This window comes from Rutidosis leptorrhynchoides, chromosome 2 (genome assembly GCF_046630445.1).
Source record: "Rutidosis leptorrhynchoides isolate AG116_Rl617_1_P2 chromosome 2, CSIRO_AGI_Rlap_v1, whole genome shotgun sequence".
Taxonomy (NCBI): Eukaryota; Viridiplantae; Streptophyta; class Magnoliopsida; order Asterales; family Asteraceae; genus Rutidosis; species Rutidosis leptorrhynchoides.
In genome coordinates this window covers 476,767,811-476,911,989 of record NC_092334.1, presented here as the reverse complement: position 1 = coordinate 476,911,989, position 144,179 = coordinate 476,767,811, and the positions used below count along the sequence as shown (strand labels likewise).

Here is a 144,179-nt window from a genome sequence, read left to right as displayed (position 1 = left end):
CAATAGATCTATCTTTAGGATTCGCGTCAATTAGTAGACTGGTTTACTAATTCTTAGGTTACCAAGTAAAAGGCTTCGATCGTTCAACCATAGAAAGTAGTTTCATGTACTTGTGTCTATTTTGTAAAACATTTATAAAACTGCATGTATTCTCATCCCAGAAATATCAGATTTTAAAAGTGGGACTATAACTCACTTTCACAGATTTTTACTTCGTCGGGAAGTAAGACTTGGCCACTGGTTGTACATATATATCAAAGTATGTTCAAAATATATTTACAACATTTCTAATACGTTTTAATGTTTTAAGTTTATTAAGTCAGCTGTCCTCGTTAGTAACCTACAACTAGTTGTCCATAGTTAGATGTACAGAAATAAATTGATATATATTATCTTGACCCAATCCACGACCCAGTGTATACACGTCTCAGGCTAGATCACAACTCAAAGTATATATATTTTTAGAATCAACCTCAACCCTGTATAGCTAACTCCAACATTACTGCATATAGAGTGTCTATGGTTGTTCCAAATAATACATGTAGATGGGTCGATATGATATGTTAAAACATTTGCATACGTGTCTATGGTATCCCAAGATTACATAATATATTAGAATATATGTATTATACAATATAATTTAGCTAGAATATGATTAATATAGATTTGTTACCAATTTTCACGTAGCTACAACAAGTAAAAATATCCAATCTTGTTTTACCCATAACTTCTTCGTTTTAAATCCGTTTTGAGTGAATCCAATTGCTATGGTTTCATATTGAACTTAAGTTTATGAATCTATATAGAAAAAGTATAAGTTTATAGTCAAAAGTACAGGTTACAAGTCATTTTTGTAAAGGTAGTCATTTCAGTCGAAAGAACGACGTCTAGATGACTATTTAGGAAAACATACTTTCACTTTGAGTTTAATCATGATTTTTGGATATAGTTTCATGTTCATAAGAAAAATCATTTTCCTAGAAGAACAACTTTTAAATCAAAGTTTATCATAGTTTTTAATTAACTAACCCAAAACAGCTCGCGGTGTTACTACGACGGCGTATATCCAGTTTTACGGTGTTTTTCGTGTTTTCAGGTTTTAAATCATTAAGTTAGCATATCATATAGATATAGAACATGTGTCTAGTTGATTTTAAAAGTCAAGTTAGAAGGATTAACTTTTGTTTGCGAACAAGTTTAGAATTAACTAAACTATGTTCTAGTGATTTCAAGTTTAAACCTTCGAATAAGGTAGTTTTATATATATGAATCGAATGATATTATGAACATCATTACTACCTCAGGTTTTGTGGGTAAACCTACTAAAAATGAGAACAATAGATCTAGCTTCAAAGGATCCTTGGATGGCTTGAAAGTTCTTGAAGCAGAATCATGACACGAAAACAAGTTCAAGTAAGATTTCCACTCGAAATAAGATTGTTATAGTTATAGAAATTGAATCAAAGTTTGAATATGAGTATTACCTTGTATTAGAAAGATATCTTACTGTAAATAAGAAAGATTTCTTGAGGTTGGATGATCACTTTACAAGATTGGAAGTAAGCTAGCAAACTTGGAAGTATTCTTGATTTTATGAAACTAGAACTTATAGAATTTATGAAGAACACTTAGAACTTGAAGATAGAACTTGAGAGAGATCAATTTGATGAAGAAAATTGAAGAATGAAAGTGTTTGTAGGTGTTTTTGGTCGTTGGTATATGGATTAGATATAAAGGATGTGTAATTTTGTTTACATGTAAATAAGTAATGAATGATTACTAATATTTTTGTAATTTTATGAGATATTTCATGCTAGTTGCCAAATGATGGTTCCCACATGTGTTAGGTGACTCACATGGGCTGCTAAGAGCGGATCATTGGAGTGTATATACCAATAATACATACATCTAAAAGCTGTGTATTGTACGAGTACGAATACGGGTGCATACGAGTAGAATTGTTGATGAAACTGAACGAGGATGTAATTGTAAGCATTTTTGTTAAGTAGAAGTATTTTGATAAGTGTCTTGAAGTCTTTCAAAAGTGTATGAATACATATTAAAACACTACATGTATATACATTTTAACTGAGTCGTTAAGTCGTCGTTAGTCGTTACATGTAAATGTTGTTTTGAAACCTTTAGGTTAACGATCTTGTTAAATGTTGTTAACCCATTGTTTATTATATCTAAAGAGATGTTAAATTATTACATTATCATGATATTATGATATATTAATATATCTTAGTATGATATATACACAGTTAAATGTTGTTACAACGATAATCGTTACATATATGTCTCGTTTCGAAATCATTAAGTTAGTAGTCTTGTTTTTACATATGTAGTTCATTGTTAATACACTTAATGACATGTTTACTTATCATTTATCATGATTAAACATAGTGTATCAATATCTTAATATGATTCATATGTATTTAGTAAGACGTTGTTATAACGATAATCGTTATATATATCGTTTCGAGTTTCTTAATTCAATAAACTCAATTTTATGTATATAACTCATTGTTAAAATACCTAATGAGATACTTACTTATCATAATATCATGTTAACTATATATATAATCATATATATGTCATCATATAGTTTTTACAAGTTTTAACGTTCGTGAATCACCGGTCAACTTGGGTGGTCAATTGTCTATATGAAACCTATTTAAATTAATCAAGTCTTAACAAGTTTGATTGCTTAACATGTTGGAAACACTTAATCATGTAAATAACAATTTCATTTAATATATATAAACATGGAAAAGTTTGGGTCACTACACTTATTCTCTCGAGAAACATGCAGGAAAGATGGTTAAAAACTTAAAATCGTGTTCATTATTAAAGGTAATATCTGATATGATACAATATAACTGATATATATAATACAACCATCTACAAATATGACATCGTATTTACAAGACCAACAAGAATGTTTATTTAGTATAACGACAATATCAATGTTTTCCAAGAAAACTGGTCTGATGTTCGAAGACGTTACAGCCTACTATACCTTGCATTTAACGGTGTTAACTATTCGGCTTCAAAACTTTAATAAAAAAAATAAAACTTTATGAAAACCGAAAAAATAAATCGAAATTAAATTCAGTTTTGAGTTTAATTTACAAATCTGAAATTGATCTTCTAAAAAATTACGCCCATAGTACCTGTGCTTTGTTCAATTTATCACCACAACACCTAAAGTTTTATTTTATCTTCGATGGTACCCAGGGTTACATATAGTCACTAAGATAGCACCTCATGCTAACAGACGTTTATATTCAACCGTCAAGCCCTCACATGTGCCACGCATGTGAGGGCATAATCGTCCATTTAATTATTTTACAGCATATACATCAACTGGACGTTCCTAACTGGCATGTAGATTATCTCCCCCACGTTTGGTTTTCTTCTTCAAAAGTTGAGAAACACCAAACCCTAGAGTTCTTGTGAAGTGATTACAATGGATACAAGATTATACCAGATGCGAAACGAATTAGACTCATTTGATGTGAACTTGATATATTACGATTTATTTATTTATTTATTTATTTATTTCATGTTACTGTTACATCAAAAAACTGGTACTGTAACATTAATATATATATATATTTTTTTGATCAAAATTTTTGCCTTGTTAATCTGTTTTTGAACCTTGAATTTCTAGTCCTTTGAATGTTATGAATGTTATGGATGTTTTTGAACCCTTTAAATGTTATGCACTTATGGTTTTTTAAGCATTTATTTTCTAGTTGCAAGTTATTTAGTCATGTTTACTTGATGAAACTGTGATTATTTTCAGTCCACAACAGTTTAGTCATGTTTAGTCATTAGGTTATAAAAGTTTGAAAAAGAAAAAATAAATAAATAACTTATGGTTGACTGTTGGCAATAAAAACAGTCAAATTATAGGGTTTTGGGTCAAAAATTACACTATTTTTTACTAAAGTTGACTTTTGGGTCAAAATAACCAACTATTCAGTGTTTTAGAGGTTTTGGCAATATAAACAGTCAAATTATTGGGTTTTAGGGTTTTGGGTCAAAAATTACACTATTTTTTGACTAAAGTTGACTTTTGGGTCAAAATAACCAACTATTCAGTGTTATAGGGTTTTGGCAATAAATACAGTCAAATTATTGGGTTTTAGGATTTTGGGTCAAAAATTACACTATTTTTTTACTAAAGTTGACTTTTGGGTCAAAATAACCAACTATTAAGTGTTATAGGGTTTTGGCAATAAAAACAGTTTAGTATTTTGGTGTGATCACTTTGAGTAAAAAAAAACCAACTTTATAGTGTGTAAAAACAGTTTAGTATTATAGTGTGGTCACTTTGACATTGGTACCAGTTTAGACTATTAGTTGCCAACACTTTATAGTCACTTTGGCATTACCTAGTTGCCAACACTTTGTTTACCAAATTGTCAAACAGCATTACCAATTGGCCAAAAAACAAACTGCAGCCAAATTTTACCAATTGGTTACAAGTTAAGGTTGTATCAGCAAGCACATTTTACCAAAATTAATTAAAATCACACCAAAAGTTGTAATTCGAACAATGAACAAATGAATAAACAACATAGACATGAAGTTAAAGACAATTCATTATAACCATTGAACATTACATTTAAGTCACTTGACATAGGATTACAAACTAAACTAAAATGACAATTGCAATTTTGTAGCTACATAACCAAAACACAAATCATCACAAACTGAACCATAATGATAAACATAAGCAGCTTCATCATAGGATCTCGACATTTAAGGCTCTTGATAAATTGAAAATAGATGTGATGAAAATAGATGTGTAATTTGGAATCAATTAGGAACACAAGTAAATTAGGGTTTATATTTGGGTTTTGTTAATCGTTGAACAAAGGAACAGATTCTTGGTTTTTATATTGACAACAAATATTAAAGTACAAAATTACCCTCACATGTGCCACGCATGTGAGGGGTTAGACGGTTAATTGTGATGGACGTTCGAGGTAGGTACCATTTCAGTATTAAAATGAAATCCTGGGTACCATCAAAGATAAAATACAACTTTAGGTGCTGTGGTGATAAATTGAACAAAGCACAGGTACTATAGACGTAATTTTTTCTTGATCTTCAGTTTTACATTTATTTGAATTCGGTTAAATCAAGTTCAAAATCACATTTAACTAATATTTATATTCAATTATTAAATTAATATATAGACATCATAAACCGATTTGAAAACTTAAACTCGAATTTAAAGGTAGTTTATTTTATTATTGTTGTTAAATTATAATTCATTTTTTTTTATGTTTAACCCAAACAGAATCGTATTTAAATTTGGTTTTCAGTTTTGTTTAGTTTTTGAAATTTGAATTTGGTTTAGATTTTAAATCTACTTCTAAGACTTTTAAAACCAAATAAGCCGAACCGAATAAAATAGAGATACATAAAATCGAAACGGAGTTGATAAAGACACCTATACAGATTCCATGTCAATTGAAAGTGACACAAGCATAAAATTATTGTTATTCGATAGGATCCAGTAGTTAGCAAAGCTTACATCCCAAGTTAGTCTAAATTATAATTATGGTACTATTACGGAATATACACACATTAGTTTGTGTCACATGAGTCATTTGCATTTAAATATAAGCGTATTTTTGACGTGTCCTCCAATTACGATGTTCGTCTCAATGTCTCACATGACGAATGGAGTAACATTATGCCACGTAGATAAAGACACGCTAAGGCTAATGGTGCGTTTGGTTGGTGGGATTTCATAGGATTTGCATTTGAAATCCCATGAAAAGATGTGTTTGGTTGGAGTTTTTATAGATGGGATATGTATTTCAAATACTATGGAGAAGGGATTCTTAAATCCTTCATATATAGTGGGAGGATTTCAAATCCCACGGTTCACCACTAAAACAAATCCACCTAACCTTTTTCTTCTTCCCCACCAAATCTCATTTTTCACCACAAAATCTAATTCTTTACCCCAACTGGGTTTAGATTATTTTTCTCTATGTTTAGTAAAACATCGATCTAGATTACCCACATGATTCTTCTAACAAACGATATCTAATTATCCATAGTTGTTATTATTATACTCCTTATAAAAAATCAAAAAGTATATACGTATGCCTTATTTACATTTACATATAATTTATATACTTATAATAATTAGTGGATAAAGACACGCACAAGTTTGCACAAGTTTACAGAGATACTGATTTTCATGAAGTGTTATTGAGGTGGGTTTTGTTATTGTTTGTTTCATGAAGTTTTTTTTTTTTTTTTTTTTTCTGTATATTGATATTCGTGCGGTATAATGTTGGTGAAGATAGAACTATTGACGTAACAATGATTTTTCAAAAGAAAGAAGATGAGGATATTTTGAAATCCATGGAATATAAAACTTGAACCAAACAAGGATAGGATTTCAATTGCCATGATTTCAAATCCCATGGGATTTCAAATCCCATGGGATTTGAAATAATAGGATTTGAAATCCCCCAACCAAACGGCACCTAAGTGTGTGTATATATATATATATATATATAGGATCAAGAGGGAAGTAACCAATCGGGGGAAAGCAAATTTTTTTTCTTTCTTTTTTTGAAAAAACTTTGTTTACGAACGTTATAGATTGGATGAAAATATGAACATTTAATAAAGACACTTTGTGATAAATGTTTTTATTTTGGTGGGAAAACGTTCGAAGAAGTAATATATAACAATTATCGTGTTTTTCGAGCGTATGTTGAGGTTTTAGCTATTGGGGTTTAGATATTAGGGTTTATAGGGTTTAGATATTAGGGTTTAGAAATTTAGGGTTTAGGGTTTAGATTTAGGGTTTGGATTTAGGATTTAGATTGGGTTTTTAACACGAAAGATTTAGAGTTTAGGGTTTAGAGTTTAGGGTGTGGTGTTTTGGGTTTATGGAATAAACCTAAAACACCAAACCCTAAACTCTAAATCGGGCTAAATTTTACTTCACAAAACATGAAAAAAAAAGTTCACATTCTTTACGAAGAGTATTATCTTGAATGTTATTTTTGTCGATCGTTTTCCCGCCTAAATAATAACATTCTTCACGAAGTGTCTTTTCTAAATGTTCATATTTTCGTGTGATCTTAATGCATGAAATTTTTTTTCCAAAAAAAACGAATTTTTTTTTTTTTGCTTCCCTTGCTTCCCCCCGATTGGTTACTTATCCATTGATCCTGCCTATATATATATATATATATATATATATATATATATATATATATATATATATATATATATATATATATGTTCAATCCATGGCTAAGCACTAAATGAGGTACAAACTGGATAAGTGAATATGAGCCTCTCATTTTATAAATTTTTGGAAAAAGCTTGAAAAAAGCGGAAGGGTAATATGGTCATTTTATAATTATCACCAATTAATGTTTCCTCTCTTTCCTTTCCTGCAGAACTTTCCCCCAACCCCCAAATTTCACTTCCACTCACAATTCCTTATCTACCTTCTACCCCTAATCTCAGAACCCTAATTGACACAATCCATGTGCACTGTTCGCTTTGATATCCTTGAGCTTCCGATCGTCTTATTTTCTTGCATAGCCGGAACTTCAGATCCTCTCCGTTGAATGCAGAGTAAGATTTCCGTTATTAATTCCGTCATTTCTGCTATTGATTTCACTAATTTAGTTTCATATTATATCGATTCTGCATCGTAATTGATTATCTTAATTGATCGTTGCTGCATTATTAAAAAGATCTAAATCAGTTTGAACTGAATGTTGCTTCATTATTGTAAAGATATAAATGAGTTCAAAAAACTGATCGAGGAGTTAAATTTGAATTGGTACTATATACAGTATTGTTTATGAAGTGCGATATTTTTTTGTGTAGTTATTGTAATTGGTGTATTTCGTATAGATGTGTACAGATATGATGATACTTGTGGCCTTTGTGGCGATGGAGGTGATCTGATATGTTTTGATAACTGCACCTCAACGTTTCATCAAGCATGCTTCTCTATACAGGTTTGTTTTTCCTACTTTCTTAAAGATATATTACTTAAAAACAGAAACAATTTTTCATTATGCTTTAGGCATATGTTCTATTTGACTGTCTGTAAGTATTCATGGCTGTAGGTTTAAAAAAACCAGTTTAGCTAAAAATAGAACGCCATTTCTGAACTTCCTAAGCAACCACTTATAAAAAGTTTACCAACGAATAAGTGTTACCATGATTGTGCTTTCTAATGACCATTTTTGTAGGGTGATTAATGATTTCTATATTGACTTTGTGAAGATTATCAACACTCTGGTCTTCATCAAACACAACGAGTACCAAAAGCTTTAAGTCACCAATGTATTTCCCAAGGCAGTGATTTCGACTTGCCAACCATGATCATTTAAATTCTTGTATTAATATTGGTATAAGTAATGTTCATGATGCTAAGGAATGTTAGATATGCACCTGAATTGATTATTGATAATAAACAGTGCAGTCAGTGTTATCAGTCAAAAGTTGGCCAAAACTCAGGATTAATCGGAATATCCGTCAACGCTCGGTTAAATTCGTTCAAAGTCAAACTTGGTCAACCCCCACCCCAGTACTCCCTAGAAAGTCCCGACCGAGTACTCCCCGAGTAGCGATTTTGTGCAACCTTTCATTACACAGTTAGAAGTATCAAGAATGTATATACTGACCTTTAGACAACGAGTCGTCAGTTATCATCCTCTGCCTCTTCACTGATGTGACTTGAACATCTGACGATCAATTCTTTGAATATCAGGCATATTCATTACAGATGTTGAGGAGAAGATGTTTGTTGCACCTTGCCAAGTATCTGATATACAACGCGATAAGATAACAAACTATAATTCCTGGTCAGATGTATCAATCATGGCTTCAAGAAACTTCTGATATTGTCTCAAGAAAAGGAAGTGAAAGAAATCGAAAAACTTAACCATAGTACACACAATCTTGTTTTCTAATATTCATATAGAATCCGGAAACAAAAACAGAAACATGGCTTGGTTTCTCCCTAAATTGATCCTTATTCATGTTTTCGAATTTGCAGCTAGTTTTTGGCAAGGATACATCTATTAAAAACTCCTGTATATGAAAAAGAAGTCCAAAATGTTGTTAAAGACTAGTGGCCAACTTCAGTTCATAATAGTAAAGGTGGTGATTTTGACCCGTTTACTTATTCTATCCGTGAATCTGGATTATTCTTTAACTGTTAGGGGTCAACTGTTAAAGAAAAACTTAGCTGTCTCAAAATGAATTTAATGCATAAAACCTTGCATCTTAGTCACACATTATTATTGAATAATATGTATTTATGATCAAATCTAAACAAAAATCTAAATAATAATTTTGTAAAGTATTGGACAAGAAATGTTCCAGGCCCCTGCCAAATATTAGTAATTTAGTACTATTACTAGCTTGAACCAAACTCATCCATACATTAATATTTTGACAAAATTATTTATAGAGGGATCTTCTAAAGTGTGTCGGTAAGTTTTTTTATTAAGTGTATATCTAAGAGATTTAAATTGATGTTTGAGGTCAACCCAACCCATCCATTATGACATATACTGATGTTACCAATTTCACGCATTACTTGTACCCATTATAACAGAACTGTCTACTTTACCATCTCTATATAATTATAATTATTTAATTATTATTGAATAAAAGAAATTTGAAATTTACCACTCTCGAACCATCGATGCACCCTTGTAGACCTGTTTGACCAATGTTGTTCGAGTCAAACCACATGTCCATAATGTGGTCTGGTCTGGGGACCGTACATCTGGTGCACGGCCAAAAGTACGTTTCTTAACCGAAAAGTACCTTACATAAATGTTTAGCCTTTTGAAGATCACAACAGTGGAGGTGCTTCTAAATCGTTGGTGCCGCCCATAGAGAATCCCGTCCCACATGTTAATAACAGTGAGATGTCTATTGACAACTTGAGTGAAGAGCTAAGGCATAATCTTCGAAGAAATGGAACAAGTGTAACTGAAGACAATGGGGGGACAACAGCTGATGTTGACATGGCAGTTACTCCAAATTCTGGTATGAAATCACGTTTAACACTTCTAAGCTGATGATAATTGTGGGCGCATATCAAGGTCTTAAAATTGTCTGTTCTCTTCTCTTAGTTCAATTGACTGGTGATGGAGTTAAGTCAATAAGCTCAGAATCTGGATACGAGTTTATCAACTCTGGAAGGTTAGTAACCGAGTCTTACTGTTAACCACATGCATAAGATAATTGTTTATGAACATCTAATTGAATTTCTAATTTTCAATTTTGGTTATTGATATAATGTAAATAATGTAATAAATGGTTATTGAGTGTTCAGGTGTTTTCATTCAAGCTTCGGGGAGCGTATAATATGATGGCGTATAAAATGAGGTGATGAATGATAAAAATGAGATGATGAATGATAAATTTTTTTCTGATGAATGATAATTTTTTTTAATCATTCATAACCTAGTTTTTCTCATTCATCTAGTTTTTTTCATCGCCTTATTTTTATCATTCGTCACCTCATTTTTATCATTAATTACCTCTTTTTTATCAGTCATCTCGTTATTCATCATTCATCACCTCATTATTATCATTCATCACCTCCTTTTTATCATTCATTATACTTTTTTATCATTCATCTTGTGTTTAATCATTTATCACATACTTTTCATTATTCATCTTTTTTTTATATCATTCATCACCTTTTTTTTTTATCATTCATCACTTTATTTTTATCATTCATCACCTCATTTTTTGTCATTCATCTTGTTTTTTTATCATTCTTCATCTCATATTTTTGCAAATCTTTTATCATTCATTATATCCTTTTTTATTCATTATATCTTTTTTAATCATTGACCTCCTTTTTATCATTCATCACCTAATTTTTATTATTCATCACCTTCTTTTTTTTATCATTCATTACCTCATTTTTATCATTCATCACCTCCTTTTTATCATTCTTTTTTTTTATCATTCATTACGTTATTTTGTCATTCTTCGCTTATCATTCATCAGGTATCTTTATCATTCACGGGGTATTTTTATCATTCATCGAATATTTTTATTATTCATCGGGTACTTTTTATCATCCATCACATTCTTTTATCATTCATCGTTTATCATTCATCAGCTACTTTTATCATTCATTTGGTATTTTTATCAATTATTCGGTATTTTGATGAATGATAAATGCTTGATGAATGATACTATTTTTTGATAAATGAGAAGTGTTTTGAATGATAGCATTATGATGAATGATAACTGTATTCTGATAAAAGATAAATGTTTTTTATATGAATGGAAATAATTAGATGAATGATAATTGTTTGATAATTGGACATTTGATCTAGTGGTATGATTCTCGCTTTGGTGTGGGAGGTCCCGAGTTCGATTCTCGGAATGCCCTATTCTTTTTTATAAAACTAATCATATTATATCAACTCTTTGAAATTCCACTACTTTTGTAACTCTATTGAAATGTTTGATGATATAAAATATTTTAATGCAAGATAATCATTTTGTGATGATTGGTTATTGTTTTCTTATGAATGATAACCGATTTTTAAAAAATGATAACTATTTGATGAAAAATAATTTAGATGAATGATAATTTTTTCTAATGAATGATAAATGTTTGATGAATGTTAATTGTCTATTGAAATGGTATAACTATTTGATGAATGATAATTTTTTGGTGGTGGTGGTTGGTGGTGTGTGGTGGTGGTTGGTGGTGGTTGGTAGTTGGTGGTGGTTGGTAGTGGTGGGTGGTGGTGGTAGTGGTTGGTGATGGTGTTGGTGGGTGGCGGTAGTGGTGGTTGGTGGTGGTTAGTGTTGGAGGTGGTTGGTGGTAGGTGGTGGTGGTGGTGGTGGTTGGTGGTGGCGGTTGGAGGTGGTGTTTGGTGGTGGTGGTTGGTGGTGGTGTTTGGTGGTGGCGGTGGGTGGTGGTTGGTGGTGGTGAGTGATGGTTGATGGTGGTTGTTAATGGTAGTGGTGGGGGTGGTAGATGGTGGTGGTGGTGGTTGGTGGTGGTGATGGTGGGGGGTGGTGGTTGTTGATGATGGTGGTTGGTGGTGGTAGTGGTGGGTGGTGGTGGTGGTGGTTGTAGTGGTGTTGGGTGGTGGTGGTAGTTGGTGGTAGTGGGTGGTGGTGGTGTTTGGCGGTAGTGGGTGATGGTGGTGGGTGGTGGGTTGTGGTGGTGGTGGTTGGTGGTGGTCGGCGGTGGTGGTTGGTTGTGGTAGGCGATGGTGGTTGGTGATGGTTGGTGGTGGGCAGTGGTGGTGGTGGTGGTTGGTGGTGGTGGTGGTTGTGGTGGTTCGTGGTGGTGGTGGTTGGTAGTGGTGGCGGTTGGTGGCGGTTGTTGGTGGTTGTTGGTGGTTGTTGGTGGTTAGTGGTGGTTGTTAGTGGTAGTGGTGGTGGTTGGTGGGGGTGGTGGATGGTAGTTGGTGGTGGTGGTGGGTAGTGGGTGGTGGTGGGTAGTGGTGGTGGTGGTGGTGTTAGGTGGTGGTGATGGGTGGTGGTGGTGGTTGGAGTAGGTGGTGGTGGTGGGTGGTGGTGGTATGTGGTGGTGGTTGGTGGTGGTAGTGGGTGGGTGGTGATTGGTGGTGGTGTTGGTGGTTGGTGGTGGTGGTGGTTGGTGATGGTGGGTGTTGGTGTGTGGCAGTCGTGGGCGGTGGTGGTGGGTGGTGGTGGTGGGAGGCGGTTGGTGGGCGTTGGTTAGTGTTGGTGGCGGTTGGTGGTGGTTAGTGGTGGTGGCGGTTGGTGGCAGTTGGTGGTGGTGGTGGTGGTGGTTGGTGGTGGTTATTGGTGGTGGTTTTTGGTAGTGGTGGTGGTTGGTGGGGGTGGTGGATGGTGGTGGTAGTTGGTGGTGGTGGGTGGTTGATGGTGGTGGGGGTGATTGGTGGTGGGTGGTGGTGGTGGTGGGTGGTGGTGGTGGTGGTTTGTGGTGGTTGTGGTTATTGTTGGTAGTAGTGGGTGGTGGTAGTAGTGGGTGGTGGTAGGTGGTGGGTGGTGGTGGTGGGTGGTGGTGGTGGTGGTTTGTGGTTTGTGGTGGTGGTTGGTGGTGGTGGTGGTGGGTGGTGGTGGTGATGGTTGGTGGTGGTTGGTGCCAGTGGTTGGTTGTGGTTGCCGGTGGTTGGTTGTGGTTGTTGGTGGTGGTTGGTGGTAGTAATGGTTGGTGGTGGTAGGTGGTGGTGGTAGGTGGTGGTGGTTGGTGGGTAGTTGGTGGTGGTAGGTGGTGGGTGGTGGTGGTTGGTGCTTGTGACAACCCGGAAATTTCCAACCAAATTTAAACTTTAATCTTTATATGTTTCCGACATGATAAGCAATATTTGTTAAGTTAAATTGCAAGAATTTTAAACTATGTTCATACATTCATTCAACCTCGACCATGTTCCAACGATTCATGAACCATTAAACGAATATGATTATATATGTATATGTGTATATATATTATAACTTGAAACGTAAACAAAATATTAGATTAAATATTTTATATGATTGTATCTGTTTCAAAATATTTATCAATGAAATTAGAAGATAAGATCAAATGATTGAATTATCAGATATATTGAATTATGATTACAAGTCTCTGTTGAAAGGCCCACGTTGATTTGAGAAATCTTTCCGTTTTAACAATATTCGGAAAATGGTAAAGTGATTTATAAATAAGAACAAATTGTCAATCATTGAGAACTAGACAAAGGATAGTGGAAGATTGAATCTTATAAAGACTCGATTGATCTATTTAGTTTCAAACGTACAAAAACGTTTTCAGTTTAAAAAGAACTTTATTATTAAAACGTATATAACTTTTATAAATATCTAGAACCACTTTTGACAACTCATTACTTAACTAGTATGATAAAGATAACGATATTTATATTTTATTTTATTAAATATATATAACGATTTAAATTAATATTATATATATTTATACGCGTATTATACGTACATAGTTTTATACTTTTACTATACTTAAACTTTACCTTTACTTTATTTTTACTTTACTTTCACTTTAATAATTCACTTTAATAATTCATACTTTAATAATTCACTTTAATAATTCATACTTTAATAATTCACTTTAATAATTCATACTTTAATAATTCACTTTAATAATTCATACTTTAATAATTCACTTTAATAATTCAAAAATCTATTATAAATAGAATTCAATAGGTTTCATTATTTCATAGAAACTTGAAAATTTTTTTCTCTAAACTCTCTCAATCGATTTACATATATATATTTACTCCGTATTATTTCAAGATATTATTAGTATACATAAAATATTACGACGGAGTGCTGTCCGAGTGATTTCAAAATTGTTTTTCGAGTAGGATAGGATTAAGAAAATTATGGGTTATAGCTATGGAGGTGATTGAGTATGGTTCATGGGTATGCTCGTGAGGTCAATATAGTGTTTATCATTTCCGTTGCGTCTACGTACCTTTCCTGCAATATTGAATCTCAATATTGATACGTGAGTACTCATAATTTAACTTTTACATACTAATAGTGCATCCCTGACTAGTGCTCGAGTATTTAGGATTATGCATGCTTGTACTTTTGATATTGCCCTTAGACAGGTTAGGTTGAATATTGAATTAGTTACACTTGCGGTGGAGATAAGGTATAAGATATGCATGTCCTTGGAAAGCTAGCGAAAAATTAAGGACTTTTCCTTTAGATATCGAATGGTTTCAATGAACGGATTAGAAGTTATAATCAATTGAATTTTCTATATTTTTATTAAAAATGATTATTATTATCGTCGTTTTTATCGTCGTTCTAGTTTTATCTTATTATTATCATTATTATTATCTTTATCAATAAAAGGGATTTATCATTAAAAATTGTTAATTTTTTTTATTATTACTATCGTTATTATCGTTAAAGTTATAATTAGTATTATTATTATTATTATCCAATTATTATTATTATTATTATTATTATTATTATTATTATTATTATTATTATTATTATTATTATTATTATTATTATTATTATTATTATTATCATTATTAATATATATATCATTATTTAAAAATGGATATTGTCATTGTTATTATTATTATTACTATATTATCATTAAGATAATTATTAGTATTATCGTTAAAAATGTTATAGTAACTATCATTATTAATATTAGTGTAATTAAAACAAATATTTGTAACACCTAATTATTTTGATTACTATTATTATCATTATTATGAACACGATATAAAAGACGATTAAAAGCTATTAAACGAAATGATTAGGAAATAATGAGTAAGAGTATCATGATGAAATTAAAATATTATAAGATATTGATTTAGATAAAATTATCGTTCTTATTATTTTTATCATTACTATTATTATTAAAAATATCGTTAGTATTAAAACTCTCATTTTAACAAAAATTATCATTTTAATAGAAATGTCATTGTTACTATAAAATATCATTATTATTATTATTATTTTAAATAGAATTATTATTTTAAAGATAATATTAAAAATTATCGTAAATATTAAAGTTATCATAATTAGAATTATCGTTTTATCATAATGTCATCTTAGTAATTATAAATATTGATATTTTTATAATAATTATTATTATTACAAAATAATATAACTTTTACTTACTATCATTATAGAAATTATTTTATCAAATAAATATGTGATACAAACATATTTTACTACGTGTAATAACTTACTTTAATAATACCTATCATATTATCTTTATGATATTAAATGAACCTTATAAATTTTATTACTTAATATATATAAAAGTATATTATATTATATAAATTTAATATAAAATTTTATTTATTAATAAATAAATTATATTATTTACTCTAATAAATCTTTTAAAAATATTTAAAAATATAAAACGACGATATTTAAACTATATATTAATCATGTATAGATTTTTGGAAATTATTTTGAGTCAAATTTACTTTTGTTGACTTTTGCATATTAGTCTCGAGCATTAAGATTGTGGTACACTATGACTTGGCCTAATTTGTTAGACAAATATTGACCAACACATAATTATATATAATTAATTTAGGTTCGTGAATCCGAGGCCAACCTTGCACTTGTTCAATGACGTTATATGTATTTTTACTACGAAATACAGTATGATGAGTTTCATTTGCTCCATTTTTAAATGCTTTTGCAATATATATTATTGGGACTGAGAATACATGCGCTGCTTTTATAAATGCTTTACGAAATAGACACAAGTGATCGAAACTACATTCTATGGTTGAATTATCGAAATCGAATATGCCCCTTTTTATTAAAGTCTGGTAATCTAAGAATTAGGGAACAGACACCCTAATTGACGCGAATCCTAAAGATAGATCTATTGGGCCTAACAAACCCCATCCAAAGTACCGGATGCTTTAGTACTTCGAAATTTATATCATGTCCGAAGGAGGATCCCGGAATGATAGGGGATATTCTTATATGTATCTAGTTAATGTCGGTTACTAGGTGTTCACCATATGAATGATTATTTTTGTCTCTATGCATGGGACGTATATTTATGAGAACTGGAAATGAAATTCTTGTGGTCTATTAAAATGATGGAAATAAATGATTATGATAAACTAATGAACTCACCAACCTTTTGGTTGACACTTTAAAGCATGTTTATTCTCAGGTGTTAAAGAAATCTTCCGCTGTGCATTTTCTCATTTTAAAGATATTACTTGGAGTCTTTCATAGCATATTTCGAAGAACGTTGCATTCGAGTCATTGAGTTCATCTAAGATTATTATTAAATCAATTTATAGTTGGATAGTGGATATTATGAAATGGTATGCATGCCTGTCAATTTTCGATGTAAAGAAATTTTGTCTTTTAAAAACGAATGCAATGTTTGTAAAATGTATCATATAGAGGTCAAATACCTCGCAATGTAATCAACTATTGTGAATCGTTTATAATGTATATGAACGGGTCATTTCAGTTGGTATCAGAGCGGTGGTCTTAGCGAACCAGGTCTGCATTAATGTGTCTAACTGATAAGTCGATAGGATGCATTAGTGAGTCTGGACTTCGACCGTGTCTGCATGTCAAAAGTTTTGCTTATCATTTTGTGTCAAAAATTAACTACTTATCATCCTCAGAAAATTACCTGCTTATCATTTTTTAGTTTAAGACACGTCTTGCTGTATTGATTGCATGAATAGTGTATAGACAAAAATTCATATCTTAGCATATCTGCTAAATCATATCTTATCGTATCTGTTACTTTAAACTTTGCCTGACATATCCCGCAAAGTCCTCCGTAATCTACGAAATCTTTTGATATATATATATATATATATATATATATATATATATATATATATATATATATATATATATATATATATATATATATATATTCTATGTAATTAGAATACGGGTAGCCAAAATCATTTCATATCGAAAAAAAAAAATCCTTTATCCAATCGTACGAAATGGAATTCGTCATCAGTTCAAGTCATTCAGATTCCGAAATGGAATCCCATTCAAGCTCCGAAAGCAGTGTGACCGGAATAGATCAATCAATCAGTCATCACCTATTCTGGATGAATTGGAGATGGGTTCGTAGCCTCCTCAATCATTGGAGACAAGAAGAAGGTGATCCCTTCCATCCACCACATTGCCCTCTTGACGAAGAACCTGAAGCACTTACCGGCGAACCTGTCCGAAACACCATTTTCTCGCTCATTTCCAGAGTATCCCGTCATGATTATATATTACATCAAATTTTAGATTTTATTTATCCGCTCGTCCGAACCGACAATCACCCCGGTGTAATAGAAGAAGTCAACGAGCTTCGCACTCGGGTAGTGGCTTTGGAGAATATGGTGCAGAGATTACAAACACCAGCAGCAGCATCAGCAGCATAACCAGTACCACCATCATCAACGCCAACAGTACCATTACCACCTCCAACCACAACCGCGTCGTAAACCTCAACTTCACAATCTGTCCCACGAGCATCAACGTCATACGCACCATAGATACCAAGGAGTACCAACAACAATAACTGACGAAGTATTAATTCATAACTTCATTGGAGAAACATTCCGCGGCGATTATGTAATCTCTAAAGTCTTAGAGATTATCTAATCTTGCCCTAACCATAAATCAGTTAAGCGAACCAAAATGATAGAAGGAAGAGTAGAAACCCTGACAAAAATGGTGTGTGATTAACAAGCTAAACTTGCTTTACCAACAGCATCAACAGTACCGTCAGCGTTACCAGCATCGTCAGTACAGTCAACATCCGAATCAACAACACCGATAACATCACAAACTCCGTCAGTTCAAGAATCACTGTGGACATCATTACGAATCCATAACGTGTATATTGTATCAACGAGTTATGAAGAATTAACTCATTCCCTCTGAAGAAATTATATGTATAATATATATATATATATATATATATATATATATATATATATATATATATATATATATATATATATATATTTTGAAATAAATCTTTCCGTGCTAAGCTATTGTGTGTGAATCTTAACTACTCGGTTAATTCATATTACAAATATGCAATAATGTACGTCCTTCGGCCGAAACTTAACCAGCGTTAACTACAATCTCTGTCGCAATTCAACAAATTCCAATTCATAATAAATCAAGTATATATTTGATTTTACACTTTCATCATCGATGTACCCGAAACTTTTCAGATAACATCATTCGTACTTTGCGAAATTCACTAGAATTCCATGAACCGAACATCATACATCAACAAATAATGAAGTATTGATTCATAATTTCAATGTCATTAAAGAAATACTGCGTAAAAGTTATGTACTTTTTAAAGCCTTTAGGGATTATTCAATTCTAGTTTCAACCGTAAATCAAATGAGTTTAATTTAACATTAACTCATTAAATCTATGTTAAATCTGAAGAAAATATACATATATATATTTTCATAAAGACTGTAATAAAATTCTTTTGTACAAAATATTAATTGTGAAATTTTTTTTTTAACGGGTAGGTAATACCCGAGAGATATATAAATTCACAATTAATATGTTACATTCTTCGAATCTGATTCAGCAAATCATCCATTATACTCCCTACTTTCACAATAATATACATTCTTTTATAGAAATCAAAACAACCATACTCATTCAAAATTTAATTACATATTCTGATTTTGAAATCTCAAAATTCAACTTGAGATATGACCAAAATCATCACTCTTAGATCCTTACATCTTTCACAAACTATATTTTGACTTCAAAACTGTGTTAGAACATCAAATGTATGTTAACGATTACAATCTGTGTTCAAACCCTTCAAAAATTTCTGAAGACACTTCGAATGATGAGCAATCGAGATGATGATCCAACCACATGTTACCCACAGTTATGTACCCGAAAAACTCTTGAAACCAAAGTAAAAGTTTAAACAACGTATCCGCGTTAGATTCTTTGGCATTTATTAGCAAAAATAACTTTGCGACTCCTATTCAAATTAGCCAGTTTTGTCACAGCTCCAGCAAGTCAACTTCAATTTTTCAGTCAGACTAACCTTATTATAACCTTGAGATATACACCTTCGTTACCAGGGAACCTTTTACATTCCACCACATTATTAGCAGATGTACCAACTTCATTACCCTTTGACTTTAGCCTCTCCAAAAAGTCATTATAATTATTCATTGAATCCCCATCATTTACTCATTCGCATCTTGTAATGAGAATTGTCATACGAATCATTGGGAATTAGCAATCAGTATTTTGAAATCTCGCAGGATGTCTACGCCAACAGTTATATGTGTATATATAACGTCTATCTTCTGGACTTAATTTGAATGTGAAGTTTCTGAAAAACACTCCGAACTACGAATTGGTTCTCCGAAAATGGAAAAAAAAAATGCTGATGAAGCAGCAAAAACTATAAACGACTTTAAACGGTAAAAGCTGGATGATAATGATGAAGTGTGTTGGCAAAGCGCAGAAAAAGAGAAGTTTTGGAACTGGAAAATGGATTGAGCAAAGTAGGAAGGAGGCTGTGGACAAATTACAAAGACTGAACCTGACTTCAAAGGATCCAAATGATTCAGTACCTGCTGAAGTCATTAACGAATACCTTGCTCCTGACTCTAAACCCCTGCGGACAATATTCTTCATCATCCTCTGATATTAGAAATTCTAAAATATCATCATATCTTTCATTATAAATATCCTCCATATTTCTGAAGATATTTTCTTAATTTTTTTTATTTGAAATCATTTACCTCTTCGCGCTATTTGTATTACATCATAAAAGAAACAATTTTAGTTTCAAAATTCTGAAACATTCAAGTTTAAAATAAAAATATTTTGAAGTAATGTTGGGAACTGAAGCATGAATTAGTATAATATAATGACACTTGATCAATGTGATTATATTACAGTAAGTCATGCTGAGTTTCTAAATGGAACGTGATGATTCACAGATCATAACATCATCATGTGCCATGTTATACGACTCTTGTATTCTATTTAACCTCTAAAATATCAAGAAAATATTTCTTGATGATTCGGCCTTTTCCAAGGTATTCTAGTAATTTGACAAGTCAAAATCGTGCCATCACAATTTCCTTCCTAGAACATTAACAATGTTCATTCCGAAATTCATATCTGTGAATTCTGGACCATTACAAGCGGTGCTTAATCGCAAGAAGAAGAAACGAAAGGACAAAACTCCGAAATAGAAATTGGGGTATAAATTGCAGCAAATAAAATAGAGCATTAACTGTGAATGATAATGATTATAGAAGACAGAAGCAGATACTTTGAAATATAAGGGAACATATAAATTCCAACGACAAACCAGAAATTATAAACCATATATCGATGCATATAGCAATATAAAGACACGGGAGAACTAGAAACACTATAAACCCAAGAGTATAGTAGAAGTAAATAGATTCTTCCGGCGGTAGATGAAAAAGAAGAATGACCGATATGAAAGTTAGAAGTATATCGAGAATCAGAACTGGATGGAGCATATTGATGAATACTTTAAAATATGAGTTGAGGGAGAAAGAATAGAAGGTGATGAAACATGACTAGGAACTTAGAAATCAACAGATTTAACTCACACAATGACAGAATAAGTGAATCAAACCCTCTAGTGAATAGGTTAAGTTTTTTTTTGATTAATTTAGTCAAACCACAACTGAATCAAGTGTGATTAGATCAACACCTAGAGCTATTATTCACCACCTGGGTGATTTGGACTGAGAGAGAATCGGAGGAGCTCACTAGATCTGAGTGTGTGTAACAAATGAGAGGCTTAACCTAAAATGAAGAACATAAGACTTTATATACCCCTGCTGTTGACTCACCTATACAATTCATTCATCACACGTACGAGTTGGCTTCATCAGTCGTACGGGTGATCACTCACTCGTGTCTTCTCATTTAGGTTGTAATTGTGACTTAGCTCAGCATCAACTATGCGTATGAGCCTGTCAGCTGTACTAGTGAGGCTTCACTCGTACGTCTGACTAAGTCTAACATAGTTAAACATCTAAATCTCGTTCCTGCAGTTCCTGTAACCACATACAAACACGGATAGGATAATAACGAGCAATCATGGTGGCCTGTAAACTGTTGTACCTGCAATGGACGCGGGTAGATGTCTAGGAACTTGCATAAAATGCATCAACAGAAGGTGTGAGTTGTAAGGAAGCGAAGGAGGTGAATTTATAAGAAAATCTCCGACAGAACAATTAAAATGGACGATCGCATTTAAAGCGGATCCTAATTCCATTGATTACCGGAGAGTCAAATCTTATTTAGAAGATTTTCTTCAAATCCCTTGAAATCTGGGAATCAATCATATCTACGTCAAATGATAAGATGAATCTACACATACTCATTTCACTCTTCTATGTTAGCTTCATTCGTACTCTTCATATAAATGGATTGTTTATCCAAATTATTCGCTGATGATAAAACTCTAATTTTCAGCCCGTATGCATCATGAAAACATACTTATTATCATTCACGATCTTTCCACTCAAATTTCGGGACGAAATTTCTTTAACGGGTAGGTACTGTGACAACCCGGAAATTTCCAACCAAATTTAAACTTTAATCTTTATATGTTTCCGACATGATAAGCAATATTTGTTAAGTTAAATTGCAAGAATTTTAAACTATGTTCATACATTCATTCAACCTCTACCATGTTCTAACGATTCATGAACCATTAAACGAATATGATTATATATGTATATGTGTATATATATTATAACTTGAAACGTAAACAAAATATTAGATTAAATATTTTATATTATTGTATCTGTTTCAAAATATTTATCAATGGAATTAGAAGATAAGATCAAATGATTGAATTATCAGATATATTGAATTATGATTACAAGTCTCTGTTGAAAGGCCCACGTTGATTTGAGAAATCTTTCCGTTTTAACAATATTCGAAAAATGGTAAAATGATTTATAAATAAGAATAAATTGTCAATCATTGAGAACTAGACAAAGGATAGTGGAAGATTGAATCTCATAAAGACTCGATTGATCTATTTCGTTTCAAACGTACAAAAACGTTTTCAGTTTAAAAAGAACTTTATTATTAAAACGTATATAACTTTTATAAATATCTAGAACCACTTTTGACAACTCATTACTTAACTAGTATGATAAAGATAACGATATTTATATTTTATTTTATTAAATATATATAACGATTTAAATTAATATTATATATATTTATACGCGTATTATACGTACATAGTTTTATACTTTTACTATACTTAAACTTTACCTTTACTTTATTTTTACTTTACTTTAACTTTAATAATTCACTTTAATAATTCATACTTTAATAATTCACTTTAATAATTCATACTTTAATAATTCACTTTAATAATTCATACTTTAATAATTCACTTTAATAATTCATACTTTAATAATTCACTTTAATAATTCAAAAATCTATTATAAATAGAATTCAATAGGTTTCATTATTTCATAGAAACTTGAAAATATTTTTCTCTAAACTCTCTCAATCGATTTACATATATATATTTACTCCGTATTATTTCAAGATATTATTAGTATACATAAAATATTACGACGGATTGCTGTCCGAGTGATTTCAAAATTGTTTTTCGAGTAGGATAGGATTAAGAAAATTATGGGTTATAGCTATGGAGGTGATTGAGTATGGTTCATGGGTATGCTCGTGAGGTCAATATAGTGTTTATCATTTCCGTTGCTTCTACGTACCTTTCCTGCAATATTGAATCTCAATATTGATACGTGAGTACTCATAATTTAACTTTTACATACTAATAGTGTATCCCTGACTAGTGCTCGAGTATTTAGGATTATGCATGCTTGTACTTTTGATATTGCCCTTAGACAGGTTAGGTTGAATATTGAATTAGTTACACTTATGGTGGAGATAAGGTATAAGATATGCATGTCCTTGGAAAGCTAGCAAAAAATTAAGGACTTTTCCTTTAGATATCGAATGGTTTCGATGAACGGATTAGAAGTTATAATCAATTGAATTTTCTGTATTTTTATTAAAAATGATTATTATTATCGTCGTTTTTATCGTCGTTCTAGTTTTATCTTATTATTATCATTATTATTATCTTTATCAATAAAAGGGATTTATCATTAAAAATTGTTAATTTTTTTTATTATTACTATCGTTATTATCGTTAAAGTTATAATTAGTATTATTATTATTATTATTATCCAATTATTATTATTATTATTATTATTATTATTATTATTATTATTATTATCATTATTAATATATATATCATTATTTAAAAAAGGATATTGTCATTGTTATTATTATTATTACTATATTATCATTAAGATAATTATTAGTATTATCGTTAAAAATGTTATAGTAACCATCATTATTAATATTAGTGTAATTAAAACAAATATTTGTAACACCTAATTATTTTGATTACTATTATTATCATTATTATGAACACGATATAAAAGACGATTAAAAGCTATTAAACGAAATGATTAGGAAATAATGAGTAAGAGTATCATGATGAAATTAAAATATTATAAGATATTGATTTAGATAAAATTATCGTTCTTATTATTTTTATCATTACTATTATTATTAAAAATATCGTTAGTATTAAAACTCTCATTTTAACAAAAATTATCATTTTAATAGAAATGTCATTGTTACTATAAAATATCATTATTATTATTATTTTAAATAGAATTATTATTTTAAAGATAATATTAAAAATTATCGTAAATATTAAAGTTATCATAATTAGAATTATCGTTTTATCATAATGTCATCTTAGTAATTATAAATATTGATATTTTTATAATAATTATTATTATTACAAAATAATATAACTTTTACTTACTATCATTATAGAAATTATTTTATCAAATAAATATGTGATACAAACATATTTTACTACGTGTAATAACTTACTTTAATAATACCTATCATATTATCTTTATGATATTAAATGAACCCTATAAATTTTATTACTTAATATATATAAAAGTATATTATATTATATAAATTTAATATAAAATTTTATTTATTAATAAATAAATTATATTATTTACTCTAATAAATCTTTTAAAAATATTTAAAAATATAAAACGACGATATTTAAACTATATATTAATCCTGTATAGATTTTTGGAAATTATTTTGAGTCAAATTTACTTTTGTTGACTTTTGCATATTAGTCTCGAGCATTAAGATTGTGGTACACTATGACTTGGCCTAATTTGTTAGACAAATATTGACCAACACATAATTATATATAATTAATTTAGGTTCGTAAATCCGAGGCCAACCTTGCACTTGTTCAATGACGTTATATGTATTTTTACTACGAAATACAGTATGGTGAGTTTCATTTGCTCCCTTTTTAAATGCTTTTGCAATATATATTTTTGGGACTGAGAATACATGCGCTGCTTTTATAAATGCTTTATGAAATAGACACAAGTGATCGAAACTACATTCTATGGTTGAATTATCGAAATCGAATATGCCCCTTTTTATTAAAGTCTGGTAATCTAAGAATTAGGGAACAGACACCCTAATTGACGCGAATCCTAAAGATAGATCTATTGGGCCTAACAAACCCCATCCAAAGTACCGGATGCTTTAGTACTTCAAAATTTATATCATGTCCGAAGGAGGATCCCGGAATGATAGGGGATATTCTTATATGTATCTAGTTAATGTCGGTTACTAGGTGTTCACCATATGAATGATTATTTTTGTCTCTATGCATGGGACGTATATTTATGTGAACTGGAAATGAAATTCTTGTGGTCTATTAAAATGATGGAAATAAATGATTATGATAAACTAATGAACTCACCAACCTTTTGGTTGACACTTTAAAGCATGTTTATTCTCAGGTGTTAAAGAAATCTTCCGCTGTGCATTTGCTCATTTTAAAGATATTACTTGGAGTCTTTCATAGCATATTTCGAAGAACGTTGCATTCGAGTCATTGAGTTCATCAAAGATTATTATTAAATTAATTTATAGTTGGATAGTGGATATTATGAAATGGTATGCATGCCTGTCAATTTTCGATGTAAAGAAATTTTGTCTTTTAAAAACGAATGCAATGTTTGTAAAATGTATCATATAGAGGTCAAATACCTCGCAATGTAATCAACTATTGTGAATCGTTTATAATGTATATGAACGGGTCATTTCAGTGCTGGTGTGTGGTGGTGGTTGGTGGTGTTGGGTGGTGGTGGTGGTTGGTGGTAGTGGTTGGTGGTGGGTGGTGGTGGTGGTTGGTGGTGAGTGGTGGTGGTGGTGGTTAGTGGTGGTGATGGTTGGTGGTGGTAGGTGGTTGTGATGGTTGGTGGTGGTGGTGGGTGGTGGGTGGTGGTGGTGGTGGGTGTGGTTAATAATATGTTAACTTTTGTATAATTAATTTTTATTAATTATAATTATTAAAATTACTTTTTTACCCTTCCATGCATTTTAAGTTAAAATGAAGTTTTATGATATTTTGTGGTTCACATTTGCTTATCATGTGGGTGGTGGTGGTGGGTGGTGGTGAGTGGTGGTGGTGGTGGTTTTCGTTTTTTGAAAAAACTTTGTTCATGAACATTATAGATTGGATGAAAATATGAACATTTAATAAAGACACTTTGTGATAAATGTTTATATTTTGGCGGAAAAACGCTCGAAAAACTAATATATAAAAATTATCGTATTTTTCAAGCGTATGTTGAGGTTTTAGATATTAGGGTTTATAAGGTTTAGATATTAGGGTTTAGAAATTTAGGGTTTAGGGTTTAGATTTAGGGTTTAGATTTAGGATTTAGATTGAGTTTTTAACACGAACGGTTTAGAGTTTAGGGTTTAGGGTTTAGGGTTTAGGGTTTGGTGTTTTGGGTTTATGGAATAAACCCAAAATACTAAACCCTAAACCCTAAACTCTAAATCGGGCTAAATTTTACTTCACAAAACATAAAAAAAAAAACGTTAACATTCTTCACGAACAATATTATCTTGAATGTTATTTTTGTCGATCGTTTTTCGCCTAAATAATAACATTCATCACGAAGTGTCTTTTCTAAATGTTCATATTTTTGTGTGATCTTGATGCCTGAAAAAAAAAATCTAAAAAAAACGAATTTTTTATTTTTTTTGCTTTCCCCGCTTCCCCCCGATTGGTTACTTCCCCATTGATCCTGTCCCTATATATATATATATATATATATATATATATATATATATATATATATATATATATATATATATATATATATATATATATATATATATATATATATATATAGTGGATCAATCTATAGCTAAGCACTAAATGGGGTACAAACTGGATAAGTAAATATGGGCCTCACATTTTAAAAATTCCAATTTTATACTTAAAAACGCAGAGGGGTATTTTGGTAATTTTCCAAATTTAATTTCGGCAGCAATAAAAATAAAAGAAAAGGAAATACTCCGTAAAAGACTGCACAGTAGGGTTAATACGTTTTTCAACTTTCATCTCCTTCATCTCCTTTAACTTTTAACTGATATCTTATCCAATCTCAGATCCTTGTAACACGATTTTGATTTCACGTTACGGACTCAAATAGAAAGCTTCAAAATATGATTCCGAGACGATGAAGCCGTTAAGTTATTACACTCACCTGAAGATACTGCACCGAGTGTTTTTCCACTTTCGAGCCCTATTAACTGTAATCTGGAGAAACCGGTGTGTTCTAGTATGGAAGCTGACAATTCATTAGGGAATTCGAGCCCTAATGACTGCAATCTAGTTAAATCGGTGTTTTCGGCTATCGAAACAGACAAGTCGTTGTGGAATTCGAGTCTTAGTAACTTTAATTTGGTGAAACAAGAGCCAATTGACTCCGATTCGTTGCAGAATTCATCACAGATGAATTCAGATCCACTAATTTCATAGTTAACCAAGCGGAGATGGTTTGTGTTAATAAGTGAATTGTTAACGTTTTTAGTTGTTTTATGTTTAATTTTGAGTAATTGAGCTATATTTTTCAGCTCAATTATTAACGTTTTTAGTTGTTTTATGTTTATTTTTGAGCAATAGACACTTCTCGCTCACTTTCTTGTTTGCAGTTTTATTAGTATTTTTATATAAATATAAAATAACCTACATAAATGATGTATGTATAGTATGATGTGAGGTACCTGCATTTTTCTAGGGTTTACCTAATATTGATGTTTGCTTGTTGTTTTGCATAGTCAGCGAGAGTGCTTAAAGCCCTAATTAGTATGATAATGTGTGGTACGTGTTTCGTATAACTATGTGTTTTTCATATATGTGATGTATGTATTAATGAATTTAGCTACGGATTAAAGTTAACAATGTTTGTATAGTAAAAAGAAATTTAGAAGCTAATCACTGTTATTGATGATTATGTATAGTAATAAACAATTGTAGAAATTAAATTGAGCTACAAAAAATTAGAACCTGATAAGTTGAGTTGAGCTACAAATTTCTGTTATGAATGGTTATATGTAGTAATAAGCATTTCAGAAGTTAAATTGAGCTACGTTTTACTACGTTATTGAACATTTTGTTAATACGGTAGCTTGATTGATGTTCTTTAAATTCCAGTGAATCATTTTTGTACTTACTACTGTAAATTTGCAGAAGATAAAGATGATTTACAAGAGTTAGTCGAGAACCATGAAATCCGTATACAGTTGTTGGATATACCGTGGTCAGAAAGTGCAACCCTAATAAATATGTTGTTTTGTTGGAAAGAACGATCCCAGGATAGGAAGCAAGTTTTTGGTACTATACAAGTTTTTGGTAGATTGCACCGTGAAACGGGTTTAAAGGAGTTTAATACCATGATAGAGATATGCATACAACGTGCTAGGAATACAGACGATGAGGATGTTGCGTTAGAAGAGTTTCATAAGGCTTATATAGTTTTTGAAACTATGAGGGAGCGAGGTTTTGAAATTGGTGAAGTAACTTATGGACCATTTCTTATGTTTCCTATTGACATGGGCATGGTTGAAGAATTTCACTTTTTCTGTGATAGCATTAAGAAAGAAAATCCCATGTCTCTTAAAAGATTGGCATATTATGAGATGCTTCTATGGATAAGAGTAGGTGATGAAGATAAGATACAAAACTTGATTCCACATACATGTGACAACAACGAATCCAACTTTAATGGTTTGTCTTTAATATCCAAAAACCTTTTTGTTCAATAAATGAATTATCATTAAAAATACTTGAAAATCTGAGTTTATTCGACGTATAGTAACTGGGTTTATACATATGCTCTTGCTGTTCACTTTAAAATGGTATCCACTCGGACACCGGAGCTCTTTTATAAATTTTATTGTTTCATTCATAATGGCCATTTTTTGTCATGTAATTGTTAATGACTAAAATGGCATGCGGTGGATATAAATAGGAAAGAATCTTCATATTAGGAACCTTCATGTCACTTTTGATGTTGCAGAGAGTTATTTGGTAGCTTTAATGGAAGCGGATCGGCAAGAAGAGGTGGTGATGCTTCTAGAAGCAATAGATGTGAAAAAGATTTCATCAAAGGAGAGTATGGAAAGGATTTTCATATCATTGGGAAGGCTTCAATTGGAGTCCTATGCAAATAAATTTATGGAAGAACTTAAAAACCGAAGGTTTCTTCATTTAATATCAAATTGAATTTGTTCTAAAATATAAATCCGACATTTATGATTTTTATGAATTATCCAGGATTATGACTTGAGAAAGAATTTTACTCTTTTTGGTTTTCTGCTTTCTGATACAGGTAATGGAAGTGAACATCCACTGAAATTAATTTACAATTATGCAATAAGCATACCAAACATACAGGTCAGTACCCATCGTAAATGTAAGTTGTAACTGTTATATTTGGTTTAGAATTACAAATTTAGGAATAATTTTTGGTTGACTTGAATGTTGAATATCTTTGTGATTTGTGAATCCGTACTTGCATTACTAGTGAACAAGTTTCTTTATCAATGTCTGTTTATATTAGTTTTAATCTTTATTGGTTTGGTATTTAGTTAGCTTCATAGTATTAGATCCTTTGTGAAGCTTAAATCCTTTTAGACGAAGCCTTTATTCATTTGTGTGTAATGCTCAATTTTTTTTCTAATTTTCAATGTTTTAGTGCCACCTAGCCCCATGAATCCAAAATTAATGATAATTTTGATGAATGATTAACTGTTTGATGAATGATTAACTATTTGATACACGCTAACTGTTTAATGAATTCAAATATTCTAATGAATGGTAATTGTTTTCATTGTGAATGATAAGTGTTTGATGAATGATGATGTTTTTTTGATGAATGATAACATTCTGATGAATAATAACCATTTTTCCGATAAAAGGTACATGTTTTTTTAAATGAATGACAACAGCTAGATGAATGATAATTATTTGATAATTGGGTGTTTGGTCTAGTGGTATGATCAAGGTTGGAGATCTCTGATCTCAGGGAGATCTCGTTTGGACATTTTTAGGGAGATCTCGACGTCTCGGAAAAATCTCGGGAAGATCTCGGATGTTGACTTACGTTGACTTTTTAGTTTTTATAATATAAATATATAAAATTAAATATATATATATATATATATATATATATATATATATATATATATATATATATATATATATATATATATATATATATATATATATATATATATATATATATATTTATATACACTTTTACGAGATTTTACAAAAAAATCAAAGAAATGAGCGAGAAAATTCGAGAAATCGTGACTTTGACCGAGAAATCTCGGGAGATGGACATCTCGTCTCGGTGGCTTTCCAAAAACGAGATTTCGGGGAGATCTCGGGGAGAAATAAGGAGATCTACAACACTGGGTATGATTCTCGCTTTCGGTGTGAGAGGTCACGAGTTCGATTTTCGAAATGCCCCATTCTTCTATAAAACTAATCATATTATATCAACTATTTGAAATTCCATTACTTTTGTAACTCTATTAAAATATTTGATGATAGAAAATATTTCAATTGAAGATAATCATTTTGTGATGAATAGTTATTATTTTCTTATGAATGATAACTGATTTTTTAAAAATGATAACTATTTGATGAAAAATAACTTAGATGAATGATAATTTTTTCTAATGAGATAATTGTTGCTTTTATTAATGATAATTATTTGATGAATGATAATTGTCTAATGAATGATAATTTTTATTCATCGGGTATTTTTATCATTCATCGGGTATTTTGTTTATCATTCATTAGCTAATTTTATCATTCATTTGCTACTTTTATCATTCATCGGGTATTTTTTATCATTCATCGGGTATTTTTTTTTATCGTTTATCACGTTCTTTTATCATTTTTCGCTTATCATTCATCAGCTATCTTTATCATTCACTGCGTATTTTTATCATTCATCTGATATTTTTCTTTTTATCATTCATCAGCTACTTTTATCATTTATTTAGTATTTTTATCATTCATCGATTATTTTTATCATTCATCGGGTATTTTTTTTTTTATCATTCATCAGCTACTTTTATCATTCATTTGGTATTTTTATCATTCATCGGGTATTTTTATAATTCATCGGGTATTTTTATCATTCATCGGGTATTTTTTACCGTTTATCACGTTCTTTTGTCATTCTTCGCTTATCATTCATCAGATATTTATCATTCACTGCGTATTTTTATCATTCATCGAATATTTTATCATTCATCACGTTCTTTTATCATTCATCACCTACTTTTATCATTCATTTGATATTTTTATCAATTATATGGTATTTTGATGAATGATATATGCTTGATGAATGATAGTGTTTTTTGATAAATGAGAAGTGTTTGATGAATGATAGCATTATGATGATTGATAATCGTTTTCCGATAAAGATAAGTGTTTTTTTATATGAATGACAACAATTGGATGAATGATTATTGTTTGATAATTGGGCATTTGGTCTAGTGGTATGATTCTCGCTTTCGGTGAGGGAGGTCCCGAGTTCGATTCTCGGAATACCCCATTTTTTTATAAAAGTAATGATGATAACGGTTTGATGAATGATAATGGTTTGATGAATGATAATATTTTGATGCACGATAATTGTTTTGTGATGAATGATAATTGTTTCCTTTTGAATGATAACATTTTTGACTTCTAATTGACATGTGATTGTTACTAAAACTTTTATCATTCATCATATTTTTTTCTTATACATCTTATTTTTATATCATCATCAGTTTTTTTTATCATTCATCATGTTTTTATAAATGATAACTGTTTAATGAATGATAACTTTGATGAATGATAACTTTTTTCCGATGAATGATAATTTTTTTTTCTAATGAATGATAATTGTTGCTTTTATGAATCATAACTGTTTGATGAATGATAATTCTTTGATAAATGAGAATTGTTTTAATGACTGATAATCGTTTTGTGATGAATGGTTATTACTTTCTTATGAATAATAACTGTTTTTATAAAATGATAACTATTCGATGAAAGATAACTTAGATGAATGATGGTTTTTTTGATGGTGGTGGTGGTAGGTGGTTGGTGGTGGTGGTGGTGGGTGGTGGTGGTAAGTGGTGGTGGGTGGTGGTGGTTGGTAGGTGGTGGTTGGTGGCGGTGGTGGGTGGTGGTAGGTGGTGGCGGGTGGTGGTGGTGGTGGTTGGTGGTGGTAATAGCAGTGGTGGGTGGTGGTTGGTGGTGGTGGGTAGTGGTGATGAGTGGTGGTGGGTGAGGGTGGGTGGTAGGTGGTGATGGTGGTTGGTGGTGATGGTGGTTGGTGGTGATGGTGGTTAGTGGTGGGTGGTGGTGGTTGGTGGTGGTTCGTGGTGGTAGGGGGTGGTGGTGGTGGGAGGTAGTTTTGGTGGGTGGTGGTTGGTGGTGGTTTTGGTAAGTGGTGCTGGGTAGTGGTGGATGGTGGTGGTTGGCGATGGTGGTCGTGGTTAGTAGTGTGTGGGGGGTGGTGGTAAACGGGTGGTGGTGGGTGGTGGATTTTAGTGGGTGATGGTTGTTGTTGTTGGTGGTGGTTGGTGGTGGTGGTGGGTGGTGGTGGTGGATGGTGGTGATGGTTGGTGGTGGTAGTGGTCATTGTGGTGGGTGGTGGTGGTAGTTGGTGGTGGTTTTAATGGGTGGATGGTGGTGGGTGGTGGATGGTGGTGGGTAATGGTGGTTGGCGGTGGTGGTAGTTAGTGGTGTGTGGGTGGTAGTGGTGGTGGGGGTGGTGGTGGGTGGTGGGTGGTGGATGGTGGTGGGTGATGGTTGGTGGTGGTGGTGGGTGGTGGTGGGTATTGGTGGATGGTGGTGGTGGTGATTGGTGGTGGTAGTGGTCATGGTGGTGGGTGGTAGTGGTTTTGGTGGGTGGTGGTGGTAGGTGGTGGGTGGTGGTCGTTGGTGGTGGTGTTGGGTGGGGACTAGTTGTGGTGTTGGTGATGAGTGGTGGTGGGTGGTGGTGGTTTGTGGTGGTTCGTGGTGGTGGTGGTTGGTGGTGGTGGTGGTGGTGGGTTGTGGTGGTGGTGGTTGGTGGTGGGAGGTGTTGGTTAGTGGGTGGTGGTGGTTGGTGGTGATTGGTTGTGGGTGGTGGTGGGTGAGGGTGGTGGTTGGTGGTGGTTTGTGGTTGTGGGTGCTGGTAGGGGTGTTGGTGGTTGGTGGTAGGGATGGTGGTGGGTGCTGGTAGGGGTGGTGGATGGTGGTGGTAGGTAGTGGTGGTGGTTAGTGGTGGTGGGTGGTGGTGGGTGATGGTGATTGTGGGTGGTGGTGGATGAGGGTGGTAGTGGGTGGTGGTGGAAGGGGTGTGGTGATGGTGGCTAGTGGTGGTGGGTGGAGGTGGTGGTTGGTGGTGATGGTAGTGGGTGGAGGTGGTGGTTGGTGGTGATGGTGGTTGGTGGTGGATGGTAGATGGTGGTGGGTGATGGTTGGTGGTGGTGGTGGTGGTTGGTGGTGGGTGGTGGCGGTGGTGGTGGATGTTGATGGTGGTTGGTGGTGGTAGTGGTCATGGTGGTGGGTGGTGGGTGGTGGTGGGTGTTGGGTGGTGGTGGTGTTGGGTGGTGGTAGTGGTGGTGATGGGTAGCGGTGGGTGGTGGTGGTTTTGGTGGGTGGTGGTGGTTGGTGGTGGTTTTGGTGGGTGGTGGTGGGTGGTGGTGGGTGGTGGTGGTGTTGGGTGGGGGTGGTGGTGTTGATGGGTGATGGTGGTGGTGGTTTTGGTGAGTGGTGGTGGTGGGTGGTCGTGGTTGGTGGTGGTGGTTGGTAGTGCTGGTTGTTGGTGGTGGTGGTTCGTGTTGGTTTGTGGGGTGGTGGATGATGGTGGTGGGTGTTGGTGGTGGGTGTTGGTGGTGGTGATTGGTGGTGGGTGGTGGTGGTGGGTGAGGGTGGTGGAGGGTGGTGGTAGGGGTGGTAGTGGTGGGTGGTGGTGGTTGGTGGTGATGGTGGTTAGTAGTGGTGGCTAGTGGTGGTGGTGGGTGGAGGTGGTTGGTGGTCGTGGGTGGTGGTAGGGGTGGTGGTGGGTGGTAGGTGGTGGTGGGTGGTGGTAGGGGTGGTGGGTGGGTGGTGGTGGTGGTAGTGTTGATGGGTGGTTGTGGGTGGTGGTGGTGGTAGTGTTGATGGGTGGTTGTGGGTGGTGGTGGTGGTGAGTGGTTGGTTGGTGGTGGTGATGGGTGGTGGTGGGTGGTGGTTGGTGGTGGTGATGGGTTGTGGTGATGAGTGTGATACATAATATGTTAGCTTGTATACTTAATTTTTATTAATTATAATTTTTAAAATTACCTTTTTACTCTTTCATGCATTTTAAGCTAAAATGAGGTTTTATGATATTTTGTGGTTCACATTTACTTATTCAGTTTAAACTCGTTTTAAATTTAGTCACGGATCGTGCCCCTATATATATATATATATATATATATATATATATATATATATATATATATATATATATATATATATATATATATATATATATATATATATATATATATATATATATATATATATATATATATATATATATATATTGGATCAATCGAGGGATAAACACTAAATGGGGTATAAACTGGATAAGTAAATATGGGCCTCACATTTTAGAAATTTCAATTTTATACTAAAAAAACACGGAGGGGCATTTTAGTCATTTTCATAATTTAATTTCCTGTGACTTTTTTCAGCAGCAATAAAAAATACACCCAATCCTAAAAATTCACACTTTACGTATTTTCTTCTAAAATAATGACTTCAACCACCACCACCACAGCCACCGTAACCACCGTCACCGGCACCGCCACCGCCACTGCCATGGACCACCGCACGTACTGGTGTTACGACTGCGATGAGCATCTCTCTCATCCCTACTGTTATAGAAGGTATTAATTCTGTTACAGTTACAGCATCATCACTTGAAATCGATTAGGTTCTTATTTGTGATCTCTATCATGTTCTTCAATTAAACCTAAATTCAAGTCAAAAACTGTATAATTCATCTGACTATGTCATCAGAGATCGAAGTCGTTGAAGAATCTATTGATCGTGATGCTGCCACAGGTAATGATAACGATAACGGTAACGGAACGATAGACGGAGCAGTAGATGAAGCTAGTTTGAGAGATGATGTATACAATGCAGCAGCATATGGTGATTTAGAAAAGCTTCAGCGATTGGTTGAATCAGAAGGTTGCTGTGTTTCTCAACCCGATAACTTAGGTTATTACGCCTTGCAATTGGCAACTCTTAATAACCGAGCTGCCGCTACTCAATATATTATTCAGGTTTTATTTTTTTTATCTATATCTAATCTATACATATATAGACTAGTTCTATATTGTTAACTGTATTGGACTGATTGTGATATTTATGATGAACATTGATGAGTTAAAAATGGTTGTTCGAATTAGAATTTAGGATGAAACCTGTTTGATTGTTGATGTGTGGATTTAACTTAGAAATAAGAAGCATATTTTCGTGTGCAATGACACTTAGGGGTTATAGATTGAAGTTCGAGACGACTAGAAGGTTAATCATATAAATGTTACTACTTATAACTTATAAATGGAGGATTTGGTACAGGTTACGAGTGTCATTGATTTGTTAAATATAATAACAGCTAACGGTAAATGATCACCTCAGCTGAGATAATATAAAGTATGAGTTCCGAATCACAACACATCATGTTATAAAGAATGAAATGTATTCTTTTTTACTTGATCGGTTGTTGATGATTCTGTTTTATAACTGTTATATCTTTGAGTTGGTGGAACTTCTGAAAATATACCGGGTGCATCTTTAAGATTAGTGGGCTGTGGTAGTAATGTTTGATATTATCAATGCTCTCATTTGATTATTTGAAGTATCACAGTGTTTGCTTTAATTCGTATTAGATATCTTTCAATTGAAACAACTTGGATATGAAAGTCCTTTTTAGATTAGCTGCAAACTTGGATATGAAAGTACTTTTAAATATACTTCACAAAGGATTTATTATGATGATATCACTTTTTATAGCTATAAATGTTCCAATGTATGTATTTGGCCTTGTATTAGGACACTTTGAAGAGAAGGAGCCAGAAAACGAGTCCTGGAATATTGATAAGGCACGCGATAGCTGCTGGACTGATTGGTATAATACCTTGCAAGAATTTATCTTGACTTTGACTTATAAAATTGATAATACTTTGATAAGTCAAAGTATGATATCTGTTGATTTAGTGTTAAAAAAGACTTAGGAGCTAAGCCTTGAGTATGATAAAGAAGTCCACTGATCAATATTACTACAATTATAAAAGTTTATATGTTTTTGCTGTTCAACTTATGTATTTAAGCATAGTGGATACGTTTGTGAAACCTTTTGCAATCACATGATATGTTGCAGGAAAAAATGAAAAGCATCGAGGCACAGCTAAATGCAGTTGTTCAGTTCAGTGAGAATAAGTCCCAAATCAGTACCGATTCGGCAGTAGAAGGAATAGCGTCTGCAGCTGTCACCAAGAAACTTGAAGAAGAACTCCTGAAATGTGATGCACTAATCGAGGTATGCTACTTTTGTGGTTACGGGAACACCCAAGTTTGTCTTTGACTGATCTTGACTGAGTTTTGACCTAGTTTATCCAATGTTGACTGATTTTTCGAATAATCCGGAGTTTTGACCGATTTTTCAAGTAACCCAGAGTTTTGGCCACGTTTGACCAAGTTTGACCGTGTTTGACTAACTTACTATTTATTTGGGTTGTAAAAATTTACAGAGGTTGCATGAATAAAATGAGAAGCTTTTTGAGAGATTGACTGAGAAGGCTTCTTCAGTTGGAAGTCAACAGGTATATTAACTTTTTTGACCAAAAATTATGCATAAAACATTATTTCGAATTTCTCACTCATTTTTTTTACTCAGGCATTAGCAGCAACACACAAAAATCTAATTCAGGCCCATGATCTTGGAAGGTGAAATCATTATATTAATTGAGAATAATAAATAATATTACTACGTAATATTACTGTAATCAATCTCATCGTTATTTTTGCTCTATTTTCTTACAGTAATAATAAAGACCGTACAATGGATGTTGTACCTTTATCCAATGAAAAAAAGAACGATGGTACTCTAGCTTTAGTCAAACCAGGTCAAGATAAGTCAAAGTCACCTCAATATTCCAGCAACTATCATTCATCACCTCCAGAGTCACCTCAAAGTCCCCTGAACGATAAAATTAGAATATTCATCACCTTCTTTTTTATCATTCATCACCTCCTTTTTTGTTATTCATCACCTCCTTTTTTGTCATTCATCTTGTTTTTTTATCATTCTTCACCTCATTTTTTTGCAAATCTTTTATCATTCATTATATCTTTTTTTTATCGTTCATTAAATCTTTTTTAATCATTCATTAATTTTTTTTATCATTGACCACCTTTTTATCATTTATCACCTAATTTTTAGCATTCATCACCTTCTTTTTTTTATCATTCATTACCTCATTTTTATCATTCATCACCTCCTTTTTATCATTCATCTTCATTTTTATCATTCATCACGTTATTTTGTCATTCTTCACTTATCATTCATCAGCTATCTTTATCATTCACTGGGTATTTTATCATTCATCTGATACTTTTATCATTCATCGGGTACTTTTTTTTAATCATTTATCACGTTCTTTTATCATTCATCGTTTATATTCATCAACTACTTTTATCATTCATTTGGTATTATTATCAATTATCGGGTATTTTGATAAATGATAAATACTTGATGAATGATAATGTTTTTTGATAAATGAGAAATTTTTGATGAATGATAGCATTATGATGAATGACAACCATATTCTGATAAAAGATAAGTGTTTTTTTTATATGAATGACAACAATTAGATGAATGATAATTGTTTGATAATTGGGCATTTGGTCTAGTGGTATGATTCTCGCTTTCGGTGCGGGAGGTCCCGAGTTCGATTCTCGGAATGCCCTATTCTTCTATATAAAACTAATCATATTATATCAACTATTTGAAATTCCTCTACTTTTGTAACTCTATTAAAATGTTTGATGATATAAAATATTTTAATGCAAGATAATCATTTTGTGATTAATGGTTAGTGTTTTCTTATGAATGAAAACTGATTTTTAAAAAATGATAACTATTTGATGAAAAATAATTTAGATAAATGATAATTTTTTTCTAATGAATGATAAATGTTGTATGAATGATAATTATCTGATGAAATGATAACTATTTGATGAATGATAATTGTTTTTCGATGAATGTCAAATGTTTTTCTATGAATTATAAATGTTTTTCGACGAATGATAATTTTTTTTCGATGAATGATAAATATTTTTTGATGAATGAAAAATAATTTTCGATGAATGATATATGCTATTCGATGAATGATAAAAGTTTTTCGCTGAATGATAAATGTTTGATGAGTGATAAATATTTTTCGATTAATGATAATTGTCCGATGATAATTGTTTTTTGGTGAATGATAAATGTTTTTCGATGAATGATAAACATTTTTCTGATGGTTGGTGGTGGTGATTGGTGGTGGTGAGTGGTGGTGGTTGATGGTGGTCGTTAGTGGTGGTGGTTGGTTATGGTGGTTGGTTATGGTCGGTGGTGGTTGGTGGTGGTGGTTGTGATAGTTGGTGGTGGTTAGTGATGGGTGGTGGTAGGTGGTGGTCGTGGTGGTGGGTGGCAGTGGTTGGTGTTGTTGATTGATGGTGATGGCGGTGGTAGTTGGTGGTGGGTGATGGTGGTAGCGGTGGTAGTTGGTGGTGGGTGGTGGGTGATGGTGGTGGCTGTGGTAGTTGGTAGTGGGTGGTTGTGGTGGGTGGTTATGGTGGGTGGTTGTGGTGGTTAGTGGTGGTGGTTGGTGGTTAATGGTTGTGGTTATGGGTGGTGGTTGGTAGCGGGTGGTGGTGATGGTAGGTGGTGGTGGGTGGGGGTTGGTGGTAGAAGGTGGTGGTGGTTTATAGGTGGAGGTGGTGGTTGGTAGGTGGAGGTGGGTGGTAGGTGGTGGTGATGGTGGAGGAGGGTGGTGGTGGTGGTGGAGGGTAGTGGTGATAGGTAGGTGGAGGTGGGTGGTGGAGGGTGGTGGTGGTGGTGAAGGTGGGTGGTGGTAGAGGTGGGTGGTGGTGGTAGGTGGTGGTGGGTGGGTGGTGGTGGTGGTGGGTGGGTGGTAGTGTTAGGTAGTTGATGGTGGTGGTGGTGGGTTGGTGGTAGTGTTAGGTGGTTGGTGGTGGTGGGTAGTGGTGTGTGGTGGTGGTTGGGGTGGTGGTGGGTGAAGTTGGGTAGAGTTGGGTGGTGGGTGGTGGTGGGTGGTGGAGGTGGGTGGTGATGGTGGTTGATGGGTGATGGTTGATGGATGGAGGTGGGTGGTGGATGGTGGTGGTGGTGGTGGTAGAGGTGGTTGGTGGTGGTAGGTGGTGGTGGTGGGTGGTGGTTGGTGGGTGGTGGTGGTTAGGGTGGGTGGTGGGTGATGTTGGTGGTGGTGGTGGGTGGTGGGAGGTGAGTGGAGGTGGTGGAGGTGGGTGGTGGTGATGGTGGTGGTGGGTGGTGGTGGGTGGAGGTGGGTGGTGGTGGGTGGTGGGTGATGGTGGTGGTGGGTGGTGGTGGCGGCTGGTGGTATTGGGTGGTGGTGGTGGTTGGTTGTGGTTGGTGGTGGTTAGTGGTGGTGGTTGGTGGTGGTGGAGGTGGGTGGTTGTGGTTGGTGGTGGTTGGTGTTGCTTGTTGGTGGTGGTGGTTGGTGGTAGAGGTGGGTGGTGGTGGTAGGTGGTGGTGGTGGTTGGTGGGTGGTGTTGGTGGGTGGTGGTGGTGGGTAGTGGTGGTGGTTGGTGGGTGGAGGTGGGTGGTGGAGGGTGGTTGGTGGTGGTGGTTGGTGGTGGAGGTTGGTGGTGATTGGGGTGGGTGGTAGGTGGTGGATGCTGTTGGTGGTGGGGGTGGGTGGTGGTGTGTGGTGGTGGTGTGTGGTGGTGGTTGGGGTGGGTGATGTTGGTAGTGGGGGGTGGTGGTGGGTGGTAGTTGGTGGTTGATGGTGGGTGGAGGTGGGAGGTGGTGGTGGGGGGTGGTGGTGGTTGGTGGTGGTTGGTGGCGGTTATGGTTGTGGGTGGGTGGGTGGTGGTGTTGGGTAGTCATGGTGGTAGGTGGTGGTTGGAGGTGGGTGGTGGTGGGTGGTGATTGGTGGTGGTTGTTCGTGGTAGTGGTATTGGGTGGTGGTGGTGGTTGTTGGTGGGGGGTGGTGGTGGTTGTGGTTGTGGGTGGGTGGTGGTGGAGGTGGGTGGTGGTGGTGGTTGGTTGTGGTTGGTGGTTGGTGGTGGTTGGTGGCGGTGGTGGTTGGTGGTGGAGGTGGGTGGTGGTAGGGTTGGTGGTTGTAACATCCCGCCTTTTTCCGTTTACCTTCCGTTATACTATTTTAAAGTCCGTTATATAATTATAACATCTTCCGTTAATACGCGTTTTAAAATATTTCGTTTAGGTAATTCAGGCACCCGCTTTGAAATTTGAGGGACTAAACTTGCCAAGAGACCAAACTCTTGACTAGGTCAACTAGTCAACCATGAACTCTCATCCATTCATTCACCTCCTTCTCTCTTTCAATACTTCAACTTTTCTCTCAAACTCCAATTCAAAGATTCATCATCCATTTTCAAGTTAACAATCAAACATCAAAACAAATTACATATTTGAAATCCTTGCATCTTTCTCTTCAATTCCATACCAATTTCATCAAGTTTGGGTAACTTTTTAAAATCACTAGATTCTTTGTTCTTGATGTTTTTAACTTATAAAAGTGTTAATTAGTGTCTATGGCTCAAGTCTAACATGAATATATGATTTATATGCTTGTTCTTGTCATTTTGATGTAACTAGATTAAACTTGAAATGGGTGTGTTTGATCTTGAGTTTTGGTTGATCATATGTTGTTAGATGTTAAAAGTGCATGTATTAAATGTGCTACTAACATCACTAGCTTCAATTTGGTATGTAAGTTGACTTGGAAAAGCCTCATTAACATGATTAAGGATTTTATGATTGTTAGTTAGGGTTTGGTGGCCTTAAATGTGATCTTTGATGCATTAAAAGCCTTGCAATGTTGTTTGTAAGTGTTTAGTAGTATTGTATGCGTAATTACCTACGAAACGGCGTATTATATGTGTGTATTAAGTTCCCGAATCATCGTATGCATTTTGTGAACTTGAAACCTTGATAATGAACCTTTATTGATCACTTGACGAGAATTCGGTTATTGTAAACGACATTTTTGTGTGATGAAAAGTGTTTAGTTGTATTTCTCGTTAAATTACCTTTCCAACGATGTATGGTATGCGTTTTAGGTGTTTACGGTTCATTAGTTATGATAAATTGAAGTTTGGTCCGAGACTTGTAAAACTTTTAAGCAGTTTCACTGAATCAGACATGGATGCGGCGCATCACCTCTGGATGCGGCTCATCTGCAGACTGATGCGGCGCATCACTTGCAGATGCGGCGCATCTGAAGGCTGCTGTCAAATTTTATTTTATTTTCGTTTAATTCCCGCTATGCTATACATGTCTGATTAACATGAAACTTGGCCAACATACTTATATATGCTTATCTTTCATAGAAAAATTGTCGGATACCCGACCCGACCCCGTTGACTTTGACTTTGACCAAGTTTGACTTTTAATCAAACTTAACCGAATACTTATGCGATCGTTTCTAACATGCGTTTATACTTATACCTTACATGAAACTTGACAATTTGACTCATATGCTATATAATCGAGTCGTAATGAGCTATAGCACTAATTGAACATCTTTGACCAACCGTGTTTACCGTTATTGATACAACCTACTTGTTTAGGTCAAGACTAGCACTCGTTCTTGCACACGTTACTTTGTGAAGTACTTTATTTACTCGTGCACTCAAGGTGAGATCATAGTCCCACTTTTACTCCTTTAAACTTATACTTGGGATGAGAAAACATAAACGATTTATACCTTTATACTTTGAACACAAATACGAAAGCAAAGATACATACGTGTTAGAACAAAAATCCTCAAGTTCAATTATCATTATTTACACTTGTAGGGTGTAAGCGAGAACTTATGTTGTGTGGCCATACGGGTTTAACGAACCCTCATTCGGACGGTTCGCTACCGTTAGCGAATGAAATATAATTTTATCGAAATAGTGTATGTTCTAACACTATTATGCAGAGGTAAGATTCAGTTAAGCTTTGGTAATTGGGTGCTTGTGATACAAACAACATCTTTGGGATGTATACGCTTTGATAATCTTATTATACTAAATCTTGTGGTTCAAAAACATACTTTGCAAATACACCTATGATTTCACCAACGTTTTCGTTGATAGATTTTCTATGTTTTTCTCAGGTCCTTGAATAATAGGTGATACATGCTTCCGCTCATTATTTTGATACTTTCATTGGAAGTCGAGTATATATGCATACATGGAGCGTCTTTTGGCTACTTTTAAATTGTGTCGCATAGGTTTCATTTGTACTTATAACGTTATAACGTAACTTGTGGTTGAACTATTTTGTAAACTTTGAAACAATCTTTACATTTGAAATGAATGAGACATATTTTTGGTCAAACGTTGTTTTAAAGACTTATGACCACGTAACGGGACCTAAGTAGACGGCGCCGTCAATGACGATTTTGTCGGGTCGCTACAGTGGTGGTGGTTGTGTGGTGGTGTTAGGTGGTTGGTGGTGGTGGGTGGTGGTGGTGGTGGGTGGTGGTGGTTGGGGTGAGTGGTAGGTGGTGGGTGATCTGGGTGGTGGGTGGTGGTGGGTGGTGGTTGCTGGTGGGTGGTGGTGGGTGGTGGTAGGTGGTGGTGGTGGGTGGTTGGTGGTGGTTGGTGGTGGGTGGAAGTGGGTGGCGGTGGTGGTGGTGGTGGCGGGGAGTGGTGGTTGGTGGAGGTGGTGGTGGTGGGTGGTGGTGGTGGGTAGTAGCGATGGTGGTTGTGGGTGGGTGGTGGTGTTGGGTGGTGATGGTGGTTGGTTGTGGTTGGCGGTATTGGTGGTTGGTGGTGGTGGTGGTGGTGGTTGGTGGTGGTGGGGATGGGTGGTGGGTGATGGTGGTGGTGGTTGTTTGTGGGTGGTAGAGGTGGTGGTTGATGGTGGTGGGTGGTGGGTGATGGTGATGAAGGTGGTTCATAATATGTTAAATTTTGTATAATTAATTTTTATTAATTATTATTATTATTAGAATTACCTTTTTACCCTTCCATGCATTTTAAGCTAAAATGAGGTTTTATGATATTTTGTGGTCCACATTTGCTTATCCGATTTGTACTCGTTTTAAGCTTAGCCACGGATCGTGCCTATATATATATATATATATATATATATATATATATATATATATATATATATATATATATATAGCGTGTCTTTATCTACTTGGCATAATGTTACTCCATTCGTCATGTGAGACATTGAGACGAACATCGTAATTGGAGGACACGTCAAAAATACGATATATATATATATATATATATATATATATATATATATATATATATATATATATATATATATATATATATATATGTATGTGATCCAATGAGAACATTCTCATATTAAATTTTGGTGAGAACACTTCTAAGTCATAGATGAATTAAATCAATGGTCATAAAAGTGTGAGAGATTTATACACTTTAAAATAAATGATAAGGATATAATTGGAAAACTTAGTTTCTGTTATAATTCAGTAGGCTTATAACTACCTTTAGTGGCCTGGTGACTAATAAGTATATAGAGGGAATATGAGAGAAGTATGTGTTTTATATATTTTTGAAGTGAGTACATTATGAACTCATAACACATATATATATACTCAAAAAAATCTACTATACAATATCTATAATAATAATAAAATTAGCATCCAATATTGACTTTTATAACACTCCCCCTTGGATGACAATTTTATTAGAGAATAACTAGTACTGCCTCGTTAAAAACCTTGCTAAAGAAAACCCATTGGGATAAAACTTTAGCTAAGGGAAAAAGAGTGCAGCATAGAGTTGACTCCCCCTCAAGTAGGTAACGCCTGAATTGTTACATCTTCTGAACATGCCTCATGCTAATATTATGAACGTGTGTTCTGAAAATAGCAGTTGGAAGTGCTTTGGTGAAAAGGTCAGCAGAGTTTTTGCTGGACTGAACATATCTCATTTCAATCTGGTTGTCCTTAATGAGATTTTGAGTGTATGAGAAAAATCTAGGAGGTATGTGTTTTGTTCGGTCACTTTTGATATACCCTTCTTTCATCTGTGCTATGCAAGCTACATTATCTTCATAGATAGTTGTTGGACTTTTATCGCGTTCTAATCCACAAGAATCAGTAATGAGTTGTGTCATTGATCTCAACCAAAAATATTCCCGAGTAGCTTCATGTAATGCAATCACTTCGGCATGATTTGATGATGTTGCAACAAGTGTTTGTTTTTGAGAACGCCATGATATTACGGTACCTCTATTTAGGAATACATATCTATTTTGAGATTTAGCTTTATGTGGATCGGATATATAACCTGCATCTGCATAACCAACTAAATCTTGTTTCGATTCATTAGAATAAAATAATCCTAAATCAGTAGTTCCTCGAAGGTATCGAAATATGTGTTTGATCTCATTCCAGTATATTTTGGCAGGAGCTGAGTTGAACCTTGCCAACAAATTAACTGCAAAAGAAATGTCAGGTCTTGTACAATTTGTAAGATACATAAGAACTCCAATTGCACTAAGATATGGTACTTCTGGTCCCAGGATATCTTCATTATCTTCACAGGGACGAAATGGATCAGTGTCAATATTAAGTGATCTAATAACCATAAGAGTACTTAATGGTTTTGCCTTGTCCATATTGAAACGTTTTAAAATCTTTTCAGTATATGTTGTTTGATATACAAGTAAACCATTAGGCATATGCTCAATTTGTAAACCAAGGCAATACTTGGTTTTTCCGAGATCTTTCATTTCAAATTCTTTCTTTAGAAGTTGAATGGCTTCATGGATCTCTTTATTTGTACCTATGATGTTAAGATCATCAACATAAACAGCTATGATCACATATCCGGATGTTGTTTTCTTAATGAAAACACATGGGCAAATAAGATAATTGGTATACCCTTTGCTTATCAAGTAATCACTTAATCATTTATACCACATGCGACCCGATTGTTTCAACCTATATAAAGACCTTTGTAACTTGATTGAGTACGTTTCTTTGGGTTTTGCATTGGTTGCTTCTGATACCTTAAATCCTTCAGGTATCTTCATATATATATCACTATCAAGTGATCCATATAGATAAGCAGTCACAACATCCATGAGATGCATTTCTAAATTTTTAGAAACTGCCAGACTGATTAAGTATCTAAGAGTAATTGCATCCATAACAGGAGAATAAGTTTCCTCATAATCAACTCCCGGTCTTTGAGAAAAACCTTGAGCTACAAGTCTAGCTTTATACCTTGTAACTTCATTTTTCTCATTTCTTTTTCGTACAAAAACCCATCTATATCCCACAGGTTTCACATCTTTAGGTGTGAGAATGATAGATCCGAAAACTTTTCTTTTATTGAGCGATTCAAATTCAGCTCGTATTGCTCCTTTCCAATGATCTCAATCATGTCTATTTTGACATTCCATGACAGATTTTGGTTCTGGATCATCATCATCATTCATGATGTCATATGCAACATTATATGAAAATATCTCATCAAGATTTTTCATTTCATTTCGATTCCATAATATTTTTGAATGTGCATAATTGATTGAAAATTCTGTATTGACATCATCAATCTCCTCTGCAGAAGGAGTATTGATTTGTGGTTCTTCTAGAACACTTTCTTTTACCTCATTATCAGCTGATTTTCTTTTTCGAGGATTTTTATCTTTGGAACCAATTGGTCTCCCACGTTTATGGTGTGGCAAAGACTCAAGAGTGACATTATTGCCAGCTTTTGGAATTTCAATTCGAGTTGGAGCATTTACTGCTGGTATATATGATTTAGTCACTCTTTTTGTATCTGTAAATGCATCAGGCAATTTATTCGCAAGTTCTTGCATATGCATTATTTTTTGAACTTCGGTCTCGCATTCTTTTGTGCGAGGATCAAGATATATTAATTGAGGTTCACACCATGAAACATCATTTTCTTTATTTTTTATTTCTCCCCCTAATCTAGGGAACAATGTTTCATTAAAGTGACAATCAGCAAAACATGCTGTAAAAACATCACCCGTCATGGGTTTAATATATCTTATGATTGAAGATGTTTTATATCCAACATATATTCCCATCCTTCTTTGAGGACCCATTTTAGTGCGCTGTGGTGGTGCGATAGGAACATAAACCGCACAACCAAATGTTCTAAGGTGGGAAATATTTGACTGATGGCCAAAAGCAAGTTGCAAGGGAGAATATGTATGACTTGCACTTGGTCTAATGCGAATTAATGATGCAGCATGTAAAATTGTATGACCCCATACAGATACTGGGAGTTTTGTTCTCATTATCAATGGTCTAGCTATTAACTGCAATCATTTAATTAGTGATTCGGCTAAACCATTTTGTGTATGTACATGAGCAACAGGATGTTCAACAACAATCCCAATAGACATGCAAAAATCATTAAATGCTTGAGATATAAACTCACCAGCATTATCCAATGTCACCCTTTTAATAGTATAATCAGGAAAATGTGCTCTCAATTTAATAATTTGAGCAAGAAATTTTGCAAATGCCATGTTTCGACTTGATAATAGACAAACATGAGACCATCTACTAGATGTGTCTATTAGGACCATGAAATATCTAAATGGACCACATGGTGGATGAATTGGTCCACATATATCACCTTGAATTCTTTCAAGAAACATTGGTGATTCTTTTTCAACCTTAAGAGGTGATGGTCTTATTATCAATTTTCCAAGTGAGCATGATGTACATGGGATAATTGCATCATGAGAGATCTTTTGATCCGTCAATGGATGTCCATGTGTATTTTGAATTATTCTTTTCATCATTGTTGATCCCGGGTGGCCTAATCTTTCATGCCACAAATTTATCATTACAGGATCACATGCCTCTTCATTAACTACCATGTGTGTTTCTGGTACATTTATATATGTATAATGTAAACCAGAACTAAGTCTTGGTAGTTTTTCAATCACATGCTTCTTGTCAGTGATACTTAAATATTTATCATTTTCTGTAGTCACTGACTGATAATCATATCCATTTTGGTATATGTCAGAGAAGCTTAACAAATTTCTCTTTGACATGGGAGAAAATAAGGCATTTTTTATCAGAAAATTTGTACCATTTGGTAACATGAATTTTGCCTTTCCCATTCCTTTTATTAAATCCGCAGGAACTGATATAGTATGTACCGTTCCTTCTGTTGCTTTAAAATCAGTGAAATATTTTTTAGATTTGAGTATAGTGTGTGTGGTACCACTGTCTGCAATACAAAGACCCCACCATTTGACTGATTTTACACTCTAGTAGTGTACATCATGAACTTCAAAATATGAGAAACAAATAAAGAGTACATAATTCATCAATATATTACATTCAAAAATATGTTACAAACGAAAATACATAATAAAAAAACATATAGTAAAGTAGATATGGTATAGATCGTAAATCTACATCCATTTATTTGATATGGACATATAATAGGAAATTTATTCATTAAAGTAGTCACTTGTTGGCTCAGTGATTTTTGTATCAAGGTCATCCACAAGGTTTGCCTCTTTTCCTTTTCCTTTTAGAGATTCCTGATATTGATTAACAGAATATTGATTTGTTCGACAGTTTTTAGACCAATGTCCAATTTTACCACATCGATAACAAGAATCTTCAATATTCTTTGAAGAGCTTCCTTCAACATTATGATTTGTGGGATTGTATGGTGGTTGAAATTTATAATTTTGTGAATTATTATTTCTTTGTCCACGACCACGACCACCGTAACCATTACGACCACGACCACCACCACGACCATTACCATAAGGGTGATTTCGAACATAGTTATGATTTCTATTATTGTTATGGTAATTTCCATGATGATGGTTTTGGCCAATATGACCACGACCTCGCTCACGTCCTCGTCCAGGTGCATTTCTTTTTTTATTATTATTGTTAATAGCATTAGCTTCAGGGAATGCTAGCGCACCCGTAGGACGAGATTCTTGATTCTTCATTAGTAATTCTTTATTCACTTCTGCAACTAAGAGATAAGTTTGAAGTTTGGAAAAAGTTTTGTAATTCTACAATCTTAAATTTTCTTGTATAGTAATGTTTGTAGAATGCATTGTGGAGAAAGTTTTTTCCATCATATCAGCATCACTTATTTCTTGACCACAGAACTGAAGCTTTGAACGGATCTTGAACATGGCCGAGCTGTATTCACTTACCTTTTTAAAGTCTTGAAACCTTAGATTTCTCCATTCTTCCCTCGCAGCTGAGAGTAATATTTCCTTTTGATTATCAAATCTACTCTTGATACTTTCCCATAAAACATGTGGATCTTTGATAGTGAGATACATATGTTTTAAGGTGATATCAATATGTTTGCAAATAAAAGCAATTGATTTTAATTTATCTTGATCAGAACAAGTATTGTTTTCTTTTAAAGTTTCTAGAATACCCAATGATCCAAGATTTATTTCTATATCCATGACCCATGATGTGTAGTTTGTTCTCGATACGTCTAGGGCATCAAACTCAAGCTTTGATAAGTTTGACATTTTCTATTTTCAGAAAGATGAACAACATAAATTATAATCATAATCAATTTCTAATCATAGACAAATAATAAAATGAAATTAGAATTATTTTAAATTCATAAGTAGCAAACAACAGAATAATGGTATGATTACAAATGATAAAACCACAAGAGCAGGATAGAATATAGGTTCATCCGGTGGTATATTAGTAACAATAATGATAGTTAGTATGACCAATACAATAGGAAAAATCATCCTTGTGTGAATCATCTTTACAAAAAAAAAATTGATGGTGGTAATCTGAGAAAATGAAGATTGATTTGTAAAAATGTGAAAACGGAGATGTTTATTTTATATTTGAAAAATATAGTCGTTGTAACGTCGTCAGTTGACGTTAACAACCGTTATGTATATATGACCGTTGTAACGTCGTTAGTTGACGTTAACGACTGTTATGTACTCGTTGTATTAATAATAATTTTTAATAAAAGAATTTTATTAGTACAAATACAATTACTATAAATATATTTAGTATAAATACGTTTAGTATAAATATGAAGATTAAGAGAATAAACATATTATGCATAAATAATAAATTTTAAGAATAAACATTAGTATGTATGAAATAAATAATGATTAATTGCATAAGTAATCATAAATGTTAGATAACATAAATATAAATGTTAGTGAAGTTAATAAGAGTTAGATTACAGAAAATATAATTCAGGCGGTATAACCGACCATATATAACTTAAATAACATAAATATAAATGTTAGTGAAATTAATAAAAGTTAGATTACAGAAATATAATTCAGGCGGTATAACCAACCATATATAACTTAAATAATATAAATATAAATGTTAGTGAAGTTAATAAAAGTTAGATTACATAAATATAATTCAGGCGGTATAACCGACCATATATAACTTAAATAACATAAATATAAATGTTAGTGAAGTTAAAAAAAGTTAGGTTAATATAATTCAGGCGGTATAACCGACCATATATAACTTAAATAACATAAATATAAATGTTAGTGAAGTTAATAAAAGTTAGACAATTTCTTACCTTGATTAGTGAAGTGTGCTTGCTTAGATAAACCTTGATTATACGGAGCACTTCGTGCTGATAACGTGTTATAATTCAGTAGGCTTATAACTACCTTTAGTGGCCTGGTGACTAATAAGTATATAGAGGGAATATGAGAGAAGTATGTGTTTTATATATTTTTGAAGTGAGTACATTATGAACTCATAACACACACACACACACACACACATATATATATATATATATATATATATATATATATATATATATATATATATATATATATATATATATATATACTCAAAAAAATCTACTATACAATATCTATAATAATAATAAAATTAACATCAAATATTGACTTTTATAACGGTTCCTAAATTTTCTCAACTACACATTAATCAAGTCAAGCTTTTAACCGTCCAATATCACATTCATTTACAGACGCTTTTACATTATTAATTAAATTAATATATTACGAGTCCTATAGTTCTATGTTTGCAAATTCCATCTAGAGAACAATTAAATGTAGTGTTTAAATCACCGAACAGATCAGATCAAAAGTACCAGTTTACATCCTTCATTCAGTAAAATAATACTACGTACATAACATATATTATATTATCAAATACATCCTTTCTTTACGTCAAAATACATATTCATGGCATCCAACGCCATCCGTTCTTTCGCATCCAACGCCATCCGTTCTTTCGCATCTTTTCTCTCGGTGCATCCACGCTAAACGTTCAACTTCTCGTGGCATCCACACTAATCGTTCAAACTCTCGATGCATCCGTGCTAATTGTTTGGATTCTCGGATGCATCGAGGTTCGCTATTAAAACTAAGTAGTGCAACTATTATCATGGGAGAACCATCTTCTTTGATGTTTTTTCTTTTTAATTTTGAATTATAAAAGACTAAGTCGGCCATATTGATTTTGTTGAACAAATTATAAATTAGAATATTTAATGTTGAGTTGATTATGTAAAGAATAGATGTGAACGTATAATTTTGTTGAGGATATCAGTGAAGTATGAATGCATGATTCATTTGAGATAATACCTGTGATGCTTTTATTTCTGAAATAGTTATACGGAGTATTAGGAAGTTTCGACCAGTCAAATTAATACAGAAGATGATTTGTGATATTAAAAATTAAAAAATGTTTAGAATTCAATGCCTAAAAGATAGGATGCTGAAATTACTTATATGCCCATGTTCTCACCTTATATATTTGTGAGAAAATTCTCATGTGAATGTTATATATATATATATATATATATATATATATATATATATATATATATATATATATATATATATATATATATATATATATATATATATATATATATATTTATAGGGGCACGATCCGTGGCTAAGCTTAAAACGAATACAAATCGGATAAGCAAATGTGGACCACAAAATATCATAAAACTTCATTTTAGCTTAAAATGCATGGAAAGGTAAAAAGGTAATTCTAATAATAATAATAATTAATAAAAATTAATTATACAAAATTTAACATATTATGAACCACCTTCATCACCATATACCACCATCAACCACCACCTCCACCACCCACCAACAACCACCACCACCACCAACCACCACCACCACCACCATCACCCACCACCCACCACCACCACCACCACCAACCACCAATACCGCCAACCACAACCAACCACCATCACCACCCAACACCACCACCCACCCACAACCACCACCGCTACCACTCACCACCACCACCCACCACCACCACCTCCACCTCCACCAACCACCACTCCCTGCCACCACCGCCACCCACCTCCACCCACCACCAACCACCACCAACCACCCACCACCACCACCCACCACCACCCACTACCACCCACCACCCACCACCACCCACCACCCAGATCACCCACCACCTACCACTCACCCCAACCACCACCACCCACCACCACCACCACCACCACCCACCACCACCAACCACCACCACCAACCACCTAACACCACCACACAACCACCACCAACCACCACCACCTACCACCACTGTAGCGACCCGACAAAATCGTCATTGACGGCGCCGTCTACTTAGGTCCCGTTACGTGGTCATAAGTCTTTAAAACAACGTTTGACCAAAAATATGTCTCATTCATTTCAAATGTAAAGATTGTTTCAAAGTTTACAAGAATAGTTCAACCAAAAGTTACGTTATAACGTTATAAGTACAAATGAAACCTATGCGACACAATTTAAAAGTAGCCAAAAGACGCTCCATGTATGCATATATACTCGACTTCCAATGCAAGTATCAAAATAATGAGCGAAAGCATGTATCACCTATTATTCAAGGACCTGAGAAAAACATAGAAAATCTATCAACGAAAACGTTGGTGAAATCATAGGTGTATTTGCAAAGTATGTTTTTGAACCACAAGATTTAGTATAATAAGATTATCAAAGCGTATACATCCCAAAGATGTTGTTTGTATCACGAGCACCCAATTACCAAAGCTTAACTGAATCTCACCTCTGCATAATAGTGTTAGAACATACACTATTTCGATAAAATTATATTTCATTCGCTAACGGTAGCGAACCGTCCGAATGAGGGTTCGTTAAACCCGTATGGCCACACAACATAAGTTCTCGCTTACACCCTACAAGTGTAACTAATGATAATTGAACTTGAGGATTTTTGTTCTAACACGTATGTATCTTTGCTTTCGTATTTGTGTTCAAAGTATAAAGGTATAAATCGTTTATGTTTTCTCATCCCAAGTATAAGTTTAAAGGAGTAAAAGTGGGACTATGATCTCACCTTGAGTGCACGAGTAAATAAAGTACTTCACAAAGTAACGTGTGCAAGAATGAGTGCTAGTCTTGACCTAAACAAGTAGGTTGTATCAATAACGGTAAACACGGTTGGTCAAAGATGTTCAATTAGTGCTATAGCTCATTACGACTCGATTATATAGCATGTGAGTCAAATTGTCAAGTTTCATGTAAGGTATAAGTATAAAAGCATGTTAGAAACGATCGCATAAGTATTCGGTTAAGTTTAATTAAAAGTCAAACTTGGTCAAAGTCAAAGTCAACTGGGTCGGGTCGGGTATCCGACAATTTTTCTATGAAAGATAAGCATATATAAGTATGTTGGCCAAGTTTCATGTTAATCGGACATGTATAGCATAGCGGGAATTAAACGAAAAAAAAATAAAATTTGACAGCAGCCTTCAGATGCGCCGCATCTGCAAGTGATGCGCCACATCAGTCTGCAGATGCGCCGCATCCAGAGGTGATGCGCCGCATCCATGTCTGATTCAGTGAAACTGCTTAAAAGTTTTACAAGTCTCGGACCAAACTTCAATTTATCATAACTAATGAACCGTAAACACCTAAAACGCATACCATACATCGTTGGAAAGGTAATTTAACGAGAAATACAACTAAACACTTTTCATCACACAAAAATGTCGTTTACAATAAACGAATTCTCGTCAAGTGATCAATAAAGGTTCATTATCAAGGTTTCAAGTTCACAAAATGCATACGATGATTCGGGAACTTAATACACACATATAATACGCCGTTTCGTAGGTAATTACGCATACAATACTACTAAACACTTACAAACAATATTGCAAGGCTTTTAATGCATCAAAGATCACATTTAAGGCCACCAAACCCTAACTAACAATCATAATATCCTTAATCATGTTAATGAGGCTTTTCCAAGTCAACTTACATACCAAATTGAAGCTAGTGATGTTAGTAGCACATTTAATACATGCACTTTTAACATCTAACAACATATGATCAACCAAAACTCAAGATCAAACACACCCATTTCAAGTTTAAGCTAGTTACATCAAAATGACAAGAACAAGCATATAAATCATATATTCATGTTAGACTTGAGCCATAGACACTAATTAACACTTTTATAAGTTAAAAACATCAAGAACAAAGAATCTAGTGATTTTAAAAAGTTACCCAAACTTGATGAAATTGGTATGGAATTGAAGAGAAAGATGCAAGGATTTCAAATATGTAATTTGTTTTGATGTTTGATTGCTAACTTGAAAATGGATGATGAATCTTTGAATTGGAGTTTGAGAGAAAAGTTGAAGTATTGAAAGAGAGAAGGAGGTGAATGAATGGATGAGAGTTCATGGTTGACTAGTTGACCTAGTCAAGAGTTTGGTCTCTTGGCAAGTTTAGTCCCTCAAATTTCAAAGCGGGTGCGTGAATTACCTAAACGAAATATTTTAAAACGCGTATTAACGGAAGATGTTATAATTATATAACGGACTTTAAAATAGTATAACGGAAGGTAAACGGAAAAAGGCGGGATGTTACAACCACCAACCCTACCACCACCCACCTCCACCACCAACCACCACCGCCACCAACCACCACCAACCACCAACCACAACCAACCACCACCACCACCCACCTCCACCACCACCCACCCACAACCACAACCACCACCAACCACCACCACCCCTCACCAACCACCACCACCACCACCCAATACCACTACCACGAACAACCACCACCAATCACCACCCACCACCACCCACCACCATGACCACCCAACACCACCACCCACCCACCCACAATCACAACTGCCACCAACCACCACCAACCATCACTACCCCCCACCACCACCTCCCACCTCCACCCACCATCAACCACCAACTACCACCCACCACCACCCCCCACTACCAACATCACCCACCCCAACCACCACCACACACCACCACCACACACCACCACCCACCCCTACCACCAACAGCATCCACCACCTACCACCCACCCCAATCACCACCAACCACCACCACCAACCACCCTTCACCACCCACCTCCACCCACCAACCACCACCATCACCCACCACCACCACCCACCAACACCACCCACCAACCACCACCACCTACCACCACCACCCACCTCTACCACCAACCACCACCACCAACCAGCAACACCAACCACCATCAATCACAACCACCCACCTCCACCACCACCAACCTCCACCAACCACAACCAACCACCACCACCACCTAATACCACCAGCCACCACCACCACCCACCACCACCACCCACCACCACCCACCTCCACCCACCACCACCCACCACCACCACCACCCATCACCACTCAACTCTACCCACCACCCAACTCCACCCACCACCCACCACCCACCACCACCACCAACATCACCCACCCCAACCACCACCACCCACCACCACCACCAACATCACCCACCCCAACCACAACCACACACCACCACCCACCTCTACCACCACCCACTTCCACCACCACCCTTCACCACCTACCTCCACCCACCACCACCATCACCACCACCTACCTCCACCACCTCCAGTCACCTCCCACTACCCACCACCACCACCACCAACATCACCCACCACTCACCCTAACCACCACCACCCACCAACCACCACCCACCACCACCTACCACCACCACCACCCACCTCTACCACCACCACCACCACCATCACCATCCACCACCCACCTCCATCCATCAACCATCACCCGTCAACCACCATCACCACCCACCTCCACCACCCACCACCACCCACCACCCAACTCTACCCAACTTCACCCACCACCACCCTAACCACCACCACACACCACTACCCACCACCACCACCACCAACCACCTAACACTACCACCAACCCACCACCACCACCATCAACTACCTAACACTACCACCCACCCACCACCACCACCACCACCCACCCATCACCACCTACCACCACTACCCACCTCTACCACCACCCACCTTTACCACCACCACCACCCTCCACCATCCACCTCCACCTACTAACCACCACTACCCTCCACCTCCACCACCACCCACCTCCACCACCCTCCTCCACCATCACCACCACCTACCACCCACCTCCACCTACCAACCACCACCTCCACGTACAAACCACCACCACCTTCTACCACCAACCCCCACCCACCACCACCTACCATCACCACCACCCGCTACCAACCACCACCCGCCACCACCCACCACCCATAACCACCACCATTAACCACCAACCACCACCACTAACCACCACAACCACCCACCACAACCACCCACTACCAACTACCACAGCCACCACCATCACCCACCACCCACCACCAACTACCACCGCCACCACCATCACCCACCACCAACTACCACCGCCATCACCATCAATCAACACCACCAACCACCGCCACCCACCACCACAACCACCACCTACCACCACCCATCACTAACCACCACCAACCATCACAACCACCACCACCAACCACCACCGACCACAACCAACCACCACAACCAACCACCATCACTAACGACCACCATCAACCACCAACCACCACCACCAACCATTAGAAAAATGTTTATCATTCATCGAAAAATATTTATCATTCACCAAAAAACAATTATCATCGGACAATTATCATTAATCGAAAAATATTTATCACTCATCAAACATTTATCATTCAGCGAAAAACTTTTATCATTCATCGAATAGCATATATCATTCATCGAAAATTATTTTTCATTCATCAAAAAATATTTATCATTCATCAAAAAAATTATCATTCATCGAAAAACATTTATAATTCATAGAAAAACATTTGACATTCATCGAAAAACAATTATCATTCATCAAATAGTTATCATTTCATCAGATAATTATCATTCATACAACATTTATCATTCATTAGAAAAAAATTATCATTTATCTAAATTGTTTTTCATCAAATAGTTATCATTTTTTAAAAATCGGTTTTCATTCATAAGAAAACAATAACCATTAATCACAAAATGATTATCTTGCATTAAAATATTTTATATCATCAAACATTTTAATAGAGTTACAAAAGTAGAGGAATTTCAAATAGTTGATATAATATGATTAGTTTTATATAGAGGAATAGGGCATTCCGAGAATCGAACTCGGGACCTCCCGCACCGAAAGCGAGAATCATACTACTAGACCAAATGCCCAATTATCAAACAATTATCATTCATCTAATTTTTGTCATTCATATAAAAAAAACACTTATCTTTTATCAGAATACGGTTGTCATTCATCATAATGCTATCATTCATCAAAAATTTCTCATTTATCAAAAAACAGTATCATTCATCAAGTATTTATCATTTATCAAAATACCCGATAATTGATAATAATACCAAATGAATGATAAAAGTATTTGATGAATATAAACGATGAATGATAAAAGAACGTGATAAATGATATAAAAAAAAAGTACCCGATGAATGATAAAAGTATCAGATGAATGATAAAAATACCCAGTGAATGATAAAGATAGCTGATGAATGATAAGTGAAGAATGATAAAATAACGTGATGAATGATAAAAATGAAGATGAATGATAAAAAGGAGGTGATGAATGATAAAAATGAGGTAATGAATGATAAAAAAGTAGGTGATGAATGCTAAAAATTAGGTGATGAATGATAAAAAGGTGGTCAATGATAAAAAAAAATTAATGAATGATTAAAAAAGATTTAATGAACGATAAAAAAGATATAATGAACGATAAAAGATTTGCAAAAAAATGAGGTGAAGAATGATAAAAAAACAAGATGAATGACAAAAAAGGAGGTGATGAATGACAAAAAAGGAGGTGATGAATGATAAAAAAGAAGGTGATGAATATTCTAATTTTATCATTCAGGGGACTTTGAGGTGACTCTGGAGGTGATGAATGATAGCTGCTGGAATATTGAGGTGACTTTGACTTATCTTGACCTGGTTTGACTAAAGTTAGAGTACCATCGTTCTTTTTTTCATTGGATAAAGGTACAACATTCATTGTACGGTCTTTATTATTATTGTAAGAAAATAGAGCAAAAATAATGATGAGATTGATTAAAGTAATATTACGTAGTAATATTATTTATTATTCTCAATTAATATAATGATTTCACCTTCCACGATTATGGGCCTGAATTAGATTTTTGTGTGTTGCTGCTAATGCCTGAGTAAAAAAAATGAGTGAGAAATTCGAAATAATGTTTTATGCATAATGTTTGGTCAAAAAAGTTAATATACCTGTTTAGTTCCAACTGAAAAAGCCTTCTCAGTCAATCTCTCAAAAAGCTTCTCATTTTATTCATGCAACCTCTGTAAATTTTTACAACCCAAATAAATAGTAAGTTGGTCAAACACGGTCAAACTTGGTCAAACGTGGCCAAAACTCTGGGTTATTTGAAAAATCGGTCAAAACTCCGGATTATTCGAAAAATCAGTCAACATTGGATAAACTAGGTCAAAACTCTGTCAAGATCAGTCAAAGACAAACTTGGGTGTTCCCGTAACCACAAAAGTAGCATACCTCGATTAGTGCATCACATTTCAGGAGTTCTTCTTCAAGTTTTTTGGTGACAGCTGCAGACGCTATTCCTTCTACTGCCGAATCGGTACTGATTTGGGACTTATTCTCACTGAACTGAACAACTGCATTTAGCTGTGCCTCGATGCTTTTCATTTTTTCCTGCAACAAATCATGTGATTGCAAAAGGTTTCACAAACGTATCCACTATGCTTAAATACATAAGTTGAACAGCAAAAACATATAAACTTTTATAATTGTAGTAATATTGATCAGTGGACTTCTTTATCATACTCAAGGCTTAGCTCCTAAGTCTTTTTTAACACTAAATCAACAGATATCATACTTTGACTTATCAAAGTATTATCAATTTTATAAGTCAAAGTCAAGATAAATTCTTGCAAGGTATTATACCAATCAGTCCAGCAGCTATCGCGAGCCTTATCAATATTCCAGGACTCATTTTCTGGCTCCTTCCCTTCAAAGTGTCCTAATACAAGGCCAAATACATACATTGGAACATTTATAGCTATAAAAAGTGATATCATCATAATAAATCCTTTGTGAAGTATATTTAAAAGTACTTTCATATCCAAGTTTACAGCTAATCTAAAAAGTACTTTCATATCCAAGTTGTTTCAATTGAAAGATATCTAATACGAATTAAAGCAAACACTGTGATACTTTAAATAATCAAATGAGAGCATTGATAATATCAAACATTACTACCACAGCCCACTAATCTTAAAGATGCACCCGGTATATTTTCAGAAGTTCCACCAACTCAAAGATATAACAGTTATAAAACAGAATCATCAACAACCGATCAAGTAAAAAAGAATACATTTCATTCTTTATAACATGATGTGTTGTGATTCGGAACTCATACTTTATATTATCGCAGCTGAGGTGATCATTTACCGTTAGCTGTTATTATATTTAACAAATCAATGACACTCGTAACCTGTACCAAATCCTCCATTTATAAGTTATAAGTAGTAACATTTATATGATTAACCTTCTAGTCGTCTCGAACTTCAATCCATAACCCCTAAGTGTCATTGCACACGAAAATATGCTTCTTATTTCTAAGTTAAATCCACACATCAACAATCAAACAGGTTTCATCCTAAATTCTAATTCGAACAACCATTTTTAACTCATCAATGTTCATCATAAATATCACAATCAGTCCAATACAGTTAACAATATAGAACTAGTCTATATATGTATAGATTAGATATAGATAAAAAAAATAAAACCTGAATAATATATTGAGCAGCGGCAGCTCGGTTATTAAGAGTTGCCAATTGCAAGGCGTAATAACCTAAGTTATCGGGTTGAGAAACACAGCAACCTTCTGATTCAACCAATTGCTGAAGCTTTTCTAAATCACCATATGCTGCTGCATTGTATACATCATCTCTCAAACTAGCTTCATCTACTGCTCCGTCTATCGTTCCGTTACCGTTACCGTTATCATTACCTGTGGCAGCATCACGATCAATAGATTCTTCAACGACTTCGATCTCTGATGACATAGTCAGATGAATTATACAGTTTTTGACTTGAATTTAGGTTTAATTGAAGAACATGATAGAGATCACAAATAAGAACCTAATCGATTTCAAGTGATGATGCTGTAACTGTAACAGAATTAATACCTTCTATAATAGTAGGGATGAGAGAGATGCTCATCGCAGTCATAACACCAGTACGTGCGGTGGTCCATGGCAGTGGCGGTGGCGGTGCCGGTGACGGTGGTTACGGTGGCTGTGGTGGTGGTGGTTGAAGTCATTATTTTAGAAGAAAATATGTAAAGTGTGAATTTTTAGGATTGGGTGTATTTTTTATTGCTGCTGAAAAAAGTCACAGGAAATTAAATTATGAAAATGACTAAAATGCCCCTCCGTGTTTTTTTAGTATAAAATTGAAATTTCTAAAATGTGAGGCCCATATTTACTTATCCAGTTTGTACCCCATTTAGTGCTTATCTCTCGATTGATCCACTATATATATATATATATATATATATATATATATATATATATATATATATATATATATATATATATATATATATATATATATATATATATATATATATATATATATATATATATACTTGTGACGTTCAAACATGGCACGATGGTACAACTTGTTTGTACTATGTTTGGCACTTTATAATTATAGTCGAACGTTTACATAAACGGATCCATTGGCTCCTATGGAGATGCTAGGACACCTAACTATGGGTCACACAGTTGGCAGCCCACTGCGGTAAAATTGGAACAACAACTCAAGTCCAAGTGCGTATTTAGCCCAAGTATTGTATATTTGATTTACGTATATCTAATTTAATGATATATATTTAATTTAACTCAACATAATAGTAAGATTTTGCCTCACGAGCAGCCGCCGCATCACCACTACCAACACCAACAAGAAAACCCAAAACCGTGATAGACTAGTTTTTAATTGAGTGTATGTATATCGTTCTAAATAAAGGAACAATTTATACCAACTCGTTTGGGGAATAAAAAAAACCCAAAACCATCCCTGGATGCAAGGAATTACAACTAATGATACGCATAATGATCCGTCTCAAAATAGGCAATCATCTCGGCAAAAATCATACCCGGTACTACGCGTCCCGGATTGCCGACTCCTTTTCTCGACATCCGTCTGATGTCTTCCCGGATATTCTACCATGACAGACAAATGGCAAGACCAAGAACCTGGATGAAAAACACACAACCGGTACCACGCAGTCGGTCACGATAATCATAACCAGGCGTCGTAAAGCCAGCCACCATAATCATAACCGTGAAGAAACACTTGGAACAAGTGTCTGGCGAAACCTACCCGGCTAGACTGAGAGAACCGTGATGCCTTAACCGGAATCAACCCGCTGACACTACCGTCTCGGCATTCCAAACCAACACGAAGACATTCTCCCGAGACAAGTACGTTGTCCTGGGAGAAAGTGCATTATCCCGGAGCAGACACCCTGTCCCAGAATGATCACTTGATAACGAAATGAGCATGCAAGCAAGTTGCATGCCACGTCAGCCCGCAAATCTAGGGAGGTTCGTTAGGATCCATTATTCCCCATGAAAGGGACAGGTGCCACGTCACCCCTCGGGATCGACAAAGTTCGTTACAACCATGAAAGGGACATGTGCCACGTCATCATTCCCTCCATAACATCTATAAATACACGAATGAAATCCTTCATTTGCACAACACTGGATGCATTAATGTTACTCTCCCAAAATCAATTGCGATTGCATTCCTCCAGTCGTTAACTTAATTCCGATCGGTGCTCCGATCACCATCTGAGTTAATCCACGCTAAGATATTAACTTATTCGATTCCGATCGAATAAGGTTAATTCAATTGGTTGTTTTACGCCCTTGGAATCCAGATTCCAAATCGGGGTTTGCACAATTATTGGAGTTAAAACAATCAACCTACTCTTTTTACTAAATTAAGCACTCAAACCCGAAATCTAATTACGCCTAACGATTTTGGTTTGATCAAATGGCGCTATCTAAAGGTACGAAATTAATCACAACTTGCCAAAACGAGCTAGAAAACGAAGAAGCAAGCATACGTAGCACCAGCGACACCGATGTTCATATGATTCATTCGTGGGTTGTGGGACAGAGACGCAAATCAGGGGTGTTAGATGAATGGAAACACGAACCCATCATTTTTCCCTCATTATTTAACATTAACCCATCTTCAGACCCTGTTATCATGCGAGCACATATCTCCAATTGCCAGATCGGGCGAATATACACCGACACTGGTGCAGGAGCAGAGGTCATGTTCGATCATTGTTTTCTGCAGCTACCAGAAAACATCAGACGGTAAAAGAAAGCAGTAATTCGCTACTGGCAGGATTCAATAGCGCTGAAACTTGGCCGGTGGGCTCCATAACCCTGGAGGTTGTTTTGGGAACATTACCCTTTCAAAGTGCAGCAGATATAGAATTCTCTATAGTCAAAACAGACTCACGGTATAACGTCATTTTGGGACGTAATGCCATGCAGAAATTTGGCGCAATTGCTTCTACAGTCCATGGCATGCTGAAATTCCTGACCCCAGCCGGAATCGCCACAATCCGGATGCAAGAAATGGAACCAATCGAATGCATGCAAATATTCAACGCAGCAAGCGATATCGTAGTCCATGACAACGGTTACGTATCCCCAAATCCCAAGCATCCGGAGCAACGGATCCAGATTGGTACCACCTTGAGCACAAATGCAAAGGATACGCTCTGCAAACTCCTAACAGCAAGTATTGATGTCTTCGCCTGGGAACTATCGGACATGACGGGTGTTCCACGGGAAATAGCCCAACATCAGCTAAACGTAAACCCGAATATCACACCAGTCGTTCAGAAGAAAAGGATAATGGCGTTAGAACGAAGTGAATTCCTGGATAACGAAGTACAATGACTAGTCGATGCCGGCATAATGAAAAAAGTAAAATACCAAACATGGGTAGCGAACCCCGTAATGGTAAAGAAGGTGGACGAATCTTGGCGCATGTGTGTCGACTACAAAGACATCAACAAAGCATGCCCAAAAGACAATTACCCTCTGCCGAAAATTGACTGGAAAGTTGAGTCTCTCTTAGGTTACCAGTTTCTAAGCTTCCTGGACGCATACAGGGGCTACCAACAAATCCCAATGGCGGAAATCGATGAAGAAAAAACCGCATTCTTCACGAACAAAGGCATCTTTTGCTATACCAACAGTTAATTGACAAAGCATTCCAGGACCAAATAGGATGAAATATTGAAGCATACGTGGACGACATCGTCATTAAGAGCAAAATGGAAGAGCAAATGATCCTAGACATCATCGAAACGTTCGATTCGCTACGCAAAATCAATATGAAGCTAAATCCGCCAAAATGTTCTTTCGGAATGGAAGAAGGCCGTTTCTTGGGTTTCATGATCATTCCGAGAGGGATCAAGGCAAACCCGAAGAAGATTCAACAAATTGAGAACATACAGTCACCCAAGAGTAAGAAGGACGTGCAGAGCCTAAACGGGAAACTAGCGGCACTCACAAGGTTCCTGTCCCGGGCTGCCGACAGGGCTCTCCCCTTTTTCCAGATGTTAAAAAGGTGCTTGAGAAAAAAAGATTTCACATGGACGGATGAGGCCGAGAGAGCCTTCCAGGATATGAAGGCATTCTTAAAAGAGCTGCCAGCGTTAACGGCACCTATACCGGGAGAAACCTTCACGGTATATCTCGCCGCCTCCTCCGAGGCAATTAGCTCAGTTTTAATTGTCGATAGAGGCAAGACTCAAATGTCGGTGTACTTTGTAAGTAAAGTATTGAAAAATGGGGAGGTAAACTACCCAGCCATGGAAAAATTGATTTACACTTTAGTACACACAGCCAGACGGCTACGGAGGTACTTCCAAGCACACCCGATACAAGTCCTTACGGAGCAAACAATTAATCACGTTCTGACCAGGCCAGAAATCTCCGGTAGAATGGTAAAATGGGCAATAGAACTTGGAGAACACGAGATCACTTTTCTCCCGAGGCATTCGGTCAAGGGACAAGTCATAGCAGACTTCCTGGTAGAGCTCCATTCCGGCATGATCAAACAGGGCGAAACCACCATTACAAGAAGGGAAATGGATGAATTCTAGGAACTATATACGGATGGGGCATCAAGTGAGGAGGGAGCTGGCGTAGGCATTCTCCTCGTTTCCCCACCCGGAGAAGAAATTACTTACGCTATCCGGCTAAAATTCGCCGCCTCAAACAACGAGACCGAGTACGAAGCACTAATAGCCGGATTACACTTGGCCAAAAGTATTGATGTGTGACAACTCACAGCTTATGTCGAAACCAGCTGGTCGCAAGCCAGCTAAATAGCAGCTTCGAAGCAAGAGATACATCAATGTAAAAATACCTAGAACTTACGAAATCACTAACCAACACCTTCGCGGCATTTGAAATAAAACAAATCCCCCGAAATCATAACAAGAAAGTGGATGCCCTGAGCAAGCTTGCCTCTTTGCTATACACTCACTTTACCAAAAAAGTTATGGTTGAAGTTCTGGAAAGAAAGTCAACCGAAGAAGACACCCTCATGGCGACAATCACAACAGAAGAAGAATGTCGGATGACACCCTTCATAAGATATCTCACTGACGGTACTCTCCCGGAAGACAAACTACAAGCCCACAGGATACGAATGCGGGCACCAATGTATTATTTTAAAACCGGCATCTTGTACAGGAAATCATTCACGGAGCCCTACTTACGATGCGTTGGTCCGACACAGGCCAAAGAGATAATACAGGAAATGCACGTAGGAGCCCGCTCAACACACTCTGGCTACCGAACGATAGTTAGCAGAATCAACAGAATGGGTTACTTCTGGCCACATATGTACCGGGATACGTATGACCTAATCGTTAACTGCGAAGCATGTCAAATACACGCTCCCGTCAACAGATCCCCTCGTCGAAACATGATTCCAATACATGCCGCTTGGCCATTCTGCAAATGGGAGATCGATATCGTCGACCCATTCCCACAATGTGTCAGTAATGTTAAATTTTTAGTAGTCGCAATTGACTATTTTACCAAGTGGGTTGAGGCGAAGCCGTTAAGCACAATTATAGGACGGAAAATCTTAACATTTGTGTGGGAGGACAATGTTTGTCGTTTCGGCTTACCATGAGAGATAGTCAGCGACAATGGCACGCAGTTCGCACATAATCCATTCAAAGACTGGTGCGCAGACATGGACATTCAACAGTCATTTACCTCCGTGGCCTACCCCCAGGCCAATGGGCAAGTCGAGGTCACAAACAGAGACATCGTTGCTGGCATAAAAGCAAGATCAGGTAAACACCGATAAGGATGGGTGGATGAACTCCAACATGTACTGTGGGCACATCAGACAACGCCGAAAGACAGTACGAACGAAACCTTCAGTCTGGTATACGGAACCGAAGTGGTCATACCGACTGAAGTGCTAGTTCCAACTGACCGAATAACAGAATTCGATGAACAGCAAAACGATGATGCATTGCGAGAAAATTTGGATGCTCTGGAAGAACGGCGAACAATAGCGCACATCCGGCAAGCTGCAAAGAAGCAAAAAATCGCAAACTACTATGATAAAAAAGTCAAGCCACTGGACTTTCAGCTAAACGATTTGGTATTACGCAGCAACGAGGCCAGCCGGCAGCAAGATGTAGGTAAATTAGGCCCCAGATGGGAAGGACCCTACAGGGTTATCGGAATAACTGAGTATGGTGCATACCACCTGGAGACACCGGATGGAGTTTCGATACAGCGCCCTTGGCACGCCTTCCATTTAAAGAAATATCACGTGTAACTTACCTGTAACCGGGAGGACTGATCACCCACTCAGACGGCAGAAACACTTATGTACTCAAATAATTTCTATGTATAAGTCATCAATAAAGTTTCATTTTATATACTTATGCGCTGTAATGACTCTGAATATGACACAAGTAAAATCAAAAGTCTTTCGGCATATTTCAGACCTACCGCCAGAAGAAATACTTTCTAGCTTTCGTTGGTAGGAGGACACCCCTTGAAGAACCATAACGGATAACAAGGGTGTCCGACCATATCATTGGTGGTCCGATTCTACCGTATAAACAACTCGACCACACTCACGCGTAATCTAGATATCTATGTTTTTGTCATGACAAACATATGCAACCCAAAGAAAAAGTAAACTAGTTTATACACAGTATACACCACGATATAAGGAAATCACATTAATCCTACAAAAACCCAATCGAGTGCATATCTCTACGGTTGGTAATTTATAATATCCTCAATAGATGAGTTCTCGGCCCTACAGATTTTATCTAATTCTTCAAAACTAATTTGGCCGAGAGCCTCATGTGCCCGATGGCAGTCCTGCACCCAAGTGGCGCTCAAATCGGCCTTCTTCTTTTGGGCCGCGCTACCAGGCGGCAGGAAACACTGCACCGCCTTCAATACCTCAAACATAGTCAACTTCTTAATGGCATCAATAAAGGCATTGAACGGCTGACGAACAATGGATGACTTCAGGAGGCGGGTAAAAAGCACAGGAATACCATGCTAGAGACGGGTGAGCTCGCCTAATGTGGCCGACACCTTCTTCGACAACTTTGTATTGTCATCAGAGAGTAAGCCGACTTTCTCCTATTCTTGGGAAAGAGCAGCCTTCAACGACTCATGTGCTTCCCAGGAAACACGCAGCTCATTCTGAATAGGTCCCAACGACTCCCTGGCCGACACCAACTCCCCTTCAAGGCGAGCAATCGTGCCTGACAATTCTGCCACCCGACGGTTATCATTCTCAAACAGCATACAATGCTCATGAATACGACGAGCATAAGCCTCGCTCCGGTTTAGTTCATCTGCCACAAGGTGCTGAGCAAACACGGTGAATTGAGAACGTAAGTGATGTGCCTGAGTGGCGGAAAGCGCGGCCAGTGCCTCTTTCAAAGCCGGATAAGTAATAAAATCAAGATATTCCCTATAAACTGGGTAGTCTGAAGCTTCGCAGTGGAGAAATCACGGAATGGCCCAATATTACAGTCGGGGACGACCATCCCCTGGCCTCCACGGCGGGTTCTTTACCGGGATGATGCCCTTGAGCCGACTCTCTCTCAATGGCTGATCCTTCAGTCACCCGATTCTCCCTAGCAACCGGCTCAAGTCCCTCCCGGGGAATAGCCCCTTCCAGCAACGGCGCCGAGCGGACAGACGCCTGCGCCCCCGCAGGAGTCATAACCGTGTAACTGCGCAAAACACGAAAAAAGATAATATAATCAGCACAAGATAAAGTTAAGTCAAAGGAAGTAAAGGACCAACTCATACCTTCAGCTGCCGGCTCAATCCGGCGCCTGGTACGACGGATCAGCCCGCCCTCCGAAGAGCCACCATTCGAAGACTCCAAATCTTCAGGAGGTGACACCCTGCGGCGGCTGGATGACGCCGGTGTGGTTTCCTCAACCAATTTATCGGTAAAGACCATGCCATCTAGGCTCACCGCCCTCAGAACTTCCGACACGGTCAACTCTACGCAAATTATAAATTATCATCCTATAAATCTCGATAACATAAAAAAAGACAAAAAATGACAAACGGTCAGATACCTCTCCCGCCTCTTCGGGCAACAGGGATCCTATCAGCATGAGTTCAGTTGTTGCTAACATTAGCCATTAGCAGCACCTTCTCCTCATAAGACTGTTGAGGAATCCTCAGGCCCCTCAATTGGTCAACCATCAATTCGCCTAGCTCAGAAAGCTGCCTTGGCGGTTGAACAGTCACAGACCTAAACAAATAGGATTGTGCGTTCCTCAATGGAAAGTCAGAACATTTGGCAAAAACAAATGATTGCACCCAGTTATCTACAATCGCTGGCGCCTCCTCCAGAAAATCAATTTCGTCAGTAAATGTGTACCACCCTTTACGATAGGACGATAGCCAAAAAATGCTCCTGAAAATATTCAAGCTTAGGCCCATGCCTAAACCATTGAAATACATCTCGAAAAATACTATCGCACGAACCCCATTCGGATGTAAGGGAGCAACGCTAAGCTATAGAAATTTAAAACCTTCATGAAAAAGCGGGTGAAGGGGTATCTCAGATTTGAAACCTCAAAAGGTCTCAAATAGATGGCACAATGATTGGGGAGCTCACAGGCGCACTGCTGTGACCTTGGAATAATCAACTCCAAACCTCGCAACTGAGGGCATATGTGACAAACCCTATCGAGATACGCTTCGTCAACGCTACTAGGCGCACGTAACACATCATGAAGAATGTTAGGTCTGGGGTCCATATTGCAAAAAGATGAAGATACAAACCACAGAAGACAAGAAAATCGTTTCTTTGTGATTTATAAAGCAAATATTATCAAAGGTAGGAAGAATCAAATGAAGAGCAATGCTCCTTTATATAGAAAAAGCCCCGTGTGGGACCCATTAAACTCAAAAAAGGTGCGTTGGAACACGAGAAGTACTATGATTAAGACAGCATGCAACGTGCATTTATTGCACGTCGAATCACGTGAACGGGTCATAATAATTTAAGTTTGGCAACGCAAATGTCCCAGCTGACCTTACCAAACTGGGGGGAACTTAATGATACACATAATGAAGCGTCTCAAAATAGGTAAGCATCTCGGCAAAAATCTTACCCGGTACTACGCGTCCCGGATTGCCGACTCCTTTTCTCGACATCCGTCTGACGTCTTTCCGGATATTCTACCATGACGGACAAACGGCAAGACCAAGAACCTAGATGACACACACATAACCGGTACCACGCAGCTGGTCATGATAATCATAACCAGGCGTCGTAAAGCCAGCCACCATAATCATAACCGTGAAGAAATACTTGGAACAAGTGTCTGGCAAAACCTACCCGGCTAGACTGAGAGCACCATGATGTCATAACCGGAATCACCCCGCCGACACTACCGTCTCGGCATTCCAAACCGACACGAATACATTCTCCCGGGACAAGTACGTTGTCCCGGGAGAAAGTGCATTATCCCGGAGCAGACACCCTGTCCCAGAATGACCACTTGATAACGGAATGAGCATGCAAGCAAGTTGCATGCCACGTCAACCCGCAAATCTAGGGAGGTTCGTCAGGATCTATTATTCCCCATGAAAGGGACAGGTGCCACGTCACCCCTCGGGATCGACAAAGTTCATTACAACCATGAAAGGGACATGTGCCACGTTATCATTCCCTTCATAACATCTATAAATAAACGAATGAAATCCTTCATTTGAACAACACTGGATGCATTAATGTTACTCTACCAAAATCAACTGCGATAGCATTCCTCCAGTCGTTAACTTAATTCCGATCGGTGCTCCGATCACCATCCGAGTTAATCCACGCTAAGATATTAACTTATTCGATTTTGATCGAATAAGGTTAATTCAATTGGTTGTTTTACGCCCTTGGAATCCAGATTCTAAATCGGGGTTTGCACAATTATTGGAGTTAAAACAATCAACCTACTCTTTTTCCCAAATTAAGCACTCAAACCCGAAATCTAATTACGCCTAACGATTTTGGTTTGATCAACAACCATATCACAAATTGTGATTCACAATTACTACCAAACGACCCTACAAATACATCGTTTCTAAAACATTAATCTACTTAACAACTCTATAACTAAATTTCAGTCTAAATGAACTTAACATCGGAAGGCTAATCAAACCAGTTAAAGAGTAGCCCGCATTATCTAACCAGAAAAATTGGTGACCACGAAAGTTCGGACACCCGATTGAGAGAAAAGAAATCAGTGAAAACTGACCAAAACGTTTTCTTGACAATCAACAACTTAAACCACAAATTACATGAGCACCAGCTACAACTATTTAAAACTATTTAAAACTATTTAAAACAATCAACTAACACCATCTTGTTACCATAACCTAAGTGTAACATCCCGCAATTTTCCGTTAAATATATTTTAACGCCATCTTTTTTTTAAATAATACATTTCGTATCTAAATTTGTATCTTCCGTTATTTAGCGTTTCTAATATTTTTGTCATTTAATTATAACATCTCTCGTTTACTCTCGCGTATTTAAATTAATTCGTTTGGTTAATTCACGCACCCGCATTTAAACACGAGGGACCGAAGTTGCCAAGTGGGCAAACTAGTTGACTAGGTCAACTTGTCAACCCACTTTCCACCACTCATTCATTTCATCTTCAACCTCCTCATCTCTAAAACTTCCACTTTTACTCTCAAACACCCAAATCATTCATTCATCATCTAAATTCGTTCTAGGGAGCTAACATCAAAACAAATTATATATTCATGATTCTCTCTTCATCCTCTTCAATTTGGTACCAATTTCACTACTTGGGGGTAAGGTTTCTAAAAACTCTAGATTTTTCTAATTCGATTTTATGAACTTGAAATGGTGTTAGTTAGTGTTTATGGCTCGAGTCTAACATGAATATGTGATTTGTTTTCTCGATTTGTTGTTTTGGAGAAACTTACATGAACTTGAAAATGGGTTAGTTTAATCTTTGATTTTGGTTGATTAAATGTTGTTTAAATGTTAAATTTCATGTATTAAATGTGTTACTAGCATCACTAGCTTCAATTTGATATGTTGGTTAACTTAGAAAAACTTCATAAACAAAATTGATGAATTCATGATTCTTGGTTAGGGTTTGATGAACTTTAAAATGGATTTTTGATGCATTTAATGCTATGAAATGTTAGTAGTAAGTATTTAGTTATATTTTATGTTTAATTACCTTCGAAACAGCATATCGTATGTGTAAATTGGATTCCCGAATCACCATTTGCATTTTTGAGCTTGAAACGTTAAATAATGATCTTTCGGCAAGATTTTGGTTATTGTAAATGATGTTTTTGTTTAATGAAATGTGTTTAGTTGTATTCCTTGTTAAATTACCTTTCCAACGATATAAGATACATGTTTTGAATGTTTACGGTTCATAAGTTATGTTTGTTTGAAGTTTGGTTCGAGCATATACATGAAACAGACCAGCATTTTTTTGTGTGTTAAGCCGCGGTGCGGCTCCTCTAGCCACGGCGCGGCTTAAAGCGTGGAAAGTGGGCTGTCCAAAATTTCCAATTTTTGTAAAATTCTAACTATGCTACGCAACTCCGATTGACATGAAACTTGACCAACATGCTTATATATGACTTCTAAGTTTAGAAAAATTGTCCGAGACCCGACCCGAACACATTGACTTTTTTGTTGACTTTGACCAAAATTTGACTTTTAGTCAAACTTAACCAAATACTTATGCAATCGTTCCAATCTTATTTTATACTTGATTTTTGCATGAAACTTGACAACGTGACTCACATGCTATATATTCGAGTCGTAACGAGCCATAGGACTAATTGAACACATTTCGCTCGACCTTGTGTCGTAACCAGTTAATTGATACAACTTACTTGTTTAGGTCATGGCTAAACAACTTTCATGCACACGTTTACTTTGTGAAGTACATTTTATACTCGTGCACTCGAGGCGAGATCATAGTCCCATCTTTTCAACAACTTTTATACTTTAAATCATGGGATGAGAAATATATACGTTTCATACTTTTATGCTATGAACACAAGTACGAAAACAAACATTCCACAGCGAGTTAGAACGAAAATCCTCAATTCAATTATCATTAGTTACACTTGCGGGTGTAAGCGTGAACTTATGTTGTGTGGATCCATGCGGGCTAGACGTGCCCTCATTCGGACGGTTCGCTATCGTCGGCGGATGAAATATATTTTCGATTTTAGTGTATGTTCTAACACTACGTAACAGGGTACCAAACAGTTAAGTCTTAATAATTGAGTGCTCGCGAACGTACTTTTAGAATGCAAACGATTTGGATAATCAACTTTATGGAAACACTAAATCTTGTGGTTCAAAAACAACGTTTACAAACACCTATGATTTCACCAACGTTTTTCGTTGACAGTTTTTCTATATGTTTCTCAGGTTCATACTTGGCTACTTGACACATGCTTCTGCACACTTTGATTACTTGCTTGGGGTCAAGCATACATGCATACACTAGTGATAGCACCTTTGGATTCAAACTTAAAGCATACATACTTACGCTATTTATAGCAACCGTGATTTTCAACTTATTATGTCGCAAGTTATTTCATTTATACTTTATAACTTTTGTAAACTTAAACTCATTGTCAAACCATTTGGTAATTTAAAATTTTGTAAGTCTTGTACGTTTCAAACGAATGCGACATAATTTTGATTAAACGAGTCTCATTTAGGGACTATGACCACGTTACGGGACCTAAGTTAACGGCGCTGTCAATGATGATTTTGACGGGTCGTTACAGATGGTATCAGAGCTGGTTTAACCTTAGCCGTAAAGGTAGTCACGCGCGTCGGCTGTCACGCCGGGCACCCAAACAGACTATGCTTTTTGGCGAGTTAATCATAGAGGGGGTTCTTACAGTGTAACCTGTGACGAAGCATTGGCTCTTACCCCTTGCGGTCCCTTTGTAGGAGGGTTGGTAGTTTGGCAGAAATGCGGGTAAAATCAGTGTCTGAGGTACGCTCAGTGGTCACCAATCGGTTAGCTAGAAAGGCACTGGGTGGGTTTCTACCTCATCTGTCATTACAGATGGTATCAGAGCGTTGGTTGTAGGGAACTAGGATATGCATTAGTGTGTCTGACAGAGTCGTTAGGACGCATTAGTGAATCTAGACTACAATCGGATAGTTAATCATTGCATTCTGACTTGCATTTGCTATAGATATCGCTTACTTGACTACTTATGCATATATACTTGAATCTTTCTTAGGTGAAATCCTTATTGGTACCAAATTTTATCATACGAACTCGTACTCTACCACTTTTTGGTAGCACGCGTAAACTCAAGATTCATACGCGTAAGGATGACGATGACTTCATTAGTCACACTAGTTCGGGAACTCTGTCTCCTCGATTGTTATTCGTCACTCGGCTTATGTGATGACCCGGAAATTTCTGACCAAATTTAAACTTAATCTTTGTATGAGTAACATTTTCGACACGATAAACAAAGTCTGTAAAACTGAATCTCAAAATTTTTGAACTATTTTCATATATTCAAATACCTTTCGGTTGTTCTCGACGATTCGCGAACAATTATATGTATATAGATACATATATATATATATATACTATAACTTGAAAACGTAACAATGTATTAATTTTTTTGATACCGTACATTAAACTTATTGGTTTAAATATTTATTTGAATATATATGATAAGTTGGAATATTAATTGTATGAATAACTTACGACGTATATTTAAAACGTGTTTATGAATGTTGAAAATATATATTAACTTGGTCATAAAACGATTTGTTATTATATATATATATATATATATATATATATATATATATATATATATATATATATATATATATATATATATATATATATATATATATATTATTAACAAATAGCGAGACAATGATTTATAGAAGTAAATGACCAAAACACTCGAAAGCTTAAGATACACTTTGAATGATATAGTTTATTGATAATTTAAGACTATATTTTGATAAAAGTACGAGTCACAAAATGTAAATTGCGAGTTTTCTAAGCGTACGAAAATGCGTTCGAGAAACCGGAACCGGGACATAAGTCGAGTGACAACGTACGAGTCATCAGAACAAAAATTACAAGTCAACTATGCACATGAATTTAATATAATATATAATTAATTATTTAAATTATATATATTATATATATTATATTTAATTATGTCGACAAACAAGAAAACAAAAAATATGTGAGCTGGATCTGACGGCCATGCGATCGCATGAGAAATAGGCATAAAACCCATGCGATCGCATGGGCATCAGAATCAGGAATTATGGCTATAAATACCAGGTTTCTTGAGCATGTTTTTTTACACATATAACTCCTAAGTATTTATTTATTTATTATTATTATTATTATTATTATTATTATTATTATTATTATTATTATTATTATTATTATTATTATTATTATTATTATTATTATTATTATTATAATATTATTATTAAGATTATTATTATTATTAATCTTAATATTTTTAGTAATATTATACATAAAATATTACAATGAGGTCATGAGCGTGTCACTTTCAAAACAAGCTTCAAACGGGATAGAACTAAGGAAATTATGGGTTATAGCTATGGAGGTTATGGGTAATGTTCATGGGTATTGTTCGCAAGTCAAACCTAGTATTTATCATCTCTGTTGCGTCTACGTACTTTCCTGCAATATTGAATCTCAATATTGATACGTGAGCACTCATATCTTATCTTTTATATATTAATAGTGTATACATGTCTAGTGCTCGAGTATATATTTATACATGCTTGTATGCTAAATTTCGTCGTTAAACAGTTTATAATGAATCACGAATTAAATACATATATTACTGGTAAAAGGTATATGATATACATGTTTTCGGAAAGCTGGCGAAAAATCAATAACTTTTCATTTAGAAATCACGTAATTTCGATTAACGAATCAAAAGATATGGTCAACTGAATTATAATTGACGTTAATTGGAATTGATTTTGAATCTGCAATTAATATTTAAACAACCTGTTTATGAGATTGATAAAATACTACTAGCCAGGTAAATGAATCCTTATATAAGGCACGTCTCGTTTTGTTGAACAATTGTCAAAATTGACTTTTTGAAATGACTTTTGATAACTTTTGTATGTCGATCTCGAGCATTAGGATTGTGATACACTATAACCCAACCTAGTTTATTAGACATGTATTGACCAACATATGTTCTCTAGGTTGAGATCTACGGTTAATCTTGCATTCTGAGTTACGGTCACTTTTTGATGAATGACCTTATGTGCTGCTAAGGTGAGTTTCATTTGCTCCCTTTTTAATTGCTTTTGCAATCTATATTTTTGGGCTGAGAATACATGCACTTTATTTTAAACACAATGGATACAAGTACATACTAAATTCTACACCGAGTTTGAACCGAAAATCCCTTAGCTTTGGTAACTAGTAACTGCCGGTTATAAGAACTGGTGGGCGCGAGTAGTTATATATGGATCCATAGGGCTTGACATCTCCGTCTGTTCCAGGTATAGAGACCCTAGCCTGAACTATAAAACAGACGTATGCTATTTGAGTTTAGCACACGTTGGATTGCGTGTATTGTACATGTTGGTTGCATGTATGTTAAAATAGGGGTACTTATCATATATACGTTAAGTTTAGTTACCAGGGTGCTCAATTTCGTAGAATATTTTGATAAACGTTTCGGATGAAACAACTGAAATCTTGTGATCCACCTTTATATACAGATTATGCGAAACACTAAAACTATGAACTCACCAACCTTTGTGTTGACACTTGTTAGCATGTTTATTCTCAGGTTCCTTAGAAGTCTTCCGTTGTTTACTTATATGTTAGACAAGCTATGTGCATGGAGTCTTACATGGCATATTTATCAAGGAAACGTTGCATTCACCAAATCATCACCATGTATCTTATTTTGACTGCATTGTCAATGGAATTACTATTGTAAACTATTATTTACGGTGATTGTCTATATTTAGAAATCATCAGATGTCGAAAACCTTTGATTTAAATATTCATTTATGGTGTGCCTTTTCAAAAGAATGCAATGTTTACAAAATGTATTATATAGAGGTCAAATACCTCGCAATGAAATCGATGAATGATGTGTTCTTCCATATGGATTTGGAGCGATCGTCACAGTTGGTATCAGAGCGTTAGTCCTAGTGAACCAAGTCTTGCATAAGTGTGTCTAACTGATAGTTGTTAGGATGCATTAGTAAGTCTGGACTTCGACTGTGTCTGCATGTCAAAAGGTTTGCTTATCATTTCTTGTCAGAAATTACCTGTCTATCATCTTAAGTCTAAACGCATCTTATTGCATTGATTGCATAGATAGTGTATAGACAAAATTCATATCTTGGCATATCTATTACAGTAAACTTTGACTGCCATCTTTCGAAAATTTCTCCGTAATTTACGGGATTTTGGTATTATATATACATATGTAAATTATGTATTGAAGAGTACCAATCAAATTCTATAATCTATTTCATATCAAAAATTATCTCTCTAATTATACAAGATGGATCCCGTATCTAGTTCAAATTCCTTAAATTCTGACAGCTATTCCGATATGGATATTCACCTGAACTCTGAAGAAAGTGTAACCGGAATGGATCAACCAATCAGCCATCACCTATTCTGGATGAATTGGGGATGGGTTCGTAGCCTACTTAATCATTGGAGACAAGAAGAAGGTGATCCCTTCCATCCACCACATTCACCTCTTGGCGAAGAACCTGAAGCACTTACCGGTGAACCTATTCGTAATACTATTTTCTCTCTCATTTTCAGAGTATCTCATCATGATTATATACTATCCCATATTATAAATCTTATTTATCCGATCGTCCGAACCACCGATCATCCCGGTATAATAGAAGAAGTCAACGAGCTTCGTGCTCAGGTAGTGGCTTTGGAGAATATGGTGCAAGGGTTACGAACACCAGCGGCAGCACCCGCAGCATAACCAGTACCACCATCATCCACACCAACAGGATCATTACCACCACCAACAACCACATCCGCATCACATGCCTCAACATCACAATTTGTACCTCGGTTATCAACATCATACGCACCATAGGTACCAAGAAGTACCGGCAATGACAAACGATGAAGTATGGATTCATAACTTCATCGGAGAAACATTCTACGGCGATTATGTAATTTCTAAAGTTTAGAGATTATCTATTCTAGCCTTAACCCTAAATCAGATAGAGTAGAAACCCTTATCCAAATGGTGTAAGATACAAGCTAGACTTGTTTTACCAACAGCATCAACAGTACCCTTAGCCTCACCAGCACAGTCAGTGCTGTCAACATTGTCAGAATCAGCAGCACCTCTAACATCACAAGCTCCGTCAGTTCAAGAAAGCACCGTGGACATCATTACGAGTCAACAACGAGTATATTGTATCAATGAGTTATGAAGTAATAACTCAATTCATCTAAAGAATTTATATGTATATCTTATATATATAAATTTTAAAACCATCATGAATCTTTTCGTACTAAGCAATTACGTGTGAATTTTAAGGGGTAGATACTACTCGGTTAATTCATATTACTAATATGCTATGATGTACATCCTTTGTTAACAACTTAACCATCGTTAACTACAAATATCTGTTTTAACTCAATGAATTCCATTTCATAATGAACTTAGTGTATTAATCAATTACATGTTTGATTTTACACTTTTATCTTCGATGTACTCGAAACTTTCTAGAAAACATCATTTATATCTTATGATGTTCATAAGAATTCCACGAGCATCAACATCCTTCATCGAGGAATAAGAATAAATAATGAAGTATTGATTTCATTAGTGAAATACTCCGCGGAGATTATGTAGTCCTTAATGTTTTAGAGATTATTCATTCAATTCAAAAATCAAATGAGCTTAATATGATATTAACTCATCAAATCTGTATTACATCTGAAGAAAATATACATACATATATTTTCATAAAGACGGTAATAAAAAAAATATTCTTTTGTACAAAGCATTAATTGTGAAATCTTTAACGGGTAGGTAATACTCGGGAAATATATAAGTTCACAATTAATATGTTATACTGTACATTCTTCAACTTTGAATCAAAAATTATTAACTATGCTCATAGCGATATACAATCGTTTCCATACAAATTCAATTACATATTCTGATTTTGAAAAATTAGAATCCAAGCCAAGATTTAATAGAAAACATCACTCTTAGATTCTTACATCTTTCAAATGCTATACTTTGACTTCAAAACTGTGCTAGAACATCACTTCTATTCATAAACCCAGAAAAAAAAAATTTGTATCGTTCAAAATTCTAGAACATCATATGCATCTTGACAATTACAATCTTCATGCAAACCCTTCAAACTTTTGAAAACACCTCGGATTGATAACCAACGATTCGGTTATGATAACTTTGAATGCTGATGAAGCAGCAAAAACTATAAACGACCTTAACAGCCAAAAGTTTGATGATAAAGAATAGTGTGTTGGCAAAGCTCAGAAAAAGAGAAGGTTTGGAACTGGAAAACGGATTGAGCAAAGTATGAAGGAGGCTGTGGATAAATCACAAAGACTAAACCTGCCTTCAAAGAATCCAAATTATTCAGTATGTGCTGAAGCCATTAACGAATACCTTGCTTCCGAATCTAAACCCTTGCGGACAATATTCTTCATCATCCTCTGATATTAGAAATTCTAAGATATCATCGTATCTTTCATTATAAATATCCTCCATATTTCTGGAGATAATTCCATAATCATTCTCATCGAAAATCAATTTTGTCCTTGCGATATCTGTGTAACATCATAAAAGAAACTATTTTAGTTTCTAAATTCTGAAATCTTCGAGTTTAAAATATGAATATTTTTGAAGTGGTGTTGGGAACTGAAGCATGAGTTAGTATAATATAATGACAATTGATCAACGTGATTATATTACAGTAAGTCATGTTGAGTTTCTAATGGAACGTGATAAAGGTTCACAGATCATACCCTCATTATAAACCATGTTACATAACTCTTTCATTCTATTTAACCTCTAAACTATCAAGAAAATATTTTCTTAATGATTCGGTCTTTTTCGAGGTATTCTGGTAATTTGACAAGTAAGATTGTGCTATTACCGTTTTTTTAGAACTTTAATTATGTTCATTCCGAAATTCATACCTACGAATTCTGGACCATTATTCGCTTGATTTAAAGTCGGGAAGATAAAACAAAAGCATGAAGCTTCAAAATATCAATGGGAGTATATATAAATCACATTAAATTAGAGAGAGTATTAACTCTGGATGTCAATGATTATGGAAAGACAGAAGCAGAGACATCGAAATATAAGGGAAGATATAAAACCCAACAACCACCCAGAAATTACAAACCGTGTATATCAATGCGTATATCAATATAAAGACACGGGATAATGAAAAACACTATAACCCCAAGGTAATGTTAGAAGAAAATAACTTCCTCCGGTGGTAGATGAAAAAGAAGAATGACAGATATGAAAGTTAGGAGTATATCAAGAATCAGAACTAGATGAAGCATTTTTACAATCTTTTAAAAATAGGAAATGAGGAAGAAGATGTAAGAGTGATGAAAATAATGAAACGGAAGAGGTCAATTTATAGCAAAATATCAAACATAGCAATCGAGGCAAATTACGCATTTAATCAAAAGAAATCTTAATTTCCTTAAATTCCGAAGAATCAAATCTTATTTAGATTATGAAGATTTTCTATTCCTTAAATTACGAAAATCAATCGTTAATACGTCAAGAGTTAAGACGAATCTCTATTCTCCATTTCACTCTTTTACGATAACTTCTCTCATACGCTTCGAATAATTCGATTGTTTTATCCATATTATTCAACGGTGATAAAACTCTATTTATCAACACATATACGGCATGAAAACATTTTTATTGTTAGTCATGACGACCTCACTCAAATTTCGGGACGAAATTTCTTTAACGGGTAGGTACTGTGATGACCCGGAAATTTCTGACCAAATTTAAACTTAATCTTTGTATGAGTAACATTTTTGACACGATAAACAAAGTCTGTAAAACTGAATCTCAAAATTTTTGAACTATTTTCATATATTCAAATACCTTTCGGTTGTTCTCGACGATTCGCGAACAATTATATGTATATAGATACATATATATATACTATAACTTGAAAACGTAACAATGTATTAATTTTTTTGATACCGTACATTAAACTTATTGGTTTAAATATTTATTTGAATATATATGATAAGTTGGAATATTAATTGTATGAATAACTTACGACGTATATTTAAAACGTGTTTATGAATGTTGAAAATATATATTAACTTGGTCATAAAACGATTTGTTATTATATATATATATATATATATATATATATATATATATATATATATATATATATATATATATATATATATATATATATATATATATATATATATATATATATATATATATATATATATTAACAAATAGCGAGACAATGATTTATAGAAGTAAATGACCAAAACACTCGAAAGTTTAAGATACACTTTGAATGATATAGTTTATTGATAATTTAAGACTATATTTTGATAAAAGTACGAGTCACAAAATGTAAATTGCGAGTTTTCTAAGCGTACGAAAATGCGTTCGAAAAACCGGAACCGGGACATAAGTCGAGTGACAACGTACGAGTCATCAGAACGAAAATTACAAGTCAACTATGCACATGAATTTAATATAATATATAATTAATTATTTAAATTATATATATTATATATATTATATTTAATTATGTCGACAAACAAGAAAACAAAAAATATGTGAGCTGGATCTGACGGCCATGCGATCGCATGAGAAATAGGCATAAAACCCATGCGATCGCATGGGCATCAGAATCAGGAATTATGGCTATAAATACCAGGTTTCTTGCGCATGTTTTTTTACACATATTACTCCTAAGTATTTATTATTATTATTATTATTATTATTATTATTATTATTATTATTATTATTATTATTATTATTATTATTATTATTATTATTATCATTATTATTATTATTATTATTATTATTATTATTATTATATTATTAAGATTATTATTATTATTAATATTAATATTTTTAGTAATATTATACATAAAATATTACGACGAGGTCATGAGCGTGTCACTTTCAAAACAAGCTTCAAACGGGATAGAACTAAGGAAATTATGGGTTATAGCTATGGAGGTTATGGGTAATGTTCATGGGTATTGTTCGCAAGTCAAACCTAGTATTTATCATCTCTGTTGCGTCTACGTACTTTCCTGCAATATTGAATCTCAATATTGATACGTGAGCACTCATATCTTATCTTTTATATATTAATAGTGTATACATGTCTAGTGCTCGAGTATATATTTATACATGCTTGTATGCTAAATTTTATCGTTAAACAGTTTATAATGAATCACGAATTAAATACATATATTACTGGTAAAAGGTATATGATATACATGTTTTCGGAAAGCTGGCGAAAAATCAATAACTTTTCATTTAGAAATCGCGTAATTTCGATGAACGAATCAAAAGATATGGTCAACTGAATTATAATTGACGTTAATTGGAATTGCTTTTGAATCTGCAATTAATATTTAAACAACCTGTTTATGAGATTGATAAAATACTACTAGCCAGGTAAATGAATCCTTATATAAGGCACGTTTCGTTTTGTTGAACAATTGTCAAAATTGACTTTTTGAAATGACTTTTGATAACTTTTGTATGTCGATCTCGAGCATTAGGATTGTGATACACTATAACCCAACCTAGTTTATTAGACATGTATTGACCAACATATGTTCTCTAGGTTGAGATCTACGATTAATCTTGCATTCCGAGTTACGGTCACTTTTTGATGAATGACCTTATGTGCTGCTAAGGTGAGTTTCATTTGCTCCCTTTTTAATTGCTTTTGCAATCTATATTTTTGGGCTGAGAATACATGCACTTTATTTTAAACACAATGGATACAAGTACATACTAAATTCTACACCGAGTTTGAACCGAAAATCCCTTGGCTTTGGTAACTAGTAACTGCCGGTTATAAGAACTGGTGGGCGCGAGTAGTTATATATGGATCCATAGGGCTTGACATCCCCGTCTGTTCCAGGTATAGATACCCTAGCCTGAACTATAAAACAGACGTATGCTATTTGAGTTTAGTACACGTTGGATTGCGTGTATTGTACATTTTGGTTGCATGTATGTTAAAATAGGGGTACTTATTATATATACGTTAAGTTTAGTTACCAGGGTGCTCCATTTCGTAGAATATTTTGATAAACGTTTTGGATGAAACAACTGAAATCTTGTGATCCACCTTTATATACAGATTATGCGAAACACTAAAACTATGAACTCACCAACCTTTGTGTTGACACTTGTTAGCATGTTTATTCTCAGGTTCCCTAGAAGTCTTCCGCTGTTTGCTTATATGTTAGACAAGCTATGTGGATGGAGTCTTACATGGCATATTTATCAAGGAAATGTTGCATTCACCAAATCATCACCATGTATCTTATTTTGACTGCATTGTCAACGGAATTACTATTGTAAACTATTATTTACGGTGATTGTCTATATGTAGAAATCATCAGATGTCGAAAACCTTTGATTTAAATATTCATTTATGGTGTGCCTTTTCAAAAGAATGCAATGTTTACAAAACGTATTATATAGAGGTCAAATACCTTGTAATGAAATCGATGAATGACGTGTTCGTCCATATGGATTTGGAGCGATCGTCACAGTTTACTATCCACAAGTGTTGCAAAGTTACCACCACTACTTTAGATGAGTATCGTCATCACTACTTATCACTACGGTTGCGTACTACTCATTATCATACTTCGTTACTCTTTCCGTGCCTAAAGACATTATTGTTTGACTTGAACCGCATTGACGTGAACAATCATTTACACACTTCCCTCGGGAAACGCATCTTCATAGTTGCACTAATTCTTTCGATTCAATACGAGTCACGTTAGAGATGTCATCACACTTTGTTCATTTTAAATCTTCACGGTTACACGAACTTGATTTTATGGAGTGATGTGGGAATGGAGGTACGAGTTAGTGTAATATAACGACACTCGATCAACGTGGTTATATTATAGTTTGTCATACCAAAGTTCTAATGACACGTGATGGTGGTTGGACTCGATCAACCTAATCACCACCATGTGCTATGTACATGACTTCATTTTTCTTGTTGGATATCCGAAACTCCGAGAGTATTGATAACGACCATACCAAGGACACACCTTCGATTATTGCCGAATCATATTTATGCTTTCGAATGAATGACAAATTCTTTCAACTTCAAACATATGTAACACGTGTATACTATCTCATTTCACACAGTTTAATCGACGAACTACAAAATGCTTGATGTACTCACATCGAGGCGGAAACTTCTCTCGCATCACACCCGTACTTTCGTATGAGGAAATCTTCTATCTAAATTCTCAATGGAGAGAGAGACTCTTCACATTATACTAGTATTCGCCTCGAGGGTGAATAGTCCTAGTGAACGCTTTCAGAAACCGATAAGAAACTTGTTCTAACTAATGTTTTCAAGTCCTAACAAACTTGTTCAATATACCTTAAAGAAATGTACCTCATTTTAGATCGAGATCCTCGTTTCACTTCTAGATTTCGGAGTGCCTTACAAAAAGCCTCGGGACCACGTTTAGACATGAGTACAACACATCAACCACAACCCGGAGGACCAAGCAAACATACGATTCAAACCTTGGAAACCATAATACGAGTTTGTGTTATCGACTTCAAACTTGCTTGAGAAAAGTATTTTTCCTTTAGCCGAATTCTCTTACTACAATAATTTTTATCCAAAGTATTAACGCCACACTTTTCAAAAACTCATATAGCCGCAAATTGTCATTTTCTTAATTGTTGAACCAAAGTAAGTGACAAGGAAACCACCGGACCCGAACTCATTCATGAAATAACCGTTAAGATTGTTCAAATCCAAGAAAGGCTTGAGGCGGTTCGTAGTCGCCAAAAGAGCTATGCCAATGTTAGACGTAAACCTTTCGAATTCCAAGTGGGTAACCGCGTAACGTTAAAAGTCGCACCTTGGGAAGGTGTAATCCATTTCGGGAAACGCAGAAAGCTAAATCCGCGATATTTTGATCCTTTTAAAATCTTGGGGCGTTTTGGACCCGTTGCTAGCCGTTTAGATTTTCCGACTCATTTGAGTCTCCGTTCATCCTACATTCCATGTATTAAACTTAAAGAAGTGTCTTGCCAAACAAGAACTTGTTATTTCTTTTGATGAACTTACTATCGATAACAAACTACACTTCCTAGGAGAACCGGTTGAAATTATGGATCGTGAAACTAAACTTTAAAACAACGAAAAATCCCGACTGTCAAAGTTAGTTGAAATGCCCAAGGAAGTACCTTCACTCATTCGTAGAATTGGCAACACAAGATCTCGAGGAAGAAAGGACGACTACTACTTCCAACTAAATTTCGGGATGAAATTTCTTTTAAGGTGTAGGTAATGTAACATCCCGCATTTTTCCGTTAAATTTATTTTAAGACCATCTTTTTTTTTAATAATACATTTCGTATCTAGATTTGTATCTTCTGTTATTTAGCGTTTCTAATATTTTCGTCATTTAATTATAACATCTCTCGTTTACTCTCGCGTATTTAAATTAATTCGTTTGGTTAATTCACGCACCCGCATTTAAACACGAGGGACCGAAGTTGCCAAGTGGGCAAACTAGTTGACTAGGTCAACTAGTCAACCTACTTTCCACCACTCATTCATTTCATCTTTAACCTCTTCATCTCTAACACTTCCACTTTTACTCTCAAGCACCCAAATCATTCATTCATCATCTAAATTCGATCTAGGGAGCTAACATCAAAACAAATTATATATTCGTGATTCTCTCTTCATCCTCTTCAATTTGGTACTAATTTCACTACTTAGAGTAAGGTTTCTAAAAACTCTAGATTTCTCTAATTCAATTTTATGAACTTGAAATGGTGTTAGTCAGTGTCTATGGCTCGAGTCTAACATGAATATGTGATTTGTTTGCTCGATTTGTTGTTTTGGAGAAACTTACATGAACTTGAAAATGGGTTAGTTTAATCTTTGATTTTGGTTGATTAAATGTTGTTTAAATGTTAAAGTTCATGTATTAAACGTGTTACTAGCATCATTAGCTTCAATTTGGTATGTTGGTTGACTTAGAAAAACTTCATAAACAAAATTGATGAATTCATGATTCTTGGTGAGGGTTTGATGAACTTTAAAATGGATTTTTGATGCATTGAATGCTATGAAATGTTGTTAGTAAGTGTTTAGTTGTATTTTATGTTTAATTACCTTCAAAACGGCGTATCGTATGTGTAAATTGGATTCCTGAATCACCATTTGCATTTTTGAGCTTGAAACGTTAAATAATGATCTTTCGGCGAGATTTTGGTTATTGTAAATGATGTTTTTGTTTAATGAAATGTGTTTAGTTGTATTCCTTGTTAAATTACCTTTCCAACAATATAAGATACGTGTTTTAAATGTTTACGGTTCATAAGTTATGTTTGTTTGAAGTTTGGTTCGAGCATATACATGAAACAGACCAGCATTTTTTTTGTGTTTTAAGCCACGGCGCGGCTCCTCTAGCCACGGCGCGGCTTAAAGCGTGGAAAGTGGGCTGTCCAAAATTTCCAATTTTTGTAAAATTCTAACTATGCTACGCAACTCCGATTGACATAAAACTTGGCCAACATGCTTATATATGACTTCTAAGCTTAGAAAAATTGTCCGAGACCCGACCCGAACACGTTGAATTTTTTGTTGACTTTGATCAAAGTTTGACTTTTAGTCAAACTTAACTAAATACTTATTCAATCGTTCCAATCTTATTTTATACTTGATTCTTGCATGAAACTTGACAACGTGACTCACATGCTATATATTCAAGTCGTAACGAGCCATAGGACTAATTGAACACATTTCGCCCGACCTTGTGTCGTAACCGGTTAATTGATACAACTTATTTGTTTAGGTTAAGGCTAAACAACTTTCATGCACACATTTACTTTGTGAAGTACATTTTATACTCATGCACTCGAGGTGAGATCATAGTCCCATCTTTTCAACAACTTTTATACTTTAAATCATGGGATGAGAAACATATACGTATCATACTTTTATGCTTTAAACACAAGTACGAAAACAAACATTCCACAACGAGTTAGAACGAAAATCCTCAATTCAATTATCATTAGTTACACTTGCGGGTGTAAGTGTGAACTTATGTTGTGTGGATCCATGCGGGCTAGACGTGCCCTCATTCGGATGGTTCGCTACCGACGGCGGATGAAATATATTTTCAATTTTAGTGTATGTTCTAACACTACGTAACAGGGTACCAAACAGTTAAGTCTTGATAATTGGGTGCTCGCAAACGTACTTTTGGAATGCAAACGATTTGGATAATCAACTTTATGGAAACACTAAATCTTGTGGTTCAAAAACAACGTTTACAAACACCTATGATTTCACCAACGTTTTTCGTTGACAGTTTTTCTATATGTTTCTCAGGTTCATACTTGGCTACTTGATACATGCTTCCGCACACTTTGATTACTTGCTTGGGGTCCAACATATATGCATACGCTAGTGATAGCACCTTTGGATTCAAACTTAAAGCATACATACTTACGCTATTTATAGCAACCGTGATTTTCAACTTATTATGTGGCAAGTTATTTCATTTATACTTTATAACTTTTGTAAACTTAAACTCATTGTCGAACCATTTGGTAATTTAAAATTTTGTAAGTCTTGTACGTTTCAAACGAATGCGACATAATTTTGATCAAACGAGTCTCATTTAGGGACTATGACCACGTTACGGGACCTAAGTTAACGGTGCCATCAATGATGATTTTCACGGGTCGTTACACTAAGACCATTGAAATGCACCCAATGACCACTTGAAACAACCATTTAAAACCACCTTAGCAAACTTAATGTAACAACATGTAACAACTCATCCCACATCGGATATAATTTCTAAGTTTAAGTGTCTTATAAGGTAACTCTCATCCTTACCATACACAACGCGTTTTGAGGCTACAAGTTTAACAACCCGTCCTAATCCATCTGGATGAATACATTACATTTGGTTACATCGCGAGGTATTTAACCTCTATATGATACAATTTACAAACATTGCATTCATTTTTAAAAGACAAACTTTCTTTACATCAAAAGTTGACGGCATGCATACCATTTCATAATATATCCAACTATAGTTGACTTAATAATAATCTTGATGAACTCAATGACTCGAATGCAACATCTTTTGAAATATGTCATGAATGACTCCGAGTAATATCTCTAAAATGAGCAAATGCACAGCGGAAGATTTCTTTCATACCTGAGAATAAACATGTTTTCAAGTGTCAACCAAAAGCTTGGTAAGTTCATAGGTTTATCATAAAATAATAAAATTCATCATTTTGATAGACCACAAGATTTAAATACAGTACACATATCTCGTGTACTAAACCATTTTACATAATGCTTGGCAGAGTAGGTTCGTATCATTTTCTCCCCCGTAGGTTGCCTCGCGATTTTTAATAATCGTACACATATCTCGTGCACAAAAATAATACACATAACCTGTGTATAAAAATCATTCTCTCGATACATAACATTCACTTTGATTTCATTGCTCAACATGGTAACCGACCTTAACATATAATGGGCATCAATAATATCCTCAAAACAGAACATCTCGTCTGTATAATATATAAACTTCGAAGTACTAAACACCTCGCCCACTAGCTCTTCCGTCTAGTGAACATTCTGGGTGGGGGTGTTAAACCCGGTAGCTACCTTTAGGATTCGCGTGAATTAAGGCCATACCCGTTTCTAATTCTTAGGTTACCAAGTAATTATAATCAGGGGAAAAATATTCACAACAATTAGTGGCAATTATAACGTCCAACTAATTCAATAATAATCCACAGAACTTCTGTCTGCATAATAATTCATTCGAGAAATGTTTTGCTTGTGTCTATCTCGTCAAACATTTATAAAAGTATCTCAGTCCAAAAATATAGATTTCAAAGGCATTTAATAAAGCAGTTGTAAAAACAGCGCATGTATTCTCAGTCCCAAAAATGTAAAGAGTAAAAGGGAGCAAATGAACTCACAATACTGTATTTTGTAGTAAAAATAGATATGACGATATTGAACAATGCAGGGTTGACCTCGGATTCACGAACCTATATCAAGTATATATATTAACACATATAATCACATAATTCCTCCTACATAATATTTATATATTAAATGTTGTAGTTATATAAATATATATATTTTATTTATATTTTATATCTTCAGTTATATTTTATATATATTTATTTTGTAAATAATCAATATTCACATATATAGTTACATTACAATATATATATATATATATATATATATATATATATATATATATATATATAAAATATATATTTTATATCTTCAGTTATATTTTATATATATTTATTTTGTAAATAATCAATATTCATATATATAGTTACATTATAATATATATATATATATATATATATATATATATATATATATATATATATATATATATATATATATATATATATATATATATATATATATATATATATATATATATATATATATATATATATATATTTATATTTGTAGTTGGTATTATATCAAAAATTCAGTAATTTGTTATATGTAATATTTATATAATAATGTTATTATGTTTGTAGTAAAAATAATAATACTGTAATAATAATACTAATGATAATAATAGTGATAATAAAGTAATGTAATTAAAATTATATATAAAAATCATGTTAATGAAAATAATAATAATAGTAATAATGATAATAATAATGATAGTTATAATTTCAATTAAAATTAAAATATTAATTTTAATGTTAATGATAATAACAATAATAATAATAATAATAATAATAATAATAATAATAATAATAATAATAATAATAATAATAATAATAATAATAATAATAATAATAATAATAATAATAATAATAATAAGTAATAAGTAAACTACCTCAAATAAGTAGCCCTTAAAAAAATGCCTAAATCCGGGTTTAAACCCGCGACGTCCCGCTAACCCGATAACAACCTAAATCCTTCGTCCATTCATATTCTTATGAATTAAATCGTGACCTAATTATATATAACCCGTTATATATGTTTCTATTTCTTCTTCATTGACTTAACCTAACCTTCATCCTCATCGAGATCATATTGATTATCATCCATAAATCATATGATCAATAACAACTTCTCATCATCTTAATACCTATCATGATTATAACTTAATCATTTCATTATCATAATCGTATTCATCATCATCTTAATATCCTATGGTATCATCACCACTATCACTACTATCTAGCTCGTCAACAACCTTCACCATCATCAACTTGTGCATTATCATATATACTTATAATCATGATCATTAAGCATCATCATTATCGAAAATTTAAGCATCATCTATGTTACATAAACGTGATTAATCATGAATCATTCAGTCTAAACATAAAAGGGTACCCAGCCCAATATCAATTAAATCAATATTCGGCCTAACCTAAAACGTTTAGATCTTTTACGGCCCAACAGAAAAGAATGAACACGACAGCCCAACCAAACAAATGGCCCAACTTGCTCACGAGCCCAATAGAAATTCTTAAATAAACCTCGGCCCAATGTCACACTCACGGCCCAAGTTACGTTTTTCTTTTTAACAAATTAAAAGGGTCGTTTATCTTAGTGGGTTGTTAACATTCGGCCACAACTAGTCGACTTTAAGCAGCAGCTAGTAACCTCCAAATGGTAGTAGTTCGACTGATACATCAACAATTCAAAGGTGTTCAATGATTTGAGGGTTTATCGAATAATAATAGCCATTCACGATGGTCTTCGGTTCATCATCTAAATCTTTTGCTGTAACTATAATTATGTATTCGTATGGATTGTAAAGGTGGGTGTAATATATCAATAAAAAGAAAGAATCCTTCACGTGCACATTGTCTACTTGTCCCACACCACAACAATTTAAAAAATAAAAAGAAATCGTCTTTTGTCATCTTTGTTTATCAAGTTGCCGCTTACCACTCATGGACTTTCCATCATTATCAACAAACATCATCTTTATTTTCCTTTCTTTACCATCATGGACCCATCATACTTTCATCATTATTTATTGTTATTATTATTGTAGTAGAAACAGAGGGAATAAGCTGCAGTACTAGTGTCGAAGAACAGAAGAAAAGGAATGAAAATCGTAACAGTAACAACAAGGTGGGCTGGCTTCATTTATTAAAAGTTGCAGCGAACAAGAGTTAGTTTGCTAGGGTGTCGGGTTGTTTTTATACGAATTAGAAATAGAAAAATCACGTAGCAGCAACATGTAGGTTGGTTTGTGATTTTTGTGGTGTTTGTTTAGTGGTGATCTTGTAACTATGGTGACAGGAACAGAAATTGTAACAGGGATGAAAAAGGAGTTCGTTTATTGTTTAGCTCAAATAGAAATTAAAAAAAAATATAAAACATAGTAGTTTGTTGAGGTAATTTAAAAGGTTCACTGTTGATCATAATCGGACGGGAAGTAGAAAAACAGAAGCAGCCCCAACTTGTTGTTGTCGAGCTTGGACAGAAAAGAATAGCTGGAGGAGCAGGCTTTTTAGTTTACTTTTGTTTTTCTTAAATTTTCATACCACAAATAATGGAACACTACTTGTTTATTTCTAAATTAATTTAGTTTGCAAAGGCTTAAACTTACAGTTCTCGATGGTAACACCGGTAGTTACTTCATTGAGCAACAATAATGGTTCGAGTAGTAAGAACACCCAACTGGGTTTCAGTTTGGATGAGGGTCGAACAACACTTCAAGTAGGAGCACGTAGGGATCAAAGGTGATGGTTAAATGGTGGTATTGTGGTTAGAAAGGTGGTAGTGAATGGGTTGTATTGGACGGTGATGAATTGCATGAGGGTCTCAGTTCTTGCTTGGTTCGAACAAAATTAATAACAAGCTTAAACAATTCGGGTTACAAAGATGATGATGATGTTGGTTTTGATGATTAGCGAGAAGGATGAAGGTGATGGTCCTCGTAGATTGTAGGATGAAGAAATAAGTTTAGTGATGATGATGGTAATTGAGAGATAAGAAGTGGGTGATTGCACTGGGATATGTATATATCCATATATATTAAGCCTGTCACTAATAATACTATAATAATAACAATGGTAATCCATAACAAATTTAAACGTGTTAGTGGAAAACAAAAGAAGCACGGTAAAACACTTTAATAATTTCAATCACGGATGTGTATGATTTGTTATTTAGTTACCGACGGTTTTCACGGAGTGGTATATCGTACTCCGTTGTTAATCAGTGGCGGATAAAAAGTACTCAGATAAATTCTAAAATAAATAAATAAATTAAATTCCTTTATTTATTTTAGTCATTATGGTATAAAATTCGATCATTAATTTATTAAATAAAAATTACATCAACTATCCCGTTCAATTATGGGTAAAATATAAAAAGTGTTAAAATTTAATAACTAGATCCTAAATACATTTTTAGTAAGCCTAAAATTTATAGAACTCATTTTCGGATTACCGTTTATTTTAAAATCATATAAGTTCGTTTTTAACTTGATTAATAACTATCAAGATGACAAACGAGTGCTACGAGCGTTTATTAAATAAATTCTAAATCAGATATATATATATATATATATATATATATATATATATATATATATATATATACATGTATGTATATACTTTTCATATATATATATATATATATATATATATAGAAATATCATATGTTATTTTATTTACACAAATGAACTAAATCATATAAGTTTCTATTTCAAATTAATATATATATATATATATATGTATGTGTGTGTGTGTGTGTATTTATATATATTTAAATATATATGTATTTATTTACAAATTGTGGTTTGTGAATCGTCGGGAATAGTCAAAGGTCAAATGAATATATGAAACAGTTCAAAATTTTCGAGACTAAACATTACAACTTTGCTTATCTTGTCGAAATTATATAAAGATTAAGTTTAATTTTGGTCGGAAATTTCTGGGTCGTCACAGTACCTACCCGTTAAAGAAATTTCGTCCCGAAATTTGATTGGGATGGTCATGGCTGACAATAAGTATGTTTTCATGACGAATATGAGTTGATAAATAGAGTTTTATCATCCTTGAGTAATATGAATGAAACAATTCGATTACTCGAAACGTACGAGTGAAGCTATCTCAAAAGAATAAAATGAGGAAAATAAGATTCGTCTTGACTTTAAGTAAAGCGATTAAGACGTCTCGGATTCGTAGGTTAAATCTTTGAATTTTGAATGATCATGACTAACGTTACAAGAAAGGAATGGTAATAACACGTTATGATTTGTTAAATTATCAGAAATCACGGAAAGATAGAAATATCAAGAAAATATTTTCTTGATATGTTTAGAGGTTAAGTAGAATAAAAGAGTTATGTAACATGGCACATGATGACGTTATGGTCTGTGAATCATCGCGTTCCATTAGAAACTCAGCATGACTTACTGTAATATAATCACGTTGATCAAGTGTCACTATATTATACTAACTTATGCTTCAGTTCCCAACATTACTTCAAAAACATTCATAATTTAAATTCGAATTTTTCAGAATTTAGAAACTAAAACAGTTTCCTTTCTGATGTAACACTGATATCGCGAAGAGATAAATGATTTCAGATAAGAATAGTTATAAAAATATCTTCAGAAATATCGAGGATATTTATAATGAAAGATACGATGATATCTTAGAATTTCTAATATCGAAGGATGATGAAGAAGATTTTTCCGTAAGGATTTAGAATCAGGAGCAAGGTATTCGTTAATGACTTCAGCAGATACTGAATCATTTGGATTCTTTGAAGGCAGGTTTAGTCTTTGTGATTTGTCCACGGCCTTCTTCATAGTTTGCTCAATCCTTTTTCTAATACCAAATTTTCACATTTTCTGAGCTTTTTCAACGCACTACTCTTTATCATCAAACTTTCGACTGTTAAGGTCGTTTACAGGTTTTGCTACTTCATTCAGCTTTTTTAACATTTAGAGTATTGATTTGTAGACTGAGTGCTTTTCAGAATTTCAGAATGGGAGATCATAATCCTAAGAGATGAATGTTATATGTATACATTGAAAGGACCCGTTCATTTACATTATAAACGATTCACAATAGTTGATTACATTGCGAGGTATTTGACCTCTATATGATACATTTTACAAACATTGCATTCGTTTTTAAAAGACAATCTTTCTTTACATCGAAAATTGACAGGCATGCATACCATTTCATAATATCCACTATCCAACTATAAATTGATTTAATAATAATCTTTGATGAACTCAATGACTCGAATGCAACGTTCTTCGAAATATGCTATGAAAGACTCCAAGTAATATCTTTAAAATGAGCAAATGCACAGCGGAAGATTTCTTTAACACCTGAGAATAAACATGCTTTAAAGTGTCAACCAAAAGGTTGGTGAGTTCATTAGTTTATCATAATCATTTATTTCCATCATTTTAATAGACCACAAGAATTTCATTTCCAGTTCTCATAAATATACGTCCCATGCATAGAGACAAAAATAATCATTCATATGGTGAACACCTGGTAACCGACATTAACAATATGCATATAAGAATATCCCCTATCATTCCGGGATCCTCCTTCGGACATGATATAAATTTCGAAGTACTAAAGCATCCGGTACTTTGGATGGGGTTTGTTAGGCCCGATAGATCTATCTTTAGGATTCGCGTCAATTAGGGTGTCTGTTCCCTAATTCTTAGATTACCAGACTTTAATAAAAAGGGGCATATTCAATTTCGATAATTCAACCATAGAATGTAGTTTCAATTACTTGTGTCTATTTCGTCAAACATTTATAAAAGCGCATGTATTCTCAGTCCCAAAAATATAAAGGGTAAAAAGGCAAATGAAACTCACCATACTGTATTTCGTAGTAAAAATACATATAACGTCATTGAACAAGTGCAAGGTTGGCCTCGGATTCACGAACCTATATTAATTATATATATTTATATGTTGGTCAATATTTGTATAGCAATTTAGGTCAGGTCATAGTGTAATCCTATCCTATAGCTCGAGTCTAACTCTACAGTATAGTAACATGTTATATTACTCATGCTCAATTAAGATTCTAGTAAAAGGTGACGTGTGAAACAACGTAACACAAATGGTTTCATAATCATAAAATAGTATTTTAGGTTTTTTTTTTTTTCTTTTTTTTTTTTTTTTTTTTTTTTAGAAAATCAACACAAAAAGTTAACTGAAAAGTTAACAGGAAAAGTCAAAGTTCAAAGTCAAAAGTCAAAGGTTAAAGTCAAAAGTCAAAGGTCAAAGTAAAAATGAGGTCGCATGCAAATATATAATAACTTATACAAAAATGATTTTCGGTCAAACATGACTAAACGGGCCACTTCAGCTATTTTTAGAAAAATTATCGGAACTCCGATTGATAAACGGCCAAAGATAAAAGTTACACATTACCAAAAAAATTAAGCATAAATATTACAGAAGTAAACTAAACCTAGACAACTCGTAGTTGCCAACGCGTTTTCGGCGTTTAAAAGTTAATTTTTCAGCTTTAATAAATTTACAAAAGTGACCGAGTAGCCTACTTTGGAGATTTTTAGAAAATTCCTCAAAACTCGTATTGACAAACGGTCAAAGCCTGCAAATTCTCGTTACCACAAAGATATAACATGATTTTTGGCAAGAGTAAACACATATCAGGCCGACCATGACAACTGATACAAAACTGACATTTTTAAATAAAAAAAGTTTCAACTCTTTTTAGAATTTTAAAATGTGACCAAACTGTCAACTTTGATGATTTTTAGAAAAATCGTCGAGACTCGAATTGACAAACGGCCAGAGTTGTTTATTAGACCTTACAGCAAAGAATTCAATGGTATTTTTTATATATATGAAACAACGCAGATCAGCGAGAATTTCAGTTCCCGTTTCGACATTTCATCAAAATTTGCAAAACTTCTTTTGTCCATAACTTGACAACCGTTCAACGAAACGAGACGTGCTTTATATGAAAATTCATCTACTCGACGAGTAGAATCCAAATAATCACTTTTTATAACCCAGAAAATTAGTTCACTAATTATCATCAGCAATTTTAATTACGAAATTAATTATGCAATTTGTTTATTTCATAACTTTCTAACCATTACTTGGATTCAAGTGATTCTTAAACCAAAATTCAACTATTTTTCGCTAGCTTTCCAACGAAATGCATATCTTATACCTTATCTCAATCGTATATGTAACTAATTCAGGAATCAACATAACCTATCTAATGGCAATATCAAAAGTACAAGCATGCATAATCCTATATACTCGAGCACTAGTCAGGGATACACTATTAGTATGTAAAAATTAAATTATGAGTACTCACATATCAATATTGAGATTCAATATTGCAGGAAAGGTACGTAAACGCAACGGAGATGATAAACACTATATTGACCTCACGAGCATACCCATGAACCATACTCAATCACCTCCATAGCTATAACCCATAATTTCCTTAATCTTATCCCACTCGAAAAAACAACTTCGAAATCACTCGGACAGCACTCCGTCGTAATATTTTATGTATACTAATAATATCTTGAGATAATACGGAGTAAATATATATATGTAAATCGATTGAGAGAGTTTAGAGAAAACTATTTTCAAGTTTCTATGAAATAATGAAACCTATTGAATTCTATTTATAATAGATTTTTGAATTATTAAAGTGAATTATTAAAGTATGAATTATTAAAGTGAATTATTAAAGTATGAATTATTAAAGTTAAAGTAAAGTAAAAATAAAGTAAAGGTAAAGTTTAAGTATAGTAAAAGTATAAAACTATGTACGTATAATACGCGTATAAATATATATAATATTAATTTAAATCGTTATATATATTTAATAAAATAAAATATAAATATCATTATCTTTATCATACTAGTTAATTAAAGAGTTGTCAAAAGTGGTTCTAGATATTTATAAAAGTTATATACGTTTTAATAATAAAGTTCTTTTTAAACTGAAAACGTTTTTGTACGTTTGAAACTAAATAGATCAATCGTGTCTTTATGAGATTCAATCTTCCACTATCCTTTGTCTAGTTCTCAATGATTAACAATTTGTTCATATTTATAAATCACTTTACCATTTTCTGAATATTGTTAAAATGAAAAGATTTCTCAAATCAACGTGGGCCTTTCAACAGAGACTTGTAATCATAATTCAATATATCTGATAATTCAATCATTTGATCTTATCTTCTAATTCCATTGATAAACATTTTGAAATAGATACAATCATATAAAGTATTTAATCTAATATTTTGTTTACGTTTCAAGTTATAATATATATACACATATACATATATAATCATATTCATTTAATGGTTCGTGAATCGTTGGAACTTGGTCGAGGTTGAATGAATGTATGAACATACTTTAAAATTCTTGAAATTTAACTTAACAAATATTGCTTATCGTGTCGGAAACATATAAAGATTAAAGTTTAAATTTGGTTGGAAATTTCCGGGTTGTCACAGTACCTACCCGTTAAAGAAATTTCGTCCCGAAATTTGAGTGGAAAGGTCGTGAATGATAATAAGTATGTTATCATGATGCATACGGGCTGAAAATTAGAGTTTTATCATCAGCGAATAATTTGGATAAACAATCTATTTATATGAAGAGTACGAATGAAGCTAACATAGAAGAGTGAAATGAGTAAGTGTAGATTCATCTTATCATTTGACGTAGATATGATTGATTTCCAGATTTTAAGGGATTTGAAGAAAATCTTCTTAATAAGATTTGACTCTCCGATAATCAAGGGAATTAGGATCCGCTTTAAATGCGATCGTCCATTTTAATTGTTCTGTCGGAGATTTTCTTATAAATTCACCTCCTTCATTTCCTTACAACTCACACCATCTGTTGATGCATTTTATGCAAGTCCCTAGACATCTACCCACGTCCATTGTAGGTACAACAGTTTACAGGCCACCATGATTGCTCATTATTATCCTATCCATGGTTGTATGTGGTTACAGGAACGAGATTTAGATGTTTGACTATGTTAGACTTAGTCAGACGTACGAGTGAAGCCTTACTAGTACGGCTGACAGGCTCATACGCATGGTTGATGCTGAGCTAAGTCACAATTACAACCTAAATGATAAGACACGAGTGAGTGATCACCCGTACGGTTGATGAAGCCAACTCGTACGTGTGATGAATGAATCATATGGGTGTGTCAACAGCAGGGGTATATAAAGTCTTATGTTCTTCATTTTAGGTTAAGCCTCTCATTTGTTACACACACTCAGATCTAGTGAGCTCCTTCGATTCTCTCTCAGTCCAAATCACCCAGGTGGTGAATAATAGCTCTAGGTGTTGATCTAATCACACTTGATTTAGTTGTGGTTTGACTAAATTAATAAAAAAAAAAAAAAACTTAACCTATTCACTAGAGAGTTTGATTCACTTATTCCGCCATTGTGTGAGTTAAATCTGTTGATTTCTAAGTTCCTAGTCATGTTTCATCACCTTCTATTCTTTCCCCTTCAACTCATATTTTAAAGTATTCATCAATATGCTCCATCCAGTTTTGATTCTCGATATACTTCTAACTTTCATATCGATCATTCTTCTTTTTCATCTACCGCCGGAAGAATCTATTTACTTCTACTATACTCATGGGTTTATAGTGTTTCTAGTTCTCCCGTGTATTTATATTGCTATATGCATCGATATATATGGTTTATAATTTCTGGTTTGTCATTGGGCTTTATATGTTCCCTTATATTTCAAAGTCTCTGCTTCTGTCTTCTATAATCATTATCATTCACAGTTAATGCTCTCTTTTATTTGCTGCAATTTATACCCCAATTTCTATTTCGGAGTTTTGTCCTTTCGTTTCTTCTTCTTGCGATTAAGCACAACTTGTAATGGTCCAGAATTCACATATATGAATTTCGGAATGAACATTGTTAATGTTCTAGGAAGGAAATTATGATGGCACGATCTTGACTTGTCAAATTACTAGAATACCTTGGAAAAGGCCGAATCATCAAAAAATATCTTCTTGATATTTTAGAGGTTAAATAGAATACAAGAGTCGTGTAACATGGCACATGATGATGTTATGATCTGTGAATCATCACGTTCCATTTAGAAACTCAGCATGACTTACTGTAATATAATCACATTGATCAAGTGTCATTATATTATACTAATTCATGCTTCAGTTCCCAACACTACTTCAAAATATTCCTATTTTAAACTTGAATGTTTCAAATTTAGAAATTAAAATAGTTTCTTTTATGATGTAATACAGATAGCGCGAAGAGGTAACTGATTTCAAATAAGAAAAATTAAGAAAATATCTTCAGAAATATGGAGGATATTTATAATGAAAGATATGATGATATTTTAGAATTTCTAATATCAGAGGATGATGAAGAATATTGTCCGCAGGGGTTTAGAGTCAGGAGCAAGGTATTCGTTAATGACTTCAGCAGATACTGAATTATTTGGATCCTTTGAAGTCAGGTTCAGTCTTTGTAATTTGTCCACAGTCTCCTTCCTACTTTGCTCAATCCGTTTTCCAGTTCCAAAACTTCTCTTTTTCTGCGCTTTGCCAGCACACCTATTCATTATCATCAAACTTTTACTGTTAAGGTCGTTTATAGTTTTTTTGCTGCTTCATCAGTATTTTTCCATTTTCGGAGAACCAATTCGTAGTTCGAAGTGTTTTTCAGAATCTTCACATTCAAATTAAGTCCAGAAGATAGACGTTATATATACACATATAACTGTTGGCGTAGACATGCTGCGAGATTTCAAAATACTGATTGCTAATTCCCAATGATTCGTATGGAAATTCTCATTACAAGATGCGAATGAGTAAATGATGGGGTTTCAATGAATAATTATAATGACTTTTTGGAGAGGCTAAAGTCAAAGGGTAATGAAGTTGTTGATACATCTGTTAATAATGTGGTGGAATGTAAAAGGTTCCCTGGTAACGATGGTGTATATCTCAAGGTTATAATAAGGTTAGTCTGACTGAAAATTCGAAGTTGACTTGCTGGAGCTGTGACAAAACTGGCTACTTTTAATAGGAGTCGCAAAGTTATTTTTACTAATAAATGCCAAAGAATCTGACGCGGATACGTTGTTTAAACTTTCACTTTGGTTTCAAGAGTTTTTCGGGTACATAACTGTGGGTAACATGTGGTTGGATCATCATCTCGATTGCTCATCATTCAAAGTGTCTTTAGAAATTTTCGAAGGGTTTGAACACAGATTGTAATCGTTAACATACATTTGATGTTCTAACACAGTTTTGAAGTTAAAATATAGCTTGTGAAAGATGTAAGGATCTAAGAGTGATGATTTTGGTCATATCTCGAGTTGAATTTTGAGATTTCAAAATCAGGATATGTAATTAAATTTTGAATGAGTATGGTTGTTTTGATTTCTATAAAAGAATGTATATTGTTGTGAAAGTAGGGAGTATAATGGATGATTTGCTGAATCAGATTCGAAGAATGTAACATATTATTTGTGAATTCATATATCTCTCGGGTATTACCTACCCGTTAAAAAAAAATTCACAATTAATATTTTGTACAAAAGAATTTTATTACAGTCTTTATGAAAATATATATATGTATATTTTCTTCAGATGTAACATAGATTTAATGAGTTAATGTTAAATTAAACTCATTTGATTTACGGTTGAAACTAGAATTGAATAATCCCTAAAGGCTTTAAAAAGTACATAACTTTTACGCAGTATTTCTTTAATGACATTGAAATTATGAATCAATACTTCGTTATTTGTTGATGTATGATGTTCGGTTCATGGAATTCTTGTGAATTTTGCAAAGTACGAATGATGTTATCTGAAAAGTTTCGGGTACATCGATGATGAAAGTGTAAAATCAAATATATACTTGATTTATTATGAATTGGAATTTGTTGAATTGCGACAGAGATTGTAGTTATCGCTGGTTAAGTTGCAGCCGAAGGACGTACATTATTGCATATTTGTAATATGAATTAACCGAGTAGTTAAGATTCACACATAATAGCTTAGCACGGAAAGATTTATTTTTATTTCAAAATATATAAAATATACATATAATTTCTTCAAAGGGAATGAGTTAATTCTTCATAACTCGTTGATACAATATACGGGTTATTGATTCGTAATGATGTCCATAGTGATTCTTGAGCTGACGGAGTTTGTGATGTTATAGGTGTTGTTGATTCTGATGTTGACTGTACTGATGATGCTGGTGACGCTGACGGTACTGTTGATACTGTTGGTAAAACAAGTTTAGCTTGTTAATCACACACCATTTTTGTCAGGGTTTCTACTCTTCCTTCTATCATTTTGGTTCGCTTAACTGATTTATGGTTAGGGCTAGATTAGATAATCTCTAAGACTTTAGAGATTACATAATCTGCGCGGAATGTTTCTCCAATGAAGTTATGAATTAATACTTCGTCGGTTATTGTTGTTGGTATTCCTTGGTATCTACAGGGCGTATGACATTGGTGCTCGTGGGACAGAGTGTAAAGTTGAGGTTTACGACGTGGTTGTGGTTGGGGTGGTAATGGTACTATTGGCGTTGATGATGGTGTTACTGGTTATGCTGCTGATGCTGCTGCTGGTGTTTGTAATCTCTGCACCATATTCTCCAAAGCCACTACCCGAGCGCGAAGCTCGTTGACTTCTTCTATTACACCGGGGTGATTGTCGGTTCGGACGAGCGGATAAATAAAATCTAAAATTTAATGTAATATATAATCGTGACGAGATACTCTGGAAATGAGCGAGAAAATGGTGTTTCGGACAGGTTTGCCGGTAAGTGCTTGAGGTTCTTCGTCAAGAGGGCAATGTGGTGGATGGAAGGGATCACCTTCTTCTTGTCTCCAATGATTGAGGAGGCTACGAACCCATCCCAATTCATCCAGAATAGGTGATGACTGATTGGTTGATCTATTCCGGTCACACTGCTTTCAGAGCTTGAATGGGATTCTATTTCGGAATCTGAGTGACTTGAACTGATGACGAATTCCATTTCGTACGATTGGATAAAGGATTTTTTTTTTTCCGATATGAAATGATTTTGGCTAACGGATGGTATTCTAATTACATAGAATATATATATATATATTATATAGATCAAAAGATTTCATAGATTACGGAGGACTTTGCGGGATATGTTAGGCAAAGTTTAAAGTAACAGATACGATAAGATATGATTTAGCAGATATGCTAAGATATGAATTTTTGTCTATACACTATTCATGCAATCAATGCAGCAAGACGTGTCTTAGACTAAAAATGATAAGCAGGTAATTTCCTGAGGATGATAAGTAGTTAATTTTCGACACAAAATGATAAGCAAAACTTTTGACATGTAGACACGGTCAAAGTCCAGACTCACTAATGCATCCTATCGACTTATCAGTTAGACACACTAATGCAGACCTGGTTCGCTAAGACCACCGCTCTGATACCAACTGAAAGGACCCGTTCATATACATTATAAACGATTCACAATAGTTGATTACATTGCGAGGTATTTGACCTCTATATGATACATTTTACAAACATTGCATTCGTTTTTAAAAGACAATCTTTCTTTACATCGAAAATTGACAGGCATGCATACCATTTCATAATATCCACTATCCAACTATAAATTGATTTAATAATAATCTTTGATGAACTCAATGACTCGAATGCAACGTTCTTCGAAATATGCTATGAAAGACTCCAAGTAATATCTTTAAAATGAGCAAATGCACAGCGGAAGATTTCTTTAACACCTGAGAATAAACATGCTTTAAAGTGTCAACCAAAAGGTTGGTGAGTTCATTAGTTTATCATAATCATTTATTTCCATCATTTTAATAGACCACAAGAATTTCATTTCCAGTTCTCATAAATATACGTCCCATGCATAGAGACAAAAATAATCATTCATATGGTGAACACCTGGTAACCGACATTAACAATATGCATATAAGAATATCCCCTATCATTCCGGGATCCTCCTTCGGACATGATATAAATTTCGAAGTACTAAAGCATCCGGTACTTTGGATGGGGTTTGTTAGGCCCGATAGATCTATCTTTAGGATTCGCGTCAATTAGGGTGTCTGTTCCCTAATTCTTAGATTACCAGACTTTAATAAAAAGGGGCATATTCAATTTCGATAATTCAACCATAGAATGTAGTTTCAATTACTTGTGTCTATTTCGTCAAACATTTATAAAAGCGCATGTATTCTCAGTCCCAAAAATATAAAGGGTAAAAAGGCAAATGAAACTCACCATACTGTATTTCGTAGTAAAAATACATATAACGTCATTGAACAAGTGCAAGGTTGGCCTCGGATTCACGAACCTATATTAATTATATATATTTATATGTTGGTCAATATTTGTATAGCAATTTAGGTCAGGTCATAGTGTAATCCTATCCTATAGCTCGAGTCTAACTCTACAGTATAGTAACATGTTATATTACTCATGCTCAATTAAGATTCTAGTAAAAGGTGACGTGTGAAACAACGTAACACAAATGGTTTCATAATCATAAAATAGTATTTTAGGTTTTTTTTTTCTTTTTTTTTTTTTTTTTTTTTTGAGAAAATCAACACAAAAAGTTAACTGAAAAGTTAACAGGAAAAGTCAAAGTTCAAAGTCAAAAGTCAAAGGTCAAAGTAAAAATGAGGTCGCATGCAAATATATAATAACTTATACAAAAATGATTTTCGGTCAAACATGACTAAACGGGCCACTTCAGCTATTTTTAGAAAAATTATCGGAACTCCGATTGATAAACGGCCAAAGATAAAAGTTACACATTACCAAAAAAATTAAGCATAAATATTACAGAAGTAAACTAAACCTAGACAACTCGTAGTTGCCAACGCGTTTTCGGCGTTTAAAAGTTAATTTTTCAGCTTTAATAAATTTACAAAAGTGACCGAGTAGCCTACTTTGGAGATTTTTAGAAAATTCCTCAAAACTCGTATTGACAAACGGTCAAAGCCTGCAAATTCTCGTTACCACAAAGATATAACATGATTTTTGGCAAGAGTAAACACATATCAGGCCGACCATGACAACTGATACAAAACTGACATTTTTAAATAAAAAAAGTTTCAACTCTTTTTAGAATTTTAAAATGTGACCAAACTGTCAACTTTGATGATTTTTAGAAAAATCGTCGAGACTCGAATTGACAAACAGCCAGAGTTGTTTATTAGACCTTACAGCAAAGAATTCAGTGGTATTTTTTATATATATGAAACAACGCAGATCAGCGAGAATTTCAGTTCCCGTTTCGACATTTCATCAAAATTTGCAAAACTTCTTTTGTCCATAACTTGACAACCGTTCAACGAAACGAGACGTGCTTTATATGAAAATTCATCTACTCGACGAGTAGAATCCAAATAATCACTTTTTATAACCCAGAAAATTAGTTCACTAATTATCATCAGCAATTTTAATTACGAAATTAATTATGCAATTTGTTTATTTCATAACTTTCTAACCATTACTTGGATTCAAGTGATTCTTAAACCAAAATTCAACTATTTTTCTCTAGCTTTCCAACGACATGCATATCTTATACCTTATCTCAATCGTATATGTAACTAATTCAGGAATCAACATAACCTATCTAATGGCAATATCAAAAGTACAAGCATGCATAATCCTATATACTCGAGCACTAGTCAGGGATACACTATTAGTATGTAAAAATTAAATTATGAGTACTCACATATCAATATTGAGATTCAATATTGCAGGAAAGGTACGTAAACGCAACGGAGATGATAAACACTATATTGACCTCACGAGCATACCCATGAACCATACTCAATCACCTCCATAGCTATAACCCATAATTTCCTTAATCTTATCCCACTCGAAAAAACAACTTCGAAATCACTCGGACAGCACTCCGTCGTAATATTTTATGTATACTAATAATATCTTGAGATAATACGGAGTAAATATATATATGTAAATCGATTGAGAGAGTTTAGAGAAAACTATTTTCAAGTTTCTATGAAATAATGAAACCTATTGAATTCTATTTATAATAGATTTTTGAATTATTAAAGTGAATTATTAAAGTATGAATTATTAAAGTGAATTATTAAAGTATGAATTATTAAAGTTAAAGTAAAGTAAAAATAAAGTAAAGGTAAAGTTTAAGTATAGTAAAAGTATAAAACTATGTACGTATAATACGCGTATAAATATATATAATATTAATTTAAATCGTTATATATATTTAATAAAATAAAATATAAATATCATTATCTTTATCATACTAGTTAATTAATGAGTTGTCAAAAGTGGTTCTAGATATTTATAAAAGTTATATACGTTTTAATAATAAAGTTCTTTTTAAACTGAAAACGTTTTTGTACGTTTGAAACTAAATAGATCAATCGAGTCTTTATGAGATTCAATCTTCCACTATCCTTTGTCTAGTTCTCAATGATTAACAATTTGTTCATATTTATAAATCACTTTACCATTTTCCGAATATTGTTAAAATGAAAAGATTTCTCAAATCAACGTGGGCCTTTCAACAGAGACTTGTAATCATAATTCAATATATCTGATAATTCAATCATTTGATCTTATCTTCTAATTCCATTGATAAACATTTTGAAACAGATACAATCATATAAAGTATTTAATCTAATATTTTGTTTACGTTTCAAGTTATAATATATATACACATATACATATATAATCATATTCATTTAATGGTTCGTGAATCGTTGGAACTTGGTCGAGGTTGAATGAATGTATGAACATACTTTAAAATTCTTGAAATTTAACTTAACAAATATTGCTTATCGTGTCGGAAACATATAAAGATTAAAGTTTAAATTTGGTTGGAAATTTCCGGGTTGTCACATACATATAACTGTTGATGTAGAAACATTGCGAGATTCAAAATACTGATTACTAATTCCTGGTAATTGGTATGGTAATTCTCGTTATAAGATGTGGATGAGTATATGATAAGATTTTAATGAACAATTATAATGGTTCTTCGGAGAGACTTAAGCCAATGAGTAATGAAGTTGCTGGTAAGTTTACTGCTAATGTGGTGGAATATAAACGGTTCTCTGGTAACGATGATGAAGGGGTAATCTTTATAATAAGGTTTATTCGAATGAAAAATTGATGTTGATTTGCTGGAGCTGTGACATAATTGGCTAATTTGAAAAAGAAATGCAATGTTATTTTCGGTAATAACTATGCCAAGTGAGCTAGCACAGATATGTGTTAAACGTTTACTCAAGTTCTGAGTGTTTTCGAGTGCATAACTATATGCATAAGTCCTTTTCGTAGATAACGTGTGGTTGGATCATCCTCTCAATTGTTTCTTAATTGAGGGGTTTCAAGAATCATGAAGGGTTTGAACGCAGATTGTAATCGTCAAGATACAAATGAGGTTTAGGATGAAATCAAGTGGCAAACTTGAAGAAATGCTTAGTTTCATATGTTATAATCAATATTTTAATTCATTTTAATTGTCCAATGTTAGTAGTCCACAGTTAGTAGTTCAATAATTCATATATAGTTTAATATATAATATTTGAATTAATTAATACATGTCGTGACCCATTGTATACAAGTCTCAGACTCGATCACAACTCAAAGTATATATATTATTTGAGAATCAACCTCAACCCTGTATAGCTAACTCGAGCATTACTGCATATAGAGTGTCTATGGTTATTTCAAATAATATATATAGATGGTGTCGATATGATATGTCAAAATATTGTATATGTGTCCCGAGGATATTTAAAGTGCGTAAAATAAATAACAGAAATTAAATGAAGATAAATACAATTGCGAGAATTAAAATTGCGATAAATAAATTGCGATAAATAAATTGCGATTAATAAAATGTAATAAGGAATTAGAAGTTAGCTAGGAACAGTTAGCCAGGATTTTGTTAGCGTGGATTCTTAACAAAATTTCTCATAGTTAATTTGTTTGTTTCTAACAAATTTTATTTTTGTCCAATGTTTTCTTCATTATGTCACTTGTTGGATTTTGATAGGTTAAAATCCAAATATGAAATTGAATGAAAATGATTATTCTGCGGTGAACGGATACGTATATCTGTGGATGTAAGTAAGATAGTAAATGACTATTGAATCTGACTTGAAGAATGTACAGTGTAATTTATTAATGTGAAATCTAAATATTCCTCGGGTATTACCTACCCGTTAAAATATTTTCACCATTAAGAGTTTGTACAAAAGAATTTTTAATTACAATCTTTATGAAAACATATATACATATATATTTTCTTCAGATGTAATCATGGATTTAATGAGTCAATATGATATTAGACTCATTTGATTTACCATTAGAACAAGAATATATAATCTCTAAAACATTAGAGATTACATAATCGCCATGTTGAATGAAGATAAATGATGTAGAACGTCATGTAGAACGATGATTATGTTCGAGGTACAGATTTTGATGTTGAGGCGTGTGTTGTTGATGGTACGGGTGCTGTTGTTGGTGGTTCTGTTGATGTCGGTGATGTTGCTGAAGCTGGTAAGTTTTGCACCATATTCTCCAAAGCTATTACTCGAGCGCGAAGCCCGTTGACTTCTTCTATTACTCTGGGATGATTGGCGGTTGGAGCAAACGGATGAATAAGGTTTAGAATTTCGGATAGAATATAATCGTGTCGAGCTATTTTGGAAATGAGAGAGAAAATAGTGTCTCGAACAGGTTTGCCGGTAAGTGCTTCAGGTTCATCGCCAAGAGGGCAATGTGGTGGATAAAAGGGATCACTTTCTTCTTGTCTCCACTGATTTAGTAAACTACGAACTCATCCCCAATTCATCCAGAATAGATGATGGCTAATTGGTTAATCCATTCCGGTCACACTGCTTTCGGAGCTTGAATGAAACTCCATGTCGGAATAGCTGTCGGATTCCGAGGAACTTGAACTAGTGGCGAGTTCCATTTCGTACGATTGAATAAAAGATTTTTCGATATGAAATGATTTTCGACTATCGGATGGTATTCTAATTACATAGAATATATATATATATATATATATATATATATATATATATATATATATATATATATATATATATATATATATATATATATATATATATATATATATATATATATATATATATAGAACAAAATATTTCGTAGTTTACGGAGGAATTTACGGAATACGTCAAGCAAAGTTTACAGTAACAGATACGCTAAGAAGTGAATTAGCAGGTACGCTAAGATATGAATTTTTGTCTATACACTATTCATGCAATCAATGCAGTAAGATGTGTCTATACTAAGAATGATAAGCAAATGATTCCCTAAGAATGATAAGCAGGTAATTTTTGACAAGAAATGATAAGCAAAACTTTTTGACACGCAGACACGGTCAAAATCCAGACTCACTAATGCATCTAAACAACTATCAGTTAGACATACTAATGCAAGACCTGGTTCACTAAGACCACTGCTCTGATACCAACTTTAACGACCCGTCCTAATCCATTTAGACGAATACATTACATTTGGTTACATCGCGAGGTATTTGACCTCTATATGATACATTTTACAAACATTGCATTCGTTTTTAAAAGACAAACTTTCTTTACATTGAAAGTTGACGGCATGCATACCATTTCATAATATATCCAACTATAGTTGACTTAATAATAATCTTGATGAACTCAACGACTCGAATGCAACGTCTTTTGAAATATTTCACGAATGACTCCAAGTAATATCTTTAAAATGAGCAAATGCACAGCGGAAGATTTCTTTCATACCTAAGAATAAACGTGTTTTCAAGTGTCAACCAAAAGGTTGGTGAGTTCATAGGTTTATCATAAAACAATAAAATTCATCATTTTGATAGACCACAAGATTTAAATACAGTACACATATCTCGTGTACTAAACCATTTTTCATAATGCTTGACAGAGTAGGTTCGTATCATTTTCTTCCCCGTAGGTTGCCTTGCAATTTTTAATAACCGTACACATATCTCGTGCACAAAAATAATACACATAACCTGTGTATAAAAATCATTATCTCGATACATAACATTCACTTTGATTTCATTGCTCAACATGGTAACCGACCTTAACATATAATGCGCATCAATAATATCCCCAAAACAGAACATCTCGTCTGTATAATATATAAACTTTGAAGTACTAAACACCACGCCCACTAGCTCTTTCGTCTAGTGAACATTCTGGGTGGGGGTGTTAAACCCGGTAGCTACCTTTAGGATTCGCTTGAATTAGGGCCATACCCGTTTCTAATTCTTAGGTTACCAAGCAATAATAATCAGGGGAAAAATATTCACAATAATTAGTGGCAATTATAACATCCAACTAATTCAATAATAATCCACAGAACTTCTGTCTGCATAATAATTCATTCGAGGAATGTTTTGCTTGTGTCTATCTCGTCAAACATTTAGAAAAGTATCTCTGTCCAAAAATATAGATTTTAAAGGCATTTAATAAAGCAGTTGTAAAAATAGCGCATGTATTCTCAGTCCCAAAAATGTAAAGAATAAAAGGGAGCAAATGAACTCACAATACTGTATTTTGTAGTAAAAATACATATGATGATATTGAACAATGCAGGGTTGACCTCGGATTCACGAACCTATATCAAGTATATATATTAACACATATAATCACATAATTCCTCCTACATAATATTTATATATTAAATGTTGTAGTTATATAAATATATATATATTTTATTTATATTTTATATCTTCAGTTATATTTTATATATATTTATTTTGTAAATAATCAATATTCATATATATAGTTATATTACAATATATATATATATATATATATATATATATATATATATATATATATATATATATATATATATATATATATATATATATATATATTTGTAGTTGGTATTATATCAAAAATTCAGTAATTTGTTATATGTAATATTTATATAATAATGTTATTATGTTTGTAGTAAAAATAATAATATTGTAATAATAATACTAATGATAATAATAGTGATAATAAAATAATGTAAATAAAATTATATATAAAAATCATGTTAATGAAAGTAATAATAATAGTAATAATGATAATAATAATGATAGTTATAATTTCAATTAAAATTAAAATTAAAATTTTAATGTTAATGATAATAATAATAATAATAATAATAATAATAATAATAATAATAATAATAATAATAATAATAATAATAATAATAATAATAATAATAATAATAATAATAATAATAATAATAATAATAATAATAATAATAATAAGTAAACTACCTCAAAGAAGTAGCCCTTAAAAAAATGCCCAAGTCCGGGTTTGAACCCGCGACGTCCCGCTAACCCGATAACAACCTAAATCCTTCGTCCATTCATATTCTTCTGAATTAAATTGTGACCTAATTATATATAACCCGTTATATATGTTTCTATTTCTTCTTCATTGACTTAACCTAACCTTCATCCTCATTGAGATCATATTGATCATCATCCTTAAGTCATATGATCAATAACAACTTCTCATCATCTTAATACCTATCATGATTATAACTTAATTATTTCATTATCATAATCGTATTCATCATCATCTTAATATCCTACGGTATCATCACCACTATCACTACTATCTAGCTCGTCAACAAACTTCACCATCATCAACTTGTGCATTATCATATATACTCATAATCATGATCATTAAGCATCATCATTATCGAAAATTTAAGCATCATCTATGTTACATAAACGTGATTAATCATGAATCATTCAGTCTAAACACAAAAGGGTACTCAGCCCAATATCAATTAAATTAATATTTGGCCCAACCTAAAATGTTTAGATCTTTTATGGCCCAATAGAAAAGAATGAACACGGTAGCCCAACAAAATAAATGGCCCAACTTGCTCACGAGCCCAATAGAAATTCTTAAATAAACCTCGACCCAATGTCACACTCACGGCCCAAGTTACGTTTTTCTTTGTAACAAATTAAAAGGGTCGTTTATCTTAGTGGGTTGTTAACATTCGACCACAAGTAGTCGACTTTAAGCAGCAGCTAGTAACCTCCTAATGGTAGTAGTTAGACTGATACAGCAACAATTCAAAGGTGTTCAAAGATTTGAGGGTTTATCGAATAATAACAGCCATTCACGATGGTCTTCGGTTCATCATCTAAATATTTTGCTGTAACTATAATTATGTATCCGTATGGATTGTAAAGGTGGGTGTAAGATATCAATAAAAAGAAAGAATCCTTCACATGCATGTTGTCTACTTATCCCACACCACAACAATTCAAATAATAAAAAGAAATCATCTTTTGTCATCTTTGTTTATCAAGTTGCCACTTACCACACATGGACTTTCCATCATTATCAACAAACATCATCTTTATTTTCCTTTCTTTACCATCATGGACCCATCATACTTTCATCATTATTTATTGTTATTATTATTGTAGTAGAAACAGAGGGAATAAGCTGCAGCACTTGTAGTGACCCGAACTTTTCCATGTTTATATATATTAATTGAGATTGATATTTACATGATTAAATGTTTCCAACATGTTAAGCAATCAAACTTGTTAAGACTTGATTAATTGAAATAGGTTTCATATAGACAATTGACCACCCAAGTTGACCGGTGATTCACGAACGTTAAAACTTGTAAAAAACTATATGATGACATATATATGGTTATATATATAGTTAACATGATATTATGATAAGTAAACATATCATTAATTATATTAACAATGAACTACATATGTAAAAACAAGACTACTAACTTAATGATTTTGAAACGAGACATATATGTAACGTTTATCGTTGTAACGACATTTAATGTATATATATCATATTAACAGATATTCATACATCATAATATCATGATAATATAATAATTTAAAATCTCTTTTGATATTATAAACATTGGGTTAACAACATTTAACAAGATCGTTAACCTAAAGGTTTCAAAACAACATTTACATGTAACGACTAACGATGACTTAACGACTCAGTTAAAATGTATATACATGTAGTGTTTTAATATGTATTCATACACTTTTGAAAGACTTCAAGACACTTATCAAAATACTTCTACTTAGCAAAAATGCTTACAATTAGATCCTCGTTCAGTTTCATCAACAATTCTACTCGTATGCACCCGTATTCGTACTCGTACAATACACAGCTTTTAGATGTATGTACTATTGGTATATACACTCCAATGATCAGCTCTTAGAAGCACATGTGAGTCACCTAACACATGTGGGAACCATCATTTGGCAACTAGCATGAAATATCTCATAAAATTACAAAAATATGAGTAATCATTCATGACTTATTTACATGAAAACAAAATAACATATCCTTTATATCTAATCCATACACCAACGACCAAAAACACCTACAAACACTTTCATTCTTCAATTTTCTTCATCTAATTGATCTCTCTCAAGTTCTATCTTCAAGTTCTAAGTGTTCTTCATAAATTCTAAAAGTTCTAGTTTCATAAAATCAAGAATACTTTCAAGTTTGCTAGCTCACTTCCAATCTTGTAAGGTGATCATCCAACCTCAAGAAATCTTTGTTTCTTACAGTAGGTTATCATTCTAATACAAGGTAATAATCATATTCAAACTTTGGTTCAATTTCTATAACTATAACAATCTTATTTCAAGTGATGATCTTACTTGAACTTGTTTTCGTGTCATGATTCTGCTTCAAGAACATCGAGCCATCCAAGGATCCATTGAAGCTAGATCCATTTTTCTCTTTTCCAGTAGGTTTATCCAAGGAACTTAAGGTAGTAATGATGTTCATAACATCATTCGATTCATACATATAAAGCTATCTTATTCGAAGGTTTAAACTTGTAATCACTAGAACATAGTTTAGTTAATTCTAAACTTGTTCGCAAACAAAAGTTAATCCTTCTAACTTGACTTTTAAAATCAACTAAACACATGTTCTATATCTATATGATATGCTAACTTAATGATTTAAAACCTGGAAACACGAAAAACACCGTAAAACCGGATTTACGCCGTCGTAGTAACACCGCGGGCTGTTTTGGGTTAGTTAATTAAAAACTATGATAAACTTTGATTTAAAAGTTGTTATTCTGAGAAAATGATTTTTATTATGAACATGAAACTATATCCAAAAATTATGGTTAAACTCAAAGTGGAAGTATGTTTTCTAAAATGGTCATCTAGACGTCGTTCTTTCGACTGAAATGACTACCTTTACAAAAACGACTTGTAACTTATTTTTCCGACTAGAAACCTATACTTTTTTTGTTTAGGTTCATAAAATAGAGTTCAATATGAAACCATAGCAATTTGATTCACTCAAAACGGATTTAAAATGAAGAAGTTATGGGTAAAACAAGATTGGATAATTTTTCTCATTTTAGCTACGTGAAAATTGGTAACAAATCTATTCCAACCATAACTTAATCAACTTGTATTATATATTATGTAATCTTGAGATACCATAGACACGTATACAATGTTTCGACCTATCATGTCGACACATCTATATATATTTCGGAACAACCATAGACACTCTATATGTGAATGTTGGAGTTAGCTATACAGGGTTGAGGTTGATTCCAAAATATATATAGTTTGAGTTGTGATCAATACTGAGATACGTATACACTGGGTCGTGGATTGATTCAAGATAATATTTATCGATTTATTTCTGTACATCTAACTGTGGACAACTAGTTGTAGGTTACTAACGAGGACAGCTGACTTAATAAACTTAAAACATCAAAATATATTAAAAGTGTTGTAAATATATTTTGAACATACTTTGATATATATGTATATATTGTTATAGGTTCGTGAATCAACCAGTGGCCAAGTCTTACTTCCCGACGAAGTAAAAATCTGTGAAAGTGAGTTATAGTCCCACTTTTAAAATCTAATATTTTTGGGATGAGAATACATGCAGGTTTTATAAATGATTTACAAAATAGACACAAGTACGTGAAACTACATTCTATGGTTGAATTATCGAAATCGAATATGCCCCTTTTTATTAAGTCTGGTAATCTAAGAATTAGGAAACAGACACCCTAATTGACGCGAATCCTAAAGATAGATCTATTGGGCCTAACAAACCCCATCCAAAGTACCGGATGCTTTAGTACTTCGAAATTTATATCATATCCGAAGGGTGTCCCGGAATGATGGGGATATTCTTATATATGCATCTTGTCATTGTCGGTTACCAGGTGTTCACCATATGAATGATTTTTATCTCTATGTATGGGATGTGTATTGAAATATGAAATCTTGTGGTCTATTATTATGATTTGATATATATAGGTTAAACCTATAACTCACCAACATTTTTGTTGACGTTTTAAGCATGTTTATTCTCAGGTGATTATTAAGAGCTTCCGCTGTCGCATACTTAAATAAGGACGAGATTTGGAGTCCATGCTTGTATGATATTGTGTAAAAACTGCATTCAAGAAACTTATTTTGTTGTAACATATTTGTATTGTAAACCATTATGTAATGGTCGTGTGTAAACAGGATATTTTAGATTATCATTATTTGATAATCTACGTAAAGTTTTTAAAACCTTTATCTATGAAATAAAGGTTATGGTTTGTTTTAAAAATGAATGCAATCTTTGAAAAATGTCTCATATAGAGGTCAAAACCTCGCAACGAAATCAATTAATATGGAACGTTTTTAATCAATAAGAACGGGACATTTCAGCACTAGTGTCGAAGAATAGAAGAAAAGGAATGAAAACCGTAGCAGTAACTGCAAGGTGGGCTGGTTTCGTTTATTAAAAGTAGCAGCGAACAAGAGTTGGTTTACTAGGGTGTCGGGTTATTTTTATACGAATCAGAAACAGAAAAATTACGTAGCAGCAACATGTAGGTTGGTTTGTGATTTTGGTGGTGTTTGTTTAGTGGTGATCTTGTAACTATGGTGACAGGAACAGAAATTATAACAGGAATGAAAAAGGAGTTCGTTTATTGTTTAGCTCAAATAGAAATTAAAAATATATATAAAACGTAGTAGTTTGTTGAGGTAATTTAAAATGTTCACTGTTGATCATAATCGGACGGGAAGTACAAAAACAGAAGCCGCCCCAACTTGTTGTTGTCGAGCTTGGACAGAAAAGAACAGTTGGAGTAGCAGCCTTTTTAGTTTACTTTTGTTTTTCTTAAATTTGCATACCACAAATAATGGAACACAACTTGTTTATTTCCAAATTAATTTAGTTTGCAAAGGCTTAAACTTACAGTTCTCGATGGTAACACCGGTGGTTACTTTGTTGAGCAACAATAATGGTTCGAGTAGTAAGAACACCCAACTGGGTTTCGGTTTGGGTGAGGGTCGAACAACACTTCAAGTAGGAGCACGTAGGGATCAAAGGTGATGGTTAAATGGTGGTATTGTGGTTTGAAAGGTGGAAGTGAATGGGTTGTATTGGATAGTGATGAATTGCATGAGGGTCTCTGTTCTTGCTTGGTTCAAACAAAATTAATAACGAGCTTAAACAATTCGGGTTGCAAAGATGATGATGATGATGTTGGTTTTGATGATTAGCGAGAAGGATGAAGGTGATGGTCCTCGTAGATTGTAGGATGAAGAAATAAGTTTAATGATGATGGTAATTGAGAGATAAGAAGTGGGTGATTGCACTGGGATATGTATATATCCATATATATTAAGCCTATCACTAATAATACTATAATAATAACAATGGTAATCAATAACAAATTTAAACGTGTTAGTGGAAAACAAAAGAAGCACAGTAAAACACTTTAATAATTTCAATCACGGATGTGTATGATTTGTAATTTAGTTACCGACAGTTTTCACGGAGTGGTATATCGTACTCCGTTGCTAATCAGTGGCGGATAAAAAGTACTCAGATAAATTCCAAAAAAAAAAATTTAAATTAAATTCCTTTATTTATTTTAGTCATTATGGTATAAAATTCGATCATTAATTTATTAAATAAAAATTACATCAATTGTCCCGTTCGATTCTGGGTAAAATATAAAAAGTGTTAAAATTTAATAACTAGATCCTAAATACATTTTTAGTAAGCCTAAAATTTATAAAACTCATTTTCGAATTAACGTTTATTTTAAATCATATAAGTTCGTTTTTAACTTGATTAATAACTATCAAGATGACAAACGAGTGTTACGAGCGTTTATTAAATAAATTCTAAATTAGATATATATATATATATATATATATATTCAATATACTTTTCATATATATATATATATATATATATATATATATATATATATATATATATATAGATTTATAGAAATATCATATGTTACTTTATTTACACAAATGAACTAAATCATATAAGTTTCTATTTCAAAATTATATAAAAATTAAGTTTAAATTTGATTATCTTGTCAAAATTATATAAAGATTAAGTTTAAATTTGGTCAGAAATTTTCGGGTCGTCACAACAAGCACGACAGATCTTGTCAGAATTCTGTTGTTAAACATTCTCGAGCGGGAGTAGTACTAGGATGTGTGACCTCCTGGAAAGGCCTCGTGTGGTTGCCAAGAACAAATTGTGCACTTACGGGCAAAGCGTACAATATTGTGATCGCGGTAAGGAGAGATGTTACACTTAAGGTTTGTTTACTTGGGCTTAATTGGACTTAAAATTGTATATAGATTATTCGATAACATACGTGGTTATTTACTCGAAACAATTTCTTGATACCAACTGAATCAAGGGATTTGATCATCCAAAATTAATATGGCTCTTGCTTCCTAAATCAAAGGTCTCAACTGCTTCTTCTTCTCTAGGATCTTCATGAATTTAAAAAAGGAATATAATTATGTTTCCTTCGAATGCTTTTTGTTCTTATTTTTCATCACTTCCTTCACCAAAATATTTTGAGTTGCACCCTCGATCCTTGCATTCAATTCAGAAAGTGAGTTGTTTCAATTCAGAAAGTGAGATGTTAATGTTAACCGATGGGTTTTCATGGCCTTTTGCATGGCCCTTTATTTAGTGATCTATATAATGTTTAGTCTTTTGGTGATTGTATTTATATTCAACTTTTTATTATCATTTGATTAATGGAAAACATATGAAATCTAATACGGTGTTTGAGCGATATGATCCTGGTTGAACCGCCTCTCTCATTGGTGGCCATCACCTTCAATCATCTTCCGATGACGAATAGTAACAACCACATAATGCAAGAACTAAATTCACAAAATTGATACCTTTTCGTCATCAGATTTCATGCTAGAACTAAACACTAGTTTTAAAATCGCATTTAGGTGAGAGTATGCGTCATTTACACGGGACAAATTATATGAGAATGCATAGAAATTAAGAAGAACACTCACAAACTAGCTCCTTGCTCGACCTCATGCATCTTTAATGGATATCCGTCAAACCACCGTGGATACCGTTGCTATGACCTTGCCACTCACAAAATAATTCTCTCCCGTCACATCAAATTCGACGAGGCTTCCTTTCCCTATGGCTCTACCACTCCATCACCACCTCCTGCATACGAATTCCTTAATCCACCACCTAACCTTCTATCCCTTGATCTCTCTCATACACTACACCATATGCAACTTCCCCAGCTCCCGCACCTTCACCACCTCCCGAACCTTCACCACCCCCCCGAACCTTCATCTCCTAATGCTCCCTCACCAGATCCTGCGCCTACTAACTCTCCTCCACCCACCATAAAATATTACTTTCACTCATCCTATGGTCACCCGCCACCGTCTCGGCACCACCAAACCAATCTAACGATTAAACCTCCATGTTTCCACTCCCACGCTTATTCCAAAATCCTACTCCTACACATGTAACGACCCTAATTGGTATAAACTATGATCAAAGTATACAATGCTTTGATTAAGAATAGTACTTGGACTCTTGTGCCTCGACTCGCGGACACGAACATAGTTCGCTCCATGTGGCTGTTTAAACACAAGTTTAATGCAGATGGTACTTTGAGTCGTTATAAGGTGAAAGGACCCGTCCTAATCCATCTGGACGAATACATTACAATTTTTTACATCGCGAGGTATTTGACCTCTAAATGATACATTTTACAAACATTGCATTCGTTTTTAAAAGACAAACTTTCATCATATCGAAAGTTGACGGCATGCATACCATTTCATAATATATCCAGCTATAAATGACTTAATAATGTTCTTGATGAACTCAACGACTCGAATGCAACGTCTTTTGAAATATGTCATGAATGACTCCAAGTAATGTCTCTAAAATGAGCAAATGTACAGCAGAAGATTTCTTTCATACCTGAGAATAAACATGCTTTCAAGTGTCAACCAAAAGGTTGGTGAGTTCATTAGTTTATCGTAATCAATCATTTCTATAATTTTAATAGACCACAAGATTTCATTTATTCAATAATCATACACTCACAAGTGTTTAAAATTCATTCATATGGATTGAACACTTGATAACCAACCTTAACAGGATGCATATAGAATATCCCCATCATTCTGGGACTCTCATCGGACATGATAAATCGAAGTACTAAAGCATCCGTAACTCGGATGAGGCTTGTTGGGCCAAATAGATCTATCTTTAGGATTCACGTCAATTGGTGGCAATTATCATAAACACCAATTCTTTGGCTACCAAGCTAAAAAGGGGCATATTCGGTTCGATAATCCAACCATAGAATGTAGTTTCGATCACTTGTGTGTATTTCGTAAAGCATTTATAAAAGCAGCGCATGTATTCTCAGTCCCAAAATATATATTGCAAAAGCATTTAAAAAGGGAGCAAATGAAACTCACGATACGATATTTTATAGTAAAAATATGCATAAGACGATACTGAACAATGCAGGGTTGGCCTCGGATTCACGAACCTATGTTCAATTATGTATATATTAACACATATAATGGTAATCGGACAAATTTATATATTCTTATTAACTATTATTTTAGTAAATTATATGTTTCATTAATAACTTAATTAACTATATTTTTTTATATATTTTAGATAAATAGTTAGCATTAATTATAAAATATTAATATAGTTATGTTGTTAAATATGTTTTATATAACTAATATTTATTTGGTAAAATAATATCAATAATAATAAGTAAAAAGTTGTTTTTGATTATAATAATAATAATAATAATAATAATAATAATAATAATAATAATAATAATAATAATAATTATAGTAATAATAATATTAACGTTAAAAATAATAATAATAATGATAATAATAAAATATTGATAATTCTAATAGTAATAGTAATGATAGTTTTTAAATGATAATAATATGATAAAATAATAATTTAAATAAAAAATACTTTTGTTAATAATAATAGTCTTAAAAATAATAATTTTAATGATAATAATAATAATAATAATAATAATAATAAAAATAATAATAATAATAATAATAATAATAATAATAATAATAATAATAATAATAATAATAATAATAATAATAATAGTAATAATACTGATAATAATATTAAGAGTTATACCATTATCATTATCATCTTATGAGCATCATTATATCATCATCGTCGCCATGGTATCCTAATTATCATCATCATAATAACCACATCATCATTTTTGTAATCATCACCATCGTGATCATAATCATCAACTAATCGTCATTTAATCATCATCTAATCTATCTTATATCGTATACCATCATCTTAACTATTATCATCATCATGATCTCATGATCATCATACATGCATACCTCTATCATCATCAACATCGAGCATGATCCTTTTCATACTTCCATAAGCTTGTTTGGTGATTTAAATAGGGGATGAATTATGGCAGCAACCCATGTCTAAATAAGCCCAAGAATTAAAGTGATCAAGTCCAAGAATTAAAGTCCACTAACCAAACAAAAAGCCCATAATGCAATTCACAAGTCTGGGTTTTTATTGTTTCTGTGTGGTTCGATTAAAAGCAAAATAAACAGCCTCGACATATCATTATCTTCCTCTTTTCTTTTATGAAACGTACGACTTTAATGGAGTGTGGGCTCTTGTTGTCAAAGAAAGAGGATACATGAAAATAAAATGAATCATCATCGACTTATCTATCAATCCTTGCTACTATTACAGTTATTCGGCGATAAGAAAGAAAAAATAGAAGCTGTAGCAGCAGCAGTAAAAGGTGATAGAAACAGAAATTTCAAAGCAACAAAATCGATTATTTATGCAGTAGTTGCAGGTGATAGTCTGAAACAGTAAATGAGTAGGTGGGTTTGTATTGTGGTGTTTTAATGGTGGGTTTTCGATGATGATATGGTTGATGGTCACAACAGTAGCAAATAACGAATACATGTGCATGTGTAAAGCTTGATGATCAATGATTATATATTATAGTGTTGATATTGGGTTTGATATGGGTCTTGAAACAGAAAAACAGACATATTAATCATAGCAGTAGTCATTTTTTGTGCAGGTGGGCTTCATGGTGGTGTTTGAAATAGAATACAGGAAACCGAAAACGTACTTCCCCGATGTTGGTTTCGGTGTTAGGCAGAACGGGAGCAAAACCTCAAGGGATTTCGGTAGTAAAGTAGAAGAATGATGGTGGTTATGTAAATGAAACAGAAAATTTAAAATGGTTTAATGGGGTGGTCCGTAGGTGGCTTTGGGTTTGGTTGTTTGCAGCGAATCGTAAACAGAAACAGGAAGTAACCAGCAGCATGTGAAGTGGTTTAGATGTTGAAGGTGGTGGCAATGAGGGTGGTTGTTTGTCGATCATCGATAATGCATTTTGTTTCATTTGTATAGTACATTTCCCTTTCATCATCGAACACCCAACGACCCTGAAACAAGTTACACTTGTTATGTTCATCGGTTGAGTTTACTTGCATTGCAACTGGATTAACTAACCGGAGATCGAAAAACTTTACAATATTGAGATGAGTTGTGATTAGAAGGGCTTAAGTTATAGATGAAAAGATGAATTGTTTTGAGTTGATGAGGATGTAGGGTGACGGTTCTTGGAACTTAAACTAGGAAATGGTTTAATTGATTCCATATCCTCTGGGTTTAAGATGTATATGTATGCACAAATAAAGTAGCACAGTATCCACTAATAATTAAGTATACACATGCATTCACACGGAATAGAAAATTAATTAGAGATTGTAATCAATCATAAACAGTGTTTAAATAGTAATATTAATATAATATAAATTTCACATGAATCACAATGTGCGCATTCAATAACAGTTCAACAGCCTCTGCCGACAGTTTTATTAGGAATAGTAATTCGTATACCGTTGTAAATCAATGGCGGATAAAATCTTCGAAAAAATTCCTAATTTTTACATTAAATATATTTATTTATTTTGGTCATTATGGTATAAAATTTGATTATTAACTACTAAGTAAAAATTGCATCACTGTCCGCGCTCAATTGTAGGTAAAATATGAAAAGTGTTCAAATTTAATAATTAGCTCATAAATACATTTTTAATAATCTTAAAATTTATATAACTCATTTTTGAATCATCGTTTATTTTAAAATCACATAAGTTTGATTTTAACTTACTTCATATCAATCGAAACATCAACCGAGTATTACAATCATTTAATACACTTTATATATATATATATATATATATATATGTGTGTATATATATATATATATATATATATATATATATATATATATATTCATTTAAATAACAACTTTATTATATCGCTTATTATTTTACAATTTAGTTCTTACTATTAATTCATATATTATTTCAAATTATATTTCAAATTATTATATGTACATATATTTAAATATATATGTATCTATTTATAAATAGTTGTTCGCGAATCGTCGGGAATGGTCGAAGGTCAATTGAACAGTTCAAAATTTTTGAGACTCGACCTAACAGACTTAGCTTATCGTGTCAAAATATTAAATCGTATCGAGAGTTTGATTTAAAATTAGTCGAAATTTTCCGGGTCGTAACATAAGGCTCATCTCGTTGCTAACGGACGAAGCCAACAGGAAGGCGACAAGATAACACGGGTATTAGTTTTCCATTTCTAAAAATAGCCTCTTATTCTAGTTGAATATACACATTTAACCTTTTATTCTTTCAAAATTGACCTTTTTTTATTTAAAGTTACACTTTTAACTCTTTCTTTCATTTATCTCTTTCTTTTCGAGTGATTTATTTGTAAACGGTAACAATTTCTCATATCATTTTGTACTAAGAAGAATTATATAATAATATGTACATATTATATTCTTATAATTGCATTTAAGATATATTTATAATAATATTTTCTTTAACTTGATGACCATGAATAGTTTGGGTAGTCTTCAACATCTGACTATATTTATTTGATTTTGAGGTGAGGGTAACAGAGGCATTCGAAGATGCGAAGAGTAAAGTAGTTGGGTTTATATTTGTATAGGCGGATATGTGGAGTATAATGGTTCATGGCATAGGAAGGAAGAAGATTTAGGAGATAAGTGGTCATGTGAAGAGCTTCAACCCATAATGTGGAAGGGAGATGAGCTTGGAAGAGAAGAGTACAGGTGAGATTAAGAATGGTGTGAATCATACGTTCAGATTTACCATTTTGTTGAGACGTTTGTGGACAGGAAAAACGAACTTGAATGTCATTATTTTTGAATAGTTGATGAATTTTATTGTTGAACTTGAATGTCATTATTTTTGAATAGGTGATGAATTTTATTGTTATCAAATTCTTCGCCATGATCACATTGGACGGCTTTAATTTTAGAATTAAATTGGGTTTTAATGTAAGTGCGAATTGTAGAAATTCACGATTGCAACAGATTTATTACGTAGCAGAAATACTCATAGATAATGTGAATAATGATCCAAAAATATAACGTAATATTTATAACCACTAAGACTCCGAATTGGAGAAGTCCATAAAATCGAGTGAACAATATTAAACGACACTTAACATCAGAAACAACATCACTAAATGGAAGTCGCGAAGTTGTGATGTGGTCCAGCCGTTGGTGGCCTGCCTCCTTTAGGGGAGGTCAGGAGTTCGACCCCCGTTGCCTACATATTAAAAACACAATTTCATCCCTGCCATGAAGTATCCACCCATGGCACCTTTCCCATATCGTTTTAGGTGGTGGGGGGGGGTTAAAGGGGAGGGGGTTTTACTTGACCGTGCCCTTGGATCGGTTTCAAGGTTTCCTCCTGGGCAGCGATGGGGGCGGGGTTATTATCGCTGCATCGGCATAGTCGAAACGGGAGATGATCGCAACGGGTGGTTTAGTCCCCCTCGGGTGATCCCAATCATTGTTCTAAAAAAAATAAATAGAAGTCGCACGTTTTGACAAGCTGACAAGCATCGTATAGCATGATAGCATGTGAGACTTTGTATTATTACAACCAATGTGTGATGACCCGTCCAAATCCATTTGGACGAATACATCATTCATCGATTTCACAGTGAGGTACTGACCTCTACATGATACGTTTTGTAAACATTGCATTCTTTTGAAAAGGCACACCATAAATGAATATCTAATTCCAAGGTTTTTGACGTCTCATGATTTCTACATATAGACAATCACCGTAAATAATAGTTTACAATACTACATCCTTTGACAATGCAGTCAAAATAAGATACATGGTGATGAATTTGTGAATGCAACATTTTCTCGAATAAAGCATGTATGACTCCATGCACAATAGCTTGTATAACATATAAGAAAACAGCAGAAGACTTCTAGGAACCTGAGAATAAACATGATTTAAAGTGTCAACACAAAGGTTGGTGAGTTCATAGTTTTAATGTTGCGCATAATCTGTATATAAAGATGGATCACAAGATTTCAGTTATTTCATCCAGAAACGTTTATCAAAATATTCTACAAGATTGAGCACCCTGGTAACTAAACTTTAACGTATATATAATAAGTACCCCTATTTTAACATACATGCAACCAACATGTACAATACACGCAAACCAACGTGTACTAAACTGAAATAGCATACGTCTGTTTTATAGTTCAGGCTAGGGTTTCTATACCTGGAACAGACGGGGATGTCAAGCCCTATGGATCCATATACAACTATTCGCGCCCACCAGTTCTTATAACTGGCAGCTACTAGTTACCAAAGTTAAGGGATTTTCGGTTCAAACTCAGTGTAGAATTAAGTATGTACTTGTGTCCATTGCGTTTAAAATAAAGTGCATGTATTCTCAGCCCAAAAATATAGATTGCAAAAGCAATTAAAAAGGGATCTATAAACTCACGATACTGTATTTCGTAGCAATTATTCATATGACGGCACTGAACAAGTGCAGGGTTGGCCTTGGATTCACGAACCTATATTAGTTATATATATATATATATATATATATATATATATATATATATATATATATATATATATATATATACATATATATACATATATATATATATATATATATATATATATATATATATATATATATATATATATATATATATATATATATATATATATATTAAAACATATAACAAGCTAAGTCAGGTCATAGTGTATCACAATCCTAATGCTCGAGACTGACATGTAAAAGTTAACAAAAGTCATCAAAAAGTCAACCTTGACAATTGTTTAACAAAACGAGACGTGTCTTATATAAGAATTCATTTACTCGACTAGTTGTATCCAAAAATCCAATTTATTAATCTTATAAACAAGTTGTTTAAATATTAATTTCAGATTCAAGAGTAATTTCGATTAACGTTAATCATAATTCAGTTGACCATAACTTTTAACTCGTTCATCAAAATCACGCGATTTCTAAATGAAAAGTTAATAATTTTTCTCCAACTTTCCAACAACATGCATATCATATACTTTATATCAGTAGTATATGTATTAAATTCGTAATTCAACATAAATTATCTAACGACGACATTTAGCATACAAGCATGCATAAACATATATACTCGAGCACTTGACATGGATACTCTATTAATATATAAAAGATAAGATATGAGTGCTCACATATCAATATTGTGATTCAATATTGCAGGAAAGTACGTAGATGCAACGGAGATGATAAACACTAGATTCACGATTAAAACCCCCCAAGCAATACCTATAACCTTCATAGCTATAACCCATAATTTCTTAGCTATATCCCACTCGAAAACCAGTTTTGAAATTTCTCGCTCATAACCTCGTCGAAGTAATTTATGTAATACTAATAATAATACTACTACTAATATTAATATAACTATATTAATATTGATAATCTTTAATAATAATAATATTAATTATAAAATAAATAAATAAATATATACAGAGTAAAGAGATAGATAGATTGTGAATGAATCGAGAGTAGAAGGCTCGTGCCTTTTATAGGCATTTTCTTATTTTTACAGCTCCGCGATCGTGGATTTTTTGTGCCTTACAGCTTCGCGATCGCGAAGTTACGCATTTCCAGCTCACACATTTTTGTTCACTAGCTTGTCAACATAATTAATTAATTATATAATATATATATATATATATATATATATATATATATATATATATATATATGTATGTATATATATATATAATTTATATAATTATATATATATATATATATTATATTATATTATTGTGCATAGTTAACTTGTAATTTTAGCTCCATCGTCTCGTACATTTAAGCCCGTTTTATGTCTCGGTTCCGGTTTCTCGAACGTCTTTCCGTACGCTTTAATATCTTGTATTTTACGGCTCGTGATAAGTACCTTTATTAATAATTAGACTTATTTTCCAATAAATTAACTTATTTGAAATGTAACTTATACATTTTAATATTTTGGTCATTTGCTTCTTTAAATCGTCTTCTTATTATTTACTACAATATAATTAATAGTATTTTTAAATCAAGACGTTTTATATCTAAGTTAATATTATATTTAATAACATTGTAAAATATGCATATATTTTCATTTAGAAATATATTAATTTGTACATCTTTTGATAATATATATATATATATATATATATATATATATATATATATATATATATATATATATATATATATCGATTTACATATAATTGTTCTTGAATCGTTGAGAGCAGTCGAAGTTAAACGAATACATGAACACGGTTTTCAACAATTTTTTAGACTCAACATTACAGACTTTGCTTATCGTGTCGAAATCATATAAAGATTATGTTTAAATTTGGTCGGAAATTTCCGGGTCGTCACAGTACCCACCCGTTAAAGAAATTTTGTCCCGAAATTTGACAGAGATCTTCATAGTTGACAATAAGAATGTTTTCATGACGAATACGAGTTGAAAAGTAGAGTTTTATCACCATTGAGTAATATAGATAAAACAATTCAATCATGCGAATAGTAAGAATGAAGCTATCACAAAAGAGTAAAATGAGAAATAAAGATTCGTCTTAACTTTTGACATAGTCACGGTTGATTTCCGGATTTCAAGGAATTTAAAGATAATCCTTGAAATCCATAAAAGATTTGATTTTCCGGAAATCAAGGAAATTATGATCCTCTTTGATTAAATGCGGTAATCTGCCTCGATTACTATGTCTGATATTTCGCTATAAATTGACCTCTTCAATTTCATTTATTTTCACCACTCCTATAATCTTCTTCCTTATTTCATACATCCCAATAGATTGTAAAAATGCTAAATCTAGTCCTGATTCTTGACATTTTCTTGGCTATCGTATCTGTCATTCTTCTTTTTCTTCTTCCACCGGAGGAATCTATTTACTTCTACTATTACCTTGGGGTTATAGTGTTTTTAATTCTCCCGTGTCTTTACGTTGCAATACGTATTGATATACACGGTTGGAAATTTATGTGTTGTTGTCAGACTTTATATTTTCCCTTATATTTAGGAGCTCCATGCTTTTATTTTTCCTTCCCGACTTCAAGTTAAGCGAATAATGGTCCAGAATTTGTAGGTATGGAGTTTCGAATGATCATAATATACAAAGCAGAAAGGAAAGGTAATAGCACGATTTGATTTGTCAAATTACCAGAATATCCGAAAAAAGACCGAATCATCAAGAAAAATATTTTCTTGATATGTTTAGAGGTTAAATAGAATGAAAGAGTTATGTAACATGGCACATGATGACGGTATGATCTGTGAATCATCATGTTCCATTAGAAACTCAGCATGACTTACTGTAATATAATCACGTTGATCAAGTGTCATTATATTATACTAACTCATGCTTCAATTCCCAACACTACTTCAAAAACATTCATATTTTCAATTTTGAATTTTTCATAGATTTAGAAACTAAAACAGTTCCCTTTATCACGTAACGCAGATAGCGCGAAGAGATAAATAATTTCGGATAATAATAGTTATGAAGATATCTTCAGAAATATCAAAGATATTTATGATGAAAGGTATAATGATATCTTAGAATTTCTAATATCGAATGATGATAAAGAAGATTTGTCCGTAAAGGTTTAGAGTTAGGAGCAAGGTATTCGTTAATGACTTCAGCAGATACTGAATCATTTGAATTCTTTGAAGGTAGATTTAGTCTTTGTGATTTGTCCACAACCTCCTTCATGGTTTGCTCTATCCGTTTTTCAGTATCAAAACTGGGCTTTTTCAACACACCATTCTTTATTATCAAACTTTTGGCCATTAAGACCATTTACAGTTTTGCTGCTTTACCAGCATTCAAAGTTATAATAACCGAATTGTCGATTATCAATCCGAGGTGTTTTTAAGAGTTTGAAGGGTTTGAATGAAGATTGTAATTGTCAAGATACATATGATGTTCTAGAATTTTGAATGATGCAAATATCTTTCTGGGTTTTATGAATAGAAGTGGTGTTCTAGCACAGTTTTGAAGTCAATATATAGCTTTGAAAGATATAGGGATCTAAGAGTGATGATATTGGTTATATCTCGACTTGGATTCTGATCTGTTAGAATCAGAATATGTAATTGAATTTGAGTGAGAATGGTTGCTCAGGTGTCTATAAATGTATATCGTTGTGAGAGTAGTGGGTATAGTTAATGATTTTTGAATCAAAATTGAAGAATGTGCCGTGTAACATATTAATTGTGAACTTATATCGAGTAACATATTAATTGTGAACTTATATCTTTACTGGGTATTACCTACCCGTTAAAAAAAATTTCACAAATAATATTTTGTACAAAAGAAATTTTATTACAGTCTTTATGAGAATATATGTATGTATATTTTCTCTGGATGTAATACGGATTAAATGAGTTAATATACTATTACTCTCATTTGATTTTTCGGCTGGAACTAGAAATGAATAATCTCTAAAACATTTATAGATTACATAATCCTTGCGGATTATTTTACTAATGTAATCAATACTTCATTATTTGTTCTTATTGATATTCTTTGGTGAAGGATGTTGTGATGACCCGGGAATTTCTGACCAAATTTAAACTATAATCTTAATATGATTTCGCCACGATAAGCAAAGTCTGATGGGTGAGTCTCAAAAATTTTGAATTGTGATCATATATTAAATTACCCTTCTACTATGCTCGACGATTCACGAACTATGGTGTGTAAAGATATATATATATATATATATATATATATATATATATATATATATATATATATATATATATATATATATATATATATATATATATATAACTAAATATAGAGATATAAATTTAAATGTAAATGTATATATATAAATATTACAATATAAGTAATTTATAAATATTATGTATTTAGAAATTGTAATATTTCATTTTGTGTAAATAATTGTGTACTAATATTAATAAGTTATATTAATATTATTGTTAATAACATTATCATTATCAATAACTATTATTAATATTAATATTAATATTATTTGTAAAATTATGATTATCAAAATAAAGACTTTATATATATATATATATATATATATATATATATATATATATATATATATATATATATATATATATATATATATTATAAGAACAATTAAATGTATAACTTAGATGTAATGTTATTAATTATTATTATTATTACATTGTTATCATGTTTCTTGTTATTAATATTATTTATTCATTATCATTATTTTTATAAGTATTATTATCAACACTATCATTTATATTGTTATTACTACAATCTTGATTATTAATATGATTAATATTATTATTAGGCATATTTTGAATATTATTAATTTATATCCTTATTATTAGTTATCCTATTATTAATAATAAATTAAATGTATTAGGATATAATTACTAAAATTAAATTAATTTATATAAAAATAGATATAAATAAAACCTGATATCTAATCTGCGCCTCTTTTTTTTTCATTGATTAAAAATCTTGTCGACTATCGTACCATTCTGTTTGATGTCTTTCTCAGTCTATAGTTGATTTTTGGTTTCTGTCTACTAATTGGTACGATCGATCACTATAACAAATGCAATTCAGTTAATAATTGGGTTCAACTTTTTATTTATTTATTTTATTTAATTTTGATCCGATTAATCCTTATCAACAACAGACGGTTATATAACAATGGATTCTCATTTGAAATTGATTAATTTTTTTTTGTTTTCTCCATCTTCCATATCAAATACGCTACTTATAGTTGTACATTTGCGAAGATTAAACAGTTATATTTTTTTTTCTCCAACGATACCTCTGTTCTTGCTCACGTTTTTCAAAAACACGAATTCGAAATCCAATTAAAAATCTGTAAGTGTAGTGTTGTTAGGAACTTTCTATTTAATCGTTCTGGAAAATTGCAGTCTTCAATTCACAGAATTTAAATCGAATTTTGAAGTCAAAGGCGATTTTCAAAAAAGTCAAATAATTGGTTCAGAGTGAAATTGGTAAACGTTTTGATGTTTTAATTCAAATTGACGATTCAGATAGTTTCTAACAATGATTTGAAAACTTTTTCGTGTTTTAAGTATAACCTAAAACATTCAAAAAGATCGAATTTGATTTTTGAGTTTATATATATATATATATATATATATATATATATATATATATATATATATATATATATATATATATATATATATATATATATATATATATATATATATATATATATATATATATTTTTCTTCATTACGGTTTCTGTTGTGTTATTATAAATATATGTATATATTTATTTTTAACGAACCTATTCAGATTATTATATTTTCAAACTCCAAATCAGTTATGTGATGCGTGATATATAAATTGAATTGGTAATTGGATGGGTTTGCAAAAGTTCTGAGAAGAAGGAGGATTAAAGGAAAACAGAAAAGATATAGTTAAATATATCTAGGAAGCAACATATTTGAGAAAAACAGAACTAGAGCCATGGTTAGGGGGTTTGTGTATAAGCGAGAGGTCTCGGGTTCGAACCCGGTTCTGGGCATTTTTTTTTAAAGAAACTTGGGAAGGTATAATTTATTACCAAACTTATTATTATTGTTATTATTATTATTATTATTATTATCGTTTTCATTATTGTTATTATTATTATTATTAGTATTATTATTGTTGTTAAAATTATTATTGTTATCATTATTAAGTATTAGTATTATTGTATTATTAAGTATTAGTTATATAATTATTATTATTTTTTTTAGTATTATTATCATTTGAATTAGGATTAACATTATTAATTAATGTTATTACTACAAGTAATATAATTATTAATACTATTATTACCACTAATATAAGTATTATGATAAAGTTTTCTGTTATTATGATTATAAATGCATGTATGAATATTATTATTATTATTATCACTAACAGTTGTATTGTTATTATTATTATCATGATTAGGATCATTATTATTATTATGAAAATAATACAAGTTATCATTACTTTCATTAATATTATTATTAGAATCACTTTTGTAACTATTAGTATTATTATTTACAATATCAATATTATTATTATTAATATTAACATTTTTAATAAAGTTATTTTTATTATTATTAGTAAAGCAATAATATCAACACTATTTTTTTTAAACAGATAAATATTTTGTACATAAAATATACATGTTACATATACTATAATTATAATAAAATTTCACATAACAATATATATCAAACCTATGAATATTATTTATATAAATACATACAAATAACAAACTATCGATTTTTAAATATAACATTAAACAATTATGTATATAAATATGGATATATTAATATAACTATATAAATATTAACCATTATGAATATATACACAAAACTAAATAAATATAGTATATAATTTAAGATATAATACATAAACTTGTTCGATTTCGATTATATGTATTAATATACATATAAATGATATAGGTTCGTGAATCTGAGGCCAACCTTACACTTGTTCAATGATGTTATATGTATTTTTACTACAAAATACAGTATGGTGAGTTTCATTTGATTCCCTTTTACTCTTTACATTTTTGGGACTGAGAATACATGCAAATGCTTTATTAACTGTTTTACAATAATTATATGCGTGAGTTTCATTTGCTCCCTTTTTAAATGCTTTTGCAATATATATTTTTGGGACTGAGAATACATGCGTTGCTTTTATAAATGCTTTACGAAATAGACACAAGTGATCGAAACTACATTCTATGGTTGGATTATTAAACCGAATATGCCCCTTTTTAGTCTGGTAATCTAAGAATTAGGGAACAGACACCCTAATTGACGCGAATCCTAAAGATAGATCTATCGGGCCCAACAAGCCCCATCTAAAGTACCGGATGCTTTAGTACTTCGAAATTTATATCATGTCCGAAGGAGGATCCCGGAATAATGGGGATATTCTTATATACATATTGTGAATGTCAGTTACCAGGTGTTCAATCCATATGAATGATATTTTGTCTCTATGCATGGGACGTATGTTTATGAGAAATAAAAATATGAAATCTTGTGGTCTATTAAAATTATGAAATGATTATTTATGTTAAACTAATGAACTCACCAACCTTTTGGTTGACACTTTAAAGCATGTTTATTCTCAGGTACGAAAGAAATCTTCCGCTGTGCATTTGCTCGTTTTATAGATATTACTTGGAGTCATTCATGGCATATTTCAAAAAGACGTTGCATTCTAGTCGTCGAGTTCACCAAGATTATTATTAAGTCAATTATAGTTGGATATATTATGAAATGGTATGCATGTCTGTCAACTTTCGATGTAATGAAAGATTGTCTTTTCAAAAAACGAATGCAATGTTTGTAAAATGTATCATATAGAGGTCAAATACACCGCGATGTAATCAACTGTTGTGAATCGTTTATAATCGATATGGACTTTGTCCGGATGGATTAGGATGGGTCTCTACAGTTGGTATCAGAGCGGTGGTCTTAGCGAACCAGGTCTTGCATTAGCGTGCCTAACTGATAGTCGTTAGGATGCATTAGTGAGTCTGGACTTCGACCGTGTCTGCATGTCAAAAGTTTTACTTATCATTTTTATCGGAAAACATCTGCTTATCATCCTTAGGAAATTACCTACTCATTATTCTTAGTCTAGTCACATTTTACTGCATTGACTGCATGAATAGTGTATAGACAAAATTCATATCTTAGCGTATCTGACAATTCATATCTTAGTGTATCTGTTACTGTAGACCTTGCCTGATATCTCTCGTAAATTTCTCCTTAATTTAAGGGATCCTGGTACTATATATATCTATGCAAATTATGCATTGAGAATACCATCTAACTATCAATTGATGCCACTAAACTCTTCATACCAAAAATCTTTCCTGAGATCGTTTAAGATGGCCTCTACGAATCGACCAAGTTCCTCTGACTCCGAAGACAGCGTGACAGGAGCACACCAACCAATCAACTACCATGATTACTGGAGAAAATGGGGATGGGTTCGCGACATACTCACCCTATGGAGAAAGGAAGAAGGTACTCCATATCATGAATCAAATCTACCACCTAACCTTGGAGTACTTGACCCGCTCACCGGCGAACCCGTTCGCAATACCGTTTATATCCTATTTGCAAGAATTTTTCGTCTTGAAACGACCATTAATGGAACTAGAGAAGATATCCGACCTCTACCTCACATTGATAAACAACTCGGGTTAGTAGAAGAAGTTAGAGAACTCCGAGCTCGAGTATTAACTTTAGAGAGCACGGTATACAATTTGCAATCATCAACAGTATCACCAACACCAGTAACATCACCAGCCTTAGCACCAATGGCACCAGTACCACCAACAACCCAAGTTTCAACAATCCATGCCTCAACATCTCATTCTGTACCTCGAGTATAATTATCGTTCCACAAATCATTCTACATCATTTATCTTCGTTCGACATGACGATTATGTAAACTCTAATGTTTTAGAGATTATGTATCATAGTTCTAATCGTAAATCTGATGAGTTTAATATCACATTGACTCATTAAATCCATAATTACATCTGAAGAAAATATATATGTAAATATATCTTCATAAAGATTGTGATTAAAAATTCTTTCGTACAAACTGTTAATGGTAAAAATATTTTAACGGGTAGGTAATACCCGAGAAATATTTAAGATTTCACATTAATAAGTTACATTGTACAGTCTTCGAATCTGATTCAACGGTCGATTACCATCCTACCTACATCTATCGATATACGAATCCGTTCACCACAGAATAACCATTTTCATTCAAATTCAATTTCATATTTGAATTTTTACTTACCAGAATCCAACAAGTGGCATAATGAAGAAATAATGGACACAATAAAAATTGATTAGAAACAGACTAATTAACAATATGGAATTTTGTTAAGAAACCATGCTAACTGTTCCAGCTAACTGTTCCTAGCTAACTGATTACATTCTATTTATCGCATTTTATTTATTGCAATTTAATTATCGCAATTTACATTCCCGCAATTTTATTTATTGTCATCTAATTTCTGTTATTTACTTTACGCACTTTAGTTATCGTTATTTAATTCCTGTTATTTATTTTACGCACTTTAAATATCGGGACACGTATACAAGGTTTTGACATATCATATCGATGCATCTATATATATTATTTGGAATCACCATAGACACTCTATATGCAGTAATGATCGAGTTTTCTATACAGGGTTGAGGTTGATTCTATAATAATATATATACTTTGAGTTGTGATCGAGTCTGAGACATGTACACGGGTCCCGATACGTATTAATTAATTCGGATATTATATATTAAGCTATATATGTATTATCGGACTGTTAATTGTGGACTATCAAATATGGACTGTCGACATTGGATAATTAAAATGAATTAAAATATTGATTATAACATATGAAACTAAACATATCTTCAAGTTTACCACTTGATCTCATCTTAAACCCCATCTGTATCTTGACGATTACAATCTGCGTTCAAACCTTTCATGATTCTTGAAAACACCTCAATCGATAGGATGAATCAACCGCACTTCATCTACGGAAGGAAAGATTTGTGCAGATAGGTATGCACCTGAGAAACTCTCGGCAACCGAGTAAAAGTTTAACACGTAACCGCGTCAGATCCTTCGGCATTTATTAGCAAAAAATAATTTTGCTATCCCTTTTCAAGGTAGCCAATTTTGTTACAGCTCCAGCAAGTCAACTTCGACTTTTCGTTCGAAACAACCTTATTATAACCTTGATATATATATACGTGCTCTTTTATTGTTACCGGAGAACCTTTCATATTTTACCATATTACCAGCAGACGTACCAGCAACCTCGTTGCTTCTTGGTTTAAATCTCTCTCTGATAAATCATTATGTTTATTCATTGAAATCCTATCATATACTCATCCGCATCTTGTAACGAATACTGCCATACCAACTATCGGGAATCAGCTATCAGTACTTTGAAAACTCACAGCATATCTACATCAACAGTTATATGTATCCATATAACATTTATCTCTTAAAATTATGATCTTTCATTCTGAAATTTTGAAAAGGCACCCAGCTTACGAATCAATACATTGAAATTTGAAAAAGCTGAATGAAGCAGCAGAAACTGTAGGCAACCGTAAATGACCTTAGTCGTCAGAAGTTTGATGATAAAGAATAATATGTTGGAAAAGCTCAGAAAAGTTGGAGCTGGAAAACGGATTGAGCTAACCATAAAGGAGACTAAGAACAAATACAAGGACTATACCCTATATTCAAAGAATCCAGGTAATTCTGGGTCCGTTGAAATCTTTAGAGAATATCTTGCTCCGAAGTCATGTTAAAATCTTGCGGAAAATCTTTCTCTATCAACCATCGAACTTAGAAATTCCAAAATATCATCATCAATATCTTCGATATTTCTGAGGATATTTTTATAAATATTCTCGTCCAAAATTATATACCTCTTCGTGCTTCCTGTGTATCATTATATTGGAAACATTCAATAGAAAATTTAGTACCGAAAAGTAGATTATGCGAAATTATGAAGAAAGCCGTGGACAAATCACAAAGAATAAGTTTGACTTCAAAGAATCCAAATGATTCAATGTCTGCTAAAGTCTTTAGTGAATATCTTGCTCCTTACTCTAAACCCTTGCAGACAATAGTTTCTATCATTCGCTGATCTTAGATATTCTGAGATATTATCGTATCTTTCATTATAAATATCCTCCATATTTCTGGAGATATTTTTATAACTATTCTTATCTGAAATTATTAATCTCTTCGTGCTATCAGTATTACATCATATAGAAACTGTTAGTTTCTATATTCTGTAAACTTTCGAGCTTAAAATATGAATGTTATTGAAGTAATGTTGGGAACTGATGCATGAGTTAGTATAATATAATGACACTTGATCAACGTGATTATATTACAGTAAGTCATGCTGAGTTTCTAATGGAACGTGATGATTCATAGATCATAACGTCATCACGTGCCATGTTACATAACTCTTTCATTATGCTTAACTTCTGAACATATCAAGAAAGTATTTTCTTGATAGTTCTATTCTCAGTGATTCTGATAATTTGGCAAATCAAATTGTGCTATTACGTTCTTTCTTGTTTAGAACGGTAAGTTCATTCGAAACTCCATACTTATGAATTCTGGACCGTTACTCGCTTTACCTAAGGTCGAGAGGATAATAGAAAGGCAAAGAGATCCAAAATATAAGAGAAAATATAAAGCCCAAAGACAACACCGAAATTACAAACCGTTGATATCTGTACGTATAGCAATATAAAGACACGGGAGGATTATAAATACAATACTCCCTAGAGCATAATAGAAATAAACAGATTCTTCAGGTGGGAGTTGGAAAAGAAGAACGATAATTGCGATAGATAGAATAAGAACAAGGATCAGAACAAGGTTAAGCATTTTTATAAATCTTTTGAATTTGGGAATTGAGTATAGTAGTGGTGAAAATAAATGGAACGGAAAAGGTAAATTTATAAAGGAAATATCAGACGTAGTAATCGGGGGCAGATCACTGTATTTAATTAAAGAGATCTTAATTTCCATAAATCTCGAAGAATCAGATCTTATAGATCTTCAAGATTTTCTTTAAATTCCTTGAATTCCGGAATTCAACCAAGGCAATGTCAAAAGTTAAGACGCGCCTTATTTTCTAAATTCAAACCTGACTATGTCAAAAGTTAAGATAAATCTTTACTTTCCTATTTCACTCTTTGGTGATAGCTTCATTCGTACTCTTCAAATAATCGAATTATTCTTACCCATATTACTCAATGATGATAAAACTCAATTTATCAACTCATATTCGTCATGAAAACATTTTTATTGTTAGCCATGACCATCTCACTCAAATTTCGGGACGAAATTTCTTTAACGGGTAGGTACTGTGATGACCCGGGAATTTCTGACCAAATTTAAACTGTAATCTTAATATGATTTCACCACGATAAGCAAAGTCTGATGGGTGAGTCTCAAAAATTTTGAACTGTGATCATATATTAAATTACCCTTCTACTATGCTCGACGATTCACGAACTATGGTGTGTAAAGATATATATATATATGTATATATATTTAGACATATATATATATATATAATTAAATATAGAGATATAAATTTAAATGTAAATGTATATATATAAATATTACAATAAAAGTAATTTATAAATATTATGTATTTAGAAATTGTAATATTTCATTTTGTGTAAATAATTGTGTACTAATATTAATAAGTTATATTAATATTATTGTTAATAACATTATCATTATCAATAACTATTATTAATATTAATATTAATATTAATATTATTTGTAAAATTATGATTATCAAAATAAAGACTTATATATATATATATATATATATATATATATATATATATATATATATATATATATATATTATAAGAACAATTAAATGTATAACTTAGATGTAATGTTATTAATTATTATTATTATTACATTGTTATCATGTTTCTTGTTATTAATATTATTTATTCATTATCATTATTTTTATAAGTATTATTATCAACACTATCATTTATATTGTTATTACTACAATCTTGATTATTAATATGATTAATATTATTATTAGGCATATTTTGAATATTATTAATTTATATCCTTATTATTAGTTATCCTATTATTAATAATAAATTAAATGTATTAGGATATAATTACTAAAATTAAATTAATTTATATAAAAATAGATATAAATAAAACCTGATATCTAATCTGCGCCTCTTTTTTTTTTCATTGATTAAAAATCTTGTCGACTATCGTACCATTCTGTTTGATGTCTTTCTCAGTCTATAGTTGATTTTTGGTTTCTATCTACTAATTGGTACGATCGATCACTATAACAAATGCAATTCAGTTAATAATTGGGTTCAACTTTTTATTTATTTATTTTATTTAATTTTGATCCGATTAATCCTTATCAACAACAGACGGTTATATAACAATGGATTCTCATTTGAAATTGATTAATTTTTTTTTGTTTTCTCCATCTTCCATATCAAATACGCTACTTACAGTTGTACATTTGCGAAGATTAAACAGTTATATTTTTTTTTCTCCAACGATACCTTTGTTCTTGTTCACGTTTTTCAAAAACACGAATTCGAAATCCAATTAAAAATCTGTAAGTGTAGTGTTGTTAGGAACTTTCTATTTAATCGTTCTGGAAAATTGCAGTCTTCAATTCACAGAATTTAAATCGAATTTTGAAGTCAAAGGCGATTTTCAAAAAAGTCAAATAATCGGTTCATAGTGAAATTGGTAAACGTTTTGATGTTTTAATTCAAATTGACGATTCAGATAGTTTCTAACAATGATTTGAAAACTTTTTCGTGTTTTAAGTATAACCTAAAACATTCAAAAAGATTGAATTTGATTTTTGAGTTTATATATATATATATATATATATTTTTCTTCATTACGGTTTCTGCTGTGTTATTATAAATATATGTATATATTTATTTTTAACGAACCTATTCAGATTATTATATTTTCAAACTCCAAATCAGTTATGTGATGCGTGATATATAAATTGAATTGGTAATTGGATGGGTTTGCAAAAGTTCTGAGAAGAAAGAGGATTAAAGGAAAACAGAAAAGATATAGTTAAATATATCTAGGAAGCAACATATTTGAGAAAAATAGAACTAGAGCCATGGTTAGGGGGTTTGTGTATAAGCGAGAGGTCTCGGGTTCGAACCCGGTTCCGGGCATTTTTTTTTAAAGAAACTTGGGAAGGTATAATTTATTACCAAACTTATTATTATTGTTATTATTATTATTATTATTATCGTTTTCATTATTGTTATTATTATTATTATTAGTATTATTATTGTTGTTAAAATTATTATTGTTATCATTATTAAGTATTAGTATTATTGTATTATTAAGTATTAGTTATATAATTATTATTATTTTTTTTTAGTATTATTATCATTTGAATTAGGATTAACATTATTAATTAATGTTATTACTACAAGTAATATAATTATTAATACTATTATTACCACTAATATAAGTATTATGATAAAGTTTTCAGTTATTATGATTATAAATACATGTATGAATATTATTATTATTATTATCACTAACAGTTGTATTGTTATTATTATTATCATGATTAGGATCATTATTATTATTATGAAAATAATACAAGTTATCATTACTTTCATTAATATTATTATTAGAAACACTTTTGTAACTATTAGTATTATTATTTACAATATCAATATTATTATTATTAATATTAACATTTTTAATAAAGTTATTTTTATTATTATTAGTAAAGCAATAATATCAACACTATTTTTTTTTAAACAGATAAATATTTTGTACATAAAATATACATGTTACATATACTATAATTATAATAAAATTTCACATAACAATATATATCAAACCTATGAATATTATTTATATAAATACATACAAATAACAAACTATCGATTTTTAAATATAACATTAAACAATTATGTATATAAATATGGATATATTAATATAACTATATAAATATTAACCATTATGAATATATACACAAAACTAAATAAATATAGTATATAATTTAAGATATAATACATAAACTTGTTCGATTTCGATTATATGTATTAATATACATATAAATGATATAGGTTCGTGAATCTGAGGCCAACCTTACACTTGTTCAATGATGTTATATGTATTTTTACTACAAAATACAGTATGGTGAGTTTCATTTGATTCCCTTTTACTCTTTACATTTTTGGGACTGAGAATACATGCAAATGCTTTATTAACTATTTTACAATAATTATATGCGTGAGTTTCATTTGCTCCCTTTTTAAATGCTTTTGCAATATATATTTTTGGGACTGAGAATACATGCGCTGCTTTTATAAATGCTTTACGAAATAGACACAAGTGATCGAAACTACATTCTATGGTTGGATTATTAAACCGAATATGCCCCTTTTTAGTCTGGTAATCTAAGAATTAGGGAACAGACACCCTAATTGACGTGAATCCTAAAGATAGATCTATCAGGCCCAACAAGCCCCATCCAAAGTACCGGATGCTTTAGTACTTCGAAATTTATATCATGTCCGAAGGAGGATCCCGGAATGATGGGGATATTCTTATATACATATTGTAAATGTCGGTTACCAGGTGTTCAATCCATATGAATGATATTTTGTCTCTATGCATGGGACGTATGTTTATGAGAAATAAAAATATGAAATCTTGTGGTCTATTAAAATTATGAAATGATTATTTATGTTAAACTAATGAACTCACCAACCTTTTGGTTGACACTTTAAAGCATGTTTATTCTCAGGTACGAAAGAAATCTTCCGCTGTGCATTTGCTCGTTTTATAGATATTACTTGGAGTCATTCATGGCATATTTCAAAAAGACGTTGCATTCTAGTCTTCGAGTTCACCAAGATTATTATTAAGTCAATTATAGTTGGATATATTATGAAATGGTATGCATGTCTGTCAACTTTCGATGTAATGAAAGATTGTCTTTTCAAAAAATGAATGCAATGTTTGTAAAATGTATCATATAGAGGTTAAGTACCTCGCAATGTAATCAACTGTTGTGAATCGTTTATAATCGATATGGACTTTGTCTGGATGGATTAGGACGGGTCTCTACAGATGTTGTTGTTCGTGAAATTCTTGCGAACTTCGCAAGGTACGAATGATGTTTTGTAGAAAGTTTCAAGTACATTGAAGATGAAAATGTACAATCAAGCATATAATTGAATAATACACTTGGTTTATTATGAAATGAAATTCATTGAGTTGAAGCAGAGATTATAGTTAACGGTTGTTAAGTCGTCAACGAAGAATGTACATCATAGCACATTTGTAATATGAATTAACCGAGTAGTATCTACCCTTTTTCAATTTATACATAATAGCTTAATACGAAAAGATATATTATGGTTTCCAGAATTCTTATATATAATATATAAATTCTTTGGAAATAATGAGTTAATACTTCATAACTCGTTATTTCCATATACCCATTGGTGATTGTGTTGTCGATATCGTTGGTAGTTATGGAGCTGGTGTAGCTTGTGGTGCTACAGGTGTTTCTGGTGTTGGTGATGCTGATGGTACTGCTGCTGCTGGTGTTGCTTGTATAACAAGTCTATTTTGTAACGCACGCACCATTCTTGTCAGGGTTTCTATTCTCCCCTCTATTATCTCTATCCATCCCCTCATCTTGATTTACGGTTATGATTTGAATAAATAATCTCTAAAACTTTAGAGATTACATAATCACCGTAGAATATTTCTCCGATGAAGTTATGAATCAATACTTTATCATTTGTTGTTGTTGGTATTCCTTGGTATTTACAGGGCGTATGACGTTGATGCTCGTGGGACAGATTGTGATGTTGGGGCTTGCGATGCGGATGTTGTTGTTGGTGGTAATGGTACTGTTGGTATTGATGCGGGTGGTGCTGTTGGTGTTTGTGGGACTTGTGATGCTTGTAAGTTCTGCATCATATTCTCCAATGCCACCACTCTAGCGCGAAGCTCGTTGACTTATTCTAGTACACCGGGATGATTGGCGGTTGGAACGAGGGGATGAATAAGATCCAAAATTTTAGATAATATATACTCGTGGTGAGATACTCTGGAAATGAGGGTGAAATGGTGTTTCAGACTGGTTCACCGATAAGCGCTTCAGGTTCTTCGCCAATAGGGCAATTTGGTGGGTGGAAAGGATCGCCTTCTTCTTGTCTCCATTGATTAAGTCGGCTACGAACCCATCCCCAATCCATCCAGAATAGATGATGGCTAATGGGTTGATCCATTCCAGTTACACTGCTTTCGGAGCTCAGTGGATATCCATATCGGAATAGCTGTCGAAATCTGATGAACTTGAACTAGTTGAAGGATCCATCTCGTACAGAGTAAGGAAAAGATTTTTAGAATGAAATAGATTATAGGACTAGTTTGGTATTCCCTCAATACATAGTTTACATATGTATTTATAATACCAGAATCCCATAAGTTACGGAGGATTTTACGGAAGATGTCAGGCAAAGTTTACTGTAATAGATATGCCAAGATATGAATTTTGTCTATACACTATCTATTCAGGCAATCCAGTAAGACGCGTTTAGACTTAAGATGATAGACAGGTAATTTCTGACAAGAAATGATAAACAAAACTCGGCAAAAACAGATACGGTCATAGTGCAGACTCACTAATGCATCCTAACAATTACCAGTTAAACACACTAATGCAAATTCTGGTTCCCTATGACCTCAAGTGAAATGTCCCGTTCATATTGATTATAAACGTTCCATATAAATTGATTTCGTTGCGAGGTTTTGACCTCTATATGAGACGTTTTTCAAAGACTGTATTCGTTTTTAAAACAAACCATAACCTTTATTTTATCGACAAGGTTAAAAAGTCACCACCTAGATTATCCAAAAACGATAATCTAAAATATCACACTTACACACTACCAATACATATTGGTTTACAATATTAATATGTTACAACAAAGTAAATCTCGAATGCAGTTTCAAACAATATTATACAAGCATGCTGACACCAAATCTTGTCCATATTTTAGCATGCAATAGCGGAAGCTCTTAATAATCACCTGAGAATAAACATGCTTTAAACGTCAACAAAAATGTTGGTGAGTTATAGGTTTAACCTATATATTTATCAAATTGTAATAATAGACCACAAGATTTCATATTTCAATATACATCCCATACATAGAGATAAAAATCATTCATATGGTGAACACCTGGTAACCGACCTTAACAAGATGCATATAGAATATCCCCTATCATTCCGGGACTCCCTTCGGACATGATGAATTCGAAGTACTAAAGCATCCGGTACTTTGGATGGGGCTCGTTGGGCCCAATAGATCTATCTTTAGGATTCGCGTCAATTAGGGTGTCTGTTCCCTAATTCTTAGATTACCAGACTAAAAAGGGACATATTCGGTTTAATAATCCAGCCATAGAATGTAGTTTCATTTATTTGTGTCTATTTTGTAAAACATTTATAAAACTGCATGTATTCTCATCCCAAAATATTAGATTTTAAAAGTGAAACTATAACTCACTTTCACAGATTTTTACTTCGTCGGGAAGTAAGACTTGGCCACTGGTCGATTCACGAACCTATAACAAATATGTACATATATATCAAAGTATGTTCAAAATATATTTACAACATTTTTAATACGTTTTACTGTTTTAAGTTTATTAAGTCAGCTGTCCTCGTTAGTAACCTACAACTAGTTGTCCACAGTTAAATGTACAGAAAATAAAACAATATATATTATCTCGAATCAATCCACGACCTCGTGTATACAAGACTCAGGCTAGATCACAACTCAAAGTATATATAATATTTTGGAATCAACCTCAACCCTATATAGCTAACTCCAACATTACTGCATATAGAGTGTCTATGGTTGTTCCGAAATATATATATATATATATATATATATATATATATATATATATATATATATATATATATATATATATATATATATATATATGGGTCGATATGATATGTCAAAACATTGTATTCAGTATTCGTGTCTATGGTATCCCAAGATTATATAATATATTAGAATACATGTATAATACAATATGAGATTGCTAGAATATGATTAATATAGATTTGTTACCAATTTTCACGTAGCTACAATAAGAAAATTATCCAATCTTGTTTTACCCATAACTTCTTCGTTTTAAATCCGTTTTGAGTGATTCAAGTGGCTATGGTTTCATATTGATCTTAAGTTTATGAATCTAAACAAAAAAAGTATGAGTTTATAGTCAAAAATGTAGGTTACAAGTCGTTTTTGTAAAGGTAGTCATTTCTGTCGAAAGAACGACGTCTAGATGACCATTTTGAAAAACATACATTTACTTGGAGTTTAACCATGATTTTTGGATATAGTTTCATGTTCATAAGAAAAAATCATTTTCCCAGAAGAACAACTTTTAAATCAAATTTTATCATAATTTTTAATTAACTAACCCAAAATAGCCCGCGGTATTACTACGACGGCGTATATCCGATTTTACGGTGTTTTTCGTGTTTTCATGTTTTAAATCATTAAGTTAGCATATCATATAGATATAGAATATGTGTTTAGTTGATTTTAAAAGTCAAGTTAGAAGGATTAACGTTTGTTTGCGAACAAGTTTAGAATTAACTAAACTATATTCTAGTGATTACACGTTTAAACCTTCGAATAAGGTAGCTTTATATATATGAATCGAATGATGTTATGAACATCATTACTACCTCAGGTTTTTTGGATAAACCTACTAAAAATGAGATAAATAGATCTAGCTTCAAAGGATCCTTGGATGGCTTGAAAGTTCTTGATGTAGAATCATGACACGAAAATAAATTCAAGTAAGATTTCCACTCGAAATAAGATTGTTAAAGTTATAGGAATTGAATCAAAGTTTGAATATGAGTATTACCTTGTATTAGAAAGATATCTTACTGTAAATAAAAAAGATTTTTTAAGGTTGGATGATCACTCAAAGTGGATTTGCAAGATTGGAAGTAAGCTAGTAAACTTGGAAGTGTTGTTGGTGTGTTCTTGAGTAGTTATTTTATAACTTAGTTTATGTATGAATTTATGAACTAGATTGAGCTAGATTTTGATGAAGATGATGAAGAACACTTAGAACAATAGAAGAACACTTGATAGAGAGTAGTTTGATGCATGTAAGTTGCAAAATGAAAGTGTTTATGTGTGTGTTCTTTCACGTGAACTATGGTGTCAATATAGGCTCCATTAGTTTGTTGTTTTTTTAGATATTTCATGCTAGTTGAGAAATGATGGTTCCCACATATGTTAGGTGACTCACATGAGCTGCTAAGAGCTGATCATTGGATTGTATATACCAATAGTACATACATATAGAAGCTGTGTATTGTACGAGTACGAATACGGGTGTACACGAGTAAAATTGTTGATGAAAATGAATGAGGATGTAATTGTAAGCATTTTTGTTAAGTAGAAGTACTTTGATAAGTGTCTTGAAGTCTTTCAAAAGTGTATGAATACATATTAAAACACTACATGTATATGCATTTTAACTGAGTCGTTAAGTCATCGTTAGTCGTTACATGTAAGTGTTATTTTGAAACCTTTAGGTTAACGATCTTGTTAAATGTTGTTAACTCATTGTTTATTATATCTAAAGAGATGTTAAATTATTACATTAAGAGATGTTAAATTATTACATTATCATGATATTATGATATATTAGTATATCTTAGTATGATATATATATACAGTTAAATATTGTTACAACGATAATTGTTACATATATGTCTCGTTTCGAAATCATTCAGTTAGTAGTCTTGTCTTTACATATGTAATTCATTGTTAATATACTTAATGATATGTTTACTTATCATTTATCATGTTTATATATAGTGTAACAATATCTTAAAATGATTCGTATGTAATTAGTAAAACGTTGTTATA

At 33.2% G+C, this 144,179-nt stretch overlaps 1 non-coding gene across 1 annotated transcript; it reads left to right on the top strand.

The window, feature by feature from the left end:
* The first annotated feature begins 37,942 nt into the window (after window positions 1–37,942).
* Window positions 37,943–38,014, top strand: TRNAR-UCG (transfer RNA arginine (anticodon UCG)). Its single transcript has one exon. It is a non-coding gene; the product is annotated as a tRNA-Arg (tRNA).
* The last annotated feature ends 106,165 nt before the right edge of the window (window positions 38,015–144,179 follow it).